At 38.8% G+C, this 130,292-nt stretch overlaps 12 protein-coding genes across 14 annotated transcripts; 6 read left to right on the top strand and 6 right to left on the bottom strand.

Moving 5' to 3' along the window:
* Positions 1–17,566: 17,566 nt before the first annotated feature.
* On the bottom strand, positions 17,567–18,044 carry LOC137031015 (histone H2B-like). The gene has a single exon (XM_067401588.1). It carries the CDS (start codon positions 18,025–18,027, stop codon positions 17,653–17,655), a length of 375 nt encoding a protein of 124 aa, XP_067257689.1. The 5' UTR covers positions 18,028–18,044; the 3' UTR covers positions 17,567–17,652.
* Positions 18,045–19,162: 1,118 nt separating this feature from the next.
* LOC137031014 (histone H3) lies at positions 19,163–19,582 on the bottom strand. The gene has a single exon (XM_067401587.1). It carries the CDS (start codon positions 19,571–19,573, stop codon positions 19,163–19,165), a length of 411 nt encoding a protein of 136 aa, XP_067257688.1. The 5' UTR covers positions 19,574–19,582.
* An 845-nt stretch (positions 19,583–20,427) lies between these two features.
* On the bottom strand, positions 20,428–20,843 carry LOC137031018 (histone H2A). The gene has a single exon (XM_067401591.1). It carries the CDS (start codon positions 20,830–20,832, stop codon positions 20,446–20,448), a length of 387 nt encoding a protein of 128 aa, XP_067257692.1. The 5' UTR covers positions 20,833–20,843; the 3' UTR covers positions 20,428–20,445.
* A 3,274-nt stretch (positions 20,844–24,117) lies between these two features.
* LOC137030144 (histone H1-like) lies at positions 24,118–25,618 on the top strand. Its single transcript, XM_067400309.1, has one exon. It carries the CDS (start codon positions 24,146–24,148, stop codon positions 24,764–24,766), a length of 621 nt encoding a protein of 206 aa, XP_067256410.1. The 5' UTR covers positions 24,118–24,145; the 3' UTR covers positions 24,767–25,618.
* Positions 25,619–28,531: 2,913 nt separating this feature from the next.
* Positions 28,532–28,925, top strand: LOC137030146 (histone H2A). Its single transcript, XM_067400311.1, has one exon. The coding sequence runs from the start codon at positions 28,539–28,541 to the stop codon at positions 28,923–28,925; it is 387 nt and encodes a 128-aa protein (XP_067256412.1). The 5' UTR covers positions 28,532–28,538.
* Positions 28,926–29,797: 872 nt separating this feature from the next.
* On the top strand, positions 29,798–30,282 carry LOC137030145 (histone H3). Its single transcript, XM_067400310.1, has one exon. It carries the CDS (start codon positions 29,805–29,807, stop codon positions 30,213–30,215), a length of 411 nt encoding a protein of 136 aa, XP_067256411.1. The 5' UTR covers positions 29,798–29,804; the 3' UTR covers positions 30,216–30,282.
* Positions 30,283–30,941: 659 nt separating this feature from the next.
* LOC137031013 (histone H2B-like) lies at positions 30,942–32,235 on the top strand. Its single transcript, XM_067401585.1, has one exon. It carries the CDS (start codon positions 31,138–31,140, stop codon positions 31,510–31,512), a length of 375 nt encoding a protein of 124 aa, XP_067257686.1. The 5' UTR covers positions 30,942–31,137; the 3' UTR covers positions 31,513–32,235.
* Positions 32,236–36,033: 3,798 nt separating this feature from the next.
* On the top strand, positions 36,034–44,420 carry LOC137030143 (serine/threonine-protein phosphatase PP1-beta catalytic subunit). Its single transcript, XM_067400308.1, has 8 exons — positions 36,034–36,190; positions 38,946–39,077; positions 39,762–39,992; positions 40,128–40,232; positions 40,317–40,388; positions 41,544–41,695; positions 41,779–41,913; positions 43,943–44,420. Exons 1-8 carry the CDS (start codon positions 36,139–36,141, stop codon positions 44,045–44,047), a joined length of 984 nt encoding a protein of 327 aa, XP_067256409.1. The 5' UTR covers positions 36,034–36,138; the 3' UTR covers positions 44,048–44,420.
* A 10,894-nt stretch (positions 44,421–55,314) lies between these two features.
* On the bottom strand, positions 55,315–64,145 carry LOC137030142 (leucine rich adaptor protein 1-like). Its single transcript, XM_067400307.1, has 2 exons — positions 63,316–64,145; positions 55,315–57,941 (listed from the first exon to the last, which is right to left on the bottom strand). Exons 1-2 carry the CDS (start codon positions 63,496–63,498, stop codon positions 57,573–57,575), a joined length of 552 nt encoding a protein of 183 aa, XP_067256408.1. The 5' UTR covers positions 63,499–64,145; the 3' UTR covers positions 55,315–57,572.
* A 133-nt stretch (positions 64,146–64,278) lies between these two features.
* Positions 64,279–69,648, bottom strand: LOC137031012 (5,6-dihydroxyindole-2-carboxylic acid oxidase-like). Its single transcript, XM_067401584.1, has 7 exons — positions 69,213–69,648; positions 68,555–68,877; positions 67,587–67,791; positions 65,914–66,081; positions 65,661–65,840; positions 65,438–65,584; positions 64,279–65,325 (listed from the first exon to the last, which is right to left on the bottom strand). The coding sequence occupies exons 1-7, from the start codon at positions 69,574–69,576 to the stop codon at positions 65,135–65,137; spliced, it is 1,578 nt and encodes a 525-aa protein (XP_067257685.1). The 5' UTR covers positions 69,577–69,648; the 3' UTR covers positions 64,279–65,134.
* Positions 69,649–74,334: 4,686 nt separating this feature from the next.
* On the top strand, positions 74,335–123,361 carry pde5ab (phosphodiesterase 5A, cGMP-specific, b). Of its 3 annotated transcripts, none has more exons than XM_067400304.1 (21): positions 74,335–74,610; positions 90,754–91,384; positions 94,012–94,101; positions 94,176–94,247; positions 94,329–94,418; positions 94,504–94,641; positions 101,302–101,369; positions 102,690–102,798; positions 102,995–103,079; positions 104,000–104,175; positions 105,797–105,856; positions 107,941–108,087; positions 111,392–111,517; positions 111,980–112,074; positions 112,151–112,238; positions 116,164–116,264; positions 116,410–116,487; positions 116,571–116,634; positions 117,637–117,711; positions 117,805–117,888; positions 121,363–123,361. In XM_067400304.1, the coding sequence occupies exons 1-21, from the start codon at positions 74,606–74,608 to the stop codon at positions 121,483–121,485; spliced, it is 2,505 nt and encodes an 834-aa protein (XP_067256405.1). In that variant the 5' UTR covers positions 74,335–74,605; the 3' UTR covers positions 121,486–123,361. The 3 variants fall into 3 exon arrangements, with proteins under 3 accessions (XP_067256405.1, XP_067256404.1, XP_067256403.1); XM_067400303.1 differs by lacking the exon at positions 74,335–74,610 and adding an exon at positions 87,667–87,807 and having other exon boundaries at positions 105,797–105,847; XM_067400302.1 differs by lacking the exon at positions 74,335–74,610 and adding an exon at positions 87,667–87,807.
* Positions 123,362–124,746: 1,385 nt separating this feature from the next.
* On the bottom strand, positions 124,747–129,477 carry mad2l1 (MAD2 mitotic arrest deficient-like 1 (yeast)). Its single transcript, XM_067400305.1, has 5 exons — positions 129,306–129,477; positions 128,464–128,610; positions 127,547–127,667; positions 127,364–127,467; positions 124,747–125,046 (listed from the first exon to the last, which is right to left on the bottom strand). Exons 1-5 carry the CDS (start codon positions 129,367–129,369, stop codon positions 124,874–124,876), a joined length of 609 nt encoding a protein of 202 aa, XP_067256406.1. The 5' UTR covers positions 129,370–129,477; the 3' UTR covers positions 124,747–124,873.
* Positions 129,478–130,292: the final 815 nt, after the last annotated feature.

Raw genomic sequence — 130,292 nt, 5'->3', positions numbered from 1 at the left:
GTAAGTGATGATCATGCATGTTTTTCAAGATATAACTTGTATTGAAGAGGAAGAAAAGCTCCGCCTGAGCTGAGGCATTACAGCGATCTGACACGCCATGTTTACAGTTTTTCTCGGTTGCTTAAACACTTTTAAAATTTCAAAACCCTGAGGCCATTTACAGTTTTTTCCAATTGCTAACACACTAAAATGACATGCACAGCACAATTATTTAAACTGACACACAGAGAGCAAAACTTCTTCTCAAGTCTCCAAAAGTCTAAACACCTTTTCTGTTTTACACACATTTTGCATTTCAAAATAGCACTTTTTAAATTCACTAAATACAGTTCTCTGCATAAGACACAACAATCTGACATAAAGTCACATGTTTGCCATTTCAAAACACTGCCATTCAAAATGACACTACATGAGCTAATTGGCCAATTACATGTGCCACCTGGCCAAACACCTCAGTGGTTAATTGTTAACACTTCAATCAGGATGTAAGCACTATGGAAAGACCACAGGTGAGAACCTTTTTTTTTTTACAACAACAATGGAAGACATTGCAGAGAGAGGAAGAGGAAGAGGAAGAGGAAGAGGGAGGTTGAGAATAAGAGGGGGAGGAAGAGTGAGAGGTAGGGGTAGAGCAGGTAGAGGAGTTCATGGCCAAAGAAGACAAACACTTTCAAATGAAATCAGAGCAACCTTAGTAGATCATGTCATCAACCATGGGTTGACAATGCGTGAGGCTGGACAGAGAGTGCAGCCAAACTTGAGCCGTTTTACTGTCGCCTCTGTCATCCGGACCTTTAGACTGGAGAACAGGTATGTAACCAAAATTTCATGTAGTACACATGTAGTATACCCCATGTCATAGTGTATCAGTTGGGTGACACCTGTTTACTTAGTGTATGACATCAGCCATTCATGAACTGTACAAGTTTCCTGTACAATGTACTCTACTGTGGGGGAAAATATTTAGGCTGCATTGTCCAAGCCCTATATATATTTTTATTTTATTTTTCTAAAGGACTGAGAGACGACACCATGGTGGAGGAAGGGGCCAAATGTTCACCGAGGTACAGGAAGCTGCCATTGTAAACTTGGTTTTGGAAAATAATGAAATCAGATTACGAGAAATTCAAAGCCACATCATCCAAGACAACACCTTATTCAACAACATTCAACGAGTTAGTCTGTCCACATTGGATCGCATTCTCAAGCGAAACCAAATCAGAATGAAACAACTTTATAAGGTGCCGTTTGAGAGAAACTCTCAAAGAAACAAAGAGTTCAGACGAGCATATGTGGATGTAAGTACTATATTGACTGCAGTACACTACACACAACATTGTTTCCCAGTGTACTGGATAACACCATATTGAGTGATTTTTGTTCTTTGTTTTCAGGGAGTACTGGAAATGGATGCTCATGCAATCCCACATGAGTTCATCTTTATAGATGAGGCTGGGTTCAACCTAGCAAAGACCAGAAGAAGAGGGAGAAACCTCATTGGCCACAGAGCCATTATAGATGTTCCTGGCCAACGTGGTGGGAACATCACAATGTGCGCTGCCATCTCCAATATGCATGGTGTCCTCCACCGTCATGCCAAACTTGGACCATACAACACAGCCCATATTCTCACATTTCTGGACAGACTTCACAACATTCTCATACCACCAGAGCGTATGAATGATGCAGACCATCAAAGAAACCGGTACGCTGTAGTATGGGACAACGTGAGCTTTCATCGTGCAGCCCCAGTCCAAAACTGGTTTGCTGACCACCCAACATTTCTCGTGCAATACCTCCCACCATACTCACCATTTCTGAACCCCATAGAAGAATTCTTTTCGGCATGGCGGTGGAAGGTATACGACCGGCAGCCCTTTGTGCGCATGCTCTTGTGCAGGCCATGGAAGAGGCATGTGATGAGATTGATGTGGGTGCAATTCAGGGATGGATAAGGCACTCAAGGCGCTTCTTCCCTCGATGTCTGGCAAGGGAAGATATTGCCTGTGATGTTGACGAGGCGTTGTGGCCAGACCCGGCTGTGCGGCAAGATGCTGCCTAATTATTTTTCTTGCCTTTTTTTTTTTTTTTTTACTGTAATATATTTTTTTTCAGAAATTTTCTTTTTCAGTTTACTTTTTTTGTAAGAATATTTTTGTTCAGTCCCATGTAAATATATCTGCTGTGCTTATGTTGTACTGACTTGTTTACTGTAGTGAAGGAAAAAAAATAAAAATGTTGCAACAGCATGTGTGTGTATCTGCAAATATTTCTGTGCATGTGAACAATCTGATACATATTTTAGTATTATGGCAAAGCATACTAAAGATGGGGGTGCTTTTCATTATGCCCAACAGTGTGTAGGTGGTTAGGCAAAAATCTGGTAATATGAATGAAGTGTGTGCCATTTCATGCAAAAGTTTGATTTTGATAATGCTCTGTGTAGTTTCGGTTGCAGTGCTTCATTTTGCAGGATATATGAGGTATTTTGCAGTTTGGGTGTGTGGTTTTGTGAATTGTGTTAAGTGTTTTGATAAAACCAGACTAGTTTGAAAAATTGTGTGTTAGCAATTGGAAAAAACTAAGTCACATGTCCACAACATACAGATCCCGTCATAAACTAATACATTATTTGTTATTAAAGCATCAACAACATTCAGAAACATTAAAGCAAACACAGATTGACATGAAGAGCCCTTAATTTATGATCACTAAAAAGATGACCGATTATTTCATCTTATTGTTCCTTACAGTTTTTTCCAATTGCTAACACACAATTTTTCAAACTAGTCTGGTTTTATCAAAACACTTAACACAATTCACAAAACCACACACCCAAACTGCAAAATACCTCATATATCCTGCAAAATGAAGCACTGCAACCGAAACTACACAGAGCATTATCAAAATCAAACTTTTGCATGAAATGGCACACACTTCATTCATATTACCAGATTTTTGCCTAACCACCTACACACTGTTGGGCATAATGAAAAGCACCCCCATCTTTAGTATGCTTTGCCATAATACTAAAATATGTATCAGATTGTTCACATGCACAGAAATATTTGCAGATACACACACATGCTGTTGCAACATTTTTATTTTTTTTCCTTCACTACAGTAAACAAGTCAGTACAACATAAGCACAGCAGATATATTTACATGGGACTGAACAAAAATATTCTTACAAAAAAAGTAAACTGAAAAAGAAGATTTCTGAAAAAAAATATATTACAGTAAAAAAAAAAAAAAGCAAGAAAAATATAATTATTTTATAATCTTTTATTTTAGCATCTTGCCGCACAGCCGGGTCTGGCCACAACGCCTCGTCAACATCACAGGCAATATCTTCCCTTGCCAGACATCGAGGGAAGAAGCGCCTTGAGTGCCTTATCCATCCCTGAATTGCACCCACATCAATCTCATCACATGCCTCTTCCATGGCCTGCACAAGAGCATGCGCACAAAGGGCTGCCGGTCGTATACCTTCCACCGCCATGCCGAAAAGAATTCTTCTATGGGGTTCAGAAATGGTGAGTATGGTGGGAGGTATTGCACGAGAAATGTTGGGTGGTCAGCAAACCAGTTTTGGACTGGGGCTGCACGATGAAAGCTCACGTTGTCCCATACTACAACGTACCGGTTTCTTTGATGGTCTGCATCATTCATACGCTCTGGTGGTATGAGAATGTTGTGAAGTCTGTCCAGAAATGTGAGAATATGGGCTGTGTTGTATGGTCCAAGTTTGGCATGACGGTGGAGGACACCATGCATACTGGAGATGGCAGCGCACATTGTGATGTTCCCACCACGTTGGCCAGGAACATCTATAATGGCTCTGTGGCCAATGAGGTTTCTCCCTCTTCTTCTGGTCTTTGCTAGGTTGAACCCAGCCTCATCTATAAAGATGAACTCATGTGGGATTGCATGAGCATCCATTTCCAGTACTCCCTGAAAACAAAGAACAAAAATCACTCAATATGGTGTTATCCAGTACACTGGGAAACAATGTTGTGTGTAGTGTACTGCAGTCAATATAGTACTTACATCCACATATGCTCGTCTGAACTCTTTGTTTCTTTGAGAGTCTCTCTCAAACGGCACCTTATAAAGTTGTTTCATTCTGATTTGGTTTCGCTTGAGAATGCGATCCAATGTGGACAGACTAACTCGTTGAATGTTGTTGAATAAGGTGTTGTCTTGGATGATGTGGCTTTGAATTTCTCGTAATCTGATTTCATTATTTTCCAAAACCAAGTTTACAATGGCAGCTTCCTGTACCCCGGTGAACATTTGGCCCCTTCCTCCACCATGGTGTCGTCTCTCAGTCCTTTAGAAAAATAAAATAAAAATATATATAGGGCTTGGACAATGCAGCCTAAATATTTTCCCCCACAGTAGAGTACATTGTACAGGAAACTTGTACAGTTCATGAATGGCTGATGTCATACACTAAGTAAACAGGTGTCACCCAACTGATACACTATGACATGGGGTATACTACATGTGTACTACATGAAATTTTGGTTACATACCTGTTCTCCAGTCTAAAGGTCCGGATGACAGAGGCGACAGTAAAACGGCTCAAGTTTGGCTGCACTCTCTGTCCAGCCTCACGCATTGTCAACCCATGGTTGATGACATGATCTACTAAGGTTGCTCTGATTTCATTTGAAAGTGTTTGTCTTCTTTGGCCATGAACTCCTTTACCTGCTCTACCCCTACCTCTCACTCTTCCTCCCCCTCTTATTCTCAACCTCCCTCTTCCTCTTCCTCTTCCTCTTCCTCTCTCTGCAATGTCTTCCATTGTTGTTGTAAAAAAAAAAGGTTCTCACCTGTGGTCTTTTCATAGTGCTTACATCCTGATTGAAGTGTTAACAATTAACCACTGAGGTGTTTGGCCAGGTGGCACATGTAATTGGCCAATTAGCTCATGTAGTGTCATTTTGAATGGCAGTGTTTTGAAATGGCAAACATGTGACTTTATGTCAGATTGTTGTGTCTTATGCAGAGAACTGTATTTAGTGAATTTAAAAAGTGCTATTTTGAAATGCAAAATGTGTGTAAAACAGAAAAGGTGTTTAGACTTTTGGAGACTTGAGAAGAAGTTTTGCTCTCTGTGTGTCAGTTTAAATAATTGTGCTGTGCATGTCATTTTAGTGTGTTAGCAATTGGAAAAAACTGTAATGTAATGAAGAGACTCTATAACACAATAATATAATATGTCACTGTTATGATCACACGTATGGCTGTCTTCATGGACTCTTATTTTGAATTCTCTTTGTCTTGTTGTCTCTGTTTTTCATTTCCTGTGGTTTAGTTCCTGCTTCCTGTGTTTTCATTTCCATAGTAACAGTGTCTGTAACCATGACAACTTCTCACCGTCAGGGGTTCTGGGGAAGCTGCAGTTTTCACAGGACAGTATATGCAACGCAAATTTTAGTTCAGCTACATTTATTCATTTTTTTATCATTTAATAATTTGTTTGTAATAAACACTTTAAATATAAAAATGCTGTATTTTTAAGGAACAATAAGATGAAATAATCGGTCATCTTTTTAGTGATCATAAATTAAGGGCTCTTCATGTCAATCTGTGTTTGCTTTAATGTTTCTGAATGTTGTTGATGCTTTAATAACAAATAATGTATTAGTTTGTGACGGGATCTGTATGTTGTGGACACGTGACTTAAAAGTGGAGCATGGAAATCTCATGTATGTATACTGAAGAAAAAAAAAAACTTTTATAGTTTATATTTGTTTATTTTTTTGTCTCAGTGAAATGCTTGTTTCCCAGAGTTTTGACGTGTTTTATATAATCAGTGTTGTTTCTTAATAGTTTCTTATCTCTAGCCTTAAACATCTCCCCGTTCCCCTGCCATCAGTCTCTTATTATCTGGTGTGTTTAAACCCTCATCTTATGTTCGTTTCTTGTGTTTACATTTCCTGCTGGTTTTTATTACAGTGTTCATTCTGTGTCAAATCTCTTGGATCATCTAGTCAAGCCAGTGTGTGACAGTCACTGATTCATCATGAGCTCAAAGCATTATGGGTAGAATCTCTCTGATTCATCAACACAGTTTCACTGATGATCCAGTATCAACCATAAACCCAGGATAGAGCGGCTGAGTGAATGTGGTCTGGACTGTGTGGATGAGGATCATTGTGTCTCCAGAGACGCTGTAGAAGGACAGAGTTGCTGCACTCTGATCCACATACACTCCTATAGTGATTCTTCCCTTTCACTCCTGTTCTACTGCTGATGGACTTTACAGGGAGTTTAGTCCGTAGGCCCATAATATTGTGTCAGAATGAGTATCTGGAGGAAGAGCAGATCAAACTCCAGGACTGATCATTCTGTCCAAACCCACACTCAACACCCCACCCCTTCCTGCTGATGCTCTTATATGATACTGATATAAACACACCATATTCTCCACTCAATCTCCCAGTAACAGCGTCGATCACACACACTCTCTCCACACAACACCTGAAACACATCATCAAATTTGTCTGGATGATCAGGATACGGCTGTGGTGTGTCAGTGAATGTAATCACTGAATCGCTCTCAGACAGATGGAGGCATTTACTCACTGTGTTCGGATCCAGAGTGATCCGATGGGAATCTGATGGAGATAAAACACAATACACAATCAGTATTACTAAGTAATATTAATACTGATATTAATCAGTATTAATATTACTGTGATATTGTTGCACCTGCCAGGGTTTATAATAATGATCTCTTGCAGGTCACGCTGTATGTCCTACGCCTTCCCTATTCTACTTATGGAAAAAATTTAACTGTAAGGCGCAGGACATACAGCGTACGCGTTTCGAAGAATACGAAAGTGTGGTTTTGGTAGAAGCACTTGGAAGGTGATCATTTGTTTATATAAAGCATATACATTTGCATTTTTATTTAGAAAATGAGTGATGGTTTCTCTAGATGAGACTCTTATTCCTCGTCTGGGATCATGTAGAGCTCTTTGAAGCTGCACTGAAACTGACATTTGGACCTTCAACCCGTTGAACCCCAGTGAAGTCCACTATATGGAGAAAAATCCTGGAATGATTTCCTCAAAAACCTTCATTTCTTTTCAACTGAAGAAAGAAACATGAACATCTTGTATGACATGGGGGTGAGTAAATTACCAGGAAATTTTAATTTGAAAGTGAACTAATCCTTTAATAACTAGTGTACTGGACAGTCATGAGAGAGTAGACCACAATTCCCTTGGAATGATTAATACATTGTGTTACAGTCATGGTTCAGTGTGAATATGTGAATATTTTAAATGCTAAAATCAGTACAGACAATAAAATATCATAATTACATCTCAACAAGTGTGTCATTTCCACAAATTAACAGGTGATTGACACACTTTCCCCATTGAGTTGACATGGAAAATGTGTCCCAGTCAACCTGAATTCCCCCTGTCATGATGACAATATACCCCAATATGTCATTTTCATGAAGATAAAACCCCCATGCCCTTTGTCTCAGTGGAGGTTTGACATGAAATGTTCCTCAATTCAAACTAAAAGCAATGATTTACGGCCGTGTCGCTGGACATTAATGCTTTACATGGTTTAATACTAAAACAACAACCGGGTTTTCTCACACATTTCTTGTCATCAACAGCATTTATTGTTAAGAAAACAGCAACATAAACAAAGTGGAAGTACAATATGTTTATGTTTAGCATTTCTATCGGTTTATAAAGCTGAACGTGTAAGTGTTGCCTTCATATCCGGCCTGACCTGCTTAAGCTTTGTTGGTCTTTTAACATCACTGTGTTAATGCATCAAGTGTTTTCTTTATTACTTTTTTTTTCTAGGAAAATGCTTAAACGTGTAATTAATTGTGTGTGGACTCATCTGCCTGTCTGTAGCCATGCTTTATTTATAAGGTGTGTAGTAGACAACTGATTTTGAACCTTATTGTAAAGAAGGCCTTTATGTGCTACTTGCCAAACTAAGTGTTGTAGTACCTATAACCAGCAAGATAGCAGTGATGTATGAACTAAATTTGGTGACAGTACAGTTTGTTACAGTGAAGTTATTGAGTAAATTTCATAATATAAAATTAGCAAAATTTTGGGTTTTGCACTTTTCAGATGGTCCCTTCAGACGTGTTTCTCCGGTCCGTGTAACGCTTTGCAGTTCTTTGTTCAATTTGCACCATCAAAATGAACCAAATGAAAAGTTGGCTTCAAACTTTCATTTTTTCATTTTTTAGAATACTTCACAAACGGATAATTGTCACTCAGTTTAATTTTCGATTCTACATGTTTGGGTTGTTGCCTCCGAATCTGATTTTTGAACAAACATAAAATATGACTCATTATTCTGATTTTCCATTAATAATGAGTGCTCGCGCGTGGATCGTACCAGTGTCGCCGGGGGTGGAGCGTGTGTTGATATTCATCCAGAGCGCTGTACAGTTATGGATAGATCTACGGCACGTCTGCCCAAGCAATAATTTACAACGTACTGTACATTATTATGTACAGTACGTTGAGCTGTTCATAGAGTTTACTTTGGACTTAAGTAGCATATAAAGAATACGGTCAGTGCTTAACTCAGTAAAGTTGGCAATATATTTTCTCATAATAATGACATAGTTTCTCATAATAATGAGAAAGCTTCTCGTATAATGACTTAACATCTTATAATAACAAAAAACTTCCAATAATGACTTATTTTCTCATAATAATGTGAAACTTTCTCGTAATAATGACTTAACATCTCATAATAAAGACAAAATTTATCATAATAATGACTATTTTTCATAATAATGAGAAACTTTCTCGTAATAATGACTTAACATCTCATAATAATGACAAAATTTCTCATAATAATGACAAAATTTCTTATAATAATGAGAAACTTTCTCATAATAATAAGAAACTTCTACGCATGCGCAAAGCAGCGGAGCAGAAGGGAGTGACACGCTATAGCGACACCCGCTGGTCAAATCTCAGCAAACATGGCACATTCTGCAAAAGTGTAATCTATAATATCATTAAATAACATTATTGATAAATTATCAGAATATATAGTTTTTTATTCATTTGTATTTTTGTGTAACAAGCAGCAACAAAAAAAAGGATTTCAGTTCAAACAGATAATGATAAGACCGCACACACCTCTGCTTCATCTGCAAAATTGTCTACAAACATCTGCTAAACATATTTTCATGTTTTACATTGTTTTGTACGGTGACCAGGAGGGGACATGTTCGGTTCACTTAGTTTTGTCGTGGCCACGACATATAAACTCGTGGGAACGTGATAATAAGTCGTTCCCTCACATGTGATCGCGTGGCCACGACATAAGGATGTTGTTACCTCGACAAAACAATCTCGTGGCCATGTGATGTAAAGTTGTGGCCTCGAGATCATATGGTGAGGGAGCGAGATATTTTTTTTCGTGGCCACGACTTCATTATGTTGAGAGAAGGACATCTATTTCTCATGACCACGAGTTGTGTACACAACCCGCGCAACCATGGCAACCTGGAACTGTCAGAAATGGATAAGATTATAATATTTATTTTTAATTAAGAAAAAGCGCGGAATTGCCTACAGCGGCATTCGAATGAAGTTTATCAATAAATATTAGAATATGCCATGCATATTTTTGTCACATCCACCAGTCTTTTAAATCCATTCACTGACTGTTAATTTTTTTATTTCATATTTTTTACATTATTTATTATTAGGCTATCATTATTGGTTAAATGTTTTTTATTTATTGTTATTTAGCCCTATTTGCTTTATTTTCCCCTTCATTTTGTGTATCAGTGGTTTAGGTCATATTTAACAGATAGGACATTCTCTGTTATGATTGATGACCTCTCCTCCTCTTCAGCCCCTATGACCTCTGGTGTGCCACAGGGATCCATTTTGGGCCCTGTTCTATTCTCTCTGTACATACTGCCTTTAGGTTCAATTATTTCAAATCACAATGTGTCCTTCCATCTGTATGCAGATGACTTACTATCTGCCGGTTGTCCCCAATTCTTCTGACAGTCTTGAATCCATAAACAGATGTTTAGATGACCAACCTGCCCAGTGTTTCAGCTCCTGGTCTTGTTGCGTTGACCCCCCATTTTAACCACGTTGTGAAAAATTTGGGGGTGAAATTAGACAGCAGTCTGAAATTTGATAAGCAAATTGATTCTGTGGTCAGGGCAAGCTTCTTTCAGCTCTGCCTCCTAGCAAAGGTTAAACCCTTGTTGAGCCGTTGTGACCAGGAGAAAGCTATCCAAGCTTTTGTTAGTTCCTGCATAGACTACTGTAATGCGCTCTATGTGGGAGTTAACCAAGCTGGTCTTCACCGTTTGCAGCTTGTGCAAAATGCTGCGGCACGCCTGCTCACTAACAGTCGGAAACAAGAGCACATCACACCTATACTCCCTGCACTGGCTCCCTGTCCAGTTCAGAATTCATTTTAAAATTTTGACATTTGTTTTTAATGTAGTCAAAGACCTTGCACCTTCCTATTTGTGTGAGATTTTGAGCCATCACCAACCCAGCAGAGCTGTACGATCTGATGGGCAACATCTGCTGGAGGTCCCCTGGTCCTGGTGCAAACAGTGGGGCGACCGTTCTTTTGCAGTGGCCGGTCCAAAACTCTGGAACTCTCTGCACATTGACTTACGCTCCATCACTGACCTGCCTTTGTTCAAAGCCAAACTTAAAACCCACTTATTTAGAATAGCTTTTAACACTTAGTGGTCCTGTGACACTTCTCTTTATCTTAATGTTGTAATGTGCCCTGCTGACCTATTTGTAGGCTACTTTTATTATTATTTGTTATTATCATGATTATTTTTTATCTTGTTTTTAATGTTGTACGGCACTTTGGTTCAGCTTTGGTTGTTGGAAGGTGCTATAGAAATAAAGATTGATTGATTGATTGTATCCTTTGTAGGCCTATATTATGTTGTTAGCTATATTTTGTAAATACTTTAAATGCCAGATTATGCCAAAAAATGTGACTTTATGACTGTATTGTAGCCGTGAAGATAGGATAAATGAGGGCCATCATTTGTAGACCCTCGTGTCCGTGACAGCATGTGAATGAAGTTCGAATAATTTATTATTATTAATTGGCTGTTAAAAGAATATTTAAGCTAAAAAAAAAATCCATTCACTGATATAGCCTAGACAAAAACTTAATTTTGTTCATCATCTTATTTAGGTTTAATAGGCATATTTATAATAATAATAATTATTATTATAACAAATACATGATCAGATTAAAAGGCTGTGAGATGGGATGGATAAATGTTCATTATCATTAAATTAACTTTGTTATCAAATTGATAATAACAAACTTCATTTGAATGCTATAGTGGCAACATCGTGCGCAATAGGCTTATTTATAGCTTATTACATTGCGCGCGATGTTGACTATATAGACAGAATTCAAATAGGCTAAATAATATTAATTTCTTAATTCCGCACTTATTTCATCATTCTTTATTCCAGGTTGCTATGGTAGCGCGCGTTGTTTACACATGTAACTCGTGGTCATGAGAAATAGATGTCCTTCTCTCAACATAATGAAGTCGTGGCCACGAGAAAAATATCTGGTTCCCTCACCATCTAGAGGCCACGACATAAGGATGTCGTTACCTCGACAAAACGATCTCATGGCCACGACTTATTATCACGTTCCCACGAATTAATATCTTGTGGCCACGACATATTATCACGTTCCCACGAGTTTATATGTCGTGGCAACGACAAAACTAAGTGAACCGAACATGTCCCCTCCCGGTCACCGTACGAGAAAAAATATTGCGGAGTTAAGCACTGACCGTATTCTTTATATGCTACTTAAGTCCAAAGTAAACTCTATGAACAGCTCAACGTACTGTACATAATAATGTACAGTACGTTGTAAATGATTGCTTGGGCAGACGTGCCGTAGATCTATCCATAACTGTACAGCGCTCTGGATGAATATCAACACACGCTCCACCCCCGGCGACACTGGTACGATCCACGCGCGAGCACTCATTATTAATGGAAAATCAGAATAATGAGTCATATTTTATGTTTGTTCAAAAATCAGATTCGGAGGCAACAACCCAAACATGTAGAATCGAAAATTAAACTGAGTGACAATTATCCGTTTGTGAAGTATTCTAAAAAATGAAAAAATGAAAGTTTGAAGCCAACTTTTCATTTGGTTCATTTTGATGGTGCAAATTGAACAAAGAACTGCAAAGCGTTACACGGACCTTCTCCGCCAACTAGAAACCAATTTATTATAAAGCACATTTGAGGAAAATTGGGTTGTTGTAGCTCATTGTCTAGGTTACTTGGAAATAGCTGCATTTGTGTTTTAACAACGTTTATCTCACGAGTTATTAATCCGGGAAGCTCGAATCTGTGAATATATTGCCAACATTATGAACTGCTTGACATAAGCACTGACCGCATTTCTTTATATTTGAGTCCAACAAGTTCAAACTCTAAGAGCCGCGCATTATTTGTGTACATTATTAATGTATGTCACTAACTGAAACACTACTGCCAGCCAGTGGGACATCAAGGAGATAGGAAAGGCCTATCATTATATTTCATGAGTCTGTGTTTTGTGTCAAAGTTTCTGCTTGTTTTCTTAGTGACTTACAGTGTAGGAAGTCGTCTCTGGTGCTGGGATCAGTGTCTGTGGAAATCAAGAGACATGAAGAGTATTATCATGTCAAGAGAAAATCATCCCTGCAAATTATTGCTAACACATTTCTAATATGATGATCTACATGATATGAGATGATGGAGGATCATTTCTGAGAGCAGAGATTTAGTTTGAGCTCTTCCTAACAGAAATCCTCCAACATCCTTTAGAGAAATGTTTTTGCTGTTCACAGAGCCCAGATCATGACACAACCACTATTGAGGGTTTGATACCATTGACATGTTGCCATATTTGATTTGGCTTCTCCAGATGGGTCAAAAGATATCAAGACGAATTCAAGATGAGACACCCCGAAATTGGATGTTTAGAAATAATTGTGGATATTGGACTGAACCCTATTTATCAAATTTATATGGGTGGACTCAAGGAGAAATACAATTGGATCCTTTCCCCAAAGAAGGCTCTTTTAAGCCAGGGGACATGGAAAGTGCAAATTCGATGATTAATGGGGGCTGGGGAGACCCAGAGTGGAATGATAAGTACATGAAAAAGTCGTACAGTAAATGGAAAGAAATGAAAACATATTGGGATAAAGGTCCAGAGAGGCCAAAATTTAAAAAAGGAAAAAAGGGGTATCCATATCAGCCCTATGCCTCAACATCCCCTTCATATATTTGTCAATATAAGGCGCCTACAGGAGAGGAATTGAAAAAACCTCTCATTCCATCAAAATTATATCCCACCCTGCCAGAATGTAGAGAGACACAGCAGTGTGTGGCAGGGGGGGCTGCAGCTCCCAGTAAACGGGAAGACTCTGAGAAAGCAAAATGTGAACAAAAATCAAAGCCTGCTTTAATGTTTGTGAGACAGGGAAATCAAATTTCCATATGTCCTGCTAAGGCAAGTGACATTGAAAGTATATGTAACAATCTGCCTTCTCCCTCTCATCCAGTGAAAATTGTGCAGATTCTGAAATGTCATACCCGTTATGCTCAACTGACGGGTCCAGATTTTAAAGTAATACTCCTCAGAACTTTGGGGGATGATGCGACAGAGACAGAGATAATTGATGTGTGTCCTTCTCTGAAAACCGAAAATGATAAAATGACTGGAAAAGGGAAAGGAAGGCGAGAGAAATGTCATTATTGTGGCAAACCTGGTCATTGGGCAAAAGAGTGCAGGAAACGAAATGATGGGGAAAGACGCAGACAGGGAGAAACAGACAAAAAGGAGAATTAAAAACTCCAACCAAGAGTAACAAATACCAAACAGAATGGAATGGACTCCCCAATAGGGATGCCTAAGGAGTGAAGGAACCCCAAGTACTTCTGCTCACTCTAAAATATAAAAAAACAAAATTGATTTGCCAAATTTGGAATTGAATGTAGATGGTAAAAACTATTGCCTGTGGTCACAAGTGATGGTCAACATTTTATGAAAATGATTTTGATAATGATTTTTCTTTTTCTTCCGTTCTGTGCTGATGGTGTCCACTGAGCCACACCCTCATCCTACTGTGTGAAGCTGAGAGTGAGGGAGAAGAGATAGCGTCACTGAAATGAGTAAATCCAAAACTGTGAAACTGTGGGCTAAGCACAAGCTTTCATCAATGATAAACCGTACACCGCGTTACTGAAAACAAAAACACCGGTCTATGTAAAACAATACCCTCTTTCTCCAGAAGGGCATTGAACCTGTGATTGAAAATTTGTTAAAACATGGCATTATTATTAAGATGCACTCACCATATAACACACCTTTTAATCCTATTCTCAAAGCAGATGGACAAAGTTGGCGACTGACACAAGATTTGAGAAAGATCAAAGATCTGATCTTTCACCAGTGGTACTGGATGTGGTAACTATAATAAATTAAATATCCTACACATAAATTCTATACTGTCCTTTATATATATGTTCTGATTTTTTTTCAGCATACTGATATCTGAAGAGGTGCAGCCATTATTTTCATTTATGGACACGTCTTCCTCAGGGCTATGTTGACTCGCCTGCTGTGTTCTCTGCAATCGTGCACAAAACCCTCAACAACATCAAGCTCCCACCAACTACGCTCATCTCAGCCACAACAACAGAGAACTGAACAAGCCTCCGTCATTGTCTGCTTCAAGAAAGAAAGTACAGTGGGTGAGACCACAAGTCTGTTATCTGGGACACATTATCTCAGAAGGCCATTGACACCAAGCCTCACCACAACAAGTCATCAAGTGGACTGTTGAAATGAACTACAAAAAAGACTTCCACCTTTACGTGCACGAGAGCGGGGGCATTGCAGCGGGGATACTGGCCCAGGAACATGGTACAAGTTATCGCCCTTTGGCGTATTTTTCCAAAACATTAGACAACATTACACAAGGTCTGCCTTCGAGCAGTGGCTGCTGCTGCCCTGATGGTATGAGATGCTGAAAAAAAGAAAAAACCAGTACACATCCACTGACGTTACACACCTCACATCAGGTAAATGCAATTTTACATAATTTTAATACACATGACGGCACAGTGCAACTACAAATTCAATGATTAAACCAACATCTGTGCCACACACTGCTGTCATTGCTTTGAGAGTTGCTTGGTACTGCTGACCAAACCACTGGCAGCACTGATGAGGTACCTGATTGTTGGAAATCAATTGAAACTGAAACTGCTTGTAGGACCGATCTGTTAGATACGGCCCTAGAAGAGGGGGATAGTCTATATGTTGATGGTTCATGTTCTAAACCATCAGATGGTTTATAGTTATGCAGAAAAAACATTACCATACACATCAGCACAGGCAGTGGAACTTGTTAATAAAATTGTCAAAATTTATACTAATTCTAAGTACGCATTCTGATTTGATAGTAGATTTAATTAATGTAGTCAAGGTTAGGGGACATGCAGCAGGAGATTAAGAGGAAGCAAGTAAGTAATCAATTGGCCAAAGTCGACACTTGTGTTGCTTATACGTCACTATCATGGTCTTTCGCACACAAGTGCTGCTAAGACAGCTCAGGCAATTAATGCTTTATCTGTGCAAAAACTAACATCCATTGACAGATTGACAAAGTGGCCAGAAGCTTTCCTATGTGCGAGGGAGAATGCCAAAAATGCAAAGAAATTATACCCAGATTTGGGATACCAAGTGTCATTTAAAATGATTATGGAACACCTTTTACATCCAAAGTAACACAATTATTGGCTAAAACTTTAAACTATTGATTGATTTAACAGAACGATCAAAGATATATTAACTAAAGCGTGTTTAGAGACGGAAAAAATTGGATGACTGTATTCCAAGCTGTTTTAGCTGAAATACGAATGACACCATCCTCCACTACTAAAATGTTTCCTTTTGAAATTCTGATGGGTAGGCCTTTCCCGACACCATTGGTCAAAGGCCGCGCTGGCGTTTTTCTTCTTTAGGTGAAATGGAGGATCCTGGACGACTATGTCACGGAGCTGGTCGAAAAATGTAATTCTATTAATGGTGATGTTTCACTAACTCTTCCTCTCCCCTCAGAGAAACCAACACACAAGTTTGTGCAGGTGCTGATGAGGAGTCTGAAACCAGTCAAGATCGGAGAGCCAAAATATCTGGGGCCGGCCATGGTGATTGCAGTGACAAGGATGGGAGTGCTGACTGACCTGCAGCCGCAATTGATGCACGCGAGTAGACTGAAGGCTGCCCCGTGCCAAGGGGGACGTTCAGATTAATTAGGAGAGTAAACATATGGCCGGAAAGGAGCTGAACGCAGTGTTACGTCCATATGCGATCTGACTAGTTAATCTGGACCAACATAACGTCAAGGACCATGGAAGGAGAGAGCAGTTCAGCAGTGTTGGAGAAAACTTTGACTGCAAAATGGGACTTGTAACAATAACTTTGAACTCTGCTATGCCTGCTGCCATGACATGGACACATGGACGACACAAAGGACTCTTTGATTTGTCATGCCATACACAGCGTCTGGTCTGTAAGGAATGTAACTATATATAACTAGTAAATTCAGTCCATTATAGATTACGGACCGTCTCTCTATATGCTGTATTTACTGGAGTTAAAGTTGGATGATTATTCTTGCCTTTATCCTCACCAGCTTCAGTCTGATTGACAACACAGGGAAGAAAAAGTTACTTGATTCTGACCTCAAATGGGAGAAAGGAGAGATCAGAGGCAGTCATCTAAGGAAAAGTTTAGACATTCATAAAAACATTCTTAAATTTTAAATAAGCATGTAGGTAAAACTAAGGCTACCTCCACACGAAGCCGGGGCTTCTTTTTCTCTCGTCTCAAAAAAATATCTGCGTCCACACGAAACCACCGAGACGACTCAAAACGATGTAGTATACATGCCAGACCATTATGTGGCGCTGTAATTCTGCCGCAGAAATGCACTTAAAGCAGCGAAGAAGACTGAGCATGCGCATAAACCTTGCGCGCTGAATACGAACTTTAGCAAAGCTTAGAAATAACACTTTATTTTGGTTCAGTAGCTTCTGCAGCACTAACACAAGCATGTAGAGTCGGCTATTGCTGTTGGTGTTTTGTGGTGTTAGCGCGTCTGACTAGGGTCGACACGTGGGGTGATGACAATCGTTTCAGAAAATATACGGATTGCCCCGTCCACACGACAACGCCAAGCCGGCGTTTTCAAGTTTCCACTCTGGGACCCGGTTTCAAAAAATACTGGTTTCACCTTTCGAAGACGCCGGATCCGTGTGGACGAAACGCCTATCCGATAAAAAATGTGTGCAATTTCACTGAAACGCGTCTCCGTGTGGACGGGACCTAAGAATAACATTAGTCTGGTAGTCACATTTTGAATGATAAACACATTAAACTTTCAGTGTACAAAACACTTACAAACTAAGAAATAGCAAAGCAGAAATGGCAACTTTTTATCCCTTAAATAAGATCAATCAGAATCTCTTTTGTGTGAGTATATGGGTGGCTCTTAAAAGAGCCTTTGGGTGTGTGGGAGTCTCGGGGACTCTACTTGGAGCTGGTGTACTTGGTGACGGCCTTGGTGCCCTCAGACACGGCGTGTTTGGCCAGCTCACCGGGCAGCAGCAGACGCACGGCGGTCTGGATCTCTCTCGACGTGATGGTGGAGCGCTTGTTGTAGTGAGCGAGACGAGACGCCTCACCGGCGATGCGCTCGAAGATGTCGTTGACGAAAGAGTTCATGATGCCCATCGCCTTGGAGGAGATGCCGGTGTCAGGATGAACCTGCTTCAGCACTTTGTACACGTAGATGGCGTAGCTCTCCTTCCTGGACTTTCTGCGCTTCTTTCCTCCCTTCCCGGCGGTCTTCGTGACGGCCTTCTTGGAGCCCTTCTTAGGCGCGGACTTGGCTGGTTCAGGCATGATGCTGAATGATCGCAGAACTGACGAATCAATGTGACTCATGAGCGACACAGAGGCTTTTATTCTCTACCATATGCTAATTTACACAGAGAGACGGGATCACCTGACTGCCTGTTTTCATAGGCCACACCCATAAACTCGTGTTTCACTGGACAACTCAAAGCATCACGCGCTGAATGAGAGCCAATCAAAGACTATTAAATGATAGCCCCGCCCACCGTCAACAGTTTGAGTGAGACCCCTCCCCCCAGTTTCCTTTGTTTCATTTCCCGCTCTTTTTGTTCATAATAGATCGAGAAAATAAGAGGTTCCGGAAAAATATTGTGCAAAATCGTGTAATTTTAAAATCTCTTATAGATCCATTGATGGACTTTGGGAGGAAAGAGACCAATAAGACACACTTTCTTCATTGTTTAACTGTTATTGAACTGTTTAAACTACAAAAACAGTAAATAAACGCCCATTTTTGTGTAAAATAAAATGTTCTTTTCTGGGGTTTTTTTTGTGAAACGTATTAATTAAATTACTGAACATTGTGTGAAGAGATCCGTGCGCCATTTAAACTATTATATTTTGTTTATCATGTTGGTTAAAGATGAGAAGATGCTGTTTACAGTCTCGACACATTGTGAAGCTATATTTGAGTTCATTAATAAAGTTCATTCTCTAACCAGAAAATAACTGCAGTTGGTTAGTTGCTTACAGGACCTGACAGAAACCAGCGCAGCGTCACATGACCCTAAACTTCAGAGCTAAAATGCAGAATTATGTTTGAGATTTACACTTTACTGCCTGCATACATTTGAAATATTTAGTCCCTGAATACATTTACAAAATATTTTTATATTATGCAGCATATTTTTAGTATAGTAAGGAAGTATCACTTTATGCATGTATTCACTATACAGCATTATTTTAATGTATAAAAGTCATCTCTAATGTAATTTGTGAAGCGATAACATGAACTTAAATGAAGAGGAAAAAGCCTCATACTTTTAACCTACATATTGACCTCTGACACTTTGGTTTGACACTATAACACCATTGTGTAATAATGACTGTCGCTGGAAATGTTCTCGTTCAGAGCAGGTGTGTGGCTCTTAAAAGAGCCGTTGGGGTGATGCGCTGATGCGGGTTAAGCGCGCTCTCCGCGGATGCGGCGGGCCAGCTGAATGTCTTTGGGCATGATGGTGACTCTCTTGGCGTGGATGGCGCACAGGTTGGTGTCCTCGAACAGACCCACCAAATAAGCCTCGCTGGCCTCCTGCAGGGCCATGACAGCGGAGCTCTGGAAACGCAGATCCGTCTTGAAGTCCTGAGCGATTTCTCGCACCAGCCGCTGGAAAGGCAGTTTGCGGATCAGCAGCTCGGTGGACTTCTGATAACGGCGGATCTCTCGGAGAGCCACGGTCCCGGGCCTGTAACGATGGGGCTTCTTGACGCCGCCGGTGGCTGGCGCGCTCTTCCGCGCTGCTTTAGTAGCGAGCTGCTTCCTCGGGGCTTTACCACCGGTGGATTTACGAGCGGTCTGCTTGGTTCTTGCCATTGCTCAACTTTCCTTCTCTCTGTCCTGCTTGTGCTGGAAATGCGGCTTGATGTTTCACTCCTGATTTTAAAGCGTCGCGCGGCCACGAGCTCGTAGTGTCGCGAGGGGGTGCGGAGGCCTGTGATTGGCCAGTGTGTGACGTGTGCTCATGACCGCTAGCCAATGACTGCGCGTTTCCTCTTTTCAAACACGCGGAGGGTTTCCCGCTCAAGACGCTTCAGACAGTGTCACACACCCACAGACTTACACTCACTGCTGTGTTTATTTGTGCTGAAATTAATTCAGTGATTGTGCAGATCTCGGATCAGAACTAAATCATTTTGCCATCTGTATAAAAAGCAACCAAAGAACGATCTCTAGCAAACAAGTTATGAGATTATCATGTTCATAATAAACATTCACACAACATCTGATTTGTTTGATGGGTAACTTCCTGATTATTCACCCACTGCATGTTATTTAAAGCGTTATCTTTATCAGATAAAATGTGGCTTTTAAACGAGCTTTGGAGTTACTGTGTTTAATGTTTACTTGGATTTGGTGGGCTTTTGGTCAGCAGAACGGTAGATATAAATATATTTTCATTAAGGAATGGGTTGTGGGGCTTGTCTTTTTATTTCAGGGAAATGTCTCGTCTCTAAACCTGATGATTGATCTCTCAAACACATTAAAGAATAATGCCTTTATAACATGCACGTTTCAGTTGCTATTGAATTTTTAATTGTTGATGCAAAACAAACATTTGTTTTGATGGATCATTATTTCACCCACTGCGTTTATGATGTCTAAATACAAAGGAAAAGCGCTCTCTATCAGACGAAATGTGTGGCTCTTAAAAGAGCCTTTGGGTTTAATGAGAGACTGGAGCGGGTTTATTTGGATTTGGCGGGCTTCTCGGTCTTCTTGGGCAGCAGCACGGCCTGGATGTTGGGCAGCACGCCGCCCTGAGCGATGGTCACTCCGCCCAGAAGTTTGTTCAGCTCCTCGTCATTGCGCACCGCCAGCTGCAGGTGACGGGGAATGATGCGGGTCTTCTTGTTGTCCCGAGCGGCGTTTCCAGCCAACTCCAGGATCTCAGCGGTCAGATACTCGAGCACAGCCGCCAGATAAACAGGAGCACCGGCACCGACGCGCTCTGCGTAGTTGCCTTTGCGGAGAAGCCTGTGAACACGACCGACGGGGAACTGCAGTCCTGCCCTGGAGGAGCGAGTCTTGGCTTTCGCTCTCGCTTTGCCGCCGGTTTTGCCTCTGCCGCTCATTCTGAGTTCAGTTACTGTAATTTCTTGAATCAAAGAGTGAGAATTGTGTGTCTCCGTAGTGTTTTTAAATGAGAGTGCCAGTCGCCCATTGGTTTAGAGTCTGTTCAGATTTCAACCAATCACTAAACTTCCCTCCAAAGCCCAACCCCCTTTCTGGCGGGAACAATTATGCATAAGTATTTTTGACTATTAATACTAAGAGTGCAGGAAGTATGGGGATAATAATATCAAAACTGTGGGTTGGACAGCAACTAGATGTTATTATTATGGGTATCACCAAAATTTCAGTTAGTCTCTATTGTAATACCAAATATACCTCATTGTCATCTACAGGTGAAAAATCTACACAGAAGGAGGTTGTTGTTCAACAGTATCAATGCTGCAAATATTCACAGATGGTTCAAAGGATCTACATCAGGACACACTGCTGCAGCTGAATATTCCTTCATAAGAGATTATTAAATTGTTTAATCCTCTGCGGGACGAATTATGAAATCACAGTTAGAAAAAAATAATGACTTTATATTTGATATATATTTAAGCTTAAAATCATTTTACAAAATTAATTTTCTACATCAGAACTTTGACATTTTTTTTTAGGGTTTTGTATCTGACCTATTAAGGTAAATAATTTTTGGCAAAGTTGTCAATACTGCACACACATTCAAATCTAAAAAGCTCTTAGTGTTAAAAAAACTTTCATAACATTCCATTTTAGCTTGTGCTACTATATTTAATTTGAACATGTAAAAATATCAAAAACCACAAATTCAGATGCAACTTCACTGCCTGGAAGAAAGTGAAACCATGTCTTTGTTTTAATGTTTTTTTTTAACTCCAAAATAATCATTAACATTGTTTCTTTCTTGGAATTGCAAATCAATGATTGTAGCACGAGTGAAAAGCAAAAAGACTCTTTTTCAGTCCACACTTTCCACACGTAACTCAATCTTGACCTGTTTAGTCATAATTTTTGGAGCATTTCTGATTTTGCATCTTTCCTGACCTCTGGATCAAGTATGGATCACATCTGGCATAGGATAATGAATCCAAATACCTGACTTCCACAATCTATGACTTATATTCTTCATCTCTGCCATCACTAACACTGACCCCGGTGCGATCGTAAGGACGGCCCCGACTGCTTCGATCCTCCTTGATCTTCATCTTCTTCCTTTTTTACTACGACCTTATTTTCTGATGCACTGCCTTCACGATCATCAATACTTTCTGGATAAGGTAGAGCTTTTCCTCTATGTCTTCTATAAAACTTAGTAACATAAATCTAAAACACAGGAAAAAAGGCTTTTATTCTACCTGCCAGTAATGAACAATAGTGCAGCTACTTACAAAATGTGCATTAAAAATGGCCAAAAACTTGAGCTCACAAATGAACTCACAATGAAGCCTTGACAGCATGTGACCAAATGTGCCCGTGTCTCCTTCAGGTCCTTGCTGCCAAAAATGTCAAGCACATGCACATAGATTTTAAAATTTTTGGGCTAAAGGGAATGTCATATAATAATTCTAAAATGTAATTTTTTTTTGGTTGAATATTATTATTGTATGTTAAATGCGATTTTCTCTGCATCATTTATAAATGATGAGGCACCGTCTCTTTATGAATTTATTTTAAGCACCATTCTGTGGGCCTGTATGTGTGCTTGGACTGTTAAAAAAAATAAATAGAAACAAACATATTGTATGAACATACTGTGTTAATATTTATATTAAATATTAAACACAAACTAAAGTGATAACAATACAGTAAGCTATAGGTGTGTTAAAAACAGTCAGCTTAAGGTAGCTACATGTATTAAATGTGGTTAAATGTCAACACAGCTCCATTAATATACTCTAGAGATGTGTGTTGTGTTTTCCCCTCGTCCACTTGACGAAGTTGAACGTACTTCAAAATGGAAGTGCTTTCCTGGGTCAAAAATGGTCTTTGGCGGTGATGGATGAGTTCTGTCATCCCCAATACAAACTGGGAACCGTGAGCAGTACTGATAGTAAATCTACAATCAATGCAAAGAAACAGTTTGGAATATCCTATTCATTTATGAATTAAAGAATTAACACTGTCAGGACAGATAATAAAGAGTTTATAACTATTTTATATTTTATTTAATTTAATTTATTTTTATATTTTAATCTGTAAATTTAAAAGTAAAATGTCACAGAGTGACCAGTTTGAAACGTTATAAAATGAACAACAAAGTAATAAATTATATAGCAAAAGTGGGAGGTCTGTTATTTTTTATATTTAGGATACCCCAATTCTTATGAATTTGACACACAGTTTCAGATTATTTTGTTCCGTCCATTGCTATGGTTATCCCTGTCAATTGGATTTAATCGCACATTGAAATACATTTGTCAAAGATCTCTGCTGTATTACTCACTGAGGCTGTCAATTACATCTCAATAAAACAGAACGCTGCACTTCTGCAAATACTTCCTTTATAATGAATGAAGGTGTCTGTTTACATTGTGCAAAGAAAGAAAGAAAGAAAGAAAGAAAGAAAGAAAGAAAGAAAGAAAGAAAGAAAGAAAGAAAGAAAGAAAGAAAGAAAGAAAGAAAGAAAGCTGGTGAACATGATTTAAAAAATCTGCAGGGCGGTAGTTCTTTACATAGTTCATTAGCTGAGACCTTTACTAATAATGTAATATTAAATCATAAATTAACATCTGAAACATGTTTTGTCCCTTATCTCAAGAATCAGTGTATTATGATGATGATGATTATAAGTACAGATGAAGGTGAAGATGAGGGTGATGAGAGTCACAGACAGACTCCGGATGATGTTCATGTGCTTCAAGCGCCCAAAACTGCAGCTGTATGAAAGCCTCCTCTCGCCCCTCACTGATGCTGATTTCATTCAAGTCTCTTTCAGACTGTTTGCTGAACACACAGAGGAGCGTTCAGGCTTTCAGCAACTTTATCACTTCAAATATCCAGCAGATTCACACGCGGCTTTTCCCCGTGACTGATGCTCGCCTCGGATTTGATCTGACGGAGGCGAAACAAACATTTCCTCTCGCCGTATTTCAGTCTCTAATGAAAGCTCAGAACCTCTGCTTGCTGCTCGCTTTGTTTCGACTGTGACAAACTATTTTACTGCTCCAGTTTCGCCCCAAATGTGAGAGAAGAAAACACACGCGCGAGCGGCTCGTGGACGCGCACAGACACAGAGCGGGCAGGTTGAGTCTACGAGGTTCTCATGTGTTGTTTAAGAGCGCAGCGCCGCTCGAGCGCTATTCATTGCTGAAAGCAGACAGCGTTTGAGAGACTCGATCCGATCAGAGAGAGATGGCAGAAACCGCCCCAGCCCCGGCTGCTGCCGCCCCGGCCAAAGCGCCCAAGAAGAAGTCCGTTGCGAAAGCCAAGAAAGCAGGTCCAGGCGTCGGTGAGCTCATCATCAAAACCGTGAGCGCGTCCAAGGAGAGGAGCGGCGTGTCCCTCGCCGCCCTGAAGAAAGCTCTCGCTGCCAGCGGCTACGACGTGGAGAAGAACAACTCCCGCGTCAAGATCGCCATCAAGGGCCTGGTGACTAAAGGCACCCTGGTGCAGGTCAAAGGGACCGGCGCCTCGGGCTCATTCAAGCTCAACAAGCAGCAAGCCGAGACCAAGAAGAAGCCGGCCAAGAAAGCGGCTCCTAAAGCCAAGAAGCCCGCGGCAAAGAAACCCGCTGCGGCCAAGAAGCCCAAGAGCGCCGCGGCAAAGAAGCCCGCCGCGAAGAAATCGCCCAAGAAGGCCAAGAAACCCGCTGCCACAGCCGCTAAGAAGGCCACGAAGAGCCCCAAGAAGGCGAAGAAGCCAGCAGCCGCTAAGAAAGCAGCCAAGAGCCCCAAAAAGGCCAAGGCGGCTAAACCTAAGGCGGCAAAGCCTAAAGCCGCCAAGCCTAAAAAGGCAGCTCCCAAAAAGAAGTAAAAATCTAGTTTGTTCCTCAACGGCTCTTTTAAGAGCCACCCACTGACTCTGAGTAAAGAGCAAAACTCCTGAATTTAATCATTTCTGTTTGATTTGAAAGCAAATAGTGAAGATGAGAATTTTTGAACACTCAGGGTTCCTACGCGGTTTGGAAAAGTATGGAATTTGATTTGAGTAACTTCCAGGTCTGGAAAAGTATGGAAAAATATTTGTGTTTCCAGACTATTTGTCTCTATTCAGTTTTCTAATTTATTATACCTGTAAACTTGACACTTTACAGCGAAATTAGCTCTTTTGAATCAAAATACATAATTTATGTGAATCGTGTAGATCCGAAGGTTTTTTTCAGGGCGAGCGCGTGTCTCAGGATTCTCACAAGAATCGAAAATGGGCTACTTTCCCATAGACTGGAGTGAGTCGTGATCTTTCTTGGTGCTCTGTGGCGTGATAGATCGCTGTAGTGCTCGTGAACGGACCATCTCTTCTGCTTTACTAGTTACAGCACAAAATAAACACGATTGAACATCCGCAGTAATGTTGAAAGATAAAGTACAACTTACTGAATTCTGTATCACATGCAATCGATCAATCATTGTTTCAACTGCAGAAAGGCATCAATAAAACAGCATGTAAAAATATCACATTTAGCCTACCTCAGAAAAGCCGTTCAATGGCCAAAAACTCATTATTCAGCTACAAAAATGAACTTCAAGAGGAGCATTTTGCTAAATATGTGCACTATAGGCTATTGCATATTCATTGTATTTGTACTTAACATGTGCTTCGATGTTAAATGTATAAATCTGTTTCATGACAGCCACCATTTAAATGTTTAGGCCTAAATAATAAAAAAAAAAAGAGAAAAATAATTGTCATTAAAAATTTATATAAACTTCCTTATGTGTAATTTAGCCTACATGAAAGTATTGCAAATCAGTTTTATTATTATAATGATGTACCAGCTGTGGTTCCTTGTATAATTTACAGCATTAGTTGATTTTTTTTTTCTTTGAGGAAATTTGCCATGTACTTGACCTGATAGGCCCCAAATGAATCAATATTGAATCGAAGGTAATCAAATCAAAATCAAAATTTTCAAAATCAAGCAAGCTTTTGAATCAAAATCGCATTCAATTGTGAAATTTGTCAATTCTCAGCCATACTGTCAATAATTAATTATTATTTTTATTTTTTTTACTTGAAGGAAATGTTGGTTTTCCCATTTATGTTGTTGTCAGAGTGCACCAGAATGCTTCATTTACATGTTAAAATCACAAAAATCTTCTCCTGGGGAGGATGCCCCCCGACCCCCCCACACATTACCTTTTACACCTCTTTTTACTTTGCAAATTTCTAAAACTGATACTGCGCTTGTGTAAGCTACTCGTACTCGTAGGCTACTCTATAGAAATGTTTTGATACCAACAAATACTGACAACAGAACAGAATGGATAAATCAGAGAAGGATGTCTATGAAGTAAATGTGTCGAATTATTAGAATGTTAAACAAATTAAATATTTACGCCTGTGTAGCGAGTGGTATGGTCAGAAAGGGAAACAAAGTCACTACCCTTTTAAACAGGGAATATATTAGTACTTGTAAATTAATCCACAACAGAAGTCACATAGCAACATAGTTTTAAGAAGAGAAGGGCCTAGACGTGAATACTAAATACAAAACTTTATTTCAACAATCAAACACTGATTTAAAAATCACTAAAAGACTGTAAGACCCCTACTATAAACATGGTGCAGAGAAAACATAGAAAAGGAGACAGAGGCTTACCAATGGCAGAAAAAACGTTTGGAAGGAGGTCTGGAAATTTGAGTCTGGAAAAGTATGGAATTTTGAAATGGAAAATGTGTAGGAACCCTGAACACTGCAATCTTAACAATATAAAATACTTATATGTAGTTTTCTCTATATCACTTAATTTCAGTGAACTATTATTATACATGTAAACAATTATTACAAACAATCCCACAAACAACAATATGAACTGATGAAACTCCAGTATTACAATATGAACATAATTCTGTACAGTATCAGAAGGTCAATGAGCACAAAATATAGTGTGAAAGTGAAGCACTTTTGGCAGGAACAGCCTATAATATCCATATTCCATGTTAGTGTGTGTCAAACCCCAGTAGCATATTAATATTGAAGTAAATTATTAGAAAAACATGTTTAAATTTTCACCATTTAAGTTCATTTTAACTGCACACAGAAAAACAATTAATAATTAAATTAATATTTAGGAAACTAATTATCTTAAAATCTGTTATTTGCTTATTTTCTATCGGAAAAAGACCAACAGAGGTCCATTTTGTGTCCTGTTTCAGCACATGTCACATGACTCCATATTTTCTCCATTGAAAAGTGCTTTTTTCACTTGTTTGTAACCATTTAATCACCCACAAAAAATATGAATCACCTTCACTGGTAAGTAAAGAAGTATTTTTAAGAACTTTACATTATATATCATCAAATGTTTTAGAGAAAATAACAAAAAACTGTGTTTCCTCAAGGCAACATTGTACCATAATGGAATCGCATAAGGCCATACAGGCATAATAGGTTTGGATACAAATGTATCATATTTGTAAGAAAAAGAGTTAGAATTATCTAAATATGTTTGCATTTTCACATGATTTTTTAATGCACTTATAAGAATAGTAATTCACATACTATATCTGCAAATATTATGATCTACACATTTTCTATAGCGCTTCAGAAAGGTATAAAACACATGTAACACTGGCAGCTGATGAGGGTGAGGATGAGGAGTTAATGAGGGGTCATGCTGTGATGAGGAAGATGAAATCATAGTGACAGTCCATCATGGAGAGAGAAGATGGAGATGAGGATGAAGATGGATATGATAACTTGATATAATAACATAAAGATATGATGATTTGGTAATGTTTGTGTTCCACTATGGTACAATGTTGCCTGAGGGCATCAGCTGGATATAAAATGTTACTTTTTATTAAATATGAAACTTTTAATACATTAAAAACTGGATAAATTTGTTTGTTTAAGTGTCTAGTTAAAGAAATTGATGTGTTGATAAATATATTTATCTTTTCTACATGAAAATGCCAAATGTTTAAATTTTTCCATTGTGGTACAAATGTTGCCTCAAGGCACAAACTTATAAAAATTAAATACATTTAAAAATTATGAAAATGTTTATTGATATTGTTAATGATTTCTGTTTGATTTGAAAGTAAATAGTGAAGATGAGATCTTAAGACTCATGGAATCTGCACAACTTAAAATACTTATTTTTATATCTAAAGTAACTGAGTTTTGAATACGCATGTTTAGTAAACAATTATACATTTAAAAACTGATTGAAAATGGCCATAAAACTAATGAGGTGCATACAGTAATCACAGTCCAAATATGTTGAATAACTGCAGAATAAACACTGCTGGAGACTTGTGACAAAACAAACAAGCCCACAAACAACAATATGATCATAATTCTGTACAGTGTGTGAAAGCGTAACACTTTTTTCAGGAACAGCATATCATCCATTTTGTACCATTTTTCAATAGTTTAACAAAAATAGTCACAAATTCTTGTGTATAATCATTCACGCCAGAAAAGGGGGTTGGGCTTTGGAGGGAAGTTCAGTGATTGGATGAAATCTGATCAGACTCTAAGCCAATGGGCGACTGGCACTCTCCTATAAAGACAGTGTGTGCAGGATTGAGTTTTCATTGTCTTACTTTTATCTTGAAAGTAACAGTAACTGAACTCAGAATGAGCGGCAGAGGCAAAACCGGCGGCAAAGCGAGAGCGAAAGCCAAGACTCGCTCCTCCAGGGCAGGACTGCAGTTCCCCGTCGGTCGTGTTCACAGGCTTCTCCGCAAAGGCAACTACGCAGAGCGCGTCGGTGCCGGTGCTCCTGTTTATCTGGCGGCTGTGCTCGAGTATCTGACCGCTGAGATCCTGGAGTTGGCTGGAAACGCCGCTCGGGACAACAAGAAGACCCGCATCATTCCCCGTCACCTGCAGCTGGCGGTACGCAATGACGAGGAGCTGAACAAACTTCTGGGCGGAGTGACCATCGCTCAGGGCGGCGTGCTGCCCAACATCCAGGCCGTTCTGCTGCCCAAGAAGACCGAGAAGCCCGCCAAATCCAAATAAACCAGCTCCATTCTGTCATTAAACCCAAAGGCTCTTTTAAGAGCCACTCATTTCATCTGATAGAGAGCGCTTTTCTTTAATATTTAAACAATATAAACGCAGTGGGTGAAATAAAAGTGATCCATCAAAACAAATGTTTGTTTTGCATCAACAATTACAAATTCAATAGCAACTGAAACGTGCATGTTATAAAGGCATTATTCTTTAATGTGTTTGAGATCATTCATCAGGTTTAGAGACTAGAGACATTTCCCTGAAATAAAAAGACAAGCCCCACAACCCATTCCTTAATGAAAATATAGATATATCTACTGTTCTGCTGACCAAAAGCCCACCAAATCCAAGTAAACATATTAAACACAGTAACTCAAAGGCTCTTTTAAAAGCCACACATTTTATCTGATAAAGATAACGCTTTAAATAACATGCAGTGGGTGAATAATCAGGAAGTTACCCATCAAACAAATCAGATGTTGTGTGAATGTTTATTATGAACATGATAATCTCATAACTTGTTTGCTAGAGATCGTTCTTTGGTTGCTTTTTATACAGATGGCAAAATGATTTAGTTCTGATCCGAGATCTGCACAATCACTGAATTAATTTCAGCACAAATAAACACAGCAGTGAGTGTAAGTCTGTGGGTGTGTGACACTGTCTGAAGCGTCTTGAGCGGGAAACCCTCCGCGTGTTTGAAAAGAGGAAACGCGCAGTCATTGGCTAGCGGTCATGAGCACACGTCACACACTGGCCAATCACAGGCCTCCGCGCCCCCTCGCGACACTACGAGCTCGTGGCCGCGCGACGCTTTAAAAGCAGGAGTGAAACATCAAGCCGCATTTCCAGCACAAGCAGGACAGAGAGAAGGAAAGTTGAGCAATGGCAAGAACCAAGCAGACCGCTCGTAAATCCACCGGTGGTAAAGCCCCGAGGAAGCAGCTCGCTACTAAAGCAGCGCGGAAGAGCGCGCCAGCCACCGGCGGCGTCAAGAAGCCCCATCGCTACAGGCCCGGGACCGTGGCTCTCCGAGAGATCCGCCGTTATCAGAAGTCCACCGAGCTGCTGATCCGCAAACTGCCTTTCCAGCGGCTGGTGCGAGAAATCGCTCAGGACTTCAAGACGGATCTGCGCTTCCAGAGCTCCGCTGTCATGGCCCTGCAGGAGGCCAGCGAGGCTTATTTGGTGGGTCTGTTCGAGGACACCAACCTGTGCGCCATCCACGCCAAGAGAGTCACCATCATGCCCAAAGACATTCAGCTGGCCCGCCGCATCCGCGGAGAGCGCGCTTAACCCGCATCAGCGCATCACCCCAACGGCTCTTTTAAGAGCCACACACCTGCTCTGAACGAGAACATTTCCAGCGACAGTCATTATTACACAATGGTGTTATAGTGTCAAACCAAAGTGTCAGAGGTCAATATGTAGGTTAAAAGTATGAGGCTTTTTCCTCTTCATTTAAGTTCATGTTATCGCTTCACAAATTACATTAGAGATGACTTTTATACATTAAAATAATGCTGTATAGTGAATACATGCACAAAGTGATACTTCCTTACTATACTAAAAATATGCTGCACAATATAAAAATATTTTGTAAATGTATTCAGGGACTTCTCATCTTTAACCAACATAATAAACAAAATATAATAGTTTAAATGGCGCACGGAGCTCTTTACACAATGTTCAGTAATTTAATTAATACGTTTCACAAAAAAAAAAAAAAACAGAAAAGAACATTTTATTTTACACAAAAATGGGCGTTTATTAATATTTGTAGTTTAAACAGTTCAATAACAGAAACAATGAAGAAAGAGTGTCTTATTGGTCTCTTTCCTCCCAAAGTCCATCAATGGATCTATAAGAGATTTTAAAATTACATGATTTTGCACAATATTTTTCCGGAACCTCTTATTTTCTCGATCTATTATGAACAAAAAGAGCGGGAAATGAAACAAAGGAAACTGGGGGGAGGGGTGTCGCTCAAACTGTTGGCAGTGGGCGGGGCTATCATTTAATAGTCTTTGATTGGCTCTCATTCAGCGCGTGATGCTTTGAGTTGTCCAGTGAAACACGAGTTTATGGGTGTGGCCTATGAAAACAGGCAGTCAGGTGATCCCGTCTCTCTGTGTAAATTAGCATATGGTAGAGAATAAAAGCCTCTGTGTCGCTCGTGAGTCACATTGATTCGTCAGTTCTGCGATCATTCAGCATCATGCCTGAACCAGCCAAGTCCGCGCCTAAGAAGGGCTCCAAGAAGGCCGTCACGAAGACCGCCGGGAAGGGAGGAAAGAAGCGCAGAAAGTCCAGGAAGGAAAGCTACGCCATCTATGTGTACAAAGTGCTGAAGCAGGTTCATCCTGACACCGGCATCTCCTCCAAGGCGATGGGCATCATGAACTCTTTCGTCAACGACATCTTCGAGCGCATCGCCGGTGAGGCGTCTCGTCTCGCTCACTACAACAAGCGCTCCACCATCACGTCGAGAGAGATCCAGACCGCCGTGCGTCTGCTGCTGCCCGGTGAGCTGGCCAAACACGCCGTGTCTGAGGGCACCAAGGCCGTCACCAAGTACACCAGCTCCAAGTAGAGTCCCCGAGACTCCCACACACCCAAAGGCTCTTTTAAGAGCCACCCATATACTCACACAAAAGAGATTCTGACCGGAAGGTGTTTAACTGTAAAACAATATATCTGAATATTCTAGTTTTTGTTTTTTCCTTTGCTTTTGAATTCATGTAAGCTGCACTGCTGTCTTTTTTTGTTTTGCAATTAATCTACACTTGAAAGCTATGATTTCAGTAGTGTTAAATATTCTATGTAATTCAAATTTTAGCAGGTTCAGGAAAACGTTAAATATTTATTTGTATTGTGTGGTTTGACTTTCATTTCACTTGAACTTTGTTAAACTTCTCAGGGCTGGTCAATATAAACTAAGTCTTAACGTTTCACTTTCACGAAGTTTTCTCTCAATAAATATACTCCGTCATCAGGGTTTGAGCAATAAAGGATGATTAGAGATCTTGTGGTTTTTACTGCAAAGTCCATCTGGAGTCGGTGTGGATTCATATTCAACATTTAAAATTTAATCACTTCATTGGACCTCACAGGACAAATGTTATATCTGCAGCAGAACCTTATTCATTTTTATAATTTCTATCATGTGTGTAGTCATCTAATCTATTACATTTGTGTGAACTGCTGAGTGTAAACTGTCTTTGTAGAAATGAAATATAATTCTGGAATTCAGAAATATTACACCAGACAAACCCTCATGTGTTAGAAAAAGTAAATAAATGGAATAATTCTCTGAGATTGTGCTGTTTGTATGATTACTGCAGTTTAACACACAGGGGAGAGTGGGGTAAGATGAGCCATTTTTTACTTATATGGTCCTCAAGAAAAGGGAAAATGAAAGTCGAACGTAAGTATTTCTAGTAATTTCAGGATGTTTACTATGATTTAAAGGATCAGAATACATTTATGACAAAGAGCTCTAAAAATATGGCTGCTTATAAAAAAAGTGTTCCTCTGACTCAATTTACCCCAAGTTAGGGGTAAGTTGACCCGAGTCAGTAGGTGGGTGTAAACTGACCATCTAACTGAATCTGAATGAAACTTCAAATGTGAAATTTTAAAGATAATGTACCTATTTAAAAAAAATAATAATAATCACATTCCTTTTACAAATATTCATATTTCTTTTTTAAAGCCAACTTAAACAACATAAAGCCAACCAAATTAAGTTGAAATGGGGTAAGTTACCGTGCGTTCACACCGGCGAGAGCGTCAACATTCGCCTTGGGAACAACGCTGTACTGTTCATTCAAACCGCCGCCGGCGGGAGGGTCAAAGTGAATGACAAGTTGCGGCAACCAATCGGAATCCTCTCAAACGAGGACCTCTACATTCTGATTGGTTGCCGCTGAACCGCGTCATAGCTCATTACCATAAAGGTGACTTGATTACAACTCTCCTCGACGCTCTCACCATCCAAGCCGCGCCGCTCTCGCCAGAGCTCGCCGCTGGCTCTCATTTAAAATGAATGACTTCCTTTCACTTTGACACTCTCGCCGCCGGCGGTGTGAACACACAGTTAAAACACTGGCTCAATTTACCCCACAGCTTTTGGCTCACTTTGCCCCATAGCTGCCATTTTAGGAAAAGCTAGCTAGCTTAGCAATTCAGAATAATATTTAGCTAAATGACTTGCATGGTTTTATACGTTGCTAAATCACCAATATGCATCATAAATAGTTTTAGACCTGGACGAATTTTCTTTGATGAAACAGCATTACATCTGATATGTTAAAATTTTACTTTGACAAACTAAAAATAAGTAAATAAGTGACTTCCACTCCTCCCATGTGCTTCTCCTTATACATTCTGGCAGAAATGATGGGTGGTTCTAAAATATATGGTCACATGACAATAAAATGGTACGGTTGCCAAGATACAGGGGGTGGGTCAACTTACCCACTGGCTCATCTTACCCCACTCTCCTACGTGTTTGTTTTATTCACAACAGTAAATAAGTGTATCCAGGACATGTTAGAGGATATGTGAGTAAATCCACCAAAGGCACATACCAATTTTCAACTTCACCAATTATATGGTTACAGCATTATTAAGGATTCTCAGTTTTTATCGCCCCCTATAGGTGCAGTGTCGATGTGATTTGGTGTGTGTTCTCAAAATGTCCTGCGGTCTGTGTGTATTAGGTTTTGTTATGGGTGGACATTTTGTTCAGGATATATAGGTCAATTCATGAAAAATGAGGGACACCAGGCTGATTAATCCACTAATAATGTTGCAACGCTTAATTAAAAACTTTTGAGTAGTTTTTGCCAGCACTGTCTCTAGCTACTGTGTGCGTTTTTAGAGAAGATCGGACCAACGGCCTCGGAGTTCGAAAAAATGTTTTTCAGAAAATTCAAAATGGTGGACATTTTTTATAAACAGAAACTAAATCAGAGATATACGCTGCGTCTGAAACCGCGTAATGAGTAGGTACTACATTTGCATTTGAATTTACTTCACGATCGTTAAAAAAGTACATTCTATATAGTATGAGTATAGTAATAATATGAAAAAAATTCTGACCTTCTACATCCGCCATGTTGTCTATGTCATGTGACCTTTCAGCGTCAGTTGCGTTGCTTCACTGTCATTCATAAACCCTCCCGTGGCCTCGTGGGATAGTAAAGTGTTCATCAAATGCGCTCTTCAGAATCTTGGCAGAAGTAGATCATCCAGGGGCTTTTCGCCTACATGCTACTGTTTTGGCATACTGTTTTTCACCATACTGTATTTGATTCCAGATGCAGAGATACATTTGTAAAGCTTGACTAAGGGTTAAAAAACAATGTTGATTCCAGCTATAAAGGCCCGTTCGCACCAAGAACGATAGCTATAAAGATAACTATAACACTGACTGTATTTGTGTCCACACTAACGAATGATAACGGTCTGTTTATTCTAAGCTCACGCTGCGGTTTCAAAGTGTGTACAACATGTTTTTGCTGTTCTTGTTGCATTTACATGGCTTTAACCAGCAGATGTCCTCAGCATGCTATGTTTCGAGTGAATAGCTAATCGATCTAATCTAACAATGAATTCACCTGATGAAGTCAATATAGTGGAATAAAAACAATGCCTTCAACTTTAAAGAAAGCAAGACAATGTTGAAACCAGCGCTGGATAGCTGAGGTAATTTTATGTTACACTGTTTGCTAGCCTAGCATAATGATCTCATTGTTAATATATATATATATATATATATATATATATATATATATATATATATATATATATATATATATATATATATATATACTGATTGTTTTCCATATATACATTTTATTTAAAGTGTCCTTGAAAAGAGGGCTTGACTTGTCAAACAGCGGTGGATTTTTCTGGACCTCGGCAAATAACTGCCATTTTAAATGCGCGAGTCCTTACATTACAACGGATTCTGATTGGCTGTCAGTGTTTTATCGTTCAACAGTAGGGGAAAAAAAATAATTCTGAAAGTGTAGTTTCTCTATATCGATATAGCTGTGGTGTGGACAGTGCTATTCTTTTATATTTCGAATGATTTTTAGAACTATATCTTTATCGTTATCTTTATAATTATCGTTCTTGGTGTGAACGGGCCTTAAGGGTTCCAAAGTTAGGACCCTAAATGCAAATCACCTTATTATAGCGCCACCTGGTGTCGGACGGGTGTGTGCTGGAGTAGCGGTGCACAATTGGGAACATCCTGTCAATTTTGGGGTCTCAATGATTTTCGATCCATACACTTTTAGGAGACAATATTTTGTCACTAAACCAAATTGTTATAAATTGTACAAAATCGTACAGATTCATAATCCTCTAATATGAACACTCAACCAAAAAAAAAAAAAAAAAAAAAAAAAAAGCAGATGAGAAAAAGAAAAGCAAAAGTAACCAGTGTTGGAGGTAACGCATTACAAGTAACTTGAGTTATGTAATCAGATCACTTTTTTCAAGTAACTAGAAAAGTAACTCATTATTTTTTTTAATTTACAACAATATATCTGAGTTACTTTTTCACATTTATTGACTGACAGCTCTCCTGTCGCCATGTTGAGAGGAAGAAAGTGCATAAGTGTTGCACTTCCTCCTCCTGTGTCCTATTCTTCTTCAATCCAGAATGGCAGCATGGCTGAAAGGTTTGTTTGAGCGGCGCCCTCTACTGTACAGGAGTAAATATGCATTTCCTTCAGCCTGAGGCTTATTCATTTCACTTTTGGTGTAAAAGGGCCTTTACATTTGCCAAAAATAGATCTTGTTTTGTGGTTATTAAAAACAAACAAGCAAGCCCAGCCCAGGTGAGAACATATTACTTTTCATAAAAATGACTACACATTTTTATCATGCCAGTGTTTTTTTTAAATAAATGGCTACATGCATGTGGACATGTACAATGCATGCCTGTAAAATGCTAAAAAAATAAATAAATGGAAATGTATTATGATACGTTTACTTTAATAAATAAATAAAACTTTCAAACACTTGACAGATTTTTTTGTGTGTAGTGTTTTAGACGCAAACTGATGCACTCATGGAATGACTCGAGTGTTTCTGTTCACTAAAGCGCGTAACAGTCTATCTGAAGGTCAGGGAGACTCGGGCACCCGCGCGTCGGGCGCGAGCAGCGCGCGCTCTGAGGGCGGGTGTCAGTCAGTCAGTCATGGCGGAGGGGGAGCTGGACGTGGATTCTCTGATCTCCAGACTGCTGGAGGGTGAGTAGCGCTCATCTTCATCTCGTCTCGGTCTGTTCGGCGTCACATGAGTCCGTGCGGTCGAGTTTGAGCGGTTTATTCGGTCACTCGAGCGGGTTTCTAGCCGACAGGCCCGTGTGTTTGTGTTCAAACATGTCTGCTCGGCCTGCGACAACAGATCCGCGATCCGACCGATGATTTCACCGCGATATCAGTTGAATTCACTATTGTGTGTTCGCTATTAGTGTTTTGTGTTTAGAGACGTGATTCGTTGAGTTTGTTTGTGTTGTTGTGTGTTATTAAAGTGTGTGTCTCGTTCCTGTGGTTGTGAATCACTACAAGTTTTAAAATGTCAGAATTCGCTGGTTAAAATGATTAAACTCTGTAAACTTTGCGCCGTTGTGTGTCTGAAAGTTTAAATAATTGCCACGTATCGCAGTGTCTTTAACAAACAAGTGCTGAATCAGCGTGTTTCGAGCTCGATTTAATGTTTATTATCGCAGTCTGTTGTCTGTCCTCACATTGTTTTGAAATGACGTCACGCCGCTCCAGTGACGTCAGCAAAACAATACTGGAGTTATTTGAAATATGTATATTGTTCTTTATTGTGCCATGTCCACTCTGTTATGCAATTTTATAAGTGTTGTTATTACATGTAAAAATGACAAAATCGTTACTGTTAAAGCTAAACACCAAACCTGTATGACTCTCTTTATTTGTGGAAAACAGAAGATATTTTGAAGAACGAAACGACTCTGACTTTCAGTGTGTAGACGACAAACACTCTCAGAATCGAGCGAGAAGCGAGAAAGAAACTCATACAGGTTTGAAGGACACGAGTAAATGAAGACAGAATGATCATGATTGGGTGAACAATGGCTTTATTTAGCATTTTTCAGTCATAATTAAATCATGTAAATATTTCATGTGTAAATTAATGTCACTAATGACTGTTGGATATCCATAATAATGTTTAAAGTCACCATGAAACAGAAGTTGTGAAGGGAAGACGTATATCCGAGCGAAACGCTTTGCAAACAAGAACAAATGTAGGGCGGGGCTTGATTCTGTCTGTGGGGAATTGATTGGATGGTTGAAGTTTGCTATTGGTGGATCTCATGTGAGTGACAGGCCTGCCCTCGTCATCAGAGAAGAGAAGAGATGCTGCAAGAGGAAGATATTCTGATTCAAGATTACCAGGAACATGAATTTAACACAATAATGATGTGAACAGATAAATCATTTATAATAAAATACAATATTACATTAAAAAAAGAGGAAGATGAAGAATTGTTCAGTTTGACTTCATGGTGACTAAAAGTCTGTTACACGGTTGTGTGTGTGTGTGTGTGTGTAATCCGTGTGATCTCATATCTATTAAAACTGTGTGCAGCTGTTTCAATGCACATCTGTGTTTGTGTGTGTGTGTGTGTGTGTGGGAGGGATTCTCCAGAGATCTCCACAAAATCTTTCCACACAAGACCATATTTGGTTGCGTTCACAGTGGGGAAAAAAGAGATCTGAAAATAGCTGGGACTGGTTTTCATCAGAGCCAGAAGAGGCTGTTATAACACACACACACACACACACACACACACTGACTCCTTAAGACGAAACATACTGGCTGCGAACTTTACACTCTTACGTAACGTCAGCGACAGAGACGGATGGACTCTATTACAGAAGCTGCTGGTTTAGTACAGACGGTATGTGAACTAACAGCATCAGTAAAGAAGTTCATATTGCGTCTCGTCTGCTGAATCATACAGTAGTTCTGTGATGAACAGGCCAGATGTTAAATCATTATTAAATGAAATGTTCTCCACCCAGAGACCCGCAGGTACTTAAAAAGTCTTACATTTAGTTTAAGCACATTTAAGGCCATAAAAAGTCTTAAAATATAATTTCAAAAGGTCTTAAATTTGGGGATGGAAAACTAGGAATCGTTTTATAGCTTAATTAAACTTCATAAGACTAATTAATTAAGTTTAATTAATTGTTGCTCGTCTACAGGCTCAGTTTCAGAGCAGTTCGCAATCGCTGAATGCCGCATTTTTTATACCGTGCGTCTGCTCATAATAAATTATGACAATGTTTACGTTATAGTGTGTATATATTATACCTGCGACCTCGTCGTGTTCAAGTGATGCCGTTTTCTTTAGAATTTATTAGTGCAGCTGCTTTATTTACAGAGGTAACTGGGGTAACCGCTATATTTCAACAACTTGTTTTTGTTAAAACTTGTATTATTTGAACCGTAAAGTTGTTTAAATCATAGTTTTTACTATCATTTTATAGTTTATTATGTTGTGTGCATGTGTGTGTGTGTTATGCCCATATAAGTTCATCAGTGTGAGGCTGAGAGGAGCTTTATGTGTTTAATCACACACACAGGGCTGTTCTCAAACAGGTCCTTTTATGCGTGTGTGTTTCTGGTTTGACTGGCTCCTCCAGACAGATGTGTGTTAGAGCGTCTGAAACACTTCCTGTGCGTTTGTGTTTGTCTGTCAGCTGATATTTTGAGATGAGCAGCATTCTTAGTTAATTAAGTATGGTTTAATTTAGTGTGCAGTTTGGAAATGATCTTCTGTACATTTCAGTTATTAAATGCTTTCATTACATGATATGCACATCTGACACACACACACACACACACACTCAGTGGTTGGTATCAGCTAGTAAAGTAACGTTTATGATAATGCTGGTGTGGAGACTGTGGTCTGACCTGCCATTTGAGTTCTGTTGTTGGTCTCTGATGGTTTTGTGTGTCTTTCAGTGCGAGGATGCCGTCCAGGGAAGATCGTTCAGATGACGGAAGCGGAGGTTCGGGGTTTGTGCATTAAGTCGCGTGAGATCTTCCTCAGTCAGCCCATCCTGCTGGAGCTGGAGGCGCCGCTCAAGATCTGCGGTGAGTTTCCTTCAGTTTGATGTTCTTGTTCATTCTTCTTCTTCATTGATATAAAATCAAAGCCGTTTGTATGTCTAACCAAGCTATGTCCAAATTTGAAGTTGATATCACAGTTTTGTTTAGGAGCTTTACCAAAAATTGCCACCGTTTGTTGTGTTCATCTGTCACAAACTAATATATTTCTGTCACAATATCATTTCTATCACTAAACAGTGGCCAAATATGGAATCTTGAGTCTCAGACCTTTCCAACGACACGTTATTAGTCAAGATTAGAAAAAGATTTAAAGGATTAGTCCACTTTTAAATAAAATTTTCCTGATAATTTACTCTCCTCCATGTCATCCAAGATGTTCATGTCTTTCTTTCTTCAGTCGAAAAGAAATGAAGGTTTATGAGGAAAACATTCCAGGATTTTTCTCCATTTAGTGGACTTCACTGGGGTTCAACAGGTTGAAGGTCCAAATGTCAGTTTCAGTGCAGCTTCAAAGAGCTCTACATGATCCCAGACGAGGAATAAGAGACTTATCTAGAGAAACCATCACTTATTTTCGGAAAAAAAATACAACTGTATATGCTTTATAAACACACATGTAGATATAATGATTCAGATCCATGATGTAAGTAATTTTATGTAAGACACGTGTGATGGTGAGTCGTGTTAAACGCGTGAACTGGTCTCCAGGTGATATTCACGGCCAGTACACAGACCTCTTGAGACTGTTCGAGTACGGCGGTTTCCCTCCGGAGGCCAACTACCTGTTCCTGGGCGATTACGTGGACCGAGGGAAGCAGTCGCTGGAGACCATCTGCCTCCTGCTGGCCTACAAGATCAAATACCCCGAGAACTTCTTCCTGCTGCGGGGGAACCACGAGTGCGCCTCCATCAACCGCATCTACGGCTTCTACGACGAGTGTGAGAGACCTGACACGCTTCACACAACAATAATTCACATTAAGCCTGTTTTCAGGATCATTTATCTGCCTTTCTCACATCATCCTAAGCACATTTTCAGTCATATTTTTAAACTTGTTGTTTTTGTTCCTCCAGGCAAACGCAGGTTTAACATCAAACTGTGGAAGACTTTCACCGACTGTTTCAACTGTCTGCCGATCGCCGCGATCGTCGACGAGAAGATCTTCTGCTGTCATGGAGGCAGGTTTCCACGGCGACGCGCCTACTGACGGAAATATCCGATTGTACTGAAGATGATTTAAACTGCTGTTCTTCCTTCCAAAGGTCTTTCTCCAGATCTACAGTCAATGGAGCAGATCAGACGCATCATGAGACCGACGGACGTACCTGACACAGGTACACAAACACACTCACACCTGACACAGGTACACACTAGACTTGTGCCGAAAGACGGTTATGCAATATATCGCGATAATGAATATGCATGATATTGTTATCGTGGGCATTTCAAAATACTGTAAATAATAATTTATTACCAATTATTAAAATTTTTATAATGCATTTAAGAATACTTTCCCCATCAACCGTATAAAGTGCACAACACCGCTGTATTCTGCGTCTAAGGGACACGAGCTCAGATGTAAACAAGCCCAATGTGCACGAGAAGCACATGACGGAAAGAGTAGAAGAGCTGAATGAAAGTGACGTTCACTCTCTGACAGCAGAGGGCGCTGATGGAACAGCAGAAATGCAGCGGTTACCCCGGAAACCCTGCAAACAAAGCAACTGAAATGCTTCAAACAGCCATTCAGTTTTTTGTAATTTCAATGTTGTTCATCACAGCACCAAATACTGAATACTTAAAGACTTAATAGGCTATTTATTTTCAAATTTAAACATTTTTATATTTTAATCTGGACTACAACATGCCCTAATGATTGAAAATGATTTGATTTTTTTTGTTATTGTTCAGTAAAACTTTGAGACATACGGCTTCATTAGTTAACATGTTAATTCATTATTACCAAACGGACAATGAAAAATACTAATAAATCATTAATTATTCTTAGTTAATGTTAATTTCTTAGTTACTGTTTAATAATGTTACTAAAATCAAAAGAACTTATTTAATGGACCTGAAACAATATTTCTTAACTAACATTAACAAAAATAATAGTTTCTGTAGCATATGTAGCTATTGCTCAATGTTAGTTAATGCATTAAATATTGAGATCTTATTGTAAAGTGTTTCCTGTTGTTCTTTATAACCTAATTCTTTTGCACTTTAATCTGTTTGAAAATTAAAATTTTATATATTTTGTGTATTCTTGTATTTAAACATTTTTTGTTATTACAAAATACCTGTTATACTGACAACACTTTTTTTGCAACTTATTTGAATATCGTGATAATACCGTATACCGTGATAAAAGCTTCAGCAATTATCGCAACATGAAAATTCGATACCGTCACATGCCTAGTACACACACACTCACACCTGACACAGGTGAACGCTAGGGTTGTGACGGTGGGGAAATGTGTGTGTTTCAGGGCTGTTGTGTGATCTGCTGTGGTCAGACCCGGATAAGGACGTTCAGGGTTGGGGTGAGAATGACCGCGGCGTCTCCTTCACCTTTGGTGCTGATGTGGTGAGCAAGTTCCTCAACCGCCACGATCTGGATCTCATCTGCCGCGCGCATCAGGTGACTTACCTCTCACCGTTCACGTTCATCACTCAAATCCACAATATTACTAAATATTAAGAGTCTTTTTTCTTGTTTTGCAGGTGGTTGAAGACGGTTACGAGTTCTTCGCCAAACGGCAGCTGGTGACGTTGTTCTCGGCGCCGAACTACTGCGGCGAGTTTGACAACGCTGGAGGAATGATGAGCGTCGACGAGACTCTGATGTGCTCCTTCCAGGTGTCACATGATTTACCTTCATACGGCCAATCTAACGGAGCTGAGCGCATTTCATCACAAATCACAAAGAAAATTATGCTTGTGGACAGTCTGAACCACAGCAAAGTCTCTAACTCGTTCCCTCTAGCGCCACCAACTGTCCGAAGTTGCCAATTATGCAAATTACTTTTGAACCGTAAGGGCTAGAAACAAATCCGATTTTCACAGAATTTGTCTCACAACATCTTCAGACCATGCTGGCAAAATGTTATGAAACGATTTTTGATAAACCAATTCATTCTCGTATAGCGCGTCAACGAATCCGATCACGTCAAAATGGACGAATTCAATCACGTCAAAATGGACATGAGGCTGTATCTCCGCAGTGATTGGCATATTAAAACAAAACGTGGTACCTGTCATCACAAGCATGATTTGAGAGTACATGCACTGTTTCGGCACAGCACCACCTAGTGGTCAGGAGATATGAAAAATGGCTATTTTTCTTATAACTTCTAAATGGTTTGGCCAGAAATCATAATACTGATCTCTCTTGATTCAGTGCAGCATACTAAGGCAAATTATACCCAATTTTCCCATATCAGCCATTTTGAACTTTTGTCATAAAATGCTGTATTTTTTTTATTTATTTATTTTTTGCCCTGAAGATGCTAAAAACTTTTCGGAACAGTGTCACCTTGTGGTGAAAATGTATAATATTTTATAAAAAGAAATTAAAAGGTTTTGATTAATTTAGCCTATTTTAATGAAACTGGTCGTGGTAAATTCATCGAGTCATGCCGAGAACAATGATATCAATTATGCTATATTTGGTCGAACTTGCTCTCCGCCATTTTTAATTTCTTGGAAAACCATCTTTTCCAAACTCCCCCTACACCGTTGGTCCGATTCCCACCAAATTTGGCTCAGATCATCTTAAGACCATGCTGGCTAAAATTTATTACAATCTTTTTGTTTGACCAAACCGTTTTCTAATAATGCATAAATAAACTTATTATGCCAAGCTGATTCTGAGGCTGAAATTCTTTGGCACATTATCACCAAACTTTATATTCATCACGTCTCCTCAATCTGACCACACCACATCGGTTTGGAAACAGCGCCACCTATTGGGCAAATGTAATAAGCAATTAAATCATATTACTAGTGATTGCATTTGATATTTCAGCCATATTGCCTAAAATAATCTAAAAATGTCTTTACTCATTGTTGCAGTTGGTCTGAAGCTTCAAGCCATCGTGCCTTTTTTTGAGTTTCCTAAATTGCTGCTAAATTTTGTAAATTGTATTTATATATAATGGGAGTACGTGCTAAACTGAATTGACGACAATGGTAATACATTTTATTACAGTAAGAAGAGTACATTAACAATCATCAATAATGAGAAAATAAACAAAGGGAAAAATATGAGAAATTCCAAAATATCCTTAAAAAATAAACAATGTGTTGATTTGTCATGAAAATAATGTCACTAAAGCAAAAGATCATATTGGTCCTATTTAAAGGCTTTGTTTTCAAAATATGATTTATTTACTTTGATTTTGGAGAGAAATGTGACCCGGACGTGTTTTTGTGAACATTACTCCACAATAATTCTTACGGGAACGATTCAAATTCATATGAACTGATTATCATCACATTATACAGATCAGAGAACAGTTTCACTGAATATTTCAATATTTTCACTTTAATATGGAAGCACATTTCTGCCATATGAGGAAAAAAAAATCATGCTTTGTTAAATCCTAATTATGACAAAAGAAAGTTGAAATTATGAGAATAAAAAATGGAAATTAGGAGCCATAATTTCAAATTTCAACAAGTTATGAGTTTTGACTATTTCAATTTATGTCATAATTATGATTAACAAAAGCATGATGTTTGTGTTCTTATGTGGCAGAAATGGCCTTCTGTACAATTATTTCTATATCGCTTTATATGATACAGATTGTTTCGGCTATTAACAGGAAGAAACAGCGTCGATGTTGATGTTCGTCACATTAAACCCAGCTTTTGTTGTTGTCCTCAGATTCTGAAGCCGTCGGAAAAGAAGGCGAAGTATCAGTACGGCGGGATGAACTCCGGGCGCCCCGTGACTCCGCCCCGAACGGCTACGCCCCCTAAGAAGCGGTGAATGAGAAGTGAGGGGGCGGAGCTACAACACGCGTGAACCGGCATGAAGACTGTCTTGAAAATACAAATGTAGTTTAAAACACGTTTTTTTTTTCCTGTTGAAGACATATTTTATTTCCTCTGGTTTGGTTTGACCCTGAGCTCACTGTGTGCTGCTTTGATTGCCTCTCCATGTCTGTTACGTCACGTTCTTCAGAGTGTTTAAACACATTTCATTTTTTCTGCTTTGCATCTAATAACAGGAGGATTTACATCGACTAGGTCTTTTCTAGTTAATCATTTCGCTCTTCGAGGCCTGTTTGAGTCAGACAGGTTCATAACATCTGGATTTTCAGTAAATAAAGTTGAACAAACCTCTGAGGTGCCAGTGTATTTTTAAGAATGTGTCCAATCATAGACACGAACATAAGTGTGTGTTCTTCACTGCTGACGGCGAACGCGTGTGCGTCTGGAGTACTGGGACATACTCTTGATTCTTGTTAATTAAAACTCATCATACAACTGAAATAAGCCGAAGGGAATCTGTTCTGCAGAATCATCCTGAAGGATCCCAGTGGCTTGAAGATGTGAGATTGGGAAACACACATCGCTGTCCAGCGAACAGGGAACGTTCTCACAATGTTCTCTCAAGGTTATGAACAAACAAAGTTCAAAGATATCTGGAAAATATTTGCACAAAAACATCAATCTTGGAACCTTTTTCTGAAATGTTTTAGATCGATTTATGTTACTAATCGTTTCAAAACGTTCAGAGAACATTTAAATTACGTTCCCATAATGTTTGGAGAACGATGGAACGGAAAGTTCCCTGAACGTTCTCATGACCAAGAATTTTTTTTGTTTTTAAAAACTGGAATTTTAGAACATCCAGAAATAACCTTATTAATAACTATTTTGATGTTACGATTGCACACATCAGCCTAACAATATTAGAAAATGTTCTAATCATAACTTAATGGGAACGTTCGCAAAACGTTCTTATAATATTGTTAGATAGGCTGATGTGTGCAATCGTGTCATCTAAATAGTTCAGGGAATGTCTATTAAATTAGGGTGAATTGCCCTAATGTGGGACATTTTTTGCATTTCAGACTTCTGTGACATATTGCAATTTGTAGCCAAAACATTAAATTCACACACAATACCATTTTAAAAAACCCAGGATGTCTCCTAATCAAAACAAAAGAGAAAATGGAGATAACACATTCATAAAAGAAATTGTAGACATATTAGTGTTCTTAGTGCAAGTCGTCTAAAAAAATCTGGTGCTTCCTAATGTGGGACACTGAAAATTCTATGATAAAAGGCCAAAATCTGATGATGAAAATAAGAATAATGATAATAATAATAATAAAAGGTCTATAAAAAGGCCAAAGTCTATTATAAAAGGCCAAAATCATTTGATTCATGCAGAATAGTAAAAATCTTCTTAAGTTAGTAATTCTCTTCTTGGTTATGGATGGATTGATTGATAATTGAACATCATCAGAAAAATAATACAATATGATAGTTTTGATGCATTTATTGTAAAGACATTAGGCAACTATTTTCATAGGCTATGTTATGTTATATATAGAAAATAATTAAATGCACAGTCAGAATTCTTCACTGTTCTCTTCAACATATAGCCTAGGCTTATTTGAAGGCAAAATATAAAGTCTTGCAACCTGCAAAAAATAAATTAAAAAAAGCCTTGAACATACTTTAGGCTGGATTTAACATTGAGTCAAAATTCATAAAAGTGCTGCGAACTGCATAAATGTTTATTTGGCCTAATGTTTTCTATTTCACTAAACAACAAACACACACAATCATTCTATTATTGAAAAGCAACACTAAAACACTGTAAATAACCATTTTTGTCCCACAAACCATGCCCCACCACACATTTTTGACTGACTAAAGTACTGTCCCACATTGGGCAATCATACTGTCCCACTTTTTGAAACCATATTTCCTAAAGTGGGACAGTAGGAAATTTGATAAAAATATAAAATATATAGTTTACACATACATTGTTATAGTATTTTTTGATGGACATACATTTCATAAGCACATTAGGCCAAAAGATATCATGATTTATTTTGTTTAAAATTAATTTATACTCCTTAATGTCAAGTTTGTCAAAACTCTATGTCATTGACCTTTGGGTGGCTTTCACACAAGGTCCTTCCTTTTTGATGATTGCTACAATCTCATATATGACTGAACAATTGAGAAGCTATGTGATTTTGATCACATGGCACCACAGCTTCAGATAACCTATAGTTTCACTGACATTCATGTATTTATGCGGGACCTACAAACACTAAACCTTAGGTGTCCCACATTAGGCAGTGTCCCACTTTAGGGCAATTCACCCTATGTATTGCATGAATAAACATTAAACGAAACGTTTATCTGACGTTTTACACTAAATATTAAGCGTGTAATTACATGAAATCGATCGAGTTTCATTGCTCTTTCTTACATACAGCTCTTTATTACAGGTTATTTAGATTTTTTTTCTTTCCGCATTGACACGATGCAGCATCAAACTCGTGATTAACGCATGCGCAGATGCAAACTTGCAAAATAAACAGGAAAAAGCACACCACTTTCCATGCAAGTTTAACGAACTAATCACGATGCTGTTCACGAACACAAACTGAATTAGGAGGCAGATTGTCCAGTAATGACGCGCTCGGGCGGCAGGTGGCGCTGTAAGCCTGTTATTAGCCGTCCAGAAGCGAAGAAGCGCCTTATTTCTCCACACTTGTGCTGTTTAATCTGAATGAGAGTTTGTGTGAATCCATCAGTCACATTCTCATCAGATCCTGCAGGTCACATTACTCAGTCATTACGAAAATCGGGTTTTAATACAATATACGTGGTTTTACTCAGATGTTTGCATTAAAAGGATTAGGTAACTACAGAGTAACTACAAAATAACCTGGTTTAATACAACATTTGCTGTAAAACCATGCGAGATATAAAATTAACCATTGTTTTACTATAGTAATAATGGTTTAACTATGAATTTTGTCATTAAAAACTTAGTAAATGGTTTTCCTATAGCTTTTGCACCAAAACCATATAATAAGATACAAAATTAAGGAGGCTAACCTTCACACTGATTTTTGCAGTAAAACCATAATAAAACAATCTGAATGTGGTTTTAGTGCACTGATCATACTGTGGGGGAACAATTAGGCACGATTAAATATGATTTTATTGTTTCCTAAATTAAATGTGCTTTAATTGTCACTATTCTGAAATGAAAGTTTTTGTCCTTTAACAGTGCTTGTGATGCGTTATGTGTGTTTAGCAGCAGCGTCATAAGGCGTCTGTCGGACGAACTGAAGGCGGCCGCGGGTCTGAACACTGAACCACCTTCGTGATCTGAGACGAGTGTTCGGCTTCACTGCAGTCCAGACGTGTAATTCACCAGCGTAATGAGAGACGGAGCGGCTGGAAACATGTTCACTGAGGAATAAAGCACAAGTATATTTCGGTTTAACAAAGTTTATTCAAAGGGAAAACAAAGTTATTTTCTGACTCCACTGGCAGATATTTGCTCTTGTTTTAAGCACAAACTCACTTCATTTTGATACATTTTTTACTTAATATCCTCAGTCATTTTTCTTCAGTAAATGTATCTGGATTTAAGAATGTTCAGATATTTGTGTTGGAAAACGAGACTGAGGAAGAACATCTGTGTGAGTGGATGGATGACTTCATACCGCAGACAATGACTGAAATCAACCATCATGCCACGTTTGATCATGTTTGTGATGTGTGTGTGTGTGTGTGTGTTTTGTCTCTGGCCTGAACTGAGAGGTCAAAGGTCGTCCAGCGTCTCAGCTGCCAGTGAGGTCAGAGGTGAGCGATGAAGCGACGGATACGATCAGAGGGCTGTGATCGGCTTTAATCATTAACACACTCAAACACACACACTGCAGCCGCTTCACAATGTGACACACACGTCTGCATATCAGCACATTAAACCACTGCATTATATAGAATATAAAAGTTGCTTTTACTGAAACTGGAATCTCATTTTTTGATTTTATGGTGTGATGATGTATAACCATTCGTTGATGTCTTGTTCTGGAGGCGGTCATATGCAAATGTATTTGCCCATGTGATGTCACAGATCCAACACTATCCAAACGAGCCTTTTGTGGAGCTTTATTAAAGGGGTCCTTGATTATGATTTGACTTTTTTAACTTTAGTTAGTGTGTAATATTGCTGTTTGATCATGAACAGCATCTGCAAAGTTACGATGCTCAAAGTTCAATGAAAAGGGAGATATTCTCTGTTTAAGGACTACAACAAACGGCTGGTAGGGATTACAACGAGCTTCTTCCTGGGTTAGTGACATCACAAACCCTAAATTTACATAAACCCCGCCCCCGAGAACACACAACAAAGGGGGCGGGGCCATGTTGTGCTGCTTTAGAGAAGAGGAAGAGTTGTTGTAGTCGAGTGATGTTGTCATGCCGTCATTTTACGCCGGACTGCTTCACAAACGAGGATCAATTCAACACAAAAGATGAACATGACGGCACATGCTAGTGGATGAGTTGAATCAACTCCACAGCAACTACATCAATTTATCCACTAACATTCAGAAACGTCTAAAAGTTGTAACTTCTTCCTGAGTCTCTCCATCAGTGTCGACTCCGGTTTGAACAATGTAAGGCTGAACACTTTCCTCATTTTGTCTGCGTGAGATTCTCCAGCTTTGTTGTTGTTGAGCTGTTAAAGCTCCGCCCTCTTCTGGAAAGCAGCAGCTCATTTGCATTTAAAGGGACACACACAAATTTGACAAGCTATAATAAATGATCTGTGGGGGATTTTGAGCTGAAACTTCACAGACACATTCTGAGACGCCAGAGACTGATATTACATCTAGTGAAAAGGTTATAGGTCCCTTTTAAATAAATGCTTTGTTTTAAACCATGAAACTTGCAGGAAGTTTTAATGGTACACAGATCTCTTATATGTCAAATGATCAAGGAAAATTTGATTTCTCATGTCATGACCCCTTTAAAATATATTATTTCCATAATAATGCTCATTTTAAAAGCATGCTAAAGTGTGTCATTGAAAACCCATATATCTGCATAAATGTGAATATTAGGGTGAAGCGACGCTCTTATGGTGTTCAGACGCTCACGTCATGATCTGAGAGCAGTTCAGTGGGACAGACTGGAATTCCAGCTATGAGACACAACAAACACTGCATTCTTCCCACAGGAGCACATGTGTGTGTGTGTTAACACAACAACTGCTGCCACACACACACACACACACACACACACACACACACACACACACACACTTTAGTCCAGCTAATCAATCACTGGCTCTCTTGATTAAAGCAACAGTGAGTCTCTCTCAGAAACACAGAGCTTCACTGTCCTCCATCTTCAGCTGCCGTTCCCTCTTCTCTCTCGGGAACAATCTCCGACAGCAGCTGAAAGCGCTCTGATACTTTAATTCACATTGGTGGAAAAGAAGTACACTTTATATCACTTTACTTATTAGATTTTTTGACATGGTTTTGTGTAGGACTCATTTGTGGCGCTGTGAGATGAAGCAGAAACTGATTTTTCCTTGAACGGTTCCTGTTCATCCGGTGTTTGCTGTCGAGCGGCTGCTGCTCTGTCTCTTCACTCTGAAAGCTGTTTGATGTCAGTTTTGAAGTGTCGAACAAAGCAGATCTGTGATGTGAGATACGTGAATCTCTGATAAAGCGTCTGTGTCACTGATTCAGAGCTCAGATACTGAGATCCAGTTCAACGTGTTTGAACAAAGAAGCTTCCTTCTGAGCGAGAGTGTCAAACATCATCACAGATATTCTTAATCAGATATAAGATATCAGAAGCCAAATGAATCCTGAATAAGTTTGTGCTGGAGCGGATGTTCAACACGATGGATGTATAATACGAGTGTAATTCTTCAATGCAAGGGTTAACAGGCTTCATGATGTCTCAGGGCAAGCATCTGATTTCCAAAGTGGTTTTAAAGTGGCATGTGATGCAAATGAGTATTTCATCATCATAATCATGTGCTTTCATATGCACACAAAATAACATTCCCACAGCTGCTTGATTCCCATGGAAATTTAGAGCAAAGCTTAAAAACACCACCGCATTTTGATTGCAAATTATGCTGCAGGACTATTGAAATAAACTGCAAATTAAACACAAAGATCAGAGCGGTGAACAAACTCACTCAAACACCAACAGTTTTCTCTGTTCGACTCTTAAACAGCTGAAGTAACTTTTACAAAAGAAGCTGTTTTCAAGTTGTCATGCAGTCTTTGAAATGTGGCGTCTGCAAAGACTCTTAAAAATAAAGGGCCCAGGGGTTTTGCTATAAAAGATCAATTTTTGTTCTTCAATGATCAGTTCTGAAAATAACCCTTTTTTTTTCTTAGTATGAAGAACATTTTAAAAATCTAATAAAACATTTTCCACTATAAAGAACATTTTGTGCAATGGAAAGATTTCATTAAAGGTTCTTTATGATACTATCAACGCCAATAAAGAACTTTTATTTTTAAGAGTGTATGAACATGATAATGATAATAATAATAATAATAATAGCAATTATCAGGGTTCAAGCCCTTTGAGTATATTTGGCTACAGCCATTTTCTAAATGACCTTGTTTTATATATATATATATATATATATATATATATATATATATATATATATATATATATATATAAAACAAGGTCATTTAGAAAATGGCTATATTATATATATATATATATTATTTGAATAATTATTGATCTAGAAAGTTCAGAGAATTGTACTGCACTGATTTGGTTATGATTGGGCAGAAAAACTAATCCTAGCTCGCAAAAGTAGTTTTTTACATTTCTGAATATTTAATGAATGATTTGATTGACTGCAGTGGTTCTTGAGGCAAAGTTGTTCAGCATGAGGCGATAAAATGGTATGAATATTGTATTTTACCGTATCAATCTCATCAAAGTGTATTTGTTTTGGCAGCAGAAAACAGCGTCTTCTCGACATGACAACATTACTTAGACGTAAAACTCGTTTGCACCATCTAACTAATTTTCTTTCAAAATTCTTACAGACCTCTAGGACCATGAGTCAAACATACCTACCAAGTTCACTTCTAATCGGCCTCCATTAACCCTGTCTAACAGGTGCTCAAACTAGAGGTCTTCACGGGTCCAAAAATTCATACCCGAACCCGAAGAGACCCGTAAATGTGATACACGGAACCGACCCGGCCCGACTATTATTTCGAAAGTTGGACCCGAACCCGTGCGGAACCGAGAAATGCCATAAATGTACTACCCGGACCCGTCTAAGCTGGACCCGAACCCGACCGGACCCGTCTGGACCCGATCGGCACATAGGTATATTCCACAGCAAATTGCTTATAATAAGTCAATAAACAAGTGGCGAAAATAAAACGTGTTGTCTTACCTAATATTAGTTCTCCCTTGTACCTGACTGATGCACTTGCCAAGAAAGTTCATCCGTTATTCCTCTCTTGCTAATTGAAATGCTTAATCCACTCATTTTTCCAGCTTTAAAAGTTCACTTGCTGTCACGATGAAAAACGAAGATGACAATTGCATTATTTCGTTGTATCTAGAGACTTGAGTCAACTCACAAAATAAAATAACTTTGACTGTTTGCCCTTTTGAACTATAATAACGATTGCTTGTTCAGTGACATGGCCGCTGACGTTAGCATTACTTATTTGCGTTCATTTCTGTGCTTTCTGAGCCGAGTCTGACCAAAACTTTAGATGTAACAAGACGACAAAATTATATTATAAAAACGGGAGAAAGAAATTGCGCTCGCATGAGACATGCGCGTTAGCTGGAGCAACCTGAAACATAAGCTTTAAGCGTCACAGATTCGACATTCGTGTATAGTTCATATTTGGTAATGATTTGAAATAGGCTATGTTATTTAAATGTTATTTAAATGCAAATGTGCAAGGCTACAAGCAGTTCTTGAGATTTGAAGTTTGTTTGCATTGTTACACACGATAGGAATAGTAAAACTCGATGATCACCGTTCGCTTGCATTAACTCCGCCCGCTCTGCTTCTGATGGCTGGGTCCACTCGTGTTTTTTCACCTTATTTCCCGGCTCATACTTTGCAAGTTACAAAACACGCACAGCGCTGACTGACTCCCAACACGGCCGGGTGATCTCCGAATCAAATCGGCTCGGGTATACACACAATGATAATCAGACCCGGGAACCGAAGTAATAGATTAGGACCCGACCCGGACCCGGCTGACCATTTAAAATATAGTCCCAAACCCGTACGGGTCCTCGGGTCTTCTTTGTAGACCTCTAGCTCAAACTTCATTGGCCAATGGTGGCCATGTTTTTTGAGATACGCCAATGTCCTCAAAGACAATCATGGCTCCTTGGACCAAGACACTGCATGCCAATTTTCAAGTCAATCGGACAAACAGTTGCATAGTTATAGCTTTATCACCGTCCATTCACGAGGGTTGCCATCTTAGTAAAAGTGGCTCCGCCCACTTCAGAAGTAGTGACTGTGAATTTAAATTTCAACTTTTTTTTGCTTGTTTGACAATTATTGACAATCAGACTCCAGAGAATCTTTGATGGTTTGGTTCCGATCGGGTCAAAAAGCTAGGACTCGTTCGCAAAAGTAGGTTTTTCAAAAAATCCAAAAATACCCGAAACATTCGCCAGAACGACGATATGCGACACTTGAGTCGTGGCCTAACGGTTCAGGAGTGATTTCGTCAGTCTGATCGGGGCGAGCCTCGGTGATGTTGTAGGCGCTGTGAGTTCTACCGGCCCTCAAAGGTTCAGATCTCTACGGCTCACGGTTTGGTCACTTTTAGGGGAGAACAGAGTTTCAGTGTTACACACTGAATAATAAAGCGCTGTTTGAATCTGACTATAAAACTTTTTGAATTATTCCTGTCCTTTTAAATCAATCCCCATAGAATGACGTTTTCCTTCAGTGAGGAAACAGAAGATAAAAAAGCCCAAATTCTTCCGAACTCTGTAATCTGTAACAAGCTTCAAACACCGCGAGCGAAACCCTTCCAGCAGAATGAAATGACGTGCATCTGCAGACAGACAGACGACTGAATCCGACGCTGTTTATTTTGTTGGCTATAAATATCCAGTCGTTCCTCGTGTGTCACAGCTGGAATGAGCTGCAGGCCGGTCCAGTTTTAATCACACGTGTAATTACAGTGAGCTGAAGAGCAGCAGCTACACAAACATCACTGTAACCTCTGATAACATGCTCACTTTCCACACCATACTGATGAACAAACTGTTATGAATTCAGTTATATTGGGACTTCTCAGGCATGATGGGAAACCTGACAGAGCGGTTCAGAGAACATTCCCTGATATTTGTTGAAGGCTTGAGGTCGGACAGGCTTTGTGTGAAGCGAGCGTGTCTCTGCGCGCTCAGACTCGATCCGTTCGTGCCGTATGAATGCAGCTCTTTATGTGCAGAAGAATGACGAGCCCAGATCTCCGGTCGGGCCTTGACCTCCTGCTCTAGTAGCGAATGTAAGCAGAGGAACTGGTTTAGTGTCCTGTCTGCACATGACCAGCGTCGTCTGAAGAAACTCAACCAACTCGTTTCCAGCTGCATCCGATCCTGGAGCATTAAACCCGTCTGACAGCAGCGGATCATCGGAGACGTCATGCAGTTCTTCAGGATGTTCGGCACGTTTAAACATGAACTATGTTGTAAGAGAGTCAGGGTGTGCAACTGATTGCTCATGAATTTCTCATTAATGAAGATTCCAGAGTTTCATACACTATTGTGTAAATGAATTATCATCTGATGAAACACGTACAACGAGCACAACTCGCGTCTCCACTGGCGTGGGCAAGCGTTCATTCAGACTATGAATCGGTTTCATTCAGTGAAATCGACTCTTTGTCCAGTGAACAGTGAACAGTGTGTGTGTGTGTGTGTGTGTGTGTGTGTGTGTGTGGTCATCACATTTATTCAGACAGATGAAATGCAGCAGCTGCTTCCAGTCACTTTGCATCCGTCAGTGAAACACAAGAAACGTTTTCTCCATGATAAAGTTGGTAAACATGTTCATTTCACTGTTCTCCATTAGTTTTAGTCGGGATTACTTTAAAAATAATAATTTGGCATGTTTAAGTTATATTTTTGGATATCTCTACTGTGAATCTTGATGCTTTTGACATGCATTCAAGGTCAAAAACACTTTAATTCTCTCATAATATCCACTGCAGCATCAGCTCTTTTCTCTCAGTGTCTGAAACGCTTCGTTTGAAGATTCGGTCTCTCTAAACTCCGCCTCTCTGAGAGCTGCTCTGCTCTGATTGGTCATATGGCTCAGTCTGTTGTGACTTGTCAGAAACCAAACGCTCATTATCATATCTGAATCATATTAGGGCAAAGAGATGCTGTTCAGCCAATGAAGACCAGAGGCAGGCATTATGCAAATTAGTTACAAACAGGAAGTAAGACTGAATTACTGACGACTCGTTTCAGTTCAGAATCGATTCTTTCTTTTAGGGGACAAAAACCTCATTTGTCATTTATCTCATTTATCTTAATTATCATTTCACAAACTTTTTTTATTACACACTGCATAAAAAGGAAATATCTGAAAAAGGAAGAATTTAGGGGCACTTTAAAAGATGTGTCTGACATGCAGCGCATCAGTTTCAAAACAGCAGACCAATCGGAAGCTGGGGGCGGGGCCAACAACACAAGCATGTTTAATGTCGGAATTACACTGAAAAAAAATTGATTTTCTCTCAGAAATTGCTAGTAAAATTCAAAAACAATTACAAATCAACACCAAGTAACACTGAATTAAACGTGAAATTTTGAAGTAGAAAAACTGAAGTACTTTCTTGTAAAACTTATTTGAACAATTTTTATTTACAACTTTGAAAAATCATTTTTTATTGTGGTTTTTAAGGGATTCTGACTGTCTGAATGTGTTGGAGTTACTTAATAATATTCCTGTTTAATAATTTATATAATTGACTATTGTAATGTCTTAATGAGTTTCTTGCAGAGAGTTGAATAACTGTCATGCTAAACAAATAAGTTTATTCATTTTATTGTTTAAATTTATTGATTATTGAATTTATTTTGGAATTAATAGTGTTGTAGGTGCAACTTAAAGTTGGCTGGCAACTTTATATATATATAAAAAAAAAAAAAAAAAAAAAAAAAAAACACTGGCAGGGAGTTAAATGAGTTAAAGGATCTTGTGGTTTTATTTCACATTAAAACATTTCATTAAAATATTTTTTATTTATTATTATTTTTTTTTTTTAAGATTACAAAAGAAATAAGTCAATGAATAATGACATTTCCTGAAAAACAAAGTTGAAAATGAACAAAATAAATTAAAACCAATTAATCAATCAAGCACAAAAAAAGTAAATAGCAGCACAAACAAACGACTGTCACAAACAAACGTAAATAACAGCTGTGACATCAAAACTGTTCAAATAAACGTACTAAATTCATCTGAAAACGTCAGATTCAAGTAAGATCAATCTCATTATTGCAGTGAAGAGTCAGTCGTTGAAGAGCGAAGCAGCTCACAAATCGCACTTTAACGCGAAACATCAGGAACGACTGTAAACATGTTCATTCACACATTCGCGCTGCAGCGAGAGGCTCAAACGCGTCAGTTTACAGCGTTAGCATTAGCACGTGAGCTCGTGTGCTCCCTCATTCCCTTAAAGTTTTACCTGAAACTGAGACTACAGGATGCTTTCAGCTTCATGACATTTCAATGATCGATCTGAAAACAAAACCTGCCCAATCGGGGGTTCTCCGGTAAAAACAACCCACGGCAACAGTGTAAAAGAAGCCTGATTCAGCGGGAAAACCACTGACTTGGACATAAAACTTTATGAAAGGTGATTTTTTTTCCCTCATTCTGTCAGTATACTGTAGTAATATTTTAAATAGACAGTTATATTTTAGCTTTTCTTAACGATAATATGTTTTAAATGAAGTATTTGAGGGGCTTTAGGTGATCATAATTTGATCAAATAACGATGTTAATTAATTGTAGTGTTAATTCTAGTGCTCTACATGTTGCCATTTCAGAAGTAAAAGCAGGAAAATCATATTTCAAGTCAGAGATTGAGAGTGTCGGCAGTTTTCAGTCGCTCCTGTCCGCTGTTATTAACCGTAAAACACGACAACATCAGTAAATCTTACAATACAGTTCAATAGTTCTTCACCTTTACTGAGCAACTGTTGTCATCAATAATGTGCATTACATCTTAAAGTCCACATGAAATTAGAAATGACTATTAGCGCACTAGTCTTATGATCAAATCATGGTGAATCCAAACGTTAATCCACAGGAAAACAAACGTGTTTGTGTTGGTAAAGTTGAGTCTAGCCAGGTTTGTCAGGTTTTCACAACAAAACCCGCCATTTGCTACTCAAAACGAGCCCAATCACATTTCAGGGGGAGTCCCCCAGTAAAAATAGCGTTCCGGGGGTTAAAATCTGTGTTTTGGGAATGGTTCCTCTGGTAAAATTTGCATTCCATGGGCTAAATATCATGGGGTCGCTTCAACCCGCAGACATGAAAAACAACCCGCGGCAACGGTGTAACAGTAGCCCAATTTTGCGGGAAAAGTCTAACTGAACCCGTGCTGGAATGGCGTTCCTTTTCAGCCTTTCATCAGGCTCCTCCCCCTAGTGGGCGGAGTCATGTTTCACATTTTATAAATCAAATATTTTTCTAATCTTGACAAATCACATGTCGTTGGAAAGGTCTGAGACTCGAGGTTCCATATTTGGACACTGTTTAGTGATAGAAATTATATTGTGACAGAAATGTATTGATTTGTGACAGATGAACACAACAAATGGTGTCTATCTTTGGTAAAGCGACTAAATAAACAAAATCTCAAAGGAACCTCAATTTTTGTTAAATCAATTTAAAATTTGGACACATCCTGGTTAGACATATTTGAGTTTCTAGCAAGTCCGAATCATTATGTTAAATTTATTTTTTGTTTAGTTCAGTATATTTGCTTTTTTACACTTTCATTTTTTGAAGTGCTTCCACTTCTGCAATAATCTGCCCAAAATGAGAGCAACCTTAGATCTGTATTCCTACTAATTCAGTTCGGATAGTTCTGAAGGGAGGTTTTTGATTTTAGTCAGTCCTGAACAATGTGGAGTCACACTCTTTCAAACCAAACTGTGTGTGAACAGAAGCAGATTCTGCATTCAAACCGGATTGAGAACTGAACGTGTGTGAACGCGGCCGTCACCGATTCACATCTGCGATACAGTTCTGGAAAAAAACATTTAAGACAAACGGTTCAAAAGTTTCTTTTAGTTTGTGATCTGGTTCAAGGATCATTGAGGCAGTGTTTCAACCATCGATGACTTACAGAACGAGAATCAGTCACAACTGGTTAACAATAGGAATTTCCTAAATCACTTCGTAAGACTGCACACACGACACACGTCTTTGATCCAACCACATGTTCACGTTATCCAAAGCAGTAGTACTCGTCGGTCTCCACACGAGGTCGATGAGGAGGTTTCTTGAAAGTCTCCTCCTCCACGACAGGTTTGTTGCTGAAACCGTCCGTCAGGTCAGTCGGCGAGTCGTTCTCGGGATCGTCCTCCCCAAGCGTGTCCAGATAACTGCCCACCGAAATCCCGTCCAATCCGTCGCTGCAGCTGCCGTGCTGGGACGCGTCCTGGCTGTCTGATAGGCTGTACAAGCTGCCCGTCAAGCTGCCCTCCCGGCTGGCCACGCCCCCTCGCTCCTCCATCACCCAGCGAATGGACTCGATTCCCTCGTTGATTGACAGCAGCTGATGCATCAGCTTAACATCAATCGAGCGGAGATGAGCCTGCGTTCAAGAAACACGTCAGTACAGTGATCCATAAACACAGCTTATGATTTCTACTACATTATTAATTTCTGTTACAGTGGAAGTGAATGAGGCAATGCAACACAAATTAAAATAAACGGCATTAAAAGCATGTTTTAAACCTTCAAAACGCACTAATTTTCAGCACATTAGCGCAAGCAGAAATCTCTTTATTTTCTGGTTTCAACAGAATGAAATGATGTAACTTTACATTCCTTTAATATTAAAAGCATTAAAGCCGGTAGTGTAAAGCTACAGCTGTGAACACGTTAACGTAAACACAATCCCAGTCTAATGAACACAGACGCCTCAGAGACTCATTCCTCAATAATAATCACGATATTGTCATGACAAGTGCTGAAAAAAACTACGAGTCAAAAGAGTCAAACTAACATTACACACTGAATCAACTGTCGTGTGAAGACTGTCGATTCAGTTTGTTTGCATCAGTTGTGACACAAATACAGGCAAATCATTCTAGAAAAGCAAATAAAGCACCAGATACAAATTCGCTCGTTTGCATGAGGTGTGCGTCAAACACGAACACGAGCGACCGAAGCCGTGGCTGGAAACACGAACCCTGCGTGACTGATCAATCATGAATGATTCACTGCTCGGGGGCAGACAGACCATAATACTGCCACTGTTCTCCACGGCAACAGCTGTCTGTATCCACACACACACACTGTATTAAACACAGATGAACTGTGCTGTAGAGGAACAGTTCAGTGATTCATGAAACCTGTACAACTTTATTTCATCGTATCGTTCAGCGGCTCTGATCCAGATAATGACAATGAATGAAGTGGAAACGCACAGAAGCGTGAGGTTCAGACCGACACGGGTCAATACTGACACACTTTAGTGTCGGATGTGAACGCTGAGAGTCTGTTGTTGTCGTGCACGAGCGAGACGTACAGGTTCAAAAGTTCACTCCCTTGAAGGGCAACTGCAGTTCTGAGAGTGAGTGTGTGTGTGTGTGTGTGTGTGTGTGTGTGTGTGTGTGTGTGTGTGTGTGTGCGTTGACCTGAAAATGTCCCTCCAGTCCTTCATCGCGGTGTCCGGCTCTTTAAATGCGTTCAGGCCTGCAGGGGTCACGACCTCACACACTAAATCACGAACACACATCAAACCTGCTGCCCGCCTGTGCCGTTATTGTTAACTAAAACTACAACTATTTCAAATAGTTTTCTTTAATTTATAAAACAGAAAACTTGCATTTAAAATATTACCTAGCCAGTGTTACTTTACTATCATTGATATTCTAATATTTTGCATTAGTTTTCGTTTATATATCGTCTGTTACATTTTAATTTTAGTTAAAGTTTAGTAATTTTGAGTTTGTCATTTTTAAGTTTTTTTTTATGTTTATGTAGTTTATTATTTTTTATTTTAAGTTTTAGTTTTATCAGTACATCGAGTTAAACTAAATGAAAATGAGAAATGCTGAATGCAAAATTGGAATTTACAATAATTTAATAAAAATAACAAAAGCACATAAAATACTAAAAGCAAAAAAAAAGCTAATTCAAAATATTTATAAAACATTATTGTATTTTTTAAAAGAACAGTATGTAAGTTTTCGCCACTAGAGGTCGCTTATTCGAAACAATAACAAAGGCGTAGCTTGATAACGCGTGAATAAGAGCCCGTCCGTATGAAGTCGAGTTTAGCTGTATACGTAAAAATTTTGTATCGTATCCGCGTTTCATCCAGACGAATCTGGTGTTTTGGGAGCTTGAAACAGTTATTTTTTGAAAACGGGTCCCAGAGTGGATAAATCTGAAAACGACACCTTGCATTTTCGTGTGTACAGCCAATGCATACATTTTTGTGAAATGATGAGTGTGGAATCATGGGAGTTGTCATCTTCACCTCCACAGCCGATGGAAAGCAATCTGATGGGTCTGAAATCATGAGCTAATGTATTAAAGTTTTATTAACCTTACTGTGGTATGAAACAGGGTGGAGCCGAGAGCTGCGGGAGCGGAGCGAATTAATAGATTATTATTAATTACACAGGTTAAAATGACATTTCTCAAAACATATGGGATAACAAGTATACAAAAATATATAAACACTGTGCTAGAGATTTTTGGATATTTTAATGCAAAAATCTTACATATCGTGCCTTTAATAACACTAAAATCACATCAGACTCTGACATGAGATGATCTGATAAATGATGTGATGTTTTGAATAGAACAAACACTTAAAAGTATGTACTGAAACAATCACTAGCTCTGGTGCTGATAGTGATCTCTCAGAAAACAAGTGTGCAAAACCTGAACCCTTCGGGGAACAACATGTTCCTTCGTTGCCAGTCAACGTTCATAGTAGTATCTTGAGGGTACACATTACCTGGGCTGGGGAGTAACGAAATACATGTAACGATGTTACACATTTAAAATACAAAATTAACTGTATTTCGTTACAGTTACATTTTAAATAGATAGTAATCAAATTACAGTTACATTCAAAAAGTATTTTAGATTACCAAAGTGATTACTTTGAATTTGAATGTCATTTATTTCATTTAATACAACGCAAGCTGTTTGAGGATTTTTAAACAACGAGGCAACTGTTGACGCAGTTCAGTTAGCCACCTGCAGAGTGCAGACATGCAAAACGGGAAAACAGCACGTAGGAATTTCATGGAATTTCAAAGACAGTCTTACTTATAAACATTAAAAAGGACGTAACGTCACAGTGCAAATGCAATCTACCTGCTACAAAACTTCTATTGGCTTCAAAGGATTCAACATCTAATCTGAAAAAGCATCTTGAGGTAAGTAGGTCTTTGAAAAATAACACGAAATCCACATGTTATTTAACGCATGATTAATCGGATGTTAATTCTGTTTTATAAATCCAATGGCTTTTTGTATTTTACAGACAACATTTAAATCATAAATCATTCCAAATGTTCAGGAAGCCTATATGACGCATTTATGTGAGTTCATGATCCGATTCGTAAACAAATTGTTCTTTTGAGATGATCTTTTTAATTAATCATTTGTTTTAGTTTACCAAAATATTGTAAATGAATTATTCACGAATTTGAGAGATCTGGGGTGGGTTTCCTGAAAGCATCGTTAGATAACTATAGTAGTCGTAAATTCCATTGAACTTCATTGCGACCATATCTGATTTGTGAAACGTATCCTGACTATCAAGTTTGACTCCGTGATTCTGTTGTGGCGGCTGACGCTCCTTAAAGGAACACTCCACTTTTTTTGAAAATAGGCTTATTTTCCAACTCCGCTAGAGTTGATCAGTTGAGTTTTACCGTTTTCGAATCCATTCACCCGATCTCCCATTCTGGCGGTACCACTTTTAGCATAGCTTAGCATAGTTCATTGAATCGGATTAGACCGTTAGCATCGCGCTCAAAAATGACCAAAGAGTTTCAATATTTTTCCTATTTAAATCTTGACTCTTCTGTAGTCACATCGTGTACTAAGACCGACTGAAAATGAAAAGTTGTGATTGTCTAAGCCGATGTGGCGAGGAACTATACTCTCATTCCGGCGTAAAAATTAAGGAACTTTGCTGCCGTGAGTGCAGCGGGAGCAATGATATTACACAGCGGCTGTGACCCCCTGAAATCAAAGTTCCTTGATTATTATGCCGGAATGAGAGTATAGTTTCTAGCCATATTGGCCTAGAAAATCACAGCTTTTCATTTTCCGTCGGTCTTAGTACACGATGTGACTACAGAAGAGTCAAAGACCAAACTTACTGACAGGATGCTTACTGCAATAGAAATGGATACTAGGGATAGTTCACACAAAATGACATGCCATATTTTTTTCCTAACCTGTATTACTTTCGTATGAAACTCAAAAAGAGAATAATGGTGGAGGAGGAATGCAAAAAACTGTTGAGAAACCGTAGCTGAGTCAGCAATGAATATATAGACCTTCTCTCAAGATGATTCTGTAGATCATTTGAACATTTTCTTTATAAATGCTCTAAATGTTACAAACAAACTTTGTTTATTAAACATAATTTAAAACACTGTGTTGATTTGACTCTAACAACCTATGTGTAGAAGGGCATTTCAAAAATACCATGGTGTCCAAAAATGTACCATGGTATTTTTGAAAGCACCTGTGAAAGCATTTTTTTTAAATGCTTTGGAAAACTGATATTAAAAATAAAATGTAGCGGAAAACCAAATCCTATGATGCGTAGAGGTCATTTTTATTTACAGGTTGTACACTTAAAGGGATAGTTCACCCAAAAATGAAAATTCTGTCATTTACTCACCCTCAAGTTGTTCCAAACCTGTATACATTTCTTTCTTTTGCTGAACATAAAGGATGATATTTTGAAGAATGGGGGAAACTGAACAGTTCTGGGGCTCCACTGACTTCCATAGTATTTTTTTTCCTACTATGGAAGTCAATGGTGCGCCAAAGCAGCCTAGTTACAAACTTTCCTCAAAATATCTTCCTTTTATTTTTAGGTGAACTATCCCTTTAAAACAGGACAATATGGTCCTTTGTATTTCAAACTATTCCAAAGTATTTAGATTAAGTTGAGTAATGTAACGAAATACGTTACAAATTACTTTTTAAAGCATGTATATTGTAATCTGTAGTGAAATACATTTTTACGTTCCCAACCCTGCACATTACCACTCACTAAATGCACTTTTTAGGGGTTGATCAGGCATAAAGTTGTACTTTTAAGGGCGCCGCTCTTTTGCTACTTCAGAAAATGTACAAAAGCCATTTAATCCGTTTCGTGAAGAACTGACTGATGTTGAGTGTGTTCGTGCAGGAGTGAATCAGACAGGCGAACAGCAGGCGGGCGGATCAGACCATCTGTTCGAGCTGTTAATCACACTGAACTGACCCGCTAACCCCTTCACAAACCAGTCCTCATTCCCTGCGTGACCCTCATCCACACATCAGATCACCGACACTGAAAAGCGTCCGAAACGTGCGGGACGAGGCGTGAGAAACAGCGCAGCCCACGTGACCGAGATCGGATCTTCAGTCGAGTGTGAATGAGCCAAACTATAATTACTACACATTAAACCAAAACCTAAAATTAAATAAATACAACCGAATTTGCGTATACAAATAAATACAGCTCAAAATGTTCAGTCAACTTCTGGAGAAGTTCCGATAGACGCGTTCATATGAGTATAAATACATCTATCTGTGAGGCGAATCATTCAGAAAAAGTAGAAATATATGATTCTCTGAACATTTCATTAAACATACAGATGTGCATTCTACTTACAAACCGTTATAATGCATTATAAATGGCTGCTGATGACGATATGTAGTTTAAACAGAAGAGCGACTCTAAAGATCCGACTCTTTCCGTAGCGACTCACCATCTGCTGCCGGAGGAATCGGATCTTGTTGTTGAGAGTGTTCAGATCGTCCGCGCGCGCGTGTGAGTCTGAGCATCTGATCGCAGCTTCTCCCGTGAACGAGCGAATCAGACTCTCCGGAACTTTACGGCCCAGTTTGTTCTCCACGTCTCTGAAGTCCGGCAGCTCCTCCATCTTTATCATCAATAATTCAGAGCCACAGGTGATCGATCCTACCGGGGCATGACGTCAAACACGCGGAAACAGCTCTCCGGGTGGCAGAAACAGGATTATTCCGGTAATGAGCTCCGGTGTACAGAAGGAGTTTCCGTGTGCAGAAGCTCCTCAGTCTGATCTGATCTGAGTCGAGTGTCTGACTGACGGACGGTGCGCGCGCACATACAACAGGTGACACCCGCCCTCGTGCGCGTCATCAACCGGCGCATGCGCAACACGTTCTTCACTCATTATTTAGACACGTTTCTCAACATACAATGACATATAAAATGGGTGCAAAGTACTTTCTTGCTCTTGTATGCGAGCATATGAGCTCAGGCTAGTTCTGTTGCCACAGGAATATTTCAGTACAGACTAACATAATCACCTGAAACACCAGCGCCATCTGGCGGTGAAATGAGGAAAGACCAAACCACTGAATTAATATAAACTGCTTATGATTTCTTTATCTTTTTTATTATGAGGATGCAGATTTAGCTGAAATATTGACAAGCTTTAAATAAAGTTATGTTTTGCCAGTTATGTTTTGTAAAAGTCGCTCGGCTGAATGTGAATGCTGTGAACATTTTCACCTGGTGAACAGCAGTGAAGCAGCAGCGCCATCTGGCGGTGACACGAGGAAACACCATACAGACTTGAAAGTTTGTTAGTGGTTTATTTCAGTCTTTTTAACATGAGACTTTAAATGATTCACAATTAAACTATTAAATAAAGATATTTTGCAAATAGCTTTAATGGAAGTTCCTCATTATTTCAGTGATATCAGCGGATGTTTCTGTGTGGTATTAAAAAAAAAACACCTTTAATTACTGTTACAGTCAGAGTAGAGGATTGTACCTGTCGAAAGGGTAGGAGTTCTGACCTTTTTCACAAAAAATATATTTTGTTGCCTTCTTCCCTATAAAATATTTTAGTAATCATCATAAATGATATATCATTTGAAAGCTTAAAACCTCAAAATTCATCCTGTGAAATTTTGAAAATCTGACATTGCTTTACCGTAGAAATTGTAATCTTTTAGCGGTCTCCTCCCCCTTAGTGTGGGGTCTCACAGTCTTTTAGGGTCAAAACTGTTTATAATCTAGACAAAATACATATATTTGGAAAGGTCTGAGTCTCAAGATTCAATATTATTTTGTTACAGAAGTAATATTGAAAGAGAAATTTATGCATTTGTGACAGAAACATAATTCAATGGAGTCGCCCGGTGGCTTTTTCTGGTATAACACCTAAACAAAATTGCATAAGAACCTCAATTGTTTTCATATCAACTTCAAATTTGGAACACAACTTATTGAGACATATGGCTTTATTTTTATAGCAATTTTGGATTTAAAACTATTTTATAAAATATTTATTTTATATAAAATATAATAAAAATAGTACAGTACATTTTCTTTACAGTAAATTTAAACTTGTATAACTTTTTATACTTTCATTTTTTGAAATTATTTCACTGCCACAATAATCTGCTGATTGTCTTCTTTAAAAAGAGACTGACCTTATGTCTGTATTCAAAAGTGTTCATGAATTATGACAATTTAAATTTGGATAGTGCACTTTTACGTCTAGGTTCAAAAATGGGGGGTGACAGTTCAAGTGTTTATACTACAGACTGCGTTTTGTCGTGGTCGTCGTAGCGCTGATACTGGTCTCCGAGCAACGGCCGCCGACCCTCCGACCTGTAGGAGCGTGACCGGACAACACACGTGGTGGCGGCAAAAATAATCGCCACGACGATGAGGGCGGCGACCACGGTGACGGTGATGATCTGGGTCAGTGTGAGAGGACGAGCTGGAAATATGAAACACATGAACACATGCAGGCTGTTCAGTAACACTCAAACGTTCACAAAGTTCTTTATTTACTATTAATAATAATATATAATAATAATAATGAAGCTGACCTGGCCACTCGACCTCATAGGAGTATCCCAGGTTTTCAGATGCTGTGACGAACATCTCTGCGTTGGTCACCGGCGGCCAGAAGGGCACCATGTTAAACTCTCTGTTGTGGCCGATGGGGGTGTTTTCCAGCGGATAGATGGACGCTTCTGGACACACACATACACATTAACATCCAGCCAAGGCCTTCATGATCATGACTGACAGTGAGGGAGGCGGTTTCACCTGGACTGTGTCTGCGCAGCCATTCGTCAAAGATGGCGTCAGTGAAGGTGTGCAGCAGCACGAATATGGGGTCGTTGGGGGAGAGATGCGTCTGTCCGCCCGTCCCGTTCAGAAACAGATGAGCCAGGTTATGCAGACTGCGCACGGCGGGGTCGTAGTTCCCCTGGGGGGCGCTGTAACCTGACAAAACAACACCACACCTGAACACACGGCACTCACAAACACTGACGCTGACGGTGAAGCCGCGTCTCACCCTCGACGCTGTTCCTGAAGCTCTCAGATGAGGTGGAGTAGAAGGGCGGCGTGTCGAACGCGTTGATCTCCAAACACGCCGCCACGTCCTGCGCCTCCGGCAGCCGCTGCACCATCGGACGCGCAACATTACCGGCAGGGTTTCTGCGGATGGGACTGCTCTCCGAACCTAACCCAACAATAACAACCATATTAATAACAATAATAATTATGCTCATATTAATAACAATAATGATAATATTGATAATAATAACGATCATGTCAATATTACTTAATAAAAATAATAGTAATAAAAATAATATGACAATAATATGAATAATAATACTAACCATAATAATTGCTAATAATAATAACAAATAAATAAATCAGTATCCTTAAAAATACTAATATATATCTTTAAATTCCCTCAATATAGTGAGGTTTTTGAATAAAGTAAATATGAAATTAATGTTGCTGGTCATATTGTGCAGAATTTGTAATCTCTCTTGCATTTTTGTTCTAATTTTCTTTTCAAGGCAAGATACCACATGAATATAGTAACATTTTAAGTAATAGAGACTTCAGTCACAGTACATTAACACAATTGTTTTGTGTTACAAGTGAAATGTTGTTTAAAAATGCAATTACATAATCTGATTAAATATGCACTAATTTGAATAAATTTCCAGAAAATAAATCTGAACATTGGGTAAAGCCAGGTTCAAAATTCATGTTTGATTTTATCAACATACTAGAGTTAAAGGTTTTTATAGAGGGGAATTTGGATTTCTCTTTTTATCACTCCATAAATCAGAAAATACTGTCAACAGATGAAAAAATACATTTTCACCATGTTTTCAGGAGTAAAGTGTTATATAAATCAGGCTGAATGATATATCAGCAAACCCCTCAGTAAAATCCTTCAGAATATAGGCAAGAATAAAACTGTAAGTTTTGGTGTGTGTAAGTTCAGCTGAAGTGGAGATAAAAACTCATTTTGAGAAATTGGTCTTTAAAGAAATGTACTGTAATTGAAATCTACAGACGCAAATAGAAAAAGTGCAAGAAAACAAACACTAAATGTGTGTTTTGGATGTTTTTTTCCCTCTAGTCTGAAAGAAGACATGTTATAAAAGCAAAATAGAGCTAAAAAAAACTGAGCAGTGCATGAAAAACACTGTGTTGTCTCGCCTTAAAGGTGTTTATTTTGCTGGAAAACAGAGAAAAATACTGATTAATAACATGTTTCAAATTTTGCCACAATTATTGTTATGCTATGTGAAGGTCTCATTGTGTGGGGAATGTCAAGAAATAGTAAAATAAACCAAAATTTAACATGAAAATATACCCTGAAGAATCCTACAGTAACAGCTCTAAAGGCCTGTTCACACACTGCTGCGATAAAGATATCGTTCTAAAAATCAGTCTAAACACAAATGACTAGCAGAGTCCACACCAACTACAACATTCAATATTGTTAGAATGACAGAGCAAATTTTTTCCAGCTGATGAACAATAACATTTTTTTTACAGCCAATCAGAATCCATCCTGCTTTAAGAGCTTGAGCATTTAAAGCAACAGGCGACAAAACTGCAGGTTATAATAAACAGGGTGATATTGTGTGCTGGAGTATATAGCTATCACTCTTGGTGTGAACGGGCCTTAAAGAGACAGCACCGGTGATTGGATCTCACTGTTGCAGATGGTCCCCAGCGTGTCGTACTCCTCCACGCTCTCACACACGACCCTCCAGCGAGAGAAGATGGAATTGGAGCTGATGCCGTTAGTGTCGAAGGTGCTGCGCGCGCCCATCAGATCATCCGTGCAGACGTCACACACGCTGCCGCCGATGGCGAAGTTCCAGTACGGCAGCGCGAAGCTCGGATCTCCCAACATGTCCTGAGGGAAACCAGTCAGTTCACAATCATTATCCCCAGATTTACATCCTGATGGCTTCATGTCGTCTCGTTCTTGATTTGTATATTTGATAAAGTCAAGTGTGGCCAACTCCTAGTCCTCAAAATAGAGAGAATTTGACATTTAAACAACCTTCATTTACACTTAAATTACTATCCTGTGGTGAAGCGCTGTGAAGGCTTCGTCTCAGAGACAGACGAGTCTTTGTGTGAGATGTTAAACAGGCCTCATCACACGCTTAATCACATTTTCTGTATATAAAGAGTGAATCTGTGTGTTTGTTTCCATTACTCTGATTATAATCACATCTGTGAAGCTCACGGATCATCCTGCACGAATGTGATCATTACACAGATCATTATCAGTGTCATCCTTTATCTGAAAATAAACACTGAAATCATTTGTGCAACCGATCCAATTAAGGCCAATTCCAACAGAAACAGGATTTCAGTTAAAAGAATATAAAGAAATACTTTTTATAAAGTTCTCTAGATTCAGTATTGTAGATGCCACGGATCCCCAAATATCATCCCTATCCTAAAATTTTAAATGCATCTCTCTTTTATAAACATCCAATTTATGCACTGAAAAATTGGTGTTATATTAGTTTCTATTAAATTTAATTTAATTTTTCTACTGACTATAGTAATGTACTATTAAATATTATTTATTTATTTCATTTTAATAATTTTTAATGCATATTAACTTGATCAAAATTTGATACAGTTTGCAGTTTGATACAGACCTGCATGTCTCGCTCCAGCTGCAGTAAATGGTACCGGTGCCACGTGACGAATCCGGGCCCCTCGTGACTGAAGTCCACCCCGCCGAAGCTGTCCTGCCCGGGCCCGAGGAACGTCTTACTGACCGAGTAATAGTGAGACCACACGAACAGGTTATAGATGCTGATGTTCTCGAACTGCACCGTGCTGTTGTCCGGCCCGAAGATCTCGGGGTACCGGCGGGTCGCGATCACGAGGTCCGGGTGGGGAGCGCGCTTGGCCTGGTCCAATGCGTTCACGAAGGCGCGCTTCTCCTCCGCGCTGAGCTGCATCACATTCCTCCGCACTGGAGAACAATAACAGTAATAATAATAATTCAAAAGGTATATTAATATTTTAAGTATAATTTATACTTATTAATAATTATATTTATATATATATATATATATATATATATATATATATATATATATATATATATATATATATATATATATATATATATATTAAATCTATATATAATGGGCAGTTCCCTGCTGAAAAGACCACCACGATGTTCACAAGAACATCTGATTAAGTTGGTCAGCATAGTGAATCTGGCTGACCAAGACAGGTAAAGGTGTTTCCAGCAGGACTGTTGAACATTTCTACCATGATAGAAAAAGAGTGAGTTTCTCTGACCCACGGGCACGCGCCGCTCGCACGCGTCTCCGGTGAGTCCGTGTCTGCAGCGGCCGCAGTCGAAGCCACTGAAGTTCCCGTTACAGCGACATGCGCGCGTGAAGAAGCGCAGCGGCCAGCGCTCGCGATCGTCGCGCCCGTCGTAGGGGTACTGAGGCCCGTGTGCACGCGCATCCGCGCTCACATCCACGCACTGCCCGCGGCCGGTGCTCGCGCCGCACGGGTCGTTCTCCAGGGCGAACGGGGACGGGCAGCACTGCGCGCTCCTGAGGCCCTCCGGCGTTACGCACACGCGCGGGAACTGAGCGCTAACGAGCACCAGCGCGTGCATGAGCAGGAGCATACCTCCACACAATGGCCACATCTTGGCCAAAATAGGACAATCTCAAAAGCAATCAATAAATATCCAAACAGTCTCCAAGAAACCTCCGAAAAAGATAGCCAGGTACTCTCAACAATAATTAACAAATCAAATAGTGTCAAACGTAATCAACAATATCCAAATTATCTTCAAAAGTGAAGCAAAACTTCCCACATCATCTCCAAAAACCGATCATTTGATGAATGTGCGTTAGCTGCTTCTCGATCAAGTGTTTTGTGGAATTAATGCTGCAGGAGTTTAAATACCGGCTGAGCGCGCGCGCGTGACTCCGGCATCTCTGATCGCCGCGTGACCGCGTCACATTCCACGAGCCCTCAACACTCTGCTCTTCACTGAGACACAGAACAAACTTTACCTGCCTTTAGTTCAGCAAGTATCATAATTTGATCTTCATCTGAGAATATTCTTAATGTACAAATGTACAAATTCTCTTTATTTTAGAATATGACACCATAACTCCACCTGTCCTCAGGTATAGCCTATAAACTTCATCCATATCAGAGATCGACTGAGGTTCCTTTAGTGGTTTCACACACATTCTGTTGTCAGCACTTTCAGGTAGTCATGAAAACATACAAGAATCAGAGTCAGTCTTTATCGTCATGAGAGGTTTTGGCTGGCAAGTATTCAAAAGGAATAATTTTTCATATTGGCCATGGTTTGTTATTGGTGGATCTCATGTGAGTGACAGGATGCCCCGCCCTCATCATCAGAGAAGAGAAGCTGCATAAGAGAGGAGAAGTTTTACAGTTCTGTGTGACTGTAATAAGCAGAGGAAATTCAAAGAAGTAGTATTTCATAATCTCAAAGATTACTCAGGAAACCCATCCTAAAACAACAACGTAAACGAGACCAAACTGAAAAAAAAGGAATCTAAGGGCTTATAAACACAGGGAGTATTCAACAGGTGTAAATGACTAATCAAAATCCATAGTAACTAATGTCAACCGGGAAAACAGAACAAAGGGAACAGGAAACAATGAGAAAAAAACGGGCCTAAACGTGGTATTACTCCTCCCTACGGAAAGGCACGTCCTTGCACATTAATAACAGTCAGTGCAACTAATAACAAAGTGTAGGGAGCAGACATGGTGCAGCCAAGACGAGGGAGGGAGGAGCCATGGTGAAGATTTGGCTGATGGCTCAAGGGGGACGACTGACAGAGACAAGGCCAATGGAAGGAGCCCTGGGTGCAGACGAAGAGCCAGTGAGACCGGCGACACCAGCGGTCATGGAGGCCGAGGCGGAGCTGCAACGACGAGCATCCAAGGTGGAGCTGGTGGGACTGAGGAGCAAGGTGGAGCTGGAGGGAAGGCAGAGCCCAACAGAGCTGAAGGGGTGGAGGGACGAAGCGTAGCTGAAGGCATGTAAGTCCATGGCTCAGGCAGGTGGAGCTGGAGGGACGAGGGAGCCCAGTGGAGATAGGGGAGGTGCCAAGGTGGAGCCAACAGATTGACGGGCTGAGGTGGAGTGACAGGATTGACAGCTGGAGGCAGACTAGCCAGAGCTGAAAACCTGAAGACCAGAGGCAATGACGTCAGAGGACAAGCTAAGGGGTTGAAAGGGAACCGGCGCAGGCGGGGCGGAGGAACTGGCTGATTCTGGAAGAGGAGGCAGGAGACGGAAACTTTGAGCTGGGCATTTTAAACATTCAGAAATAACATTTTCATAACTTAATGAAACATTTGTAAAATGATCTTAGAAAATGTTTTTGAAGCTGCTGCTTCAGATCATTCGCCATCTGTGAGGATTCAGCAGACCAATCAGAGAGCAGCACAGAGCACTATTATAACATGCTTCATTACAGAGACTCGCGCAGGCCGTCGTTCTTGTGGTTCATTCGCTCTGAGAGCCAGAACAGTTAGAGTTACTGAAGGACACAACATCTGCTCACTTTAGTACTTTTATATGTTTTTTGTAAGTGAGTAAAGGTAAATTGTTATTTTTTTGGATGGAAATGAGTGTTTGTATAATGTTATATAAACTTCCTCCTGATTCATTCTTGGGATTTGAGCCCTGCAGTGTTTCCACGTTTAAAAGTCATGTGAGGGAGCTAATCCAACACACACACACACTCTCTCTCTCTCTCTCTCTCACGCACACACACACACACACACTCTCTCTCTCTCTCTCTCTCTCTCTCTCTCTCTCTCACGCACACACACACACACACTTGTATTTCTGCAGGCTTATATTGTTTAGTCTTAAACAAACTCAAGTCTTAAAGACTTAAACTTATGCAAACCTTGATTTCCACATTGAATATTAGGGAATTAAGGAATAGTTTAAGGTCCACTTTCGTGAGAACTTTCTGATGCTTTTATATTATTCAGAAATTATTTTCTGTTCGACAGTAGAAAGAAAGTCACACGGGTTTGTAATGTCAGTTCTGACGGGAGCTCTTTTCCTCACGAGGAGCATCTGATTCGAGGATTTACTGTGTTTGTTCGTTCTCTCAGTGTATCATGTGATGGTTGAATCTCAGTTAATTCTGCCTTTAGTCAAATATCATCACACACACACTCTCACACACACACACACACACACACACACACACACACACTCTTCATGTGAGTGGATGTGACTGGTGAGTTCATCCACCCAAAGCTCTGTGAACTCGTACAGAAACTCTTTTACATGTGAGAAATAAGGGGAAAATGCAGTTAGATATAAAGTACAAAATATTATGTATTTCAGTGTGTGTGTGTGTGTGTGTGTGTGTGTGTGTGTGTGTGTACCTGACAGACCCTGCTTTATGAGGGACATAAATATAAACCCAATCATTTTCTGACCATGTGGGTAAATTTTGTCCCTATGGGGAAAACAGCTTAAAATTCATATTAAATTATGTTTTTTGAAACTGTAAAAATGCTGAAAGTTTTCTGTGATGGGTAGAGTTAGGGGCAAGAAAATGATGAAATGTCCTCATAATGATGGGAACAGCAGTGTGTGTTTGGTGTAGTTCTTCAACACCACCAGAAGAGGGCAGAACAGTTCAAAGCTTCACATCCAGAGGGCAAAATCCGACTGTGTTTTTCATACTAAAGGTTAGACCACTATAGGAGTAAATCCAGGCTTATTTCAAATATTCTTAAATCCAGTAGGAGAAATTATTCAGAATGGGAAAGAAATGATTCCATACCCTAAATATTACACACTTTTACTCGTTCACACACACATTTAAAGGCTTCAAACATCTATTAAATATTTTTTTCCAAACATTTCAGCACATTTTCAGTTAGGGTTTTCACTACAGATAATACACATTAGGGTCTTCATAATGCTATTTCTATTAAATTTAATTTGCATCAATACATTTTTGATAATTGAATCCAGCTGTTCTTAATGGTTAATTAATCATTTGGTACACAGATTTCTGTAAATATGGATTTTATAGAGCTGATTTGTATTTTCAAAATGTATAATCATATACTGTAATGATAACCAGTGTTCAAATGAAGTGTTAGATGATTTATAAACATTAGCCTGTATTATTTCATGAATACTGAATGAGTGTTAAAAGTTACAAAACCTGAAGTTCATATCGTTGTTTTTTGGCGATTAAACCAAAGATGTTCTCATTATGTAATGCTTTAATCTCCAAAACACAACAGTATGATCTTCTTTCATTTTAGTACTTTTAACAATAAGTTAATTTAAATGCAAATAATGCAAGATGTATGTTTCAAATCACCATTGTTACTGTACTTTAATACAGTATACACAGTCAGATATTACTCTTACATTATCCAAAACAATTACCATTATACAAATGATAAACACAATCACAAACACTTCAAAAGTCATTGCATGCAAAAATATTTTATTTTACAGTATTTTTACAACAATCCCGCATTTGCAATGCGTGAAACATACATTTAAGTAATAAATCTCAAATGCACAGTATGAGTAACATCAAGCCAGCGTTCTTCAGCATCACATGATGTTCATGACCAATCGAGGCCTGTTATTTCAAGCCTCATCCATGATCATGGAGATGGAGATTGTAGACCTTCCACCTCCATGAAGAATTCCCTTTTCCTTAATTCAGACTTGATATATTTTGGGTCGTGAGCTGAGGATGAACCTGAAAAAAGGCCTTTATTAACCCTCTGGAGTCGTATAGATTACTTTCATGATGAGCTTCAAAATCTACTGTATAAATATAGCAAACGGTTACTGTTTTTCTTGGAGAAATGATCTGATGGAGGTAAAGTTGACCGTTGTAGGTCAGATTGAATTAACTCGGAAGCCTCCATGTGAATGGACGTGATAAGCTTATTATAAGCTTAGAAAAAGAGAGTTATGTCAGTGTCAGCCAAGTTACTCAAGTATAATTTTGTATCTCTGATTATACGGTACATAAAATGAAAGTACACAAGATAAATGAACCAACAGACTTGGAAAATGAATGACAAAGTCCAAATCCGATGGCGTGTCTCTGTAATGATGAATCCTGCAGATCATCTCGTCTCCGGAGACGCGCTCTTATCTCCACGTGTTTACCAGAGCCGCTCCACCCCAGAGTCTAGTTACCTGAACTCACTGGCACGAGGTGTTCCCAAACCAAACCCTCGAGAGCACTTCATGACCGGCTGTGTTTTTGTGTCCTGGACAAGTGAACTTGAACCCTCTGCTTGCCATATTTCACCTGTGTGTAACAGCATAAGACACAAACCTCAACAGCTCAGCTACACTTTCACAGTAACATGTTCAATCAATGCCAGAGAATCTCTCAAACTCACACCTGAACGTGATCGCTTATATATCTCGAGAGGGATTCACTAGAGAGATTGAGAGGGAGGGAGGGAGAGGGAAGGCAAAGTTTGTGGGGATAACAGCGAGGGAGTAATGTAATGTTCTGCAAGCTCTCTCCATTTACTCCAACCCCAAAAAAGGACATAAATAAAAGCTGCTCTACTAGAAGCCTCTGTTGAAGAGAGAAAGTTGGAAGGCAGAGCGAGGAAACGGAGACTGTTTTCACTGGAGATATTTCATCTGAAGACTCAACATGGGGTGAGTTGAACATGCGTGATTGTGTGCTAATCTGAGACACGAGAGAGTCGTGTGTGTGTGTGGAGGAGGCTCACGGTGAGGTGATTGAGACACCTCCTGACATCAGATCAGTGGGTGTGTGCCGTTACACCCTTCACTTCTCATCAGAGCTGGACGTTATGTAACAAGAACATAAGGAAACGAATGTATCATTTATTCTGTTTATGATTTTCTTAGAATCAGGATTTGTCTTTCTGTCAAAACAGCCCTTCCAAAAAATAACGTTTAAGTACACTTAAGTAAAGTTTAATATATTTTTAAGTATAGTAGTATGTTTGTAAGTGCAATATTACTAAATTGGCCCACTTTTAGGTACATTTTAAGTGTAACAGTAGAAACACAGCTGCATTTTTCATTTGTACTGAAACTACACTGATAGTTAAATACTTGTAGAACATTTTTTAGTTTACGAAAGTACACTTTGAAGTGGTTGAAATAAAGACGAGTGAAAGGATCTAAACACAGCAGATGAAGACTTTATTTAACGAAACTCAGGACTAGAAACAAGAACAAAACCACCAAGTAAAACGTGACGAGAACTGACCGCTTCAACAAAAACGAATCACAGGTGTAAACGATAATCAAATGAGCGACCAACAATCAGTAAACTACTAGTTTAGTAGTTTTATACTGTAAGTATACTTGTAAGTTTTCTTAAACTTAACATCATACTTACTATTTATATGTTTTTTGCACTTTAAGTACTGTGCTCCTATTTTTTACTTGAAATAAACATTTTATTTTAGCTTCATGCATTCTTTCTTATCAACACTTGAATGTGGGTGTTTCATTAAAAAAAAGACAATATTTTGAACAAAAGAGTGTTTTCGTTGAAGACAAAATTAGATTCATATGCAGTTTAATGTTTGATGATTGTGTTATTTGTGATGTACCAATGCTTCTACCGCTTGTTTCTGCTTCTTTTTTATTCTCTCCTGCTGTGTGAGTAATTTCGTTGTCGGATTTTCTTGCTTTATTTGGTTTACTGGTATTCAAAGGCCATATTTTTGTGTTTGTCAAACCCTCACGCTATTTATAGGCAATGAGTCTCATTCATTAATAATTGCGTGGATAATTTCTTATCTGTACGCACAGGAGAACTTCTCAGGAAAAAGCGTACGCTCATAAATTAGTTCTTATGCTGCCTTCACGTGCTATCGGAAATTTCCCGCTTCCCACTTCTGAAGTCATAATTACGAGCACATTGCATTCAAATTTTGACTTGAGAGGATGTTCATTTCCAAATTTTTAACTAGGAAATTAGTATTTACAGCGCTATATTATGACCAATTCGTACGTACCAATGATGATATGACAATAGTAGTGACGATAGTAATGTCGATAGCATGTGAAAGGAGCATTAAGCTCGTTCTAATGATCGGCCGCGTACACAAGGTTAGTCAATTGTATAAAACACGCCCCTGTCTCCATATAAGGGCGTTCTGTACAGCCTTTCATCGCTCTCTGCAGGTCCTCCAGCAGTGCCAATGCGTCATTCTCAAAACCAGTTCAAACACAATAAACACCTTTTACACAGATTACACAGCTCTCATTAGCCAGCTGGACATACGCATATTCATAGGTGTGGTTTTTGCGTACCTGTGGTTTAATTTTTTTCATAAATTTAGAATAAATTTTAGTGCAATGATCCATTCATGAAAACATTCATACACAGAACGTCTCTTAGTGAGACCCAGTGTCCTTTTCTTGTAACAGTTTCCCACAAAACAAAACAAAAGCCACAGTACGGCCTGACCCGACACCAGGATCTGGGTCGAGAGTCATTTTAGCCAGCACAAAACAGCTGGCCCAGTCTACTAAACTGGTTTAGAAGCGAACATCATTCTCACTATACAGTTACATTTTATTAAGTCTATATTTACTCACACTCATGTCGTTCCAAACCCTGTGCAGTAATTTTGTCTGTGGAACATGAACATTTGAATGTTTTGTAAAAATCATTAGGCATTAGGTCACAGTCTGAGGCTGCTGCGTGAACTCTTCTTAATGAGATGGTCTGTTTAGATAATTGGGAAAGTGTTAATATGCAAAGCCAGCATTGTAAGCTTGGTAAGAGTTCCCTTTACTTTTGAATGCTTAGTATTTTCCAGACCAGCTGGATACATGTTTTATATATGATTTACATTTGCAAATGTTGGGTTAAATATGGACAAACCCAACTGTTGGGTTGTTTTGACCCAGTGGTTGGGTTAAAGGTTTGCCCAACATGCTGGGTAGTTTTATTTAACCCAACTATTGTTTAAAAATTACTATATGTCTGGCTTAAAGTGAACCCAAAATAGGTTGGAAATTAAAAATCAGACACACAATTACTAGAGGAAACAATAATAATCAAAATGTGAACATTTATTAATAAGCAATTTAATAAATGTTTATTGTTTAATTATTATTCATTGAACATATTAATAAATCTTAATTTCCAACATATTTTGGGTTCATTTTAAGTGAGCAATACTGTAATTTCTAAACAATAGTTGAGTTAAATAAAACTACCCAGCAGGTTGGGTCAAACATTTAACCTAACCATTGGGTTAAAACAACCCGTCCATTTTTAACCCAGCGTTTTTTAGTGTACAGAGACTTTCCGAATCTTGTGTCTTCTTAAATCAGTCATTCATATAGCAAACCCCTTATTTTTAAGTCATTAAAACACATTGTGAAGTCGTCATGGACAGAACTGTCAGGCTGATGCACATCACAGACCCCTTCAGAGGAAATCCAGTTTCCTCTGTTAGTATTTGGAGATCCCCTTGTGGTAAGGTGGATGTTTAAGAATGTTTTTATTTTTTTTAATTCTGAGCACTTGTATAAGTCACACATTCCCTCAGGGGAAAGAGCGGCAGAGCCAAGTTCTCACTGTGTTGATTTTAAATTTCCATTTCTAGGCAAGAGTTATTCCAAAGACCTCTTACTAAAAATAAATACCCAAGAAGGGATGAGCAAACGCTTCGCTGAGAGCAGATTTGTTGATGGAAGCCAGAAAATGATTGAATTCTGAACTTCCAAATATTTATCTTTAATATGAATTGTGTGCGGTATTAATGCATCTTTGTCTAAAGTTAAGTTTCTCTGAGATCTGGGGAAAGTCATGTGTTAATAATACTTTCACTGTGAAGTCCAACATTTTGACCATCAACATATTCCAGTCCACCAGCATATGATCAATATATATCTCTAGAGGAGTCCGTGCCTCGACCAAGCTATAGCCGTTTGGGCAGCATGGCTTTTAGAAAGCTGTGCACGAGATGGACTGAAACGCAGAAAATGAATAGCCGGCCCTTTGAAGGAGCTCATTAACCACTTGATCAGTTGCCTGGAAGGTATTTTATCTTAAGAGTTTTGAAATTCCTTCAAATGAATTGTAGCATAATAGTGATCACTTGAAATATCTTGCATTCTTCTACATTTCCACTTCACAGTGTATAAGATTAATTTACACAGGTCATTCCACATGCTGAAAGCTTTATCTCGTATCAGCTGAAGTAATAAAGCAAGAAAACAACGCCGCTGTCAGTGAATCTCTTCACGTCTGTCAACCTTAGCAAAGGCTCATCATATACTGCCGTGAAGAGCGAGTGTAGCCTATGCATTGTGACATCTTCTATTGATAACATTTATTCACATTTTGTTCTCCATCTGGCAAATTATGACTGTCACTTTCAATATTTTGGTCATTTTTCAAAAGGGACGGCACTGGCTCAGCATACTCCAGTGAATTTTCCACATTTCTATCTCCTCAGAAATGAATAATGGTGCGTTGAAGTCAAAGATCATATTTACGAGTTGAACGCACAGTCATAAATATGAGTGGGAAGCTCAGGATTTTCTTTAAGCCTCGAGTTTATGAGTTTTGGGCCGTGAGAAACATGGAGAATACCACAATACTTGCAGGTGATTCCAACAAAATAAGCATATTGCACAAAACATAACAGCATTGTAATATAACAATATAATATTTAATGATAAACTTTATGGTTTCATGAATTAATTAAAAACATTCTTTGTACTTAATTTTCAAGAAAACTTGCTTTATTTTTGTTGTTTTGTTGTTGTCAAGTCCTAACCGATGTCTAATCCATTCATCAGCTTAATTACATCAGCTTAATATAGTTTTGTAATGTGTTTGATTACACTTGTACAAACTAAGCTTCTCATCACAACTCAAAACAAGAACAGCATGAAACAAACCTCGTGGGATTTTAGCCGTTATTTGTGTGGAAAGAAGCGTGACAGGATCTTGGACACCGCCTGAGGGAAATCAAGAGTGTTTTCACGCGCTGAAATGAGCTCTTTCCACTGAATTAACAGAGAATTACCTGAACATCATTAGAGGAGAAAAGCAGCAGAAACCTCCGTCTCTGCAAACAGTTGTTTTTGTTTTGCCTACATGTTTATTTTTCCGTGACAAACAGCGAATGTTGAAAAATGTCATTAGCCAGGAGAAACTGCCTTTGAAGGTAGATGGTTGGGGAAATAATATATTGATAATCTGCATTATTCAACATCAAACCAAAGTTTTAATAAAAATGGGGTTCACATAGAGGTAACCAATAATGCAGACAGTGTGCTTGGACCGATAAATGTGTTCCAGATGTACTTCTATTGTTAGCAAAGACCTACTTTTCACCCTGTTTTACAGCTGTTTAAACTGAGGAGATAGTTATAAATCACAGAGATAATTGGGAATTTGACAAGCATCTTTCATACAGGATGGATTGGATGTATTTCCAGAAGCCTAGAAGACATCCTACTGTATGTTGATCCCATTGGACACAATGTAAAGGCTAACTAACCAACTACGATAACGATATAGTTCTAAAAATCATTCTAAATGTAAAAGAACAACACAATTATAAAGATAACAGTGCAGAGAAACGATATTAGAATTCTTTTCCAGCTGATGAATGATAAAACATTGACAGCCAATCAGAACCATTCTAGATCGTATGTAGCCCTGCCCCTTTTCAGCACTGCACTTGTTGTCACTGTTTCCAAGTCCGCATTTTTTCGGACTACTTTAACACTGTTGCCGCGGGTTGTTTTCCATGTAGCCTACGCAGGTTGAAGCGACCCCAAATAACAGGATATTTAGTTTAATTTTTTCAGGGGAATCCCGCTAAAAATGCAGATTTTACCCCCCAGAGCACGATTTTTATCGGGGGACCCCTCTGAAACGTGATTGGGCTACTTGTGGGTAGCAACTGGTTGGGTTTTGTTGTGAAAACCTGGCAACCCTGCTAGCCGTATTCTTCCAGTTTGTATTTCCACAGCATTATTCATGAACCGCTCGTTTTAAAGTCTTCCCGGTCTAATGAGATTTATTATGACGTCCGCTTCAATCATTCTAAATTCTCATGATAACTTTCGTTAACTCTACAATGAGTAAATCCACTTCACCAGCTAATTACTCTTTGACAGAGATGCCATAGAAATATATAAGCTACAGCAAAGACAAAATTCTGAAGATGGCTGCGCAGATATACACGCCTCATTAGCGGCAGTTTCATTGGGCTCCTATACATGAGCAGAGACTATAGAATAACACAAGACGTGTCACTCGTATTGTTTTGAATGGGAGAAAGTGTAACGTGCAATATGGTGGAATAAGTCCCGCCTTCTAAATAAGAGCCAATCGCCGACTGGTAAAGTCATCGCGTCACTGCAGCGGCCGTTAGAATCACCGGTTTCTATAGAAACAGTCAGACGCGCGGCTCCGAAGAGACGCGCATTTAGGTCTGCGCATGCGCATTAGCTTGATCCAGCCTGAAAAATACACGTTTTTTGTCATGATTCGAGCGTTTAGAAACTAAATTTATGAGCTGGCTGTTGTTAAATTTCATTGGTGATTTCAAATATGAAATTTTGATGGTTGCATGATGACCAGGATGCCCGAGAGGCGTTTCAAAAATGGCTGCCGAGTGAAATGACTTATCTTAAAGGGACTTTGACGTAAGCCGTCCGCCATATTGGAGCAGACCGTGAACATTCGAGAGCAGGTTGACAGCGTCTGCAACCATAGTCAGAAACAAAGGCTACAACAAGACAAAGCCGTCAGCTGGTACAACAACATTAAAAGTTGCCATAGTAAAAGTAAAAACATTTAAAGTACCATAGTAAAAACATGTAATATTGAGTTAAAAACACAAACCAACACATTCCCACCTGTGAAAGGTTATCCCATTTCTTCGGGAATTTAAATCTCGGCGGTTTCACAGCCAGAAGAATTTACTGTGAGTGACGATACACTGACCGTTGCAAGATGGCGGATGCGCCGAAGTGTGTGAAGCCCTTGTTGCATCTACATGTATGTTCTTTGAATTATATATATATATATATATATATATATGTTACTTTCTCTGGCGCATACTAACAATAACGGCACCAAGACACGACGGCATCATTGGACTCTCTCAGAATGATTTTTTCCAGTTGATGAATGAGAAAAACATTGACAGCCAATGAGAACCATTCTTGCTTTAATGAGCGCGAGCATTTAAAGCGGCAGGCGTATTATACACGTTAAGATCATATTATGGGCTCATGTGATTTTTTGCACATAGTATAATTTATAAGTAGGCTATGATATTTAGTGAGTTTGGTCAGATAAAAACACTGTCTTAGTACATTAAGCCACTTTAAGCGTTTTAGAATGTCCCCGTGTCATGGTTGTGATTTAAAATTTACATGGCTCTAAATATAAATTGTTTTTCTGTAGAGTATGTCTTACACCATGATAGAGCTAATTTGCTTTTTTTTTAAGAAAAAAAAATGCAATACAGATATAGGAACATTTTACAATTGCTTTAGAGGGAAATAGGTGGTACATTCAGTGTGTAAATTATACAGTGACTTTAAAGGGAACTTATATAGTCACAATCTGCTGATGTGAAATTTTCATCAAAGTCAACAGCATATGAGGAAGGTTTTTCATATTCAACATATGCATGTGTTCACATGACTTCCAAATGAAAGAAGGCATTTAATGCTGTTGAAAGTGTGCCAGCAGATCCAGACATTCACCACAATATTATTAAACCAGATGCATGGTAATTTACATAATGTCATTTTGAATGTAAAATAATGATGCAAACATATTCCAGTTAATTTACAGCAGCAGCATAAGAGTTTTGCCCGACCAGTTTAAACAGCGTTTTTGCATCGGGCAGAACTCAGACATCCTGTTATATATTCATCTCATAAAACCACCTGCATATCAGGGTAAAGCCTCCCCTCGCACACTTTCCTTTGTGTTTATTCCAAGTCTTTCTAGACCTTCGTGATGTTTACCAGGGAAAGCACTGTGGTTTGTCAAGCTCAGAAAGAAAGACTCAACCCCCTGAAACCCCCTCCACTACCTCCAAACACATTTAACAATATTCAGCCGGAGCTCAGATCACTTGGAAGGGTTTCTACCGCAGCAGATTTCCTCTGAAATGCCCTACTTGTGACCTCTTCATGGTCCTAGAGGAGATGTGATATTCAGGAGAACTGTTGGAGGTAAATATGCCTGCAGGTCTTGATGTGCATGTCATGGCATACATACAAACGGTGCATGCATTTATAATAACAGGAACTGTTTAAGGAATAGTTCACCCAAAATCATTTCCCATGAGGACCTTTCAACAGTTCAAAACACGTTCAAAAATATTCTTTATGTTCTTCAGTAAGTGCTAGAGGTTTGTAATGACATTTTTATTTCTGTGTGAACTATCCCTTTAACTGTGCAGATTGTTGGTGGTATGTATTGAATCAAAGGGGAATAGGTGGAGTGTGTGTTTCATGCAATGACGGCTATTTTAAAGGGAGCAATCTGACGATGTTTATCTTTTTGGACTTTAAGACAAAACATTGAAACTTTTTGTGATATATCCAAATCTAAAGGGATAAATAATAACAGTATTTATGTTTTGTCTGATAATAATCTTTAGAAAAAGGGCTTGACTGACGCGGCCAGGAGAAAATAAGCACCATGAGTCACTTGGAATCTAACGTTTGGTGGTCACTGAAATATCTAAATAAAAAAAACAAAATAATAACATTTGAACATATATGATCCCAAACCTTCCGGTTGTGACTCACGCCTTAATTAGAGGGTCAGATCCGGCCATAATTTGCAGCATAATAAGATTAATTATTCAATAAATATGTAAAAACGTTTCACTCACTTTAAGAAAAAACAGAAAATTACCATTACCTTTACTGTTGTACACTCATTATTGCAGTGCATTATGGGATTGAAAGAGTGTGCTTGATAACGTCCACTATGGTTTCGGACACCAAAAGGCTGTTCCATCAAATAGTGCCCTATTTAAGGGTATGGGGGCGATTTCGGACACGACTTTTGTTTGTCATTGATTACCCGCACCTGTGTCTTGTTAGCCTCCTGTTTTCCTAAATATACACCCGTGTTTCAGTTGTTTTGGGTCGGTCGTTGTCTTTACATGTTTTTGGAAAGCATTCCTGTTTCCTGACGTTTGTTTGGATTATCTTATTGGTATCTTCATCCCAATTTGGATTATTTTTATTCACGTGTTTCTTTTATAAATTTCTGCAATTTGATCCTCCTCTTCCCTGCTGAACCATAACAGTAATGCATAATTTAAAAGACGGATAACATACCTACGAATGCTCAATACAGAAAATGTCTTCAAATGAACACCGCACATTGGGACTTTTCTTATATTGCCCATGTTTATGTTTTTTTATCATCTGGATATCAGTATAAAAAAAAGAAGGCCTTGATAAGACAGAAACATGCAAGCACTAACTATCCTTAAATGAAAATATCCCATGATTTACTCACCCTCAAGCCATCCAAGGTGTATATGACTATCTTCTTTCAGACGAACACAATTTAAAAATATCCTGGCTTTTCTAAGCTTTATAATGGGAGTGAATGGGGGGCGAGAGTTTGAAGACCCAAAAAATGCATCCATCCATCAAAAAGAAAATAATCCACACGATTCCAGGGGGTTAATAAAGGCCTTCTGATGAGAAATGATGCGTTTTTGTAAGAAAAATATCCATATTTATAACCAGTTTGGCGGGTAACGCAATACAAGTAACCCAAAGTTACATAATCAGATTACTTTTTTCAAGTAACTAGTAAAGTAACTCATTACTTTTAAATGTACTCAGTTACTTTTTCAAATTGTTTTCCCTTTTATTGACTGACAGCTCTCCTGTCCGCATGTTGAGGGAAATTGTGAGTAAATGCAGAGACGTTGTGTGTGAACACGATGGTTATTGTAGTTGTAAACTAAAAGTGAGCAGATTTACTCGTTTACTTCTTCTCCTGCATCCTATTCTTCTGTATTCCAGAATGGCAGCACAGCTGAATGGTTTGTTTGAGCGGCGCCCTCTACAGTCGTAAATTTGCATTTCTTTCACCAAAAAGATAACTTTTTTTGTTGTTATAAACACAAACAAACAAACAGTCCAGCCCAGAGCAGAAAATGTAACACAAAAGTAATGTAACACATTACTTTTCATAAAAAGTAACATAATTAGTTACTTTTTAGGGAATAACGCAATATTGTAATGCATTACTTTTCGAAATAACTTTCCCGAACACTGTTTAAAACTTACTTAACTATAATGACTAGCTTCCAGCAAATGGCCGTACGCATCGAGTTACGGCGGAAGCGTAACCCCTGGAGTATCGTAAGCTTAGACGCCTCTCACAGTTCAAACTCAAGCTCCTCTTCTCTTATGTCGAAATTCTCCAACATTTCTCTTTAAAAATGATCGTTTTAGACTTTAATCCATGAGCGGTGTTTTGTTTTGCTCTATCCTCTGCGCTTCTGCGTTCGTCATTGCGTGGGGTCAGAGGTCACTCTTCTGCAGAGAAGTACTTGAGTAAATGTAATTAGTTACTGTGCTTAAGTATCTTTTTGGCTACTTTGTAGTTGAACTGAGTATCAAAGATATTGGCAACTTTTACTCTCTACTTGACTACATTTTTGAGCAAGTAAATGTACTTTTTACTCCACTACATTTGTGATGAGTAATGCAATCACACACTACATTTTTCACGGCAGCTAACTTTTTCTGCAGCAGTTTGTTTCTGATATAAAGAAGCGATATCGCCATCTAAAGGCATTGAAGGTACTACATCTTGTGCATTTTGCCTTTACTCACCCAAACTTGTCAACAAGGATACTTTACGTGAATGTGAGTGCATTAGCAGGTAGTTTCTGATCGCAGGTGTTTGATTTTTGAGATGAGGAAATGACTGCAGCTGGTGATGAGGCTCAAACCAGCACACAACCTTGACTATTTAATTTGACTTAACGTTATTTTATATATATGCTTTATTGACGAGACCTTTTTGACTGATATTGGTTTATTATGGCCTTTCTGTGCACTTGAGCTCAACTGAGACTTGAGAGTTTGTAGATGTTTAAAAGGTTGTTGTGTCGACCTTGATTTATTGCAATATTGAGGTGTTCAATTTTTTTTAGATTTTAGAAAATGAACATGATTTTTTTAATTTTACAAATCAATTGTTTCTTATTTTCACTGGTACTAGTGCATCTCTGAGTCTTCATTCAGCATGAGTAAAATACTAAAAGTACTGTTAAAATCAGACTTTTACTCAAGTCGAATTGGAATTGGTTACTTGTAATTAGTCATTTTCGATGTACTTTTACTCAATTATGGTTTTCAGGTACTCTTTACACCTCTGCTCTTCTGCTTCTAGTTATTATAGTTAATAAAGTTTTAAATATGGATATTTTTCTGATCGCTTCACATCCAGAAGACCTTCATTAACCCCCTGAAGTCGTATGAATTTCTTTTATGATGGATGGATGAGCTTTTTTGGGCTTCAAAATCTTTTCTATATCTATCAGAATATTTCTAAATATATCTCCGCTTGTGTTTGTCTGAAAGAAGATAGTCCAGTCTGAATCTCTCTTCAGCAGGTCTCATACCATCATTGTTTTAAGAGGTTCAACCCCAGTCTCTCTGTCCCCATTAAACCGGCTCTTAATAAATGATTTTACTGCCATGTTTGTCTTGTTGAGCGCCACATAGGACAAACTAAGCACTCGAAATTGTTTCCACTGGAGGACTGCATGGGTCCGCTCTCCGTCCGAAGCTCTCCTCCACGCCTCTGACTGCAGGGTTTACAATAGAGTCTGAGCTGTTTAATGTAGTGCAGGGAATTATGTGGAGGAATAGAGTGTTGTTTGACTTATGACTGAAAGCCGAACTGAGTAGTTTAGCTTTGGGTGATTTGAGTGACCACATCTGGACAGTGTTTCAGCCCGGCTTCGTGTGTCCTGCTTGAAGGTTGTACGTGGTGCAAACAGCAGCATAAGCCCAACATGTCCTGACAGGTCCATCTTCTGTGGAAAGATAGTCAGAAGTCCTCGGAGTTGCGAGACGAATGAAATGCAAGCATGTTTTATCGAAACATTTTCCAATACGGTTGACATAGTCTCTCCGGAGACGGTCATTAGCTCATCCAGGCCACCGTGTTTACAACAGAGTCACGTTTGTACCCCAGAGAGCACATATGCCTTCAGCGGTCTCTCGCTGTCCCGGGAGACAAGAGGCACCATCTGCTGGTAAAGTTACACCCGTGTGTCAGAGATGGAGTGCTGGGGCGGGTCAGGATGGTCAATATAGGCAATGGGTTACAAAAAACTTCAAAGGAACCAATGTCTGGTAAGGGTTTAATGTTCTCCTAATGATAAAAGTATTGGGGTAATTGACAAACTGACTTATGTAGGCTGTAAAGCAATGTGTGTTTTAGGTGATCATTTTGTCTAAATATTTAATATTACATTGAAATATTCCATGCTGTCTTTAGTCTGAGCTCTGCATGTATAATAATAGTTAATGGTAATATTCGTAAAATGTTGATTAAAGTAGTTTTAAATGAAGCATGAGGCACTGCAGTCACTGACTGACACGTCACGCCAGCTTCACATATGGCGTCTTATTGATTTACTGTCAGGAGTTTATTTCCTAATATCAAATGGCAGTGAAAGGTGTATAAATGATCATTTTACATAAAAAAGTGATGATATAGGCTATTGTGATCATTTTCCATTGGTAACAATGGTTTCACAAAAATAGTTGCTACTATTATTTTTACTATACTGTGAAAATCATCTTTCATCTTTCCATTTGTAGTATCAATGCTGTAAAATCATATTATAATAATATTATATTCTTAGATGTTCTGACAAGATTCTCTCAAAGTTACGAACAAACTTCTTTCAGTAACGTTACTAGAACGTCCGTTTAAAGTTATCTGTCATTTAATAATATTCTCAAAATGTTAGCACAAAAACATTCATGTTTTGTTTTTGTTTTTTTGTTTTTTTTTCTGAAACTTTTTAGTTTGTCGTTTGTCTGACATTTGTAAATGTTACTAGATGAACCGATACTAAATTTCTCCACCGATACTGATAACCGATAATTCAGAACGATATCTGCCGATAGTTTGAGGGTTCTCATAATTTCATTATCATTAATAATTGTATTTTTAATTACTATATTTTGAAAGAAATGCAAATAAAAACTTTATTCTCTAAATTTCATCAACATGTTTCAGAGTAACTATCAGTCATAAACACATTACTCGTTAATAAAGTTTAACACACATGAAAGTGTGAAACTTTGGCCGATACATTATATTGGTGCATCTCTAGTTACAGCGAACGTTCTAAAGTAACGTTCCCACAATGTTTATAATGATAGAATGGAATGTTTCCTTAACATTTGAATAACAAAGATACATTTAAAAAAAATTGATGTTTTGAACGTTTAGAGAACATAATATGAACAATATGAATATTATCAAAACAGTCTTAGAACATATTTTTGTTAGGCTATATGTTCAAAACGTGTAAGATTTAAGAGGTTTGTTCAGAGTTGCTCTGTGACAGACTTTCGTTTAATGTAGGTAGAGCAAGAGAGAGAGAGAGAGAGAGAGAGAGAGAGAGAGCAGACGCTGGTGTGAAGTGTGTTTGTAGCTGAACATCAGGAGAGAGAGGCGGATGATATTCACCGGCTGATCCGCGGAATGGAGGTCTATCCTCCCGATCGAGAACGGATGATGGAGGCTTGGCTTGACGACAACCTAGAGTTCGCTCATTCTTACTTTGTACGAAAGGCTTCTCGGTAAGTTCAGGAGCAGTTTAAAGACGAGGCAGTCCTGAAATCAGACCAATATACTCGCTTTCTGCAGCTGCGCAACGAAGCGCTGCATATATTCTCATTTATCTACAATATAACTTGAGCTGTTTTACCTTTGGACTGCGTGAAGAAAAGTGTCGGTGTTTGCTGCATATTGTCCTGTATGCGTTTCCTGCATATTACTAATTTGGAACTTAAACGCTTTGTCAGAGGAATTAAATCTGAGGTTTTGTGTGTAGCCTTTCATTTCACATTGTAAGAGTGTTTTTATTTAGCATTATTTTTGGCTGCTATGATTGTATTCTCACTGCTTACACTGTTTAACCAACCAACAAACAAAGGTGTGAAGGCTACTTAATACTGATGTGATTGATATATTGATGTTCTTCATGCACTTCAATGCAGAGCTTAAACAAATAAGATAACTATGATATCAGATGAATTAACACACCTGCATTTATCTAGGGGACTATTGTGTGTTAAGACATTTGGTCCGGTTAAGGCGAAGTTATGAGGGAGAAAAATGGATAAGAACTTATTTATGAATCTCATGGCTTTTTTATTACTCACTGATTTCATATGAATTTCATTCAGAAATGTTAGATTTTAGAAAAAGTATGCATGGAGGACCTCCCCTCGGTGGGGCGAAGAATCATGAATTTATCCAAAACATAAAAATAGTTATGAATTTCCTTTTTTTACGAAAGCGAACCTTGCAGTGTGTAGCACCTAACGCTCTGCGCTCTGAGTAATCGCAACTTTAGGCGAAGTAATTGTTATTTTTAAAGTTCAACAATCAATGTCAGTGGTTTCGTGAATCTGACAGCAAACTCTCTGTCGGAGAAAGAGGGATAACTAAATTAAATAAGGTTTTATATGCCTTGAATCTGTATTTAACTCTCACATCTGGCCAACTGTTATTTTTTCTGGTCCACTGAAGAAAAACAGCCGATGCAAATCCTAATTATTTGATTGTCTGGGATACTCTCGCTCAGCACGAGTACATGGTTGGATGGTGTCTCTTCAAAGTGAATGTTATTTATTTAAACTATTCTAGCCAAGGACAATTTAGGTCGAGTCCATGGAGACTGTGGTGGAGTTTCAATATCCTCTCTGGATAATAAACAATTCAATGAAAGCATTTGTTATGGTATCTTAATGCGTGCATTGTAATGCTAGCTTAATAAAAGCCACTAAATTGTGTTATTTTGACAGATTTGGACATAATCCGCCGGCTAATGTTATGATAGTGGGGTCTTATAGACTCCGAGGTTTTCCAGTTGAGCTGTTAAACTCAAGGTCCCATTCAAGCTTTAATGAAAGTATAGAGAATTTAACATAGAAGCTTCATTATATAGACAGATCCAGCACACTGGCAATAAAACCTCGGTAGATGATTTGAAACAGATTCTCCATCGGAGTACCAGAGACGGTATTGGAGAAGGCATATGGCAGCTGTAGGAATGGTAGTGCATTTCCTTTCAGTTACAAGAGGCTTTTTCATTGATTTTATTTACATTATTAATTATAAATTGGACGAGTTCTTCAGCATGGTTTCAGAAAATGAGGAAAACTGACTGTTTTTAGGAGCGGTTGTATGATTATTATCCAGCAAATAGCTGCCTGGTTGCTGATCACCAAATGACTTGATTGTTTTAAAGGACATTAGCTAAGTACATGGCAAATATATAATTGCATTCAGGCTCGGTAAATGCTAGAGTCTCACGATTCTGGATAAATTGAAAATTACAGTTTTTGTTTTTTTGTTTAAAATGGAGATCATGATTCTTCCATGATTCTAAATAAGCAACTAAACAAAATAACATTTTAAGTTGCTAGTGGTTCTGACAAAATGTCAATGACTACGGTATTTTTTTTTTTAAAAATACCGTAAACTCTATATTTTTTTAATAAAACTCTATATTTTTTAAAAATTGGGTTGAATGAATGATTCAATGACTCACTTCACTTGTTTCATTACTGGATGAATCAGTGTTTTTGAACGAATCTCTCGAATGATTTGATGACAAATACATGTTTTAACAGTCACTTGTCGCCACCTACTGGTGTAATGATGTAATTGACATAATTTTTATTTGAAGCATCAAGTTACTTTAAAAAGGTGATTTACTGTATTTTGATTGCTATCATAGACATCAGTGTTTACATACGAACTATAAACTTTTTTCCCGGTACTTCTGTGATAATTTGAATAATTGTAAGACAGAAATAATGATACTGTTTGTGAATCTGTTTCATATCTATACATGACAACGGCTCTGTCTGGATCAGAACACAGATCTGAATGTTCACTGTGATCGTACTTGTCAAAGGTTTAAGAGCCGAATCACTTCATTTAGATATAAGATTGTGTGGGTGTTAATCTTTTAATGATTAATTATGCAACACTACACTCTAAAAAAAATGCTGGGTTAAAAACAACCCAAGTTTAGTTAAATATGGACAAACCCAGCGGTTGGGTTAAATGTTTGACCCAACCTGCTGGGTAGTTTTATTTAACTCAATTAGTGTTTAAAAATGACTATATGTCAGGCTTAAAATGAACCCAAAATATGTTGGAAATTAAAAATTAGACACATAATTGTGAACATTTTTTAATAATCAATTTAATAAATGTTTATTATGTAATTATTATTCATTAAATGTATTAATAAATGTTAACCTTAAATTAACCCTATTTCGGGTTAATTTTAAGTGAGCGATACAGTAATTTTTAAACACTAATTGAGTTAAATAAAACAACCCAGCAGGTTGGGTCAAACATTTAACCCAACCACTGGGTTTGTCCATTTTCAGCCCAACTTGGGTTGTTTTTTAGAGTGTAGTAAATGCTGAGATTGCATTTGTAGTTTTTCAGGTCAAGAAACTGCTGAGCTAATTTGTCATGCTTTTGCTTCATTACTTTTTTAGGGAAATGGTCAACGCTTGGTTTGCTGAGCGTGTCCACTCCATTCAGCCGTCTAGGGAAGGATCCAAAGCCCCGCACGAAGCTTTAACGACCCTTCATTCACTGGGTCCAGCCGATGCTCCATCTCCGAGTCCAGCTCCATCCACCCCTACACGAAAGATCTCTGCGTCGGAGTTCGATAGGCCGCTTCGCCCCATCGTCGTGAAGGACGCAGAGGGTTCGCTCACTTTCCTAAGCGACACGGAGAGGGTGCAGATGCCACTTCCTCCCTCCCAGCGGTCAGGCTCGGGCAATGGGACGGATGAGGGCGGAGGTATTATGGATTCAGGAGACCGTTGTGCTCGTCTGCTGGAGCTTGTTCGGGATGTTTCCAGTCACTTGGACCTTACTGCCCTCTGCCACAAGATCTTCCTACACACTCACGAGCTGATCGCTGCAGATCGCTACTCGCTCTTCCTGGTCGGGGAGGACAGCTCAAACAGGAAGTTCCTGGTTAGCCGGCTCTTCGATGTTGCGGAAGGAACCACTCTTGAGGAGGCGTCCAACAGAGGCATTCGCCTCGAATGGAACAAAGGGATTGTGGGATATGTGGCAGCCACCGGACAGCCTCTGAACATCAAGAATGCATATGAGGTGAGTCTGTGTGTCATTTCGCCTGCGGTTTGCCATTTCAGTGTTGTGTTCCTCGAAGACTAGAAATGAGACGTTCTGAATTGATTGAGAATTTTGCATTTAACATTTATTTGGTGGCTACATCATCAACAAAATCATGAAAACAACAAAAATATCCTAAAAAATACAGGGTTAAAAACAAAACAACCCAGGTTAAGTTGAAAATGGACAAACCCAGCGATTGGGTTACTTTGACCCAGCGATTGGGTTACTTTGACCCAGTAGTTGGGTTGTTTTGACCCAGTGGTTGAGTTGTTTGACCCCAGAAATTGGGTTGTTTGACCCGGTTGGATTGTTTTGACTCAGGTATTGGGTTGTTTTGACCCAGCGACTGGGTTGTTTGACCCAGCGATTGGGTTGTTTTGACCAAGTGGTTGGGTTGTTTTGACTCAGCGATTGGGTTGTTTGACCAAGTGGTTGGGTTGTTTTGACTCAGCGATTGGGTTGTTTGACCCGGTTGGATTGTTTTGACCCAGCGATTGGGTTGTTTTGACCTAGCGATTGGGTTGTTTGACCCCAGCGATTGGGTTGATTGACCCAGTAGTTGGGTTGTTTTGACCCAGCGATTGATTTGTTTGACCCCAGCAAGTGGGCTGTTTGACCCCAGCGATTGGGTTGTTTTGACCTAGCGATTGGGCAGTTTGACCCCAGCGATTGGGTTGTTTTGACCTAGCGATTGGGTTGTTTTGACCTAGCGATTGGGTTGTTTGACCCCAGCGATTGGGTTGGTTTTAACCCAGCGATTGGGTTTGTTTTGACCCAGCGATTGGGTTGTTTTGACCCAGCAGGTTGGGCAAACATTTAACCCAACTGCTGTAGTTTTTTTTAACTCAACTGTTGTTTAAAAAATTGCTGTGTTGCTTGCTTAAAATGAACTGAAAATATGTTGGAAATTAACATTTATTAATATGTTAAATAAATGAACAATAATGTAATGAATAATAATTAAATGTATTTAATTGGTTATTAATAAACGTTCACCTTTTGATCAATATTGTTGCCTCTTGTAATTATCAGTGTGATTTATAATTTCCAACATACTTTGGGTTCATTTTATGCCAGACATGTAGTGATTTTTAAACAATAGTTGGGTTAAATAAAACTACCCAGCATGTTGGTTTAAAACAACCCAATCTCTGGGTTTATCCATTTTCAACCCAACTTGGGTTGTTTTTAACCCAGCATTGTTTTTAGCCTGTAGTAATAAAAAAGTATGTGACATAAAACACACTTGCTTGTATTTTGAGGCATTTGTTTCTTAACCTGATTGTTTAGAGCTTAAAATAAAGTAGTTTTTCTTCCATCAGATTGCATCACACTGTTCAGATTTACGTGTTTATCTCAGTAATTAGACAGAATTGTTTGCACCAATAATGAATCATATTTTAACAGATTACTGCATTCTCCTCTTATTTGGTGCTTCTAAATTATCTCTTCGGTTTGAGAGACTGAATTAAATTTACCGTTTTATAATACCCTCCTGTTCAATAATAAAGTCTTTGCTTAGAAACGCAATTTAGGCTATATCTCTTAAAGGCCTTTGATTAGATTTAAATGTTGTTATGCAGGTCAGTTGCTAACCAACAGTTTGTATAATGATAGCAGGTATTTTTAGCTCTTTGTAATTTAGTTTAATTGCGTTTCTCCCAGAGAGAGGGAAAGAGAGAGAAAGAGAAGGAATGAAAGATTAAAGTGAAGAACAGGATGTGTCTGAGATGGCTTAAAAACTATAAAAGTATGGTTAAGGTAAATCCACGTTTGCAATGCAGTCCATGTCTTTAATGCTCCCGCGAGACACGGTTTCGTTATAAAGATGCGAGGAATATTCCAGCTGTCAGCAGCATCAAAACTGTTGGTGTTTTAGCATATTAGAGCAGGATAAAATCAAGAAAGGTCCTGATGGTTCCTTTAAAATGTATTTTTATATGTGTTTACCTAAAGGTGAAGTGTGAGATTCCTGTGCCGAACAGAACTGCACTTGCTCTGGTGTTTGCGGGCTGTAAATGTCATGTAAATGATCACTGGAGCCACAAGAGATGAAGAAGAAAATGAGGTCATGACAGTGCTGATAGGCTGATGAAACCACAAGAACCGACACAAACCGTCCCAAAGCCGTGCTAACCAGACACATCACAGCCTCAGTCTGAGCTAAACATAACAACACTGGATCAAACAATGCAGTGACATTTATTTTTAACTACTCCTTTGACATCTTTACCTGTAGTTTGCATTTCTGGGGTAGAAACTCTCTAATAAAGTGCTATTTTAAGCACAATAATAGTGAGTTATGCTATTTTAAAGGCTCCTAGAGTTTTAGAGTCTTCTACAACAGGTTCAACATTCATCCAAAAATACTTGAATTTTCTCATAATATCCACTGCAGCTTCAGCTCTTTTCTCACGGTGTCTGAAACGCTTCGATCAAGGATTCGATTTCTCTAAACCCCGCCTTTCACAGAGCCCACTCTGCTCTGATTGGTCAGATGTCCCAGTTTGCTGTGATTATTCGGAAACCAAATGTTCATTAGCATATCTATATTTAATCTATATCAAATATCTGATTTTTTTTGCACTGTTTTTCTCCATCAGGATCCACGCTTTAATGCAGAAGTTGACCAAATCACAGGGTATAAGACGCAGAGCATCTTGTGTTTGCCCATCAAAAACCACAGAGATGAGGTGAGGCATCTTACACAATATATGCAATATTTGCTATCAGATCGTGACTGCTGAGTGTGATGCAATGCTTTAAGGTTGTTGGTGTAGCGCAAGCAATCAATAAACGGTGTGGAGAGAACAGAACCTTCACGGAGCAGGACGAGAGGGTGAAGACTTTTGCACTCTTTAATTTATAGTCATTTTATAGAGATCAGCTATAATAATGGGCTTGTTTTTCATCTCAAAAGGACTTTTCTTCGTACCTGGCCTTCTCTGGCATAGTGCTACACAATGCACAACTCTACGAGACATCGCAGCTGGAGAACAGACGGAACCAGGTGCGCTGATTTTCCCTCATTTCCTTAAAAAAGCACTTTGTATAGATGCAGTTAAACTCGGCTGTAAGCAGTGATTGTGTTTCAGGTGTTGTTGGATCTGGCTAGTCTGATCTTCGAGGAGCAGCAGTCATTGGAGGTCTTACTGAGGAAAACCGTGGCCACCATCTTGTCCTTCATGCAGGCCCAAGAATGCACCGTCTTCATCGCTGACAGAGAAACAGCCGTAAGACCTATTTCCAAAAAGCTTAACGTTTCAAAGAATCGGTGTGATCATAAAACAAGCATGTGTTGCATTTCTTTAGAAGGTGTCACCGATTTAAAATATCCATTTAGGATGTTTGAAACACCAAAGATTCACGAGGAGATGAGCTGAACTACTCTGAAACGTGGGCCAAAAATCTCGAGAACCACTAAACTATGAGGTTGTTTCCAGAAATGTAATGGTGTATCTCTGTAGGCCGATCTAGTCTCTACAGAGCAAACCTTTCTTTTACATTTTTTCCTCAATAATATTATGATTTGGTAATAGTTCTCCACTGCTAATATGCAGTATTTCGTCATTATAAAAGAGAGGCTGTGTTGAATATTTCCATAGCTGAGAGAGAGAGTTATGAAACACTTGCTTCCTTTATAGCAGACTGAATTGCTTCCTTATTTGCCACTGACATGTACCTAATGTACCCGAAATACCAAATATTTAAAATTACATCTGCATTTCCTGAAGGAAACACTAGTGCTTTCAAAGCAAAAAAACAATGGTGTTAAAACAGTTTTACAGCAGGTTTTTAGGCTGCATCACAGTCTTAAACTTAGCTGTGTTTCCATTCAAATTTGCTTATTTAACTAATGTGCAAAACTGGAAAGTGGCGTTTCCATCCCATGTGTTCAAGAGAACAAAATCATCACTTCCTGGGAGATCGGTGCAAAATATCAGGTATAAAAATGGAAGTTGCGTCTATCAGGCTCTTTTTTTCTCCATCATAAATGAGTTGCATTTCAGAGAGTCTTAAAATGATCAACAAAACAAAAATTGATTGGTGTCTATTAAGGTCGAGCTGAAAGAAGTAAGAGGAATTTCAGGGCTGTGTAATAAAGGACACAAAGCCAACATTATGTATTCCAGCTTTATGCACTCCCGGTCACATCAAAGGGAGTGTATTACAAGAAAACCTTTCAGTGGATGCAAGAGAAGGGTCATTCTGAGTAGGTGAGTCTTTGTGTAGAAAAGGATTTTTTTTTTTTTTTTGTAAACTGATGAATCCTTCCTTCCCATTGAGCAATCAGGGAAAGCTCTCGTTCAGTCCGCCTCACATTCTGTACCCGCTTTGCAAACAACCCAAAATAACTCCTGAACGAAGGTTTGCTCAGAACTCAAAGTCATTTGTTGGGTGGGTTTATAAATATTTGACTTCATGTGTGAATTAAAACACCATGAATGGCTAGTTGTCGTTTTCAGTTATGGTTAATATGAATGTGGTAAAACTTTAGTCAAAACAGAGGCATGTGTGAAGAAAACCGTTCAGTTAAGCCACATAAAAGTCATTTTCGGAGGTTAGTCTGCCTGTGTGAACTTGAGGAGAGCAACTTTAAATCCGCTGAAAATCTCCAGTTTTGCCTACATATTCAGTAGGGTCCCTGATATACTTCAAGTGAAATCGAAGAACGAAATTGGTGACGTCATTTAGAACAAAATCAGGCCAAAACGAAGTTCATTTGGTGAGTTTGAAACAGCTTGCCACAGTGATCCTTCTGGAAGTGTTCACTCTGGCTGGAAAACACCTTCAAACTACCATTGGTCCGTGGCGATGACATAACAGGTGGGTGTGGCTCTGAGGCTCTGCCTACTTTGGATGTAAATTCCCAGCGATTGGGTTGTTTGACCCAACGATTGGGTTGCTTTAACCCAGCGATTGGGTTGGCTTTGACCCAGCGATTGGGTTGTTTGACCCAGCGATTGGGTTGCTTTAACCCAGCGATTGGGTTGTTTGACCCCAGCGATTGGGTTGTTTGACCCAGCGATTGGGTTGTTTGGCCCAGCGATTGGGTTGCTTTAACCCAGCGATTGGGTTGTTTGACCCCAGCGATTGGGTTGTTTAACCCCAGCGATTGGGTTGGCTTTGACCCAGCGATTGGGTTGTTTGACCCAGCGATTGGGTTGCTTTAACCCAGCGATTGGGTTGTTTGACCCCAGCGATTGGGTTGTTTGACCCCAGCGGTTGGGTTGGCTTTGATCCAGCGAATGGGTTGCTTTGACCCAGCGATTGGGTTGTTTGACCCAGCGATTGGATTGCTTTAACCCAGCGATTGGGTTGTTTGACTCCAGCGATAGGGTCGTTTGACCCAGCGATTGGGTTGTTTGACCCCAGCGATTGGGTTGTTTGACTCAGCAATTGGGTTCCTTTAACCCAGCGATTGGGTTGCTTTAACCCAGCGATTGGGTTGTTTGACCCCAGCGATTGGGTTGTTTGATCCAGCGATTGGGTTGCTTTAACCCAGCGATTGGTTTGTTTGACCCAGCGATTGGGTTGGTTTTAACCCAGCAATTGGGTTGTTTGACCCCAGTGATTAGGTTGTTTGACCCAGCGATTGGGTTGTTTATTCAGTAGGGTCCCTGATATACTTCAAGTGAAATCGAAGAACGAAATTGGTGACGTCATTTAGAACAAAATCAGGCCAAAACGAAGTTCATTTGGTGAGTTTGAAACAGCTTGCCACAGTGATCCTTCTGGAAGTGTTCACTCTGGCTGGAAAACACCTTCAAACTACCATTGGTCCGTGGCGATGACATAACAGGTGGGTGTGGCTCTGAGGCTCTGCCTACTTTGGATGTAAATTCCCAGCGATTGGGTTGTTTGACCCAACGATTGGGTTGCTTTAACCCAGCGATTGGGTTGGCTTTGACCCAGCGATTGGGTTGTTTGACCCAGCGATTGGGTTGCTTTAACCCAGCGATTGGGTTGTTTGACCCCAGCGATTGGGTTGTTTGACCCAGCGATTGGGTTGTTTGGCCCAGCGATTGGGTTGCTTTAACCCAGCGATTGGGTTGTTTGACCCCAGCGATTGGGTTGTTTAACCCCAGCGATTGGGTTGGCTTTGACCCAGCGATTGGGTTGTTTGACCCAGCGATTGGGTTGCTTTAACCCAGCGATTGGGTTGTTTGACCCCAGCGATTGGGTTGTTTGACCCCAGCGATTGGGTTGTTTGACCCCAGCGGTTGGGTTGGCTTTGATCCAGCGAATGGGTTGCTTTGACCCAGCGATTGGGTTGTTTGACCCAGCGATTGGATTGCTTTAACCCAGCGATTGGGTTGTTTGACTCCAGCGATAGGGTCGTTTGACCCAGCGATTGGGTTGTTTGACCCCAGCGATTGGGTTGTTTGACTCAGCAATTGGGTTCCTTTAACCCAGCGATTGGGTTGCTTTAACCCAGCGATTGGGTTGTTTGACCCCAGCGATTGGGTTGTTTGATCCAGCGATTGGGTTGCTTTAACCCAGCGATTGGTTTGTTTGACCCAGCGATTGGGTTGGTTTTAACCCAGCGATTGGGTTGTTTGACCCCAGTGATTAGGTTGTTTGACCCAGCGATTGGGTTGTTTGACCCCAGCGATTTGGTTGCTTTAACCCAGCGATTGGGTTGTTTGACCCAGCGATTGGGTTGTTTGACCCAGCGATTGGGTTGCTTTAACCCAGCGATTGGGTTGTTTGACCCCAGCGATTGGGTTGTTTAACCCCAGCGATTGGGTTGTTTGACCCAGCGATTGGGTTGCTTTAACCCAGCGATTGGTTTGTTTGACCCCAGCGATTGGGTTGTTTAACCCCAGCGATTGGGTTGGCTTTGACCCAGCGATTGGGTTGTTTGACCCAGCGATTGGGTTGCTTTAACCCAGCGATTGGGTTGTTTGACCCCAGCGATTGGGTTGTTTGACCCCAGCGGTTGGGTTGGCTTTGATCCAGCGAATGGGTTGCTTTGACCCAGCGATTGGGTTGTTTGACCCAGCGATTGGATTGCTTTAACCCAGCGATTGGGTTGTTTGACTCCAGCGATAGGGTCGTTTGACCCAGCGATTGGGTTGTTTGACCCCAGCGATTGGGTTGTTTGACTCAGCAATTGGGTTCCTTTAACCCAGCGATTGGGTTGCTTTAACCCAGCGATTGGGTTGTTTGACCCCAGCGATTGGGTTGTTTGATCCAGCGATTGGGTTGCTTTAACCCAGCGATTGGTTTGTTTGACCCAGCGATTGGGTTGGTTTTAACCCAGCAATTGGGTTGTTTGACCCCAGTGATTAGGTTGTTTGACCCAGCGATTGGGTTGTTTATTCAGTAGGGTCCCTGATATACTTCAAGTGAAATCGAAGAACGAAATTGGTGACGTCATTTAGAACAAAATCAGGCCAAAACGAAGTTCATTTGGTGAGTTTGAAACAGCTTGCCACAGTGATCCTTCTGGAAGTGTTCACTCTGGCTGGAAAACACCTTCAAACTACCATTGGTCCGTGGCGATGACATAACAGGTGGGTGTGGCTCTGAGGCTCTGCCTACTTTGGATGTAAATTCCCAGCGATTGGGTTGTTTGACCCAACGATTGGGTTGCTTTAACCCAGCGATTGGGTTGGCTTTGACCCAGCGATTGGGTTGTTTGACCCAGCGATTGGGTTGCTTTAACCCAGCGATTGGGTTGTTTGACCCCAGCGATTGGGTTGTTTGACCCAGCGATTGGGTTGTTTGGCCCAGCGATTGGGTTGCTTTAACCCAGCGATTGGGTTGTTTGACCCCAGCGATTGGGTTGTTTAACCCCAGCGATTGGGTTGGCTTTGACCCAGCGATTGGGTTGTTTGACCCAGCGATTGGGTTGCTTTAACCCAGCGATTGGGTTGTTTGACCCCAGCGATTGGGTTGTTTGACCCCAGCGATTGGGTTGTTTGACCCCAGCGGTTGGGTTGGCTTTGATCCAGCGAATGGGTTGCTTTGACCCAGCGATTGGGTTGTTTGACCCAGCGATTGGATTGCTTTAACCCAGCGATTGGGTTGTTTGACTCCAGCGATAGGGTCGTTTGACCCAGCGATTGGGTTGTTTGACCCAGCGATTGGGTTGTTTGACTCAGCAATTGGGTTCCTTTAACCCAGCGATTGGGTTGCTTTAACCCAGCGATTGGGTTGTTTGACCCCAGCGATTGGGTTGTTTGATCCAGCGATTGGGTTGCTTTAACCCAGCGATTGGTTTGTTTGACCCAGCGATTGGGTTGGTTTTAACCCAGCGATTGGGTTGTTTGACCCCAGTGATTAGGTTGTTTGACCCAGCGATTGGGTTGTTTGACCCCAGCGATTTGGTTGCTTTAACCCAGCGATTGGGTTGTTTGACCCAGCGATTGGGTTGTTTGACCCAGCGATTGGGTTGCTTTAACCCAGCGATTGGGTTGTTTGACCCCAGCGATTGGGTTGTTTAACCCCAGCGATTGGGTTGTTTGACCCAGCGATTGGGTTGCTTTAACCCAGCGATTGGTTTGTTTGACCCAGCGATTGGGTTGGTTTTAACCCAGCGATTGGGTTGTTTGACCCCAGTGATTAGGTTGTTTGACCCAGCGATTGGGTTGTTTGACCCCAGCGATTGGGTTGGTTTTGATCCAGCGATTGGGTCGGCTTTGATCCAGCCATTGGGTTGTTTATTCAGTAGGGTCCCTGATATACTTCAAGTGAAATCGAAGAACGAAATTGGTGACGTCATTTAGAACAAAATCAGGCCAAAACGAAGTTCATTTGGGGAGTTTGAAAGAGCTTGCCACAGTGATCCTTCTGGAAGTGTTCACTCTGGCTGGTAAACACCTTCAAACTACCATTGGTCCGTGGCGATGACATAACAGGTGGGTGTGGCTCTGAGGCTCCGCCTACTTTGGATGTAAATTCATGTCTTCTGTTCAGTCCGTCTAGGTCAGACGCGAGTAAAAACATGAACACAGAAGTAGGCTGCTTTATAGTAGAAAATAAAGTTGTAATTCTAATCGAAAGAGACACTGATACTGTTTTTTATGCTTAATACTGTAAAGTTGCATGATTTAAAGCAGTACATTGTATAAAGAAACATGATGTGACTGACTGGAGTGCCAAATTGCAAACATCCACATCACTGTGATCAGATGCTTTCATATTTTATATAAAAAACACTAATATGTGTACAAAGATCACTAATGCATATAAAATATAAAGGAACTGTTTTGTACATTTAGTAGATGTTTATGTTTTCAAGCTAGGCGAGCTGTTATGAGGGTAAAGATAAATTTTATCTTAGAGGGAGTTCTGTTTTTGACGTGTATAATAATTCACAGAGGTCAGGTGTTAACCTAGAAACCTAGTTCTGCTCATAGATAAAGCTCTGGGTTTCCTCAACCTGACACACAGTGTTTATAGTCCTTGGAAGTTGCACTATAGTCCAGCTATAAAGTAGGAAGAAAGCTTGTTAATTCTTCAGGTCACAGTCATGTCGAGTGTTACGGAAACAGATACGCTTTGTGAAAAAACAGATGTACGATCAGCTAGATCGGCAGTCCTCCAAGCGTCTTCAAATTTGGGACAGACAAGTTTGTCGACATACTCATATTCGGTGTTTGTTTTGTGGTCTGGAATGTGGAAATGAACTCATAATTTATTGCAAACTTTTTTTGCCGAATGCTGTTCGTACTGAACCGTGCTTCATTTGTCACGAGCAGGAAATTCTAACCCTTCCAGAAATGCACAAACACAGGCACATTAAACCATGTGACTGCAGAGATTCAACGTCGAGTTTACACAGGCCGCCGGACACTAATAGCATTAAAATACTGGCCTACCTCTCTGTTAAACCTCCCCAAAGTTTACCTCCGTGAGTAATTGCTGTTCTGCTTGTGTTACAGAACACATTCTCCAGTGTGTTTCACATGGAATACGAGGAGCTTGCAGGATCTGTGGACTACCCAAACAGGTGGGGTTATCATAAAAATGACTGTAATGTAATGCAAGGCAAAGTGCATTGAATGTTCAATACAAGTTAAGCTATATAAACATGTGTTCAGCTCCAAATACACCTGCCTGGAAGTTTCAAGTGTAATGCCTTTTTCTTATTTGAATATAATGCTTGAGGTTTACTTATATTGCATATAACAGCCATATATTTGCAAAATGAGTATTTCGAAATATTTTCCATTTTATAGTGCAATCTAAAACTTGATCAGTGATCTCTTATAATGAAATATTCAGTTTCTCTCCACAGGCAATTAATGGGTTTAGATCATATTTAAAATCTCAATTCAGTGTATGGAATAATTGAAGATCATCTTACAAAATAATAAGATGGGTGTCCCTCAAGGGTCGATTCTAGGTCCGCTGTTGTTTTCCTTATACGTCAATGATTTACCAAATTGTTGTAAGGAAACTAAATGTCATTTATGACTCCACACTTAGATAAATTAACAAATGAAATGACTGGCTGCAAAATAACTGTTTGACTAGTTAAAAATGTGTGGTTTTCAATTAGATGGAAGGAAATTAATGGTATTTTTATCTAACCCTGTATTGTTTATCATCACTAGTATTAGCGATGAAAAAAATGAAAATGTGATGTTTATCTGCTTACCCCCAGCGCATCCAAGATGTAGGTGACTTTGTTTCCTCAGTAGAACACAAATAATGATTTTTAACTCCAACCGTTGCCGTCTGTCAGCCGTATAATGCGTGTCAATAGGAACTTTGTCTATAAGAGTAAAAATAAACATGCACAAACAAATCCAAATTAAACGACGACACATTGATGTCCTAAGACACGAAACGATTGGTTTGTGTGAGAAACCGAGCAGTATTTATATGATTCTTTACCTCTAATACACCACTGTGTCTAACTGCGTTCAGCACTCGCTTAGTGAGGTCTGATCGCGCTCTGACAACGGAAGTAATGTCTGAAATGATATAAATACTGTTGGGTTTCTCACACAAACTGATCGTTTCGTGTCTTAGGACATCAATGTGTCGTCACGAGCCGCAGGGTTTAATTTGGATTTGTCTGTGCATGTTTTTTTTACTCTTATAGACGAAGTTTCCGTTGACACGCATTATACGGCTGACAGACGGCAACGGTTGGAGTTAAAAATCATCATTTGTGTTCGACTGAAGAAACAAAGTCACCTACATCTTGGATGCGCTGGGGGTAAGCAGATAAACATCACATTTTCATTTTTGGGTGAACTATCCCTTTAATGATGTGTAGTTATAAGCAGGAGAGTTTAATCATTTGCTGATGTCTTTTCAGAGAATGTGACGTCAACAAGATTAACTACATGTACGCTCAGTATGTGAAGAACTCTGTGGAGTCACTGAACATTGCAGACGTCACCAAGGACCAGCGATTTCCTTGGACTGTAAGTTCTCAGGGGAATTCTGGGATGGAAAGTACATCGCCATAAGGTCATCCCGATGTTTCTGGGATTTCACAGAGCACTGGTTCATTCAGACACTCATAACTTCCCTCTTTCTTAAAGCTGCCTGAATTTTAAACTCAGTTTATTTGACCGCTTCTTCATTGCGTTTGTTTTTTCCCTCCTTTCTTTTTGGAAGAGTGAAAATCTACAGTCCTCAAATGGCCAAATCAAAAGTCTGCTGTGCACGCCCATACGGAATGGGAAGAAAGACAAAGTGATCGGTATGTGTGTTTTCTAAATTTCCACAATCTGAGCTATTTGTCAACATCCTTCCTAAAATGTTCAAAAGTAATTAGAAGACTGTTACTATTGCTCACACTTACTCATTCCCACACCAACAAATGACACAATTGTGTGACTAGTTGAGAAGAGAGAAAATAAAACTGGTGAAAACAAAATCTCTTGCATGGAAGGAGGGATCCAAACCATTTCTAGGGAACAGAACATCACTTGATGGTCCCAGACGCCTCTTATATTGTCTTCAGAATGCATAAAAATATAGTTTATATAATAGTGAATCTTATAATTGGCAGTCTGCACCATTTCTCATGCATTTTTAACTGACATCATTAAGTTGCGAAACAATGATCTCCATTGTGGTGCTGATAATATAATGAAAGTCTGAATTTGTTAGAATAATTTATCCTGTCATCTTCTTTAGGGTTTGAAGGGTTTATGTCTTCGCTCATTGAGCCACTCGTGTTGAAAATAAATCTTTTTTAATTGATTGCTTTATCTCCTTTTATCAGCCTCTACACATACAACAGAGGTTAATTAAGCTGATAAACCATGTAATGATCTCAGCCTTACAGGAATAATGGAAAATTAAAATGGTCATTTATTCGCCCTCATTTATTCCAAACCTGGATGAATTTCTTTCTTTCATGGATCATGGAAGGTGAATTTATAAAGAAAGTGCTGGCCACTTTTTCTATGCAGTACCTGTACAAACTGACAAAAAACAATAAAAGTATCATAAAAACAGCCATTATACTCATATATTATATTTCAAGTTTATTCTTTAGAAAATCCCCTTAAGTCATATAGGTCTAAAACAGTAACTAGTGACCGAAATAGATTTCTTTTGGACAAAATATTCACACAACGAACGCCCTGTTAAGTGTTTGGCGTGTGAATGCAGGTGTCTGCCAGCTGGTCAATAAGATGGATGACGCTTCAGGGGAAGTCAAAGCCTTTAATAGGAATGATGAGCAGTTTCTGGAGGCCTTTGCTATCTTTTGTGGACTGGGCATCCAGAACACGCAGATGTATGAAGCCGTGGAGAGAGCCATGGCCAAGCAAGAGGTCACGCTTGAGGTGAGAGTGATTTCACACATTTAAAACTATTATAAAATGAATTAAAGTAGGTAACGTCAACATCTTATGGAAGCTTATTTCCGCCAAGGAAAAAAAAAATACAAAAGGTAATTGCGACTTTTTATCTGACTTTATATCTGAGTTTATATCTCGCAATTGCGAGAAAAAAGTCAGAATTGTAAGATAAAAAGCTTTCATAGTATCTTTATCATATGATTCTTCTTCAAGTGTTTAGAATAAAAGTTTCCATCCAGCCTCCTCCTCATTTTATTGTGACCAGGTTGGCAAAGTTGCTAAACGTTAAATAGGATGTCCTTAATTTGTTGGTGGTATTACAGTTTTTGTACAATATAATTTCTTAATACTTTGTTAAGGTGTAGATATGACAAAATTATGGTGAAAAAAGTCAAATTACAGCTACAGGTTTTATTTTACTTTGCAAAAAACAAATACATACTTTTTTCAAAACTATTAAAATTCAAAACATGAATAAGACAGCAATTTGCTAACATATTGAAATATATTCCATATCTTAAAAATGAAATACGATCAAAACAATTAGATGTAGCTGTACACCTACACAAGTGTTAGTCTTTCACTTTTTCTAAATGCAACCCCTCCGTTGAACTCACCCCCCTAAACCTCACTCCCAACCGGGTCACGGCACCAATTTAACCCCTCCGGTCCTGCCTCTAGCTGACCTCAGTTATATTAAAGAGGAAACTTGGGAATAATTTTGTGCTGCAATGTAAACATTGATCAAGTAATATAATAAGTAGGTTTTCCAGCTTTTTTTTTTTTTTGTCCTGAAAGTTAGAATATGTTTTTATAGTACATTGAATTTAAAGTATATGAAAAGTTTTCCCTGATAAAACCCCTTTAATCATGCGCTCATGGATGAGTCCTTCTCCTCCAGCTCCTCTCTGTTCTTTCATCCCACCGTTCTAGAGCTGTCAGAGTCAGAAGCGCTGGTCTCATGCTGTCTCCTGCAGCTGACACAACGTCAGGGATAATCCCTCCCTCGTCCAGCACTATGATACAAAATGACACGTTCAGAATTGAAATATATCAAAGACTAAAGATGGTGCACTCATATAGCAGAAAGTACACAGTCGAATGCGTATACTTCACTTGCAAATTGCAATACCTTTATGAGTTACAATCCATGCAAACTTCTTTGTATTCTTTCATGCTTGAGTTGTATAAATGGGGGTGCTCTCCAACCTCTTCACACGACCTCTCATCTATGTAGGCCTCCATCGTCCCTGTAGCTTGCATGCGTTCCAAACTATCTGCCAAATCAAGATACTAGTAACACGGATATTTAAACTGAACAAATGCTGCGCCGCAGAAGCAATTAGATGTTTTCAGAAGAGTGCCTGCCATTTTCAGCTGGATAAAAAAACACACGGCCTAAAGCTTGCAGTCGAGAGAGAGATGCTGGTTGATAACTTCCAGTCAGTTGTGGGGATGAATTGAACAGCACTGCATTGTGGGAGACCATTATATCACGCACAGCCCATTCTGGTTGAATACATTCTGTGTAACAGTATGTCATTCTGAACATATTCTTTGCCCTTTAACCCATTACCATCCTGCGCCTGTGTGTCGTACTCCACAGGTCCTCTCTTATCACGCCTCGGCCGCGGAGGAAGAGACACGGGCGCTCCAGGTAACTGCGGTAAATTACAATTTTTATTTAAATTACAATTATTATTTCATTTTCAAATGTCTTTATCATTTTGAATGCGCAATTCATTACTTTTCCTGTCTGTTCATGAAACTAACAACTGCAGGTATAAGCCATGATCAAAGCAACTGTAAAATAGCGGATATACACACATACTACACTAGTATACTACAATATAGTCACAGGTATGATGTGAAACACCTGTCCATATCACTTGGGGAAGGATGGCACTTAAAGGATTAGTTCACTTTCAAATAAAACTTTCCTGATCATTTACTCACCCCCATGTCATCCAAGATGTTCATGCCTTATGGAACGAACGCGGCGCCAGTTCCGTTTTTTTTCCGTAAGTAGAATAGGGAAGGTGTAGGACATACAGCGTAAGCTTTTCGAAGAATACGGAAAGCAGAAGCACATATAAGGCGATCATTTGTGTTTATAAAGCATATACATTTGTATTTTTTTTAGAAAATGAGTGATGGTTTCTCTAGCTCAGACTCTTATTCCTCGTCTGGTATCATTTAAAGCTCTTTAAAGTTGAAACTGTAATTTTGACCTTCAACCGTTTGGTGCCCATTGAAGTCCACTATAAGGAGAAAAATCCTCGAATGTTTTCATCAAAAATCTTCATTTCTTTTCGACTGACGAAAGAAAGACATGAACATCTTGGATGACATGGAGGAGAGTAAATTATCAGGAAATTTTAATTTGAAAGTGAACTAATTCTTTAATGAATTTGCTCAGTAAAATAATGAACGTCCATGAAAATCCATGATAAAATTGCTGTAATTGTGTCTTATTCTACAGTGTTTGTGAAGAAAACAGGGATTTCCTATAGCTTCAGACTCCCTCTGGGAATTTCCCAGAAGCACAGGTTGCTTGGATACGGCACTCTCAGCTTCCCATATGGGAAACCTGCTCTGATTAGGCCTGTGAGGGCAATCAGGCAATTAAGACGTCGACAGAGGCAGAGTTTCTGCTTCAATTGAGAGTCATTTGTTTGTTAATTACACCAATTACTCTTATGAAGCGAAGGTCAGAAGCAGATTTACCACTATTTGCCTTTGCCTTCATAAGGCATGTAAAAACACCATGCTTAATTTTGAGTATGATGGGATAAAATCCCTATGATGCTATTTTAAAGCTTCCTAATGTTGTTTTGGAGTCTCCTACAAGAGGTTCACATGCATCCAAGGTAAAAAATCACTTTAATTTCCTCATAATATCCACTGCAGCATCAGCTCTTTTCTCTCAGTGTCTGAAACGCTTCATTCAAGGATTCGGTCTGTCTAAACTCCGCCTTTCTGAGAGCTGCTCTGCTCTGATTGGTCAAATGTCTCGGGCTGCTGTGATTGGTCGGAAACCAAATGCTCATTATCATATCTGAATCTCAGCTCTTGAATCTCAGTGATACGAACAGTTACGATGGCGTTGGGTTTACCGTATCAATCTCATCAAAGTGGATTTGTTTGGCAGCAGAAAACAACGTCTTCTCGACACGAACAACACGAACCAAACTCTTCCAGTCTCAGATACGACTACAGTGATTTAGGGCGGGGCAAAGAGACGCTGTTCACCGGCAGCCAATGGGCTGGATATAATTGCTTTTTGAAATCATAAAAGTTGTGTATAGAAATGTGAAAAGGCTCAATTGTTTATTATTATGTCTTAAAGGGATAGTTTACCCCAAAATGAAAATTCTGTCATCACTGGTCTTAAATCGTTTCGGAAAGGTCTTGAAAATGGTATTAAAAAGCATTACTTTGGAAGTTCTGATACCTGCAGATAACCTGTGACTATTAATACCTGAACTGATTGAAAGTAAAGTTATCTCTGCAGGCGACTCTGCTTTCTGTTTGAGAGATTATTCACGGCTCTGCATTATGCTCTGCACCGTTTCCAGCAAGAGGAGACGAATCAAGCGCACTGCGGACTGTGCTGATGGCAGCTCATTGATTATTAATGCCTGTCAGACAGTGATCTCTGTGCTTGCAGTTTGGTTGTGTGTTGAGTGAGTGAGTGAGTGAGTTATTGTTCGGTTTGTGTTGATGTGTAATAATGTCCTGCCTCCACAGGCGGCCACGATCCCCTCGTCTCAGTCTCTCAGACTGCTGGACTTCGGCTTCAGTGACTTCGACCTGACGGACGCGGAGACGACCCAAGCAACCATCCGTATGTTTGTGGACCTCAAGCTTGTGCAGAACTTTCAGATGAAGTACAAGGTACCCGTTATTCCTTTAAGGTTCATATTATTCACATTACTATTATAAATTATTAGGAGGCGTTCTATTTCTTTTCCAACTGATCATACTATTTTCAGCGGATGATAAAATGGAAAAGCAGATGAATAGATATCTTGGGACCCAAATATCAAGGAGACTTGGGTGTTGGGAATACATATATTCATGTGCCGATATTCGGTAATGCGATTTATCACAATAATGAATATGCACGATATTGTTATCGTGGGCACTTAAGAATACCGTAAATAATAATTTATTACCGATTAATAATTTTTTTTTAATAATGCATTTAAGAATAGTGAAGGAGACGCGCTGAATGAAAGTGCACGTTCACTCTCTGACAGCAGAGGGCGCTGATGGAACAGCAGAAATACAGCGGTTACCCCGGAAACCTAACAATGATTAGTTGTATTTCTTAACTAATATTAACAAAAAATAATACTTTCTGTAACAAATGTAGCTGTTGCTCAATCTTAGTTAATGCATTAAATAATGAGACCTTATTGTAAAGTGTTACTTGTTCTTTATAGCGTAAATCTTTTGCACTTTAATCTGTTTGAAAATTGTACTTTATTTATTTTTTGTGTATTGTATTATTGTATTTAAACATTCAGAGTTCTTTTTGTTATAAGAAAAAGAGTTCTTAAAAGTTATACTATGACAGCACTTTTTTTTGCAACTTATTTCAATACCGTGATTAAAGCCTCAGCAATTAATCGCAACATGAAAATTTGATACCGTCACATGCCTAGTTGCAAGTGACCTGGGTCGAATTATTTTCATTTATTTTTGAAATCTTTGTTAAAGCATTATAAGTCATGAATCGCAGTATTAAGTGTACATAAAATCTGACAAAATACAAAGACTGTGAACTTAACGGCTGTTGTGAGGGAAAGAACTAAACGAATCAAAAACGATCAGGAAATATAAAACTACTAAATTTAAGTTGTTGATTATATCAATAGAAACAATATATTGAAAATATGCATATATGCACAAATATTTAAGTATTTTGAGAGTGTAAGAAGACCGACTCGGTTAGGGGGCGGAGCTAATGAGCTCTTTTGGCTTGATTTGCCCACTCTGAATTTCTGTACAGCATCATGGGTAATGTAGTTTTTCACCACAAATTCACAAATGTTTTAAAAGTATGTGAAAGGATGCTTCAACAAAAGCATTTACCATTGATTAACTACATCAGAACTCACAGCAGGTCTGTCATTAAAGGCTATCTTTAAAAACTGTTTTCCCCGAGTGTTGCACTCTATAATCTCTCTGAACAACAGCATTGCATCATGGTGCGTTTCTTCAGGTAATAAAAAAGGAACACACACCTGTGGCCTCATTACATTAGTATTGCTGTTGCTGAGTTTATTTGATGAATCCTTGCCAGGTGTATGTAATAACAGCCATGTTTCAGAACAGCTAAAGGGGTTTGAACGCTCCTCAACATGCTTAAAAACGCCCCTTACTTGTTCTGAAATGGCTTCAGCCACAACACCTAAGAAACCGCTTAGCAAATTGCTCAAATCCAATCAGAGGACCTTCACAATCAAATCACATAATCACCGTGCTCTGGCAACTTGACTTTTCTTCCGCAATTAAAGGGACAGTACACCCAAAAATGAAAATGAAAACCTCATACAGGTTTGGAACGACGCAAGGCTGAGTAAATGATAGAATTTCCATTTTTGGTTGGAAAAGGAAGAATATTTTAACAAATTCATCTTAGAAAAGGTTTTTGTGTGTTTCATGATATCACCACCAATAGCTGAGCAGAAACATCTGTTCACCCAGCTATAAATAAATGTGTTTAATAAACCCTCACAAAGCAGAAAATGAAGAGCAGCCCTGTTTCCCTGCAGTTTGAACCATAATTACCAGATCTGTTACAGCAGGACGTCAGGCTTCGCCGTGTTTACCCGTCCGAACAGCCTCCTTTTATGGCCTTCAGAGTTCGGCGAGGATCCTCCTGGCAGGACATGAAGTCTGTGTTTTTATTGGTGTTTCTGGGTGTGATTTACCTCTGACTGACTGAATGAAGGTTCACCACAGACAGATCAGTCGCAGGATCACATCCTGAAGGGTTTAGCTCATCTCTCTCTTCCTTTTTATTGTGCCTTTCCATTAAAAATCATTTAACACAATAATACAAATAAACATTAAAAAAAAAAATCTCAATAATTGTTCCTTATTTTTCTTCTACTTTCTTTTCCTTTCATAGTTTTTTGTTGGTTTTGTGATAATACCCACCACCAACATATTGAAAAAACACATACTTAGAAACAAACTTGGATACTTTTATCAAAATTTAATCTATTTAATCTAAATAAATAAATACAAATTAAATTAAAAAGTTAACATTCACACACACACACACACACACACACACATATATATATATATCAAGCTCTTAAAGCCACACATAATTCCTTATAAATAATTCAAATATTATTAATTAAACATCAAATAATAATAATAAAAGTAATTAATGCAATTTATATATTTTATATTATATTCTTTCATTTTAGAGGTGTGCACATCTTTTCAAAAAGTATAGTTTTGTGCTTAATTTCATATATTATCATCTCCATACTTTAGAAACTAGATCTAACCAATCATTTAAAACTCAGGATTCTCCAAAATGTTGTTATTGCTTTTATAAATAAATATAGCTTGTCTTTATTAAGTAGCATAGATCCTATAACCAAAACTGTATTTTCTATCTTTATATTTGTATAAATATTATAAGTATAAGTATAAAATATTTGAGTATAATGAGCTTTAAGTTCACCAAAATTCTCCAACATCCTAAATATGAAAGATTATACTTTATTTCTGGTGTTATTATGAAATATCTCATATTAATTTTCCAAGCATATTCTTGCCGATATGGATTTTTTGTTTCTTTGTTTCCAATCTCCTCTTATTTTATTGTCTAACTCAAATTTCCCATTTATTTTAACATTATGTAAACGCTTATCCTTAATTTTGTTAATAATCTGTGCTATCAAATGATGTTAATTTTACTAAATTTAATCATAATTCTCAACAGAGGGTGAATATCTTATTTTAATTTCTTATGTGAATATATTTGTAAAATAGTTTTCTAGGCAATGCATATGTTCTCAGATGTCTCCATCTCATTCTCTATATACATTTTTATAGAATCGTACAGTATAATCCCAAACCTGCTTAAACACATGATCAGAAGTGTTTGCTCTAAGCGTGTCTTTAATCTGTACCGCTAGTGAAGTAAGCGGTTGATCTGTCCCTGCTCCAGAGTCTGTGTCAGTGGATCTTAAGCGTGAAGAAGAACTACAGGAAGAACGTGGTCTATCACAACTGGAGACACGCCTTCAACACGTCGCAGTGCATGTTTGCTGTGCTGAAGTCTGGCCGGGTTCAGGTCAGTGACCCTGATCACAAACACAGGCTCTCGACGGACACTAAACACTGAGCTGATGCACACTGAGGTCTGCTGTTGTAGTAAAGCTTCATACGGATTCCAGTTTATAGTTATACGAGCGGACGGTTTTATTGTGCGTTCCACTGTAAATGTCTTCTGTTGTTTACAGCTGTAGTTAATCATTTGCATTTATACAGTCATGCTTTCTTCTAATAGTAAAGTCTAAGAGCATTATGTTGACTTGAATCATTTGTTTACCGTTGGTGTTTTATGAATTGAGAATTATTAAGTCTTGTCTTGACATGCCAGATAAATTGTAATTGGATTTAGTTTGCTTGTTTACCGGAAAGTTCTTACAGTTATTTGAATTTACACACAGTATTTTACAGTACTTTATCCAGAAGATTTAGTGACTTTCAAAGCTGTTGTAGTGTTATAATAAAGCTGTGTTTTCATTGACAGAATAATCTGAGTGATTTGGAGGTTTTAGCTTTAATGATTGCAACACTGAGCCATGATTTGGATCACAGAGGCGTCAACAACTCCTACATCAAAAGGTTTGTTCTTTCGTTCAGTGGATCAGTTTGTGATGTTAATATGCGAATGATGCCGTATATTTCACTGTTTCCACAGAAGTGACCATCCGCTGGCCCAGCTGTACTGCCACTCCACGATGGAGCATCACCACTTCGACCAGTGCCTCATGATCCTCAACAGTCCAGTGAGTGCTTTAATCAGACAGATATATGAGGGTCAGTGACGTGACGGGTCATGTTTTTGCCCAAAGGCCTTAATAATAATAAAAAAACAAAGATATGACATCCAAACTAGATCTCTTTTATTGAATCCAAAAGGTTTTGGTTATATTTTGAAGTTCATTCAGTTTAACCGTCCAAAGGCCAACACAGACATTTCATTTGTGATTAAAATATCTTAAAATCTGATAAATGCATATATTTTTTATTCTGTCATGATTTTATAATATCATATATCAATATAGTGCAAATGGTATTCAAATTATGTGTAGAATTCGTTGCTTTTCATTGATGTCATTCGGACACACGGATCTGCTGCTGCATGAACAGACACATGAATCCTGCAGCAGATCAAGGCAGGTGGAGCTGGGGAGGTGGAGGGGTTCAGAGGAACTCAAACACTGAACCAGACTGTTGAGCAAGCAATCTCATTGGCTGCAGGATCAGCAGTGGCCAATCAGCTTGTGAAATGCGGGGATGATGTGATTGCATGTAAAGGACCATCAGCCAGTGCCCCCTAGTGCACATTTTTACAATGCTATCATACTGCTTTCAAGCACATTCACAGTACAATAATGGCAAATTTTGTGCATTTCCACAGCAATTCTATTGGCCATACATACAATAGAAAAACACAAGCTTATTTTGTGTTTTAAGCGAGTTTAGAAAGAGATTAACTGTTGGGTCAGTAATGGAGACTGTATGAAGACACTTGAAAAAGGGACTTCAGTAATGGCCAAAAACTGTAAAAGTACGCATCATGCAAACCTGCATTTCCAAATATAATGTAGTACACTAACCAAAGACTGTACTGGCCAGATTTAAGATTGCAATTCTAATGGGGTGTTCACACCAGATGTGACTTGCACGAATAAATCGCGCTATCCGCGCGTAGTTGGACGCTCGAACATTTTGAGTTTACTGGCTTCATTCGCGCGTGAAATTCACTTCACAACAGACGCAAATTCGCGTCATGAGAGGGTCCACTTCCTCTGAATAAACACATCAACTCCTCAGTAGTTGTAAAATATGGCGAATAAGTTCAATTTGCCAGCTTTAGCTAGCTCAAAACAGCTCAAATTGAGTAAAGACAACTTACCAGATGGTCCGACCTCCTCACTCACTTTCTTTCAAGCAAGATCCTTTTTATTTCTGTTTCTATAAAATTATGAAGATGTACAGCAACGATGATTTTGTCCTCCATTTGTTTCGGATTTCGGCCTCCGCTCGCTACATCATAATCACGTCACTACTAGAGTAAGCACCTGATTGGTTAACGCGGCGCAAATTTTCACCAAAGTTCAGATTTTTCAACTCGCAAGATTTGCATGAATCACGTTACGCGCGTCAAACGCCCAAAACGCTCAATTCGCGCCACAGGATGTCTATTCACGTCTTTGCATTGAATTAACATGTAAATCACTCGCACTTAACCCTTCATTCGCGTCTGGTGTGAACGCACCGTAACTATATTTAATTCAAAAACTACAGTACTGGTCACATTACTTACAGACAGATTCAATGATGATTTTGAACATTTTGGTATCAGTCAAACAGTCAATTTATGCTGCAATGACCTTACATAACACATGAAAGCATATGTGAGTGAACCTTAAAGCAAAGTTATTAACAAGCGTAGCGTGTTGTAAACGTGTAAACCGTTCCTGTTAATCGTTTGAGTGTGATGACCTATGACCCTTCTATCTGCTGATAAGAGTAATTCACTCCTGCACTGTAAATCCAGAGTAACCTTTAAAAGCAATATCTAAGTTTGCACGCAATGACAGTCTCTGTCTTGGAAAAGAAACCTGTTCCGGGAGCATTTACACACAGGGAATGATTACTCTCATTCACATTCAGCAAATTCAATTCCATGCTTTTCTCATCGTCCAGAGCATTAATGTTGTTATGTTGCGTTTGCTTGACTTGGCCTGTTGAGAAAAGGCTGTGCTGTAGCTCATACTTAGAGTTACTAACCTTAAGTATTAAACTTTGGCACATAACAAGCCATTTCTGGTACAGATAAGAATGAAACTTCAAATTGTGTGGCTTTTTTGATGGGACATGTTCTTTTATATACCGTCAGATGATAAAACTTATTTGAAGGAGTGACCCGAGTCAGAGATCAGCATATCATTGGGACTTCTGACTCTAATAAAGCAACACACCCCAGCATCTCACACCCTTGAAAAGATCAATTTTTGGCAGCTATGGATCATGAAGATCCTTTAACATCCTTGGAAGCTTTCCATTGCAAAGAAGGTTCTTTATCGTGGTTAAGAACTGTTCAATGAAAGGTTGTTGGGTAAACCAAAAATTGTTGTTCTCTGGCATCGCTGCGAAAACCTCCTTTTGGAACATTTTTTTAAAGGGGACCTATCATGCCCCATTTTACAAGATGTAAAATAAGTCTCTGATGTCCCCAGACTGTGAATGTGAAGTTTTAACTCAAAATACTCAACAGAACATTTTTTATAGCCTGTTAAAATTGCCATTTTTGGGGATTGAGCAAAAACACACTGTTTCAGTGTGTGCCCTTTAAATGCAAATGAGCTGCTGAGCTCGGCCTAAGAGGGCGGAGCTTCAAGAGCTGATTCTCCGGTGTCAGGATTCAGTCAGGATGCACTATAATGTCAGAAACTGTGAATATATGCTGCATGGAGATAGAACAGGTATAGTTTAGTTTAATTACGGTTATAACTTATATTGACTTCTTCCACTATATCAGTACAATCCTGTTGTACAGGACCTGTTCGACTTTACTGATGAGTTTTATGATGTTTATTGTACTTGACACAAAAGTTGAAGTGTCCGTTTTCATTCTAGAAAATTACTGTAAGAGCTTAATAAAACAGTGCATTAAAATGTTTTCCATAAACTCTCTCTTTCCCTTGCATTATCATCAACATACACAGCGAATTACACAGAAACACTCGTTACAACTAACAGTAAACAAATATATAAAGACCTTATGCCTTTTCGGGTGGTGCTTAATAAACTGGTACACTTTATATCCGTAAATCAACTCCGATGAACTGTAATAAAGTGCTCTCACCTTCATCACTGCTGTATCCAGTATCACTCTGGAGACTGTAAGCTGAATCACAAACAGTTTGTATTTATCTATCATTGAGTAACATATTTGTAGCACAACCTCTGTATTGTATTGTCCCTTTGTATTGATATTCGTTCACAAAGCAGTCCGGTGTGAAATGATTCGCGCAGACATAAACAAATTTCGGTAGAGTTGAGGGAGCATTTTTTTGGAAAACAAAATGAATCCAGCTCATCTTCAGCGGCTCAGAATTAGGGAGTAAATGGAGAGAGAAATGTGGATTAATCCATCCAGCTACAGAACTCCTAAAACGCTCAGGAGATGTTCTCGTCAGTGCAGCAACGGCGGACTGTGTTCAACTCGCTGTGAACTCGCTCAGGGCGGTTCGATGGATCTGGAAACAGCTTGTTCTGAGACACTGCTTATGATTAATGGGGATTAAAAAAAGGAGTGTTTGGATTTGTATTATTATAGGGTGGTTGTGTACACACACTGCCAACACACATTTATGTCCAAACACAATGCCGAAGTGAATTTTGCATTATAGGTTCCCCTTAACTCACTGTTATATGGTAGGGGGCGCTGTTATTCATCTTTTGAAAGAGTCCAGAATCTTCGGATCAAAACACAGGGGAAGAAGAAGCAGAAACAAGTGATAGAAGCATTGCTGACGCATGTTGTAGTCTTTGACAAAAACACTGAAATTTTCTCAGCTTTTTGTTCAAAATGTTGCTTTTTTTTAATGACACTAATGAAAAAAGAATACATGAAGCTAGAATAAAACTTTTGTTGTTTGTTTTAAAGCAGAGGCTCTGTTGTTGGTTGTTTTCTCTCAGGGTAATCAGATTCTGAGCGGTCTCTCTCTGGACGAGTACAAGGCCACACTGAAGATGATTGAGAAGGCTATTCTGGCCACTGACCTGGCTCTCTACATGAAGTAGGTACCAGATGTCACATACAGCTGCTTTCAGAAACATACAAAAGAGATTTATTAATCTGCTTCTATTTGATCGCACTGTTCCCGATTCCTATACGTTCATTTCTTGTTATTCATCATAATGCTAATCTTGATGTGTTTGCAGAAAAAGAACAGAATTCTTTGAGCTGGCGAAGAACAGTCAGTTTGTTTGGGAGGACGAGTATCACAGAGATCTGCTGCGGTGAGCGTCGGGAAGAGCTGAATGTGTTCATACATGCGCCGGCTGTTTATATTTCTTCATTATGATGTTATAATCTTCTGCAGGTCGATGCTGATGACAGCATGTGATATCTCAGCTATTACAAAACCCTGGCCTGTACAGAAGAAGGTAAACACGCACACAATTTACTGTACACTCTGAAACATGCTGGGTTAAAAACAACCCAAGTTGGGTTCCAGGCGGTTGGGTTAAATGTTTTACCAGTCTGTTTAAAAATGACTGTATGACTGTCATAAATGAACCCAAAATAGATTAGAAATTAAATTTCAGACACATAATTACTAGAGGCAACAATAATAATCAAAAGGTGAACATTTATTAATAAGCAATTTAATAAGCGTTTATTGTTAGGTTTTGGGTTCATTTTCAACAAGCAATACAATAATTTTTAAACAAAAGTTGGGTTAAATAAAACTACCCAGCAGGTTGGACAAACATTGAACCCAATCGTTGGATTTATCCATCTTTAACCCAACTTGTTGGTTGTTTTTAACCCAGCATTTTAATAAAAGCCAGACGCATTCATCTATAATCAGTGGAGAAACAGAAAGACTTAAAATAGCTCTTGAAACGTCCTCATCGCCTCCTCCTCTCGTTCTCTTCCAGTCTTTTTCTCTCTCTTCAGTAATTAACAAGCTAATTAACAGAGGGTGAAGGTTCAGCTGCGATCCTACTCAACGACCATCATTTAGACAAGAATTATGCAAACTCGTGACCTACAGACTTATTATTTACTGTGCATGAGGCCATGTTAAGAATGACGTATGCAGTCTGTATGCTTCATATAGTTATTTCAGAGACGATAAGATAAACGAACATCAATTATTTTCAATGCATTACGCGTTGATTCAGACACTACTGTTAAATCATAGTGTGACATTCAGTGTTCTCTTGTAAACACAGCCAGAAATCCGTCACATGACTCAAAAACACTTTTGCTAAGACTACTAATAACCCGTAATCTAAAAATATATTACTTAATTTAATAACTTTAGTTAAAATAAAAAATGTGTTAATATAATTACTAATAATAACCCGGCTTCTAATAACAGACAGGAAGGTGTCGTACAAGATGGAAATTCAATAATAAACATGTTTGTGTCTCAACAGATAGCAGAACTGGTCGCCACAGAGTTCTTTGAACAGGGCGATAAGGAGCGGCGAGAGCTAAACATTGAACCTATTGTAAGAGCTTCACTTATTTTACAGAAACGTTCCTGTTGTGTTTTAGAAGACCAGGTCAAACGACAATAACCATGTGACTTTATTCTTTCCAAGGATCTGATGAACAGGGAGAAGCAGGATAAAATTCCCAGCATGCAAGTGTCTTTCATTGATGCCATCTGCACACAGTTATATGAGGTAAATCATATGAACTCTCCGTTTGTCGTTTACTAACAATTGCTTACCCAACCAGCCAGAAAGAACCAAAGCTGCGAGTTTAGAGCTGTTTGGTACCTGCACTACTTGGGTTTTGGTGTATGTTTTGTATCTTAAGTTCTTGATTATTGAATTATTACAGTTTTTTACAATCGCTAGGACCCATTTCTGAAAACTTCTTCAAATGTTTCAAAACTCGTCACACATTGAGTACAACAGAAATCTATATTTGAGCTAAACTGGATCATTTATCATTGATTTGGCACAACATGCATTCAATGACGACATCTTTCAAATGACATAGAGGGCTTTCACACAGACGTAAAGGCCCGTTCACACCAAAGATCAATCAATCAATCAATCAATCAATCAATCAATCAATCAACATTTATTCATACAGCCCTTTACAACACTCAAGCTGAACCAAAGTGCTTTCCAATAAAAACATAAAATACACAAACATGTCAAAACAACTGCTAGATATTAAAAGCCAGTCTAAATAAATACGTTTTAAGCTTTAAAAAGGCCCAGGTCAGTGATGGTGCGCGTATCAGCGGGAAGCTTATTCCAGAGTCTGGGCCGAGCTACAGAGAAAGCCCGGTCACCCCAGTGTTTGTACCGTGACCTTGGGACTTCCAGCAAAAGTTGATTTGTTGATCTAAGAGCCCTGTTTGGCTGATGAAGAGCCAGCATCTCAGTTACATAAGGTGGGGCAAGGCCATTGAGAGCTTTAAAAACAAACAATAGAATCTTAAAATCAACTCTAAAAGAAACTGGAAGCCAATGGAGCGAATGAAGAATAAGGGTCATGTGCTCACGTGTTGGTCAAAAGACGGGCATTCTGCACCAGCTGAAGGCGTCTGAGGGACGACTGTGAGACACCAGCATAAAGCGCATTACTGACATCTAATCTTGTGCTGATAAAAGCATGAATAGCTTTCTCAAGGTCGGAGCGATTCAAAAATGGTTTGACCTTGGCCAAAAGATGTCGCTGAAAAAAACTAGCTTTAACCACGCAAGGTCCAAGGGGCGATTTTGTAATTTTCATTTGTTGCACTGCTTCATTAAGGAATGATAGTGAGACCGGTTCACACTGTGCTGCAGCGACAGCTAAACCAGTTCCAGAGCCTTTAGTCGTGAGCTGTCTGACAGACTCCACTTTATTAATAGAAAAGAGAAGAAAACTCTCACAGGTGGAGACTGAGGCATCAGAGGACAGGTATGTGGGTTCACAACTGAATTAGTTGTTTGAATGATTACTATAACGATAATGATATCATCCTAAAAATCGTTCTAAATGTGAAAGAATAGCAGAGTCCACACCAACTATAACGACACAGAGAAACCATTTCATTGGAATCACTTTCAGAATGAATTTTCCAGCTGATGAATGATAAAAACACTGACAGCCAATCAGAATCCATCCTGCATTAAGAGTTCGAGCATTTAAAGTGGCATACGACAAAACTGCAGCGCTTATGATAAACACAATCAGGGCTGTACGCAGAGTTTCATAATTACTAAGGTCAAAAAATCTAAAATTTTGATTTCCCTCGTCTTCATATGTGTATTTTAAGATCTTTGAAGGCCAAGACTTGGATAACAATAGCTTTAAAACCATGCCAGTATAGCATATGTTATTTGACGAACACAGCCTGATAAAAGAATCAGGTTAAATGTTGCAATGAATGATCCACAATACAACCTGAAAATACAGAAGATGTTTAATGCTATTAATGATAATGAAATATCAGCATTCTTGGAACTATAATGACCAATTGCTAACCCTTCACAATAAGCTCCTATTAGTTAATGTTTGTACATTAACTAACATTAAAGGTGCCCAAGAATGCTTTTTCACAAGATGTAATATAAGTCTAAGTTGTCCCCTGAATGTGTCTGTGAAGTTTCAGCTCAAAATACCCCATAGATTTTTTTTTTATTAATTTTTTTAACTGCCTATTTTGGGGCATCATTAACTATGCACTGATTTTGGCAGCGCGCCGCCCCTTTAATTCGCCTGCTCCCTGCCACACGAGCTCTCGACTATATTACAGCGCATTTACAAAGTTCACACAGCTAATATAACCCTCAAATGGATCTTTACAAGATGTTCGTCATGCATGCTGTATGCATGCTTTGAATTATGTGAGTAAAGTATTTATTTGGATGTTAACGTTTGATTTTGCATGAGTTTGAGGCTGTGCTTCGTGGCTAACGGCTAATGCTACACTGTTGGAGAGATTTATAAAGAATGAAGTTGTGTTTATGAATTATACAGACTGCAAGTGTTTAAATGTGAAAATAGCGACGGCTGTTGTCTCTGTGAATACAGTAAGAAACTATGGTAACATTAACCACATTTAACAGTACATTAGCAACATGCTAACGAAACATTTAGAAAAACAATTTACTAAGATCACTAAAAATATCATGATATCATGGATCATGTCAGTTATTATTGCTCCATCTGCCATTTTTCACTATTGTTCTTGCTTGCTTACCTAGTCTGATGATTCAGCTGTGCACAGATCCAGATGTTAATACTGGCTGCCCTTGTCTAATGCCTTGAACATGGGCTGGCATTATGCAAATATTGGGGTCATACATATTAATGATCCCAACTGTTACGTAACAGTCGGTGTTATGTTGAGATCCGCGTGTTTTCCGGAAGTCTTTTAAACAAATGAGATTTACACAAGAAGGAGGAAACAATGGAGTTTGAGACTCACTGTATGTCTTTTCCATGTACTGAACTCTTGTTATTCAACTATGCCGAGATAAATTCAAATTTTGATTCTAGGGCACCTTTAACAATGGGCAATATTTTGGATGACTTCTCAGTCCTGTTTCTTGCGAATATCCCGTACGAGCCCCCATATTATTTTACATTAGTTATTCTTTGTTAACACTAGTTAATGAAAATGCAACTGTTCATTGTTAGTTCATGTTAGCTCAGGTCCCTTGACCCTTTGAGTTTGATAAAACATTAGTAAATGTTGAAATGAACATTAACTAAGATTAACAAATGCTGTAGAAGTAGGTCTATTGTTCATGTTAACTAAAGATTTAACAAATGTTATACAATGAAACCATATTGTAACTGTCTTTATCTATCTATCCATCCATCCATCCATCCATCTGATGGCCCAAACTGTATGGCAGGGATGGACAACTCCGGTCCTGGAGGGCCAGTGTTCAGCAGAGTTTAGCTCCAACCCTAATCAAACACACCTGAACCAGCTAATCAAGGTCTTTAGGATTAGTAGAAAGTTATAGGCAAGTGAGTTTTTATCAGGGATGGAAATAAACTCTGTAGGACACTGGCCCTCCAGGACAGGAGTTGTCCATCCCTGCTGTATGGCCTTCAAACTTTAAACTTGCTTCAAACTTTCTGGTCAGGCAGTTTGTGATGTTTATTGTCCTTCTGCTCTTGTCCTGTGCTTGTGCGAGCAGGCGCTGACGGGTCTCTCGGAGTGCTGCTCCCCCCTGCTGGAGGGATGTAGGAAGAACAGGCAGAATTGGAAGATACTTGCTGAACAAGGAGAGGAAGGAGCTTTGCTTAAAGGAGGACTTTAACTTTTCTGTTGGCATGCATACTTCCTCGGACTATCCACATCATTCCCTGAGACTGAAGGATTACAAGACCCTGGTTTGATGATATTCACAAAGCACACTGGAGCAGGATTGGGTGAAAGACGTATCAGAATAAAGTAACTTCTTGAATCGAGAGAGAGTGCTGTGCTAAGGTTGGATGGATCGATACCTTTGCAGAAGACATGCTTTAAAATGTGACTAGACCATCATGACTCATTAAAGGAATGTTCCCGGTTCAATACAAGTATTTGTGACATATTACCACAGAAAATCATTTCATCCCTTAGTTTGTAAAAACAAAGAATAAATAAATGTATGATAACTTACTCTACCAGTCAAGTTACAGTAAAAAACAAAAAGAAAAATAAAAATATTAAGCGGCATATAATGTTTTCAACACTGATCATTAAAAGAACCATTATTAACTCTTTCCCTGCCAGTATTTTTGATAATTTTCACAAAAATGTAATATTTTGTTGTATGAATATCTGAACATGCAATTTGTCAAAAGAAAGAACAGAGCCTCTGCTTTTAAACGAAAACCCCCATTTTATTATAGCTTATTGCACTCTTTTTTATCAACACTTGAATATGGGTACGTTTCATAAAAAAGCAACATTTTAACCAAAAGACATGCATAAGCGTTGCTTTTATAGCTTGATTTTTAGATTCTCTACTCTTTCAAAAGATGTCTAACAGCGCCCCCTACGGTGAAAACACGGAAAGCCTGGAAATTCTGTCACTGGCGGGGAAAGAGTTAATAATTTAGCACTTAACTATTCCAAAGGCAGAAATATACAAGTTGTATTTTTGTAAGTAATTGTAAATTTGTAGAGTTATAAAACTGTAAACATGACCGATTGCTGTTTCTGTTTAAAACTGCGCTGTACCAAAGTTTCAAAAACGCGTTTTAAAACAGACCCTCCTACCGTCACAAACACGTAACCAATCCTGTCAACGTGTGGGCGGGGCTTATCACATATGCTCAAAGGTTTCTATTTACATTGTTGTTTTTTGCAATGTGGGGCAATGTAGCCAATCACAGAATTTTGTGAGATCACCATGAACTAAGACGAATGACATCTTTTTAGTGATTATAAGCGGAGCGTTCTTTGCACTCTTTCTAGGTTATAATCTGTTCAGAATTTAAATAAATTCCCTCACGGATTCATGCAATGAATCACATAGCGATAACCTTTAATCTATTTGCCGTTGTGTAGTGTTCACTGCTTCAGTTAACTGAGTAAACATTTCATGTTTTTTTTTAAATTAAAACCATTTCTCGTGGTAATCGACAGCATGCCGGCTTGTATTGAGTCCAGAACATTCCTTATCCTTTCTTGTAGTCTATTTGTCTGTGCCGCTCACTCACTGAATTACTGATATACGCACATCTTATTTTGCTACGTTGCACTGTTAGCATAAGCTGATATTAAAACGAACACATTGAATACAGTCGTTTTTCACTGTTTAACCCTTCACGTCACTTTGTAAAATACCTTTATATCATGTTGTAGATTTTTTTGTTCACTTGCATTGCATACCTGTGATATGTGAACTTATTTATCATGTTACACAAACGTGTTTAATTCTTTGACAATCACAACAAATACTTGTTTTGGAGTGGGATGGAAATAAGATGTCTATAGAAATGTAGTTCAAAATGCTGTCACATGTTCAAAAAGAAACCTGTTCCATATCTGACCTGTTGATGGATCTATTATTTTCATGTCAAGTTACAATTTTACAATATTTGATCAATGATATACAGTCATTAAGGAGGCCAATGTTTTTAATTTAAAAGAAAAAAAGTTGCCATCAACATTTTTTTTATAATTTTCACAAAACTTTCATGGCCCATAGAATATTTTGTTGTATGAATATGTAAACATTCAACAGAGCCTCTGCTTAAAAAAAAATATCTAGCTTCAGAGATTTTATTTTATCATCACTTTAATGTAAGTTTCATAAAATGAAACATTTTGAACAAAAATTCTGGAGAATCTGTACTATTTCTATATTACTATACTGAAGATGCATAACAGCGCCCCCTACCGTATAACACGGATTGAAGGAAAAACTCACCAATGGCGTGGAAAGGGTAAAAAAGCACTTTCAGCTCAAAAATATGTTTTATCTACCTAATTTAAAGGTATTTCATAGTTAATCAGCTGACAAATTGAATGGAGTATGTGTACATTTTAGCTTATTTCTGCAGTTCAAATGTTTGCAGATATTTAGGAAACATGCTTGTGTTCCGTGTTGGAATGTGTTTTTAGGTTCAATTTGGGAACCCGCATTGAGTCTGATGATGAGGGGGCGGGGCAAACAAATCTCTCCAATATTTTGAATTTGGACCAGTGTTGCCAAGTCTGCAGTTTTCCAGTGGAATTGGTCTACTTGAACTCCGTTTCCGTGGGTTTTTATGTGAATTTCACCAGGAGAACCCCGTCAAAAATGCGAATTTCACTCCCTGGAACATGATTTTTACAGAGGGACTCCTAAACACCATTGGGCGGGTTTTGCTGTGAAAACCTGGCAACCCTGATTTGGACCCATTTAAACCGCTAGCTGTCAATATTACGTACTGCACTTTTAAATACTAAAAAAAAAAAAAACATATACAAATATTGCATGTAGAATTAAAACTGCTTGTAGAAGGGGGAAAAATGTGATACAAGTAGTCTATAGCACCACACACACTCTAGTTTCCTTTAACTACTATGTTTAAGATAAAAAGGGCCGGTTTTCCACCTCTTCTCACACTAATGAGCCCAGCAGGTGTTTCTCATGTCTTCAACTGAACCATCAGCAACACAAGACTTTGATGTCTAAAGAACGACAGGTTCAAAGCAGAATGTTCCACCCTTTCCTTCGGATGAAACACATTTACATCCTTTATCCTGCTCCAGATTTACATAACTGAGGTGTTAGTGTCCTTTATCTGTGGCTCTCTTCAGTGTAGGCAATTAATGCAACGCTAACAAGGCCGATCCTCACACAGATCTCGCACATTTAGTTTAAAACATCACATGACATGTACGTTCCTTTTGTCAGCGATGAGTCTCGATACAGTAATAATCATGTAGAAATACAATACTATACTAATAATATAGTAAAACTACTCATTATGCAAATAATAATGAAAAACTTGAAGGTCTTTGTGCAGTTCAGCACATTAACTTTTAAGGTTTTGTCGCCATCTAGAGGATACTGCAAATTATCAAAGAAATCAATACAAATCTTGGAAACAAGACATTTATTTTCTGTATTAGGAAATACATTCTTTAAAATAACATAAGAAATGAGATTTATATAGATATATACAGAAGACTGAAAAACTGTAACAGAAATCAAAACAGAAGAGCGATCACATGGAGTCTGTCCTCTTGTAGGCCACTATACTGTTCACCTTGTGAATAGATGTGGTGAAGGAACGCAAGCGGACCTCTTCCGATTGGTCGATTAGTTGAGGCCCAGACTCCTCCCACTGCTCCGGCACCTCCAGATCTTTGTCAGTGTAGATCAGCAGGTCGAAGGCGCCTGTAATAAAGGACAAAAGTTACTCTCACAATAATATAAAGTGTGTCCAAATCCTTTTCAAGTCTACTATATACTAACATTTAAATGAATCATTTGATACAACGTTATTACATCTATAATTACACTGCTGACCCACCCTTAAACCTGTCCTAACCGTATCGCCTCAGCAGCACAAGTGCTTTATTTTACAGTACTGCACTTTCAGGGTAATATAAAGGTAACTAGGTATTATAAGTACATATTAGCATGTATGTGAAACAGGAGTGTAAAATGAAGCGCTACATCAACACTGTACTTATCCATTCGTTTTTGATGCAAGTTACACCTAATATAAAGTGGGACCAAAGTACTTCATTACAAGCTAATGAATGGCATATGCAAAATTTAATTAATAACTGGCACAATATTTACACAATTCATAATATTTACTAAAAATCAATTCAATTCATTCAAAACAAAAATATAATTTGTTGTCTGTCTGAAATCTTATATCACACCTACTATAATGAAGCATTTTATATAAAACAATAAATAGCACAGGATGATGGTGATCTTGTGGTGACTGATGGGAAATTAAACCATATATTAGCGTTCAATACCAGCTTAAAGACAATCCTGAGCTTCCCGCTCGAATACGGGTCTTAAACAGAGTTAGAAACAAAAAAAAACCAAATAAATAAATAAATAATAAAAAAAATAATAATAATTGTATGAATGCAAATTGTATAATATCCAAGCTAGTGTTGTCACGATACCAAAATTTTGACTTCGATACGATACCTAACTTAAATATCACGATACCGATACTTCAACGATACTCCGGCAAAAACCTAAAACAGCAGGAGAAGTAAATAACACACGACAGATCTTCATTCGTCACCAGCGTGCAGCTGATACTTCTGGATTTGAGCTTCATTGCCGTGAAGTTAGAGTTAGATTTAATATCATTTTTAATGTTTATTATTTTCACGCTCAATAAAATTGTGAATTATTTGCTGTTATGCTTTTTTGCTGTTTTTTTATACATGTAGGTGTTTTTGACTGTAAGATTATTGTATAAATTATATTACTGTAAATACTTAGAGCAAAAGCATAAATTGTTTTAAAATAACTGTATATACCCTTCACATATTTATGTATTTTTAAATTAATTTTATTTTTGCAACCAGATATCACTTATTAAACTTAGACTCAATAATAACCTCAGGTCTGCTTGCACGAGTAAAATAAATAAAAAAACACTCATTTAATGTTTGAGAGCATAAACAACGCTGGTATCACATTCACTAACCTGTCCTGATGTTTGACAGCAAGATGCTTTTGACTCCCTTCGCTTGCGTTATTTTGTAACATCTTTTGCAGACAGTCAGGGCAAAGCCCACGGACTGTATTTACAAACATACCTCTCGTTTCGCGAGTTGAGAGGAATAAACGCACACTGCCCCCTGCTGTCGCACATTAGAAAATACAGCACTCAAAGTACCAATAAAATGAAGAACCGGACCGTTTTGAAAAGCAGGGTATCGCGATACCTTTCTAGTACCGGTATATCGTGCAACACTAATCCAAGCTACACATAATTTCTAGTAATTATACAGTTAATTCTCATATTGTATTTTCAGAAAGTTTTGGAATATTTTTCCTCTCCCTAAATGTGTCACTACTGAAACACAATCATAAATAATTTAATAAAAAGAGACATTGAACTATTAAGATTTTCTTTACATCTACCTTATATAGTTTTTGAGATTTTCTAAAAAAGTTCACAGGTAAATCAATAATAATTACAATTTTATCAATATTTCAAGTGTAATTTATGAGATTTGTTGTATTTTGAATCCAATCTTTCTTTGTAAAAGTCATAAAGTTTATCAAACTGATTTCAAAGTGAAGGATTCGTTAGTTTGGATAAACACTATAATAACATCTTAGTCGATCATTCAATATACTTTATTTTTAACAAAACATCATGTTTCGGTCATGACAGCACATTTCCGGTAGTGACAGTATTGTGTTGGCCAAATCACATGACACAATTTAACTAAAACATGTTAACATACATATTAATTAAAATGCATAACTGTACTAAATGTTATTTCCCCCAAATAAACGATTATGCGTTCCCTTTTGTCACTCTTTGTTTTCCCTTTGTTCTCCTCACAACTGAAATTACTCAAATTATGATTTTATATATATTAAGATTACTGATATTTTAAATATTATTATGGGATGTGCTTTTAAATTAATCATGATTTAGAAGCATATCATTATCGTCCATGTTGTGAACGAGCTTCAATCACACATGTAGTTTACTCACAGGCAGTTTCCAACAACGGCAGGAAGGTGACGGTGGCGGTGATCTGTCGGATAACGGAGCGGATTTCCTCCTGGATGGCTTTTATGGACTTCTCCCTCGGTGCTCTGGAACACACAGCTCTTCATGAACACTCATATTCGCATCGGTCACGTGACATTAATGAACCCGGCTGCGATCACGTACCCGCTCTCCTTCGCCGTCTTGTCGCACTCGATGTCAAACTGCCACCGCTCCAGCACCTCGTTGGTCTCCAGGCATGTGATGACCACCACCAGCTTCTGAACGGTGCAATCGAACAGCCACTCTGGAAGAGACGGACCATCAGTGCTGAAGAACTGAGCAGAACCAGTTACTCTGATTTGATCTTCAAAACGCAAATTAAGATATTTTTGATGAAATTCGATGGCTCAGTGAGGCCTTCAAGCCCTTTGTTAATCTTCGAAACACAAATTAAGATATTTTTGATGAAATCCGATGGCTGAGTGAGGCCTTCAAGACCTTTGTTAATCTTCGAAACACAAATTAAGATATTTTTGATGAAATCCGATGGCTCAGTGAGGCCTTCAAGACCTTTGTTAATCTTCGAAACACAAATTAAGATATTTTTGATGAAATCCGATGGCTCAGTGAGGCCTTCAAGACCTTCGTTAATCTTAGAAACACAAATTAAGATATTTTTGATGAAATCCGATGGCTCAGTGAGGCCTTCAAGCCCTTTGTTAATCTTCGAAACACAAATTAAGATATTTTTGATGAAATCCGATGGCTCAGTGAGGCCTTCAAGACCTTCGTTAATCTTAGAAACGCAAATTAAGATATTTTTGATGAAATCCGATGGCTCAGTGAGGCCTTCAAGCCCTTTGTTAATCTTCGAAACACAAATTAAGATATTTTTGATGAAATCCGATGGCTCAGTGAGGCCTTCAAGACCTTCGTTAATCTACGAAACACACTCACTGAGCCATCGGATTTCATAAAAAAATATCTTAATTTGTGTTTCGAAGATTAACAAAGTCTTACGGGTGTGGAACAGGATGAAGGTGAGTAATTATTGACAGCATTTTCATTTTTGGTTGAACTATCCCTTTAATGAAACAAACCTTTGAGCTGCGAGATGACGTTGGTCAGGTAGTTCTTCAGCTTGCCGTCTGTGGTCAGGTGAAGGCTCATGTCGTACTGTGTGACTCTGGTGAAGGTTTCTGCCGGATAAATCCCTCGCTGGTACAAGATGCTGTTGATCCCGAACGCTGCAGACCACAAACAAAAGCTTCATTCATTCTCTGGAACGACTACAAAGACACAACACTGCATAACTAATGTATTTCACCGTCCAAATGAGTCCTTCTGAAAGATTTGGAGGATCTGAAAATGTTTTTTAAATTAATTTAACCCTATAAAGCCTGCTCTAATGCCTCTAAATGATTAAAACTGCAGTCAAAAAAATCAAATAAAATAAATTTAACCTTTTTAAATTTAACATTTTATTGGCATTTATAGAGTGACGAATGGTATTTATATGCATTTTTATGTAACCATGTGCTATACTGTTATACAGATACACACAAATATCAGAATCTGCATCAAATTGTTTATTTTTGCTCAGTTTGAGCCTCTGAATATTCAGGAAAAGGTTTTTCCTCCTCGTGTATCAGCTCATATTCTCATTATATATAAAGCATGTTTCAAAAAACACATTTTATTTGATATTGTGTCTAAATGTCCAATAAACTGTAAATATATTATTCTGACTATTTCATATATCAAGCTTTACAGTGTTAAAGATCACAATGAGAAGAAAAACACGCATTGGAGATTAATAGAGTAAAGGGAACAACTTTAACGATGGCGAATCCATCACCTCAGGATTCAACTCGTTTTTAATTCTATTTCTATTTTAACACTGAAGACGCCATGAAACGCGTTAATGTGTCCATAAACTTACAGAAGAATTCGGCCACGAGCTCCGCGCTCCCCTTCAGCGTGATTCCCTTCAGAGTCTTGGACATCTCGATTCGAGTTTAGAGGAGTTCTTTTGAGTTATTTTGAGTTATTTTGAGGAGGATTTCAGTCCTGCTGCTGCTGCTTGTTTTTTATTTTCTTAACCGCCGACCAGTTTGAATCTTGACGCTGCGTCTGACGTAAGCGCCGCGTCATTATGACAAACCGGAACTGCTCACGTTCCACGAATCAACGTTCAGAACACACACACACACACACACACACACACATTCAGATCTCGGTTAAAGTTTAGCAACAAACTGCGTTTGAACACGTTTTTATTGTCAGACTATAATATTAACAGTTTACAAAGGCTGATAATTATATAATAAGCAGAAGAAGAGGGTGAAATTGGGATGATCCTGATCTAAACCATAATAAAATAGGTGTGGTTAAATAATTATCTTCTTTTACTGTTTTTGTCCAGTATTTGAATGTTTTATTGAAAATTTTTTTTTTAACAAAGGTTTAGTTCACCCAAAAATGAAATTTCTGTCATTTCTCATGTCGTTCCACACCCGTAAGACCTTCGTTCATCTTCAGACCACAAATTAAGATATTTTTGATGAAATCCGATGGCTCAGTGAGGCCTGCATAGCCAGCAATGACATTTCCTCTCTCAAGATCCATTAATGTACTAAAAACATATTTACATCAGCTCATGTGAGTACAGTGGTTCAATATTAATATTATAAAGCCACGAGAATATTTTTGGTGCGCCAAAAAGACAAAATAACGACTTATTTAGTGATGGCCGATTTCAAAACACTGCTTCAGGAAGCTTCCGAGCGTTATGAATCTTTTGTGTCGAATCATGATTCGGATCGCGTGTCAAACTGCCAAACTGCTGAAATCAGGTGACTTTGGTGCTCCGAACCGCTGATTCGACACAAAAGATTCATAACGCTCCGAAGCTTCCTGAAGGACTTTT

The sequence above is a fragment of the Chanodichthys erythropterus genome, chromosome 11, assembly GCF_024489055.1.
Source record: "Chanodichthys erythropterus isolate Z2021 chromosome 11, ASM2448905v1, whole genome shotgun sequence".
Classification (NCBI taxonomy): domain Eukaryota; kingdom Metazoa; phylum Chordata; class Actinopteri; order Cypriniformes; family Xenocyprididae; genus Chanodichthys; species Chanodichthys erythropterus.
Note: the sequence above shows the minus strand (reverse complement) of the source record. Positions and strands in the feature narration are given on the sequence as shown.

Bases quoted from the DNA above. Each gene is read 5' to 3' on its own strand.
- LOC137031015 (XM_067401588.1), bottom strand. From the start codon at position 18,027: ATGCCTGAACCAGCCAAGTCCGCGCCTAAGAAGGGCTCCAAGAAGGCC.
- LOC137031014 (XM_067401587.1), bottom strand. From the start codon at position 19,573: ATGGCAAGAACCAAGCAGACCGCTCGTAAATCCACCGGTGGTAAAGCC.
- LOC137031018 (XM_067401591.1), bottom strand. From the start codon at position 20,832: ATGAGCGGCAGAGGCAAAACCGGCGGCAAAGCGAGAGCGAAAGCCAAG.
- LOC137030144 (XM_067400309.1), top strand. From the start codon at position 24,146: ATGGCAGAAACCGCCCCAGCCCCGGCTGCTGCCGCCCCGGCCAAAGCG.
- LOC137030146 (XM_067400311.1), top strand. From the start codon at position 28,539: ATGAGCGGCAGAGGCAAAACCGGCGGCAAAGCGAGAGCGAAAGCCAAG.
- LOC137030145 (XM_067400310.1), top strand. From the start codon at position 29,805: ATGGCAAGAACCAAGCAGACCGCTCGTAAATCCACCGGTGGTAAAGCC.
- LOC137031013 (XM_067401585.1), top strand. From the start codon at position 31,138: ATGCCTGAACCAGCCAAGTCCGCGCCTAAGAAGGGCTCCAAGAAGGCC.
- LOC137030143 (XM_067400308.1), top strand. From the start codon at position 36,139: ATGGCGGAGGGGGAGCTGGACGTGGATTCTCTGATCTCCAGACTGCTG. The intron at 39,078-39,761 runs GTGAGTTTCCTT...ACTGGTCTCCAG, and splicing joins GGCGCCGCTCAAGATCTGCG to GTGATATTCACGGCCAGTAC. The intron at 40,389-41,543 runs GTACACAAACAC...TGTGTGTTTCAG, and splicing joins GACGGACGTACCTGACACAG to GGCTGTTGTGTGATCTGCTG.
- LOC137030142 (XM_067400307.1), bottom strand. From the start codon at position 63,498: ATGATAAAGATGGAGGAGCTGCCGGACTTCAGAGACGTGGAGAACAAA. The intron at 57,942-63,315 runs GTGAGTCGCTAC...TCTTGAACGCAG, and splicing joins GATTCCTCCGGCAGCAGATG to GCTCATCTCCGCTCGATTGA.
- LOC137031012 (XM_067401584.1), bottom strand. From the start codon at position 69,576: ATGTGGCCATTGTGTGGAGGTATGCTCCTGCTCATGCACGCGCTGGTG. The intron at 68,878-69,212 runs GTCAGAGAAACT...ATTGTTCTCCAG, and splicing joins CGAGCGGCGCGTGCCCGTGG to TGCGGAGGAATGTGATGCAG. The intron at 65,841-65,913 runs GTGAGACGCGGC...TTGTTTTGTCAG, and splicing joins CTTCAGGAACAGCGTCGAGG to GTTACAGCGCCCCCCAGGGG.
- pde5ab (XM_067400302.1), top strand. From the start codon at position 87,710: ATGGAGGTCTATCCTCCCGATCGAGAACGGATGATGGAGGCTTGGCTT. The intron at 103,080-103,999 runs GTATGTGTGTTT...GTGTGAATGCAG, and splicing joins GAAGAAAGACAAAGTGATCG to GTGTCTGCCAGCTGGTCAAT. The intron at 116,488-116,570 runs GTGAGCGTCGGG...AATCTTCTGCAG, and splicing joins TATCACAGAGATCTGCTGCG to GTCGATGCTGATGACAGCAT.
- mad2l1 (XM_067400305.1), bottom strand. From the start codon at position 129,369: ATGTCCAAGACTCTGAAGGGAATCACGCTGAAGGGGAGCGCGGAGCTC. The intron at 127,668-128,463 runs GTTTGTTTCATT...CGTCTCTTCCAG, and splicing joins CGTCATCTCGCAGCTCAAAG to AGTGGCTGTTCGATTGCACC. The intron at 127,468-127,546 runs GTACGTGATCGC...TGTGTGTTCCAG, and splicing joins AAGACGGCGAAGGAGAGCGG to AGCACCGAGGGAGAAGTCCA.